Source organism: Mirounga angustirostris, unplaced genomic scaffold (genome assembly GCF_029215605.1).
Source record: "Mirounga angustirostris isolate CCGP_5_RB_7025 unplaced genomic scaffold, mMirAng1.0.hap1 SCAF_5, whole genome shotgun sequence".
Taxonomy (NCBI): domain Eukaryota; kingdom Metazoa; phylum Chordata; class Mammalia; order Carnivora; family Phocidae; genus Mirounga; species Mirounga angustirostris.
Window position 1 is genome coordinate 62,226,476 of NW_026991713.1, and position 143,778 is coordinate 62,370,253.

At 41.0% G+C, this 143,778-nt stretch overlaps 4 protein-coding genes across 6 annotated transcripts; 1 reads left to right on the top strand and 3 right to left on the bottom strand.

The window, feature by feature from the left end:
- The first annotated feature begins 16,535 nt into the window (after positions 1 to 16,535).
- SLC11A2 (solute carrier family 11 member 2) lies at positions 16,536 to 54,516 on the top strand. Of its 2 annotated transcripts, none has more exons than XM_064591244.1 (17): positions 16,536 to 16,609; positions 32,509 to 32,580; positions 34,057 to 34,205; positions 35,182 to 35,307; positions 35,744 to 35,863; positions 37,277 to 37,383; positions 37,916 to 37,986; positions 38,094 to 38,161; positions 39,843 to 39,998; positions 40,660 to 40,818; positions 41,819 to 41,905; positions 42,665 to 42,784; positions 42,943 to 43,092; positions 44,498 to 44,571; positions 45,166 to 45,319; positions 47,289 to 47,342; positions 53,253 to 54,516. In XM_064591244.1, exons 1-17 carry the CDS (start codon positions 16,564 to 16,566, stop codon positions 53,328 to 53,330), a joined length of 1,791 nt encoding a protein of 596 aa, XP_064447314.1. In that variant the 5' UTR covers positions 16,536 to 16,563; the 3' UTR covers positions 53,331 to 54,516. The 2 variants fall into 2 exon arrangements, with proteins under 2 accessions (XP_064447314.1, XP_045729397.2); XM_045873441.3 differs by lacking the exon at positions 16,536 to 16,609 and adding an exon at positions 17,773 to 17,914.
- Positions 54,517 to 57,212: 2,696 nt separating this feature from the next.
- Positions 57,213 to 70,920, bottom strand: HIGD1C (HIG1 hypoxia inducible domain family member 1C). The gene is made up of 3 exons (XM_045873442.3): positions 70,827 to 70,920; positions 66,627 to 66,761; positions 57,213 to 57,277 (listed from the first exon to the last, which is right to left on the bottom strand). The coding sequence occupies exons 1-3, from the start codon at positions 70,918 to 70,920 to the stop codon at positions 57,213 to 57,215; spliced, it is 294 nt and encodes a 97-aa protein (XP_045729398.1).
- A 15,860-nt stretch (positions 70,921 to 86,780) lies between these two features.
- On the bottom strand, positions 86,781 to 95,873 carry TMT1A (thiol methyltransferase 1A). Its single transcript, XM_045873443.3, has 2 exons — positions 94,945 to 95,873; positions 86,781 to 88,574 (listed from the first exon to the last, which is right to left on the bottom strand). The coding sequence occupies exons 1-2, from the start codon at positions 95,443 to 95,445 to the stop codon at positions 88,338 to 88,340; spliced, it is 738 nt and encodes a 245-aa protein (XP_045729399.1). The 5' UTR covers positions 95,446 to 95,873; the 3' UTR covers positions 86,781 to 88,337.
- A 16,699-nt stretch (positions 95,874 to 112,572) lies between these two features.
- TMPRSS12 (transmembrane serine protease 12) lies at positions 112,573 to 136,431 on the bottom strand. Of its 2 annotated transcripts, XM_064591246.1 has the most exons (5): positions 135,699 to 136,431; positions 134,595 to 134,790; positions 127,147 to 127,415; positions 115,261 to 115,403; positions 112,573 to 113,046 (listed from the first exon to the last, which is right to left on the bottom strand). In XM_064591246.1, exons 3-5 carry the CDS (start codon positions 127,403 to 127,405, stop codon positions 112,795 to 112,797), a joined length of 654 nt encoding a protein of 217 aa, XP_064447316.1. In that variant the 5' UTR covers positions 127,406 to 127,415; positions 134,595 to 134,790; positions 135,699 to 136,431; the 3' UTR covers positions 112,573 to 112,794. The 2 variants fall into 2 exon arrangements, with proteins under 2 accessions (XP_064447316.1, XP_064447315.1); XM_064591245.1 differs by lacking the exon at positions 135,699 to 136,431 and having other exon boundaries at positions 134,595 to 135,541.
- Positions 136,432 to 143,778: the final 7,347 nt, after the last annotated feature.

Genomic DNA, 143,778 nt, shown 5'->3' on the forward strand with positions numbered 1-143,778 from the left:
ATTTGTTAAGCAAGTACCATGTGGCGACATTTTTCTTAATGCTTTATGTGTATTAAGTCATTTAATCTTCATGGGGTAGGTATTTTTGTTAGCTCCACTTCATAAATGAGGAAAGTGAGGTTAAGTAACCTTAAGATTTGAGTCAGTATTTGCACCCAGATAGACGGGGTACATGAATTACTGCTGCACTGTATATAAATAGCACTGCTGGAGAAACTATTTTTTAGTCCCACAGACTTAGGTTCCTCTATTACTCCTCTGTCTTGTAGCTAGGTATACTTATCCTTAGAAGTACTTAAAATGATCATAATTAATTAGCTGTGGCATTATACATTTAATGACTGTCTTCCGCATGGGATTCTAAGGTCCCTGTATCTCTAGTCCCTAGCACAGTGCCTGGCACACAAGAAGTGCTCATTAAGTATTTGTGAAATGAACAAATGTCTTATATACCTGAATATAAGGTTTATTTTTCCTCTCCAAATAATTTTTCAGAAAAGAAGTTGCCTTGTAATTTGTGTTCTTACAAAGTCTCTTATTATAGTCCATGATATCTGTTTTGTATATTTTGTTTTTAGTCAAAGGGTTTGGGGAAGATGCATCCTGAAATAACCTAAGCTGATACTAGTTCTTTTTTTTCTTTTAAGATTTTATTTATTTATTTATTTGAGAGAGAGAGAGAGAGAGTGATTGAGAGAATGAGTGGGGGGTGGGCAGAGGGAGAAGCAGGCTCCCTGCTGAGCAGGGACTCAACTTGGAACTCGATCCCAGGACTCTGGGATCATGACCTGAGCCGAAGGCAAATGCCCAACCGACAGAGCCACCCAGGCACCTCAGTTCATGCTAGTTCCACAAGCTTATAGAGCTCACTGGATGGAATCACTTAAAAACAAAAAGGAGGCAAAAAAAAAAAATTTAACATAGATTTAAGGAATTATTCTTGGATTAGGACTTTACAGTTTCAAGTGTTAGATCTTGTTGTGAGTAAGCCTTTCAGAAAGCAACAGGAAGAGGTTATACTGTGGATATCAGGAATATATATGCATAGTATGAATTAAAAAAAACTCAAACAATTTGGATATATGCGCAGATGGTGTGATCTGTAAATTGAGCTAGTTGATGAACGAAGTGGCTTGAAAGATAACGAAGGCACTGATAATTTGAATTGTTAGAAAGTTTGAGTGAAAAAGCATTCTCTCTAAATAAATATTTCACATGTGATTTTGAATATGTGTTGCTGAATAATATTAGACTTACATTTTCACTAAATTGGTAACTACTTAAAGTAGACATTTGGGGGCACCTGGGTGGCTCAGTCGTTAAGCGTCTGCCTTCAGCTCAGGTCATGATCCCAGGGTCCTGGGATTAAGTCCTACATTGGGCTCCCTGCTCGGCGGGAAGCCTGCTTGCTTCTCCCCCTCCCACTCCCCCTGCTTGTGTTCCTGCTCTCGCTCTCTCTCTCTCTGTCAAATAAATAAATAAAATCTTAAAAAAAAAAAAGTAGACATTTGACTATTCATATATATGAAGTCAACCGAAAACCATTTTTTTTAGTTCTCTTTGGGAAAACAAGGCACTGCTTTTTTTTTTTAAGATTTTATTTTTAGGGGCGCCTGGGTGGCTCAGTTGGTTAAGCGACTGCCTTCGGCTCAGGTCATGGTCCTGGAGTCCCGGGATCGAGTCCCGCATCGGGCTCTCTGCTCAGCGGGGAGTCTGCTTCTCCCTCTGACCCTCCTCCCTCTCCTGCTCTCTGTCTCTCATTCTCTCTCTCTCAAATAAATAAATAAAATCTTTAAAAAAAAAAAAAAAAGATTTTATTTTTATTTATTCATGAGAGACCAGAGAGAGAGAGAGGCAGAGGCAGAGGGAGAAGCAGGCTCCCTGCTGAGCAGGGAGCCCAATGCGGGACTCAATCCCAGAACCCCCAGATCATGACCTGAGCCGAAGGCAGACACTTAACCGACTGAGCCACCAGGCGCCCAACAAGGCACTGCCTTGTATTTGGGCACATATATTAAAATTTGCAATACATTCTATTAAGTGTTGTTTATTAGGTATTAGCAGACAAGATGGGCTGATAGGAGCTTGGTGTATATAGAGAACAAGAAGAAAACTAGCTGAAACAAATGATTATATACTAGGAATAGTTCATCTATTCATTAACCTCACAATTACTTAGCATCTCCCCCAGGCCAGCCATTGTTCTTATTTCTCAGAATAAGTCAGAGGTCAGACAGGTAAAGATTCCAGCCCTAGTATAGTTCACGTTATAAAATGATCAAGAGATATGTTCGGAATACTAAAGTGAGGCTGCATTCTGGGGGCCTCCTGTGTGAAGACTAGAGATTTAGATTTGACTGGAAAGGATTAGAGAGTCCTACTATATTTTGCCCAAAGGAATGACAAGATGAAGATGATGTTTTATAAAAATTATTCTGGAGTGGTGTCCAGGATGGATCAGAATAGGAAGAGACTGGAAGTTAAGGGTACCAAAAAGGTTATCATAAGAATCTGGACAAGAGGGGCGCCTGGGTGGCTCAGTTATTGAGCGTCTGCCTTTGGCTCAGGTCATGATTCCAGGGTCCTGGGATCGAGCCCCACATCAGGCTCCCTGCTCTGCGGGAGGCCTGCTTCTCCCTCTCCCACTCCCCCTGCTGTGTTCCCTCTCTCGCTGTCTCTCTCTCTCTGTCAAATAAATAAATAAAATCTTTAAAAAAAAAAAAAGAATCTGGACAAGAGATATGAGGAACCACTAGAATGTCCCAAAATGGTGACCACCTTTACGTACTCCTTTTGAAAATGTGAAAGTGTGAAAATGGGAATCAGATTTGAGCTCCCAAAACCCATGTCATTTAGTTAGTCATCAGAATTTGGTGTTCATTTTACAAACATTTGGGGGTCCACTCTACAGCCATTCTGCTAGATTCTAGGAAAATAAAGGCAAATAAGGGGCAGGTCTTTCCCTCAAAAGGTTCAGAGGTTTAGTAGAGAAGATTCCATTCAAAAATTAGTGTGCTATAACATGATAGGTGCTGTAACAGAGAAAATGTCCAAGGCACAGTGAGAGTTAAAAGGAGTAGTAATTGATAAATTCTGGTGGTAGGGGGGTGGGGCATCCAGATGAAGAGAAATCAGGTTTGAACTAGATCATGGAATATAAATTGGAGATTGCCTGGCAGTCAAGAACTGGAAGTAAGGGCTTTGTAAGAAGGAGCAGCATGTCCAAAGATAGGAAAGACTGAAACTTCAGGGAAACAAATCTTTTTTTTTTTTTTAAGATTTTATTTATTTATTTGACAGAGAGATAAACACAGCGAGAGAGGGAACACAAGCAGGGGGAGCGAGCGGGAGAGGGAGAAGCAGGCTTCCCGCGGGGTTGAGCAGGGAGCCCATTGTGGGGCTCGATCCCTGGACCCTGAGATCAGGACCTGAGCCGAAGGCAGACACTTAATGACTGAGCCACCCAGGGGGCCCAAGAAACCTTTTTTGCTAGGAGAAATACTAACCGCAGTGATCTGCCAACTTTAGATACTAATTCATTGAGTTTGACAGGCTGCCTTTGGCAGGTTATTCTCCCAAGGCACTAAAATAAAAAAAAAAAATCCCAGGATGAAAGAGTTTTAATAACCAGTACTTAATACAATTTTATGATACCCTCTCAGAATTCTGAGTGAGATGAAAACTTAATTGCATTTTTTTTCTTATGTATTAAAAATATTGTTTGGGGGGGTGGGTGGTGGGCCTGGGTGGCTCAGTCGGATCCCAGGGTCCTGGGATCCAGCCCGTGTTGGGCTCCCTGCTCAGCAGGGAGCCTGCTTCTCCCTCTCCCTCTGCTGCTCCCCTTGCTTGTGCTTTCTCACTCTCTCTCTGTCAAATAAATAAATAACAAATCTTAAAAAAAATGTTGTTGGGGGGCCATGTGGCTGGCTCAGTTGGTAGAGCGTGTGACCCTTGATCTCAGGGTCGGGAGTTCCAGCCCCACACTGGGTGTAGAGATTACTTTAAAAAATAAAATCTTGGGGCGCCTGGGTGGCTCAGTCGTTAAGCGTCTGCCTTCGGCTCAGGTCATGATCCCAGGGTCCTGGGGTCGAGCCCGCATCGGGCTCCCTGCTCAGCGGGAAGCCTGCTTCTCCCTCTCCCACTCCCCCTGCTTGTGTTCCCTCTCTCGCTGTGTCTCTCTCTGTCAAATAAATAAATGAAATCTTTAAAAAAAAATAAAATCTTAAAATATATACATATATATATATATTTTTTTTTAAATAGGCTCCACACCCAACACGGGGCTTGAACTCATGATCCTGAGATCAAGAATTGTGCACTCCACTGACTGAACCAGGCAGGCATCCCCCCAAAATAAAAGTAAATAAAATAAAAATGTTGTTGGGGCGCCTAGCCGGCTCAAAGAGCATGAACCGCTTGATTTTGGGGTCATGAGTTCAAGCCCCACATTGGGTGGAAATTACGAAAACAAAATTTTTAAAAATCTTTTAAAAGGAAGAGAACACAGAATACTATAACATTCATTTATGTATCTACCACCTAAAGTCCCATTTCATTCCCTTCCTGAGCATCCTCTTTATATCAGTCCACTTTTAATACTTTGAATATATATATTATAATATATAATTACATATTGAATATAACATATGTATGAACATATTAATATAATATATAATTATATATTGAATATAGTAATGTGTATATATATCTTTGAACATACATATATATCTGCACAAATAGTATATGGACTTAAAAAAATTTTTTTTTAAGATTTTATTTATTTATTTGAGAGAGAGAGTGAGAGAGAGAGCCCAAGAGGGGGTAGGGTCAGAGGGAGAAGCAGACTCCCTGCTGAGCAGGGAGCCCGACGTGGGACTCGATCCCAGGACTCCGGGATCATGACCTGAGCCGAAGGCAGTCGCTTAACCAACTGAGCCACCCAGGCACCCTAAAAAAATTTTTTTAAGATTTTATTTGAGAGAGAGAGAGAGAGAGAACGAGCAGGGGGAGGGGCAGAGGGGGAGAGAGAGAGAAAGAAGCAGACTCCCAGGACCCAGAGATCATGACCCAAGCCGAAGGCAGACGCTCAACCAACTGAGCCACCCAGGCGCCCCTAATGTTTTAAAAATCATGCACAGTTGACCTTGAACAACATGGGTTTGAACTGCACAGGTCCGCCTTATTCAATAAATGCAGTACAGTACTGTAAATGTATTTTCTCTTCTTTATGATTTTCTAAATAACATTTTCTTTTCTCCAGCTTACTTTGTTGTAAGAATACAGGCTATAACACAAAGAACATACAAAATATGTATTCATTGATTATGTTTTTGGTAAGGCTTCTGATCACTAGTAGGCTATTAGTTAAGTTTGGGGGGAGTCAAAAATTATACATGGATTTTTGGGGTTCCTGGGTGGCTCAGTGGGTTAAACATCAGATTCTTGATTTCAGGGTTATGAGTTCAAGTTCCATGTTGGATATGGAGCCTACTTAAAAAATATAGATATATTTTTTTCTATTTTTTTTAAAGATAAAAAATAAAAGTGGGGAATCCGCTTGAGATTTCTCTCCCTGTCCCTCTGCTCCTCCCCTCCTCATGCACGTGCGTGTGCTCTCTCTCTAAAGATAGATAAATCTTTTAAAAAAAGTTATACATGGTTTTTTGTCTGTGTAGGTCTAACCCCTGTGTTATTCAGAGGTTTCATGTGGCATTTTTTTTCATTTTATTTATTTATTTATTTATTTACTTATTTATTTATTTATTTGAGAGAGAGAAACAGAGATAGTGACAGAGACAGCGAGAGAGAGCATGAGAGGGTAGGAGAGGGAGAAGTAGGCTCCCTACTGAGCAGGGAGCCCGACATGGGGCTTGATCCCAGGACCCTGGGGTCATGACCTGAGCCAAAGGCAGACGCTTAACTGACTGAGCCACCTAAGCGCCCCTTCCTGTGGCATTTATTTTTAATTCCGTCAAAATTGTTTTCAAAATTCATCCATGTAGACCAAATTCATTAATTTTAGCTGCTGTGTGTGGTATTCCATCACATGAATACACTCCAATTTGTTATTCTATTTGTGACTAAAAACATTTATGTTGTTTTCAATGTTTCATTATTACAAACACTGTCTTGTAGGGAACATCATTGAACAAATTTCCTTGTTCTTATGTATGAAAGTTTCTCTTAAGCAATGTTTTCAGAGTGTTTTTTTTTAAACCATAACTCATAGTACAAAATACATTTTCTTTCAAGGCTCATTTCATATATGAAATAAAAGTTTAGTGAAGTAATATCTACTTAGGTTATATGAACTCTATTTCCTTTCTATTCCATTTTTGTAAACTGCTGGACATGACTCACTAAATTGATTTCCTGACCCACTCTTGGATTGAAAACACTGCTCTGAGGCAATAGACTTTCTGCATCAAAGGACATACATTTTAGACTTGAGTAAACATTGCCAAGTTGCTCTCCAAAGTGGTTGTGTCAGTTTTATAGAATATGCAAGTCCTAGTTTCTCACCAACACTTAAATGGTCAGACTTTTAAATTATTGCTAATCCAATAGATGTGAAATGAATCTCATTGTCAGTTTACTTTGCATTTTCCTGGGTACTGGAGAGGTGGAATAGATTTTTACGTGGTTATTGGTTATTTGAATGTCTTTTGATAATTATCTATTTATACCTTTTGTCCATTTTTCCACTGGGTTGTTTATCTTTCTTTTGTTATTATTAGTTTATAGGAATCCTTTCCAGATGCTAGATAACCAATCCTTTTCTGATATGCATGTGTGTTGCAGATACTTTTCCCTGTCTCCTCATCTGTCATTTGTATTTTATTTTTTTATTTTATTTTATTTTTTTTAAAGATTTTATTTATTTATCTGACACAGAGAGAGACAGCGAGAGAGGGAACACAAGCAGGGGGAGTGGAAGAGGGAGAAGCAGGCTTCCCGCGGAGCAGGGAGCCAGATGCGGGGCTCGATCCCAGGACCCTGGGATCATGACCTAAGCCAAAGGCAGACGCTTAACGCCTGAGCCACCCAGGCGCCCTGTCATTTGTATTTTAACCTTATGTAAGATACCTTTTGAGGGGCCCCTGGTTGGCTCATTTGGTGGAGCACGTGACTCTTCATCTCAGGGTGGTGAGTTCAAGCCCCACATTGGGTGTGAAGCCTACTTAAAAAAAAAAAAGATGTCTTTTGCGTACGAGTTTTTAATATTTGTTATAGACGGTTTCATCAAAATTGGCTATCATAACTTCTGCTTTTTCATAATTTGATCTTTTATTTTTAATTTTTTTATTTTTGAAAGATTTTTATTTATTTATTTGTCAGAGAGAACAAGCACAAGCAGGGGGAGCGGCAGGCAGAGCAGGCAGAGGGAGAAGCAGGCTCCCCACTGAGCAAGGAGCCCGATGCGGGACTTGATCCCAGGACCCTGGGATCATGACCTGAGCTGAAGACAGACGCTCAACTGACTGAGACACCCAGGCGTCCCCATAATTTGATCTTTTAAAGTCTATCTTAAGATCATAAAAATATTCTATATTTCTTCAGATAATTTTGAAGGTTTTGTTTTACAATTTTAGGTCTTTAATTCACCTGGAGTTCATTTTTGCCTGTTCCTTTTCTGTCTTTGAAACATGTGGGGCTCATCATTTGACTCTATCACATGTCTCATTTCAGTAATTGTCTTTGGCACCCTAGGCATCTTGAACTCCTCCTCCCTCTAAGTCTTTCTCTTAGAAATAACAAAATGGGAACATAAATTATCTCCAGGCTAAGAAAAGTAGCTGTTTGAAGGCCTGTAAAGAAGAAGCAAGTGGCAAAAATGAGGTAAAGGGAGTCATTGAGAGGAATCTCTGCAAAAGATGATACACAAGGATGGTTCATCCTTCACAGCAGGAACCTGAAGATCCTGGAGGAAGAACTGGGTTTGCAGGGAGAAAGAAGTGTGTCTCAGAGAGCTGACTCTGAAGGAGAGAGACTTCTGACAGGATCCTTGTGTCCTACTTTTGAAGCCCTTCCACATCTACCCCATCTACTTTCTTTTTTATTTTATTTGTTTGAGAGAGAGCACAGAAGCAGGGGGAGAGGGATAAGCAGACTCCCCACTGAGCAGGGAGCCCAATGCGGGACTCCATCCCAGGACGCTGGGATCATGACCTGAGCCGAAGGCAGATGCTTAACCGACTGAACCACCCAGGTGTCCCCCCTCTATTTTATTTCTCGTCCCTACCTGCAAGTCCTGTGAGCTTCTTCTGTCTTGCACTAGAAGACTGTGAAACTAAGGCATGTTAAGAGTCACATGGAAGTTGGTGAATCTGAGATTAGAACCTAAGTCTCCTGGCCATCAAACTGAAAGGTTTCAGCTGAGTCCAGTGGAAACTAGTTTGCAAGAAAAGACTTACAAGAGAGGAGGTTAGCATTTCCAGACGAGCAGCAGTTCAAAATTACAACAGGTAGCCTTTGATTTCTAGTGTAATTTACAGTCATAATCATCATCAAAAAGCCTTTATCAGTGCCTGCTTGTAATGGGCAATTAAGGTAGACGCTGAACTAAATTTAGAATATATTTTTCATGAACATGGTCTAAGAATTCATAGTCTATAAAAATTAATATAAACAGATAAGCAAAGGACATATCCATCTGACAAAAAAAAGGTAGACCAGTCTAGCTACTGGGGACAGTAAAGAATTAACATCAAACATGCCAGAACTCAGGTCAATTCAAGGATAAGGACATCGCTAGATGAAGTGCGGTGCCAAGTAGGGATTGGTTATAGGGGTTCCAAGTTCAGGGAAACTGTCACCAATCAATTAGGGAGGGTGGGTCTTTTGCTTTCTGACTTCTCCCACTCCCTTCCACCCTCCACACACACACACCCCACCCCAAGCTTTTCTTCTTCCAGGGGACATAACCATAACCCTTGCTAAAGACTGAGATCAGAGGAATTCTTCCTTTGTGTTAGTCCTTGACTTTGGATAAGGGACCTTTACCCAGCATCAGCAGGAACCACCCTCCGGAGCCACTTGGTGCTGCCTGGCACGTCCACAGCAATTAGAGCAAAAGGACAGAGGTAAGAAAACTAGAGGGAAGTTCTCCCCACCCAGCGTTGGTAGGGTCACCCAGGACCTCTACCACCAGTCTTGGTATTCACTGTGGTACATGGCTCATTAACCCCACTAGCACCATTTACTGACCTTCCCCCGGGTCCAATTTCTGTTGTATTGTGAAGTTAAACAAAAGAAACCATGAAGTCTTTCGAAACTAATTCTATTCAGCTTTAGAAACTTGGTCATTCTGAATCTCTGTCATTCTGAATCTCTGACCCCACCCCTACAGAAGACTCCCCATTAATCTCTTTTTCAGTCTGGGTGACTCAGGTAGGGCTGACCACACCCCCTAGTTCTAAGGGTCAGTTTGTGTCCCAGGCACCTCTGGGCACTGTTTTCAGCTCATGATACCTACCCATGCTAGGTATCAGACAGAGCCCTCCCTGACACTTCTGCTGGAATAGTAGGGAAAGAGATACTCTAACCTGCAAGCTGTGAGGATGACATCAGTCCAGAGCAGATGGTGGCTATTGTTCCACCGTACAAGGAAAACCGGCTTGAGAATGAAATCGTGCTAGGACTGGTTCGGAGCCCAGAGTGGGAGAGAGTTAGAAAGAGACAGGTGGACAGTCGCTTGGCAATATTTGAGTCCTCAGATCTAGCCCTGCTCAAAGCTAGATGTGCCTTTGGATTTCCCACTTATGTGAGTGATTCAGTTCCCTTTGAGCACAACCAGTCTGAATGGGTTTCTAGCTGTCACTCACAATCAAAAAACAAGACAAAAATCATGCCTAGTGCACATTTATTTTTTTCCCTAGTGCACATTTAACTGTATAATTTGTACCACATCAATTTTCACTTGTTTACTGAATAACGCATGCATCAGGTTTTTACCTAAAATTTTTGAACATTTTTATACCTCACAAAATAATCTCGTGTGTGTATATAAAACTTAAGTTTTAAAAAAGACTTTATTTGGGGCACCTGGATGGCTCAGTTGGTTAAGCGACTGCCTTCGGCTCAGGTCATGATCCTGGAGTCCCTGGATTGAGTCCCGCATCGGACTCCAGGGAGTCTGCTTCTCCCTCTGACCCTCCCCCCTCTCATGTGCTCTCTCTCTCTCATTCTGTCTCAAATAAATAAATAAAATCTAAAAAAAAGAAATTCCTGGGCCATCTGCAGTATATGAATTATGTCGTGTCACAACAACCCATAAGGTAGGTACTATTATTATCCTTGATAGTTGGAAAGCTTAGATAATATGCCCAGAATCTCATGGTAAGAGACAGAGTTAGAACTGGGACCCAGGGGCGCCTGGGTGGCTCAGTCAGTTAAGCGTCTGCCTTCAGCTCAGGTCATGATCTCAGGGTCCTGGGATCGAGCCCCGCGTCGGGCTCCCTGCTTGGCAGGGAATCTACTTCTCCCTCTCCCATTGCCTGCTCCCCCTGCTTGTGCTCTCTGTCGGGTAAATAAATAAAATCTTTAAAAAAAAATAAAAATAAAAAAGATTTTATTTATTTATTTGAGAGAGAGAGAGCACGCGTGCCACATGCACGATGTCGGGGAGGAGCAGGGGCAGAGGGAGAGGCAGGCTCCCCGCTGAGCAGGGAGCCTAACGTAGAGCTTGATCCCATGAGCTGGAGAACATGACCAGAGCCAAAGGCAGACACTTAACCGACTGACCACTCAGGTGCCCCTAGAACCTCATTTTAACACAATTATGTGAGGCGGGATATATGTTACTCTTTTAGTTGGTCAAACTGAAGCTCGGAGAAATCAAGCAGTTCATTCAGCATCACACAGCTAATAAACAGCAGAGCAAGAACTCTAATGTAGGTCTTCTGGCTCTAAATCCCAGGCCTATTGTATAGCTCTTCATCTGCTCAAGTATTTGTAGGGTTCTTCATGAATTTATTTTTTTGTCTCTCTTAATACAAGAGAAGCTCACTTAAAGACAGGACCTTGCTGTTTGCCTTGAGTCCCTGTTTTACTTCCTAGGGCAGCTTCCTGGTATGAATGGGACTCAGAGTAGGGGGTTGGCTCTCACTGATTGTAAGATTAGGGTTTGCCAGATCTGCTTCCTCTCATCAAGGTGCTTGTAATCAGCTGACTGAAATAATGCATATGTATTACAGTGGTGTTTTTCCGCCTTTTTTGACTGCTATGGTAAGAAACTACACACACGTTATTGAAGTTTAACGAAGCAATACCTACCTTAGTACTTGTGACAGTCTTTGATGTTTCCTATTTCATTTTTTAAAAATTCTGATTGTGACCCACTAAATGGATTTCATCATTCAATAAGATGGATTGAAACCCAGTTTGAAAAGCACTGTTACAGGTTATATATACGTAAAGTCAAATCCAAGCTAAAGTTCAATATAAGAAATGTTTATTGAGTGCTAAGGATGTGCTAAGTATATTGCTAGGTGCAGTGAATGATATAAAATAAAGTATGTATAGCTATATGACACTCATAATCTAGTGACAGAAATTAGAGAATAAACTCAAATAATTAATAAAAGGAAAAATATGAGCCCAAAAAAACCCCATAAAGGTTCAGGAGCAGTAGAAGTCACATCCTGTGAGAACAAGGAAAGGCTTTAAGGAGCAGGTAGCATTTGAGTTAGGTCTTGAAAAGTGGATGCTATAACTGCGAGTGGAGGTAACAGAAGGAGCCAGAGCGTAGGGTCAGGCAAAATGTTTGGGAAAGAAAGAATATGAAATTCAATTGGAATGAAGGGTTTGCATGGTGAAGAAATAGAAGACGAGGTGGAAAGAAGGCTGAAACCATGGTGTGAGGAACTTGGATTGTCAGATGAAGTCTATTCCATATTTAAATGTGGTATGTGTGTAAAACATCCTCCACATGGCATGAAGTAGCACTCAGTTAATATGACCTCCCCTGTCCTTCTTTACTCTGCAGGCAATAGGAAGTTTCTAAGTGGGGAAGAGAAATGGTCAGGTTGATTGGGGAAATTGAGGCTGTTGAGGTCAGCACTGTGGAGGCCCAAGCAAAAAGGTAGCAGTTGAAATAGAAGGGGACAATTGACCTTGTGCAGGTAGGCAACAGTAACTGGCATTATTATATGTGAGGGAGGATGAGGAATCCATAATGACTTTCAATTTTTAAGTCCCCAATACTGGGAATCTAGGGAAATTGTAAGAAAACCTGGTTTGAATAAAAAGGAGGATAGTTAGGAATGTTGACTTTCTAGCTGGACAACCAGGGAGAAAGTCCAAGAGGCAGTTGTAGCTCGGGAAAAGAGGGTGCAGGGAATAACGGCCTTTGGGAATCACTGTCAAGAAGGTGAAATGGTGCCATGGCTATGAAGCGATGTGACCATAGCCTTGGAGTCCTCCCTGAGGATACACCAGTGAACATGACAAAGTCCTGGCTCTCAAGGAGAAATACAAACCGTGAAAACAATTCAGTGGGGTAGTGCTATGGAAAAGGGAAGAATACAGCATAGTGCATCATAGGACTACATAGAAGACAGGCCTCACTCAGACACTGGGCTCATGGAAGGATTCTGGAGGAAGAAGCATTTGAAGTAAGACCTCAGTGGTGAGTAGGAGTTAGCCAGGTGAAGGATGCATAAACCAAGAATGTTCCAACAGAAGCACAGCATGTGAAAAGATGGGGAGGCAAGAAAGAACATTGGTACATTTGGGGAACAAAAACATAGAGGGAGCATCCTTATGAGGTTGGTATCATACCCAGTTCAGATAAAGAAATGAAACACAAAGATTTAATAACATATCCATGGTTTCCCAGCTGGTGAGACCTGGAACCCAGGTCTACTTTACTCTTAAGAGGTTGTTCTTTCCATTATTCCAACCTGTCCCACAAATGTCTCTAATGTTGGGTGGGTCCTCGTACTATTACATTGAAGTTGCTGAGATTAGGTAGAGTTAGAGGACTAAGGATTGAAACTAAGGAATGCCTACATTTAAGGAGTAGGAGGAAAGAGAAGAAAAACAGCAGTTGAAGAAAGTCGAGCAAGAGCAATCCAAATAGGAGAACTAGGGACGCCTGACTGGCGCAGTCAATCAAGCGTTTGACTCTTGGTTTTGGCTCAGGTTGTGATCTCAGGGTTGTGAGATCCAGCCCTGTGTCAGGCTCTGTGCAGAGTCTGCTTGAGGTTCTCTCTCCCTCTCCCTCTGCTTCTCCTGCTCATGCTCTTTTCTTCTCTCTCTCTCTAAAATAAATCTTTAAACGAAACAAAACAGAACTACCCAGCAAACAGAGCATGATGGATTCCAAAGAAAGAAAGAGCTGGAAGAGGAGTGATACAACATTTCGAATGTGGCAAGAGCTGAAGAGTTTGTGGGTTCTGACCATAGGTGGCCAATGATGATATCACTTAGCTAACAAGAAAGTAATTTCAAGGGTGGATCACAAAGGGTGGAAAAATAAATGAGTGTTCAGGAAGTAGAGTGAGTGCAGATCACTTTTTCAGAAACACTGATTTTGGGTTACAGGAAGAATTAAGAAGAGAAGCCAACTCAGATGGAGGTAGCGGGTTTATTAGGAAGTGATCTTGAGATCACCAGTAAGGGAAGGGAAGGAAGCAAATCTGCACAGAAGGAGAAGCCGGGCTGTGACATAGGACAAAGGCTCAGCCAACCTTCAGAGCTGTCCCTCGTTGGGATGAGAAGGCTGAATCTTTATACTCCCACGTAAATCAGTCATTCATCGTGGTCTGCCTGAGAAAGGCGCATGACAGGACAGCTGAGGGCCATCTGCCAGCAGCATTCCCACTTCAAACAGCTGGAGTCCTAAGTCCTTCATTCTCAAAGGGGGTCCTGCCTGTGCATTCCAGCGTTTATCACAGGAATAGCCTTATAAGGCTAACAGAAGTCAAGGGGGGAATATTTTTAGGATTGGTAAGACTCAACTTTAGAAATAGATACATAAATAGAAACAGATATATCCTAATTATTATTTTGTAATGCCCTGTCAGGCAACATGTCAGCCATAACATATTAAAAAGTGGGCCAATACATTTATGAAACACCTCCCATATATTTGGCCTTTGTTAGCAGCAGATGTACAAAGATAAGATAATCACCCCTATTGAGAAGTTTACAATTTATTATTGTTATTTTTAAAGATTTCATTTATTTGACAGAGAGAGAGACAGCGAGAGAGGGAACACAAATAGGGGGAGAGGGAGAGGGAAAAGCAGGCTTTCCGCCCAGCAGGGAGCCCGATGCAGGGCTTGATCCCAGGACCCTGGGATCATGACCTGAGCCGAAGGCAGATGCTTAACGACTGAGCCACCCAGGCACCCCAAAGCTTACAATTTAGTGGGAGAAGAAGAATGTACAAAAACAATAACCCAGTAAGGGGCTATGCTTATCTTATTTGTGCTTGTATCTGTACCACCCCATGTATGCCTAGCACATAGTAGGCTCTCAAATATACACAGAATGAGCCAGTGGTAGAGTAAAATAAGAGGTCCTTGGGTAGAAGACAAAATGTAGGGCTAATACTGCCTGGAGGAGTCGGGGGGGGTATATTTTAAGGGAAGCTTAAATAATAATAATAATGATGATGATGTTTTCCAGATAAGGAAGGGGAGGGGTGGGAGGAGTTAAATTCCAGGCAGCTGTTTCAGGGAAAACAAAAGCACCAAAAAGAATACTTGGAGAGTGAGTAGAAGGTAAGTATGGAAAGAAAAGTCTTCTATTTCAATAAAGGGCACACATGATGCAAATACATATTGACATCTACACAGAAATGAGTTGGCTAGGGTGGTAATGTGGAATGTTCAGGGAACTTACAATAGGATGTTACGAAAGATCATTTTTGAGCTAGATTTAAATGAAAGGGAATTGTTTTAGATGTACACAATAGAGGCAGTACGGTGTGGTAGTTGAGTGCTGGTTCTTGAAGAACAGATTTGTGTTCAAAGACTGGCTCTACCACTAACTAGGTGTATGTACTTAGGCAAGAAACCTTCCTAAGACTTAGGTTCCTAAACTGCAAAATATAGTTCCTGCCTTACAAATCTCTTGTGAGGAAAATTCATGTTTGTGATGTTAAATATGGTGTTTGATATAGATACATAAGAATTTAATTAATGTTGTCAGTAGGAATTGCAGACCTGGAGTATATATGAGTGGAGTGTGTATGTCGGGAGAAACTGCTGAGAAAGGAAACAGGAGATGTGGTAGAGTCTCATTGTAAAATCCATTCCTATTTTTGGAATTCCTCAAACAGGGCTTTTTCCTTCAACATTTTAGTTCGTGGATGATTTCATATGAACTTCCATTTTCCTGTGAAGCAGACAAATTGGTGGCCAACCCCATCTAAGGCAGCTCTATATTAGAGACATTGTCTGAGGTAGAACAAGGACAGGGAGCAGGTCAAGTTGTAATGATATGACTTTTAGTGCAGAGATCTTCATCTGGGTCCAGGGCAGGAGATCATAGATCCTTCTACTGACCCTATGACTGTTCTGAGTAGGGGCAGAGCCATTTGCTAGAAGCCTACTTTGACTAATATAAATCTATTAGTCTTTTCTTTCTTTTCCATTCAAAGATTATTTCTTTCTATCATACATATTTGCATATGTTTCTTATGGTATTAAGCAGATTTTCTTTAAAACTATAAGGAAACTTTCTGAAGGCAGCCACTTCTTGCTCCCAGTATCCCACCTCATTCTCCTCACCTCCCCCTTCTGTCTCCTTTCCACCTGTGCCTCCAGCTGGCCTACTAAACTATTTGCCAGAGGCATCATTTCCTCATTCTTTCAGTTCCCCTCCTCCCAGATTGAGAAATTCTGGACTTGCTCTGGATTTGTTTTTCTACAGTCTCAGGGTTTTGTTTTTTATCTTTTTCTTTTTTATCAGGCACCCCAGTCCTGGGTGGCTTTGTGGTCGGCCAATGGATCACTGATTAACCAGGCTGATGCCAGCAGGTCCCTCAGATCCCAAGGAATAGACTAGGCGGTATTTTTACCCGCATGCTGAGACTCCTCATAATTGCATCAGTCCTGTACACACCTATGGAAAATACTAGTAGACTGTCGGGCTTGGGGTTAATTGGTTTCAGCTCACACCTTAGGGCAGCAGAGTCCTAGCACACATGCTAGCCTGGTACAAGTGCCCAGACTGGCTTCACACTAAGGGGAGTGGCATCCTGAAGGAACGTAATTCCTTTTCCTCCACCCCTTTCGTCCACTGGCACTCACAGGCCGGCCTCCAGCTCCTGCCAAACGGATCAAAGATGTAATCTTAGAATAAAAGTTTTCTTTCTTTAATATCCAGGAGTGGCCGATATATGATGCTTCCCTTTTCATGGCAGGTCAAAGGTGAAACTTGATCAGGCTTTGAAGGTGTGGCTTGCCTCTTGAAACTCGCCGCGGTTGTCTTTACCAATGTAGTGTTGCTCAGGGCAGCCCAAAGTGCCCTTATCTAACCAAGGGAGGCGCACTTGTCTGCATATATAGAGGCAGGAGCCGACACTGGGAAAAGTCAAATCCAGTCGGCCCAATGAAGAAGCGACCTAAGACGGAGGAAGCTCCACACTGTGAGCTCAGTAAGTAGCCAGCAACTATACAAAAGCCCAAGGAGATTGCTCAGCTGAGCAGACCTGGAAGGGTGACAAGAATGGCTCCAGCCATTTTACTTTCTAGTTGCAGCAGAGGTTCCCAAAGGAAAGGTTCTGGTCTGGAGGGACTTCATCAAGTCTTGCTGAAACTACCCAGGTGTTTTGTTGAGAGATTGTCAGAACTAATTATTGTGTGTGTTTTTTTCCTCTCCAGGAGAAATTCTGTATGGAAACCAGCCTGTATCAGATAACTGACGATGCTCGGCCCACTTTTTTTGTCCCTGAGTTTTTTACTTTGTACTTGATTTGGATTTTTCTCTTTGCAGTTCACTCTCCTATCATCCTCTCTTGGACTCTTTTTACTATCTAATAAAATTTTCTCCTAGCAGTTTTTACATGAAGAAAGAAGTTGGAGGGGTTGATGCTTTTCCTTTCTAGGTCTACAATTTGGTCAAATAAGCTCGGTTATCTTTAATGTAAGCTGTAGGGGGCTGTCTAAGAATGTTTCTGGATGCTCTAAAGGACATTGTAGAAAGTGAGGGTGGCTTGTCAGACCATTTTTCTTCCCTCTAAAGCGCTACTAGTCTGGCCATTATCTTCAGGGAAAGACTGGCGCGTGAGGTTGAGGCTGGGGCTGGAGCGGGTTTGCTTTTAGGTAGATAGAGATAAAGCCTGGGGGAAGAAGCGAGACAGACAGGTAGGATGGGAGTAGGGCACCTGATGCGGTGGAACTGGCCGCACTAGCTGATGATCCGCGGTTCCTCCCAGGTGTGGATCGCTTTTGGTGAGGCTGCAGATACTATGATGTGACTCCAGGGACGAGAGGAGACGGTCCTGCCGGGTTGGCTAAACTTTATATAGTGGAGCCGTACCTCGTAGAGCAATGTTTACAGAAAAAAAGGGGCTCGACTGCCAGTATCTAATGTGAGGCAGCGGCTAACTACGGTAGGAAATTTAAGTGTCCCGGGAGCGCCCGCGCCGTGGGAACTTCCGAATCCGCACTCCGCGAGCAGGACCCACGCAAGCCAAAGGCTCCACTGGAGGCACCTCCCGCCGAGGCCGCTGCGGCCCCGCCTCCAGCCTGACCCGGGGGCGGGCGGAGCCTCGGGGCGCCGTCAGCTGGCCACGCGCGCCCGCAGCTACGGGGAATACGAGGAATCCAGCCAATAGGAATGTGCGACTGCCGTCCTGTTGGCCAATCGCGGGGCGTGTGGGGGTTGGCCCGCTTGGCTCTAGCTCCGGGGATATGGAGCTGCCAGCGCGAGGGGATCTTGTCAGGTGGTTGCGGAGCGGGTAAGGCGGCGGGCAGGCGAGGTCAGGGGTCACGCGAACGCGCCGCTTTCCCTAGGCGGCCCGGGAGGGCGCAGGGCGGCTAGAGGGTGGGCGAGGGAGCAGGCGCCGGGGCCAGTATGGGGTGCGCGGGGCGTCGTGCGGAACAGCGAGGGGCGGTGCGGGCCGGGAGGGCCTAAGGCGCGGGGGGCCAGACGGAGCCGCATTCTTCGAAGGAAGACGGAGAGCGGGGGCGGGGGGGCGGGAAGGGGACGCCTGAGGTTGTGGGGGCCTCGTCCCTTCCCCGCCGAGGCCTAGGAGAAATGGCCGAACGCCCGGCTGGACCTGCCGCCGCGCCGGGACCCGTGACCGAGGGTGCGCTAACCCGCTTCACGCCGCGGAGACCTGCACAGGGCAAGGTCCCGGCACCCTCCTCCTTATCTGCAGAGCTCTGGGCCCGCGCCCGCTCCCTGGGCCTCCCGCCGCACCTCTCCAACAATAAAGTTCACTTTAGTGCAGCCGACATCCGTGGAGCGCTTTCCAGTGCAGGGCCTGGGGAGGCCGCTGAGTACTCGTGTGTAGATTGGTTTTAGGGCTGTTTGTGCGCCTGCCAGGCTCCAGGTACTATTACGGGGGGCACTGTAGCACAGGGTGTGTAAGCGGGGTGGATGCTCTCCGACTGTTGGGTTTCCTGTATCCCTACTTTTAAAGCTGTCGCTTGTATTTTGATGTTCCGTCTTTGGATTCCTTTCCACTTTTGATTCCCCCCAAGACCCCACTTCATGTATCCGAGGATTTCAAAGAGCTTCCTTAAGGGAGAAGTTGAGAAACTTGGGCTCAAGTTTTCCTATGCATAAAATGAACCTACTTTCATATTGTCTATTGCCTTCAGAGGAGTGCTGTGAAGTTAAAGGAACGTGGCATATCTTTAACGTGGAAAACAAAAGGAAAATTCTGTGGAAGGAGAGGCAAGGGCAGATAGGCTTCCAGAAACTTTTGCTGGCCATTAATTTTAGTGAATATTGGTGAAACCGGGGGCAATGTTTACCTTGACTCCTGTGAAATCGAAGGCCTACCAGTTTGCACCACTTCTTGGCTGTGTAACCCTTTGAGCAAGTTGCTTAGCCTCTTGGTTCTTTTGTTTCCAGGGACTTAAAATGGGGATTGATAATATCAGACTTACAGGGTTGTTGGTGAGTATAAAGTAACAATACACATAAGGTGTTTAGAACAGTTATTGGCATGTGGGAGTTTGTATTGCTTATCTGTGCCTTCCTTCCCCTAAAGATTCCAAACTGAAGAATTCTGACATTACTACTTACTTAATTTTTGCTCAGAATCTGGAGCCTATTGTGAAAGAACCCTTAGGGCCTTGTTTTCCATCTACGGCAATAATGTTGACCTGAAGGTATAGTATAATTCCACATGATTAGAGGCTTTCTACTGGGTGTTTATTTTTAGCATTAAGTAAGGTTGGAAACTATCTCTATACTAGGTATGCCTGTGATAGCAGTGTTGGGTAAATGAAACCTCAGAACTTCTTTGTTTAGTTTTTCATCAGAAAATACTTCATTTACAGTCTTAGGCTAGGCACAGTTTGTTTTGGATCCAATACCAAAAAGGCCACGATTGCAGCATACTTGGTTTCTCATGTTTCCGGGATGGCTGTGGGACTCGGGAGGGGAATTTCTGGGCAGCCTGGCAGCACTTCTTGTTAGTGAATGGGGAAGCTTGGTATGAATCTAATCCTTACTGTTAGGATCTCAGCAGTGGTTCCTTGGATTACTCTATAGAGCAACTACTAAGCAGCTTTATTTCAGTTTTGACTCAGGGAAGTGAGGGTTAGAGGTCAGAGAATGGTATCCATAAAGTAGCATCTTTTGAGTGGGTGCTGTGGAGTCAGACATCTTTATTCCTTTTCTTCTCTCCATATACACAAATACAAATGTCTGCTGACAGATATATACCCTTTCTATGAGCTTAAAAGTCTCAAGTTTTCTTGTTATCTGGAAGGCACTACTGGAAGACTTCTGTCTTCTGATTCTTCCCTTCCATGAAAGCTGCTGTTTATACACATAGCATAATCACAAAATGAGAAACTCTGAATTTATGAAAAAGAGCATCGCTTACTGCAGCAGTATGCTGGCCCGATTTGGGTGAAGTATGGATGCTTTAAGTTCACTTATTTAGCTTTGGAATGAGATAGTTTAGTAGTTCCATAGGGTTGAAAGTTGGATGTTGGGTTTGTTGAGAGTACAGTGTCTTCTTGGAATCTCTTTACTTGTGCCTGAATAAAGAGGAAGGGGAGTGACATCTTCAAAGAGTTGAGTGTTTGAGGCAAAAGGGAAGCATTTTGCCCTAGTATTGTTGTCATCTTTGTCATCTGAGTGTCTGATTTGAATAAAATATTTTGGAAAAGGAGGCAGGGAGCATTTGGATGTGCAGAATATAAGAATTTGGAAAACATTGACCCTCGTTGTCTCACTCATCAGATGACATTTATTCTTTTGATAATTTAACAAACATATATGGAACAATTAACACTTATTGGCCCATGGAGACACAAAGAACAGCCCTTCAGCTATCATCAGGAATATCATGGATAAAATGCAACATTGTTTGTATTATAAACTATAATAACATCAGAATGGAATATTAAAACATTTGGCTGGGAATGATAAAAATACATTTATTGTCTAATTCCTCTTCTACTTTTAAGTCTAGAATAACTTACATTTTTTTTAATGTAAGGATCAAAATTTCCAGTAAAAACTTAAATTTGGGAAGTTAGGGTCTTTTCTTTGTGCTTATTGCTAGTAGGTCGTCTTGGATGGGTTATTTTTGTTTGTTTTGGTCCCATTTATCACTAATGATCAAGTGTCTGTTAAAACTCCTAGGTAATGAAAGGAGAAGACTACAAGTTAATTATTAAGATTTTAACAGGCTCCAAAGAGCAAAAGGAGGCATATATGCAGTCAGAGAATCTTGTAGTAAGTGTTGTCTGTCTGTACATATAATTTTTCTTTGCTTTAAGAAAAGACATGTCAAGGAAAACTTGTACTCAAATTGTTAAGGCCAGGCTACATCCGAGAGACCAATATGTGTCATTGGAATAAATGAGTTGAATGTAGTCTAATAATAATCATTCTTCACATTTAATTACTCAAGCAAGTATGAGGGCAAAACATTTTTTCTGAGGCATGAGTGGGTATAAGTTGGTTTAATAGACTGTCTTATTTCAATATAAAGGGTCTCTGAAATTGTTCACAGAGCTTGGAGTTGTGTTCTGGGATTGATGTGTCAGGTCGGGAGGCCAGGTTGGTTCTCCCAAAGGGAAACATGCTGCTATATACCTCTGATCAGGAGGAAATCAGAGGAGGTTCTCTGTATGAGAACTGAGAGGAGCAAAGACCAAGCTATATAGAGGTAAGACTTAGTGCCCCTGACATGTCAGCAGCCAAAGAGGTGTGCTGGTTAAGCCTCAGCAATGGGCAGAGAAAGTGTTCTGTTTAGTAGGTATCAGGCCCTTCTAATTCTGAAGTCTGGTTGATGAGTGATATTTTTGTCTAAGAGATCAGTACTTCTTGACAGCCTGGCCACATTTCTCCCGGCTGTTATCGTCTTTGACACCCAGGCAGCCAGTTTCATTATCAACTGTCCTCTTTCTCCCCATATCTGACTCCCTCCCTCCTTGCTGCTTAACATTTTCTTTTTCTTCTTTTTTATCATTAGATGTTCTCAATGTCAGGTTTTTCTTTCAACTCTAAAACATAGATTCTCAGAAGTCCAGCTCAGGTGAGAAACCACAGGCTTGATGTTGAGTTGAAATTGTGGTCTCTGGTAGATTAAGCAAGATTCTCCCAATTTTGAGATTATTCTATGGTATATAAAGTCAGTAAAATGAAGAACAGCCTAAGTTGGTATCTTAATGGCCATTGTGCTAGAGTGAGAAAGAGAGACACACATACAGAAGCCCTGTTGTGTATTAAGTGCATGATACAATAGGAGTACTGTTTGTACTTTATGAACTGGGCGTGTTTGTGTGGCTTTTGGCTGAAGACATTCTCTACTTAGGTAGTGAAGATTAGAATTTCGAGACTTTTTTCTTTTTCTTTTTTTTTTTTTGAGACTTTTCTTAAACTGACTCCACAGGGACTTTTCACTTTGCTTCTTCGCAGAAGTAGGTGTAATCAGTCCTCAAACCTATCTTTTCTTCATTTTATGTCAAATTCATTTTCATAAGAGAAAAATAGGATACACTTATACCTAAATTTTAAAAATTCTAAACTTCACATCCTCAAGAATAATTTAGAAATTCACATGGCTTTTTTAAAAAACTCATTATTATAGTTGACATACAATGTTACCTTAGTGTCACAACAGTGATTTGACAATTCTATACATTATGGGATGCTTACCACTGGTAAGTGGAGTTACCATGTGTCACCATATAATGTTATTACAGTATTATTGACTATATTCCCTATGCTGTACTTTTCATCTCCATGATCTATTTATTTGATAACTGGAAGTTTGCACCTCTTAATCCCTTTTCACCTATTTTGCCTATCTTCCCTTCCACCTCCACTCTGATAACCATCAGTTTGTTGTCTATATTTAAGAGTCTGTTCATTTGTTTGTTTTGCTTTTTAGATTCCACATATAACTGAAATCATATGGTATTTGTCCTTCTCTGACTTATTTCTCTTGGCATAATATCCTCTAGGTTCATCTGGGTTGTCACAAATGGCAAGATGTCATTCTTTTTTACGACTAAGTAATAGTCTTGTGTGTGTGTGTATTTATCACTTTTTCATTATTCTTTTATCTATCTATACACACTTGGGTTGCTTCCATATCTTGTCTATTATAAATAATTCTGCAGTAAACCTAGGGGTGCATATATCTTTTTGAATTAATGTTTTCATGTTCTTTGGGTAAATGCCCAGTAGTGGAAATACCAGATCATACGATATTTCTATTTTTAGTTTTTTGAGGAATCTCCATACTGTTTTCTACAGTGGTTGCACCACTTCACATTCCCACAAACAGAGCCCAAGGGTTCTCTTTTCTCCACATCGTCATAAACACTTGTTTCTTGTCTTTGATACTTGCCATTCTCACTGATATGAGGTGATAGCTCATTGTGATTTTGATTTGCATTTCACTGATGATTAGTCATGTTGAGCATCTTTTCATGTGTCTGTTGGTCATCTGTACGTATTTGGAAAAATGTCTATTCGCGTTCTCTGTCATTTTTAATCAGAATTTTTTTATTTGTTTTCAGTTTTAGAAGTCCTTTATATATTTTGGATATTAACCCCTTATCAGATATATCATTTGTAAATATCTTATCCCTTTCTGTAGGTTGCCTTTTTGTTTTGTTGATGTTTTCCTTTGCTGTGCAAAAGCTTTTTATTTTGTGTGGGGGCACCTGGGTGGCTCAGTTGGTTAGGCATCTGCCTTCGGCTCAGGTCGTAGTCCCAGGGTCCTGGGATCAAGCCCCACACCTGCTTCCCCTTCTGTCTCTCTCTCTCTCATGAATAAATAAATAAAATCTTAAAAAAAAAAAAAAAAAGAGGGGCGCCTGGGTGGCTCAGTCATTAAGCGTCTGCCTTCAGCTCAGGTCATGATCCCAGGGTCCTGGGATCGAGCCCCACATCGGGCTCCCTGCTCCGCGGGAAGCCTGCTTCTCCCTCTCCCACTCCCCCTGCTTGTGTTCCCTCTCTCGCTGTCAAATAAATAAATAAAATCTTTAAAAAAAAGAAAGAAAAATTTTTTATTTTGGTATAGTCCCAGTAGTTTATTTTGCTTTTGCTTCCCTTGCCTGAGTTATATCCATAACTATGTTGCTAAGGCCAGATGTCCAAGAGATTACTTCCTATATTTTCTTTTAGGAGTTTTATGGTTTCAGATCTCACATTTAGGTCTTTAAATCATTTTGAGTTTATTTTTGTGTATGGTGTAAGAAAGTGGCCCAGTTTCATTCTTTTGCATGTTGGCTATCCAGTTTTCCCAACACCATTTGTTGAAGAGACCGTCTTTTTTCCATTGGATAATCTTTCCTGCTTTGTTGAAGATAAATTGACCATATAGTTGTGGGTTCATTTCTGGGTTTTCTGTTCTGTTCCATTGAACTATGTGTCTCTGTTTGTGCCAATACCATCATCAGGGAAGTACAAATCAAAACTATAAGGAGATATCACCTCACACCAGTCAGAATGGCTAAAATTAACAACACAGGAAATAAGAGGTGTTGGCGAGGATGTGGAGAAAGGGGAACCCTCTTGCACTGTTGGTGGGAATGCAAACTGGTGTAGCCACTCTGGAAAACAGTATGGGGGCTCCTCAAAAAGTTAAAAATAGAACTCCCTTAAGACCCAGCAGTTGCACTACTAGTTACTTACCCAAAGGATACAAAAATACAGATTCAAAGGGTTAGGTTAGGGATTTCATTGAATCTATAGACTGCTTTGGATAGTATGGACATTTTAACAATATTAATTCTTCCAACCCATGAGCGTTGGTGAATCTTTCCATTTGTTTGTGTCATCTTCAATTTGTTTTATCAATGTCTTGTAGTTTTCAGAGTACAGGTCTTTCACCTCATTGCTTAAATTTATTCCTAGATATTTTATTCTTTTTGGTGGAATTTTAAGTGGGATTGTTTTCTTAATTTCCCTTTCTGTTACTTTATTTTAGTGTATAGAAACACAACATATTTCTGTGTATTAATTTTGTATCCTGCGACTTTACTGAATTCATTTCTTAGTTGTAATAGTTTTTTGCTGGGGTCTTTAGGATATTCTGTATATAATATCCTATCATCTGCTAATAGTGCCAGTTTTACTTCTTTTCCAATTTGAATGCCTTTATTTCTCTCTGATTGTTGCAGCTAGGACTTCCAGTACTATGTTGAATAAAAGTGGTGAGAGTGGATGTCCTTGTCTTGTTCCTGATCTTAGAGGAAAGGCTTTCAGCTTTTTACTATTGAGTATGATGTTAGCTGTGGATTTGTCATATATGGCCTTTATTATGTTGAATTATGTTCATTCTATACCCACTTTGTTGAGTTTTTATGATGAACAGATGTCCTATTTTGTCAAATGCTTTTCCTGCATCTATTGGGATGATTGTATGGTTTTATCCTTCCTCTTGTTAATATGGTACAGCACATTGATTCGTAGATATTGAACCACCTTTGCATCCCTGAAATAAATCCCACTTGATCATGATGAATGATCCTATTAATGTATTATTGAATTTGGTTTGCTGATATTTTGTTGAGGGTTTTTGCATCTATATTCATCAGGGATGTTGGTCTGTAGTCTTTCTTTCTTTCTTTCTTTCTTTCTTTCTTTCTTTCTTTCTTTCTTTCTTTCTTTCTTTCTTTCAAGATTTATTTGAGAAAGAGAGAGTGGGTCAGGGTAGGGGCAGAGGGAGAGGGAGATATTGAGAATCTCATGCAGACTCCCCGCTGAGCACAGAGCCCAACATGGGGCTTGATCTCATGACCCTGAGATCTTGACCTGAGCTGAAATCAAGAGCTGGATGCTTAGCTGACTGAGCCCAGGTGCCCCTGAAGTGTTTTGTTTTGTAGTATCTTTGGTTTTGGTATTGTAGGGTTATGCTGACCTTGTAGAATGAAATTAGAAGTTTTCCTTTCTCTTCTATATTTTGGAATAGTTTGAGAGAACTAGGTATTAACTGTTCTTTTTTTTTTAATTCATGAAAGTCAGAGAGAGAGAGAGAGAGACAGAGGCAGAGGGAGAGAAGCAGGCTCCCCGCCTAGCAGGGAGCCCGATGCGGGACTCGATCCCAGGACCCCGGGATCATGACCTGAGCCGAAGGCAGACGCTTAACCATCTGAGCCACCCAGGCGCCCCGGTATTAACTGTTCTTTAAATGTTTGGTAGAATTCACTTGTGAAGCCATCTGGTCCTGGACTTTTGTTTGTTGGGAGTTTTGATTACCATTTCAATTCCATTACTAGTAATTGGTTCACATGGCTTTTCTAAGCTGTTTCTTTCCCCCTCATTCCCAGTGGGGGCAAATTGAGTTTTGGAACTAATGAGATTGACATCCTCAATGGAATGACTCAGAAAATGGTACTTTTTTGTTGACCTGGAATGGAAAACAGAAAGCAATAATCTCTCTCTTTTTTTTTTTTAAGATTTTATTTATTTATTTGACAGAGACAGTGAGAGCAGGAACACAAGCAGGGGGAGTGGGAGAGGGAGAAGCAGGCTTCCTGCTGAGCAGGGAGCCCGATGTGGGACTCGATCCCAGGACTCTGGGATCATGACCTGAGACGCTTAACGACTGAGCCACCCGGGCGCCCAATAATCTCTTATTAAAAAAAAAAAAAAAAAAAAAAAGTGGCTAGTAATTTTCCTTATTAAAATACTTAGGGTTCAGAAAACAATTAGCTCTATTCAAACCACTTGAATAATTTAGAGTTTTGTTGACTCCCGGTCATCCAGGATAGGAGCTTACTTTCATGAAGAACATCATCTTATACGACATAGGTGTTAGATTAATAATAAAGGTTTAATAGAAATATCAAGTACTTTAGCCATAAAGGAGACTTTTAGGGAAAAGGATTTTAGAAGGATCTGGAAATTTTTACATTTTCTTCAGGACAAATGGAATTTTTCTTTTTATCACAGCTCCGTGTTATTCTCAAATAAACAACTCGGATATCACTTTCTAAAGCCTACATCTCTGCATTTGGCAGTTTTGACTGTGTCACAAGCATGTTGCTGGCACTGATGAATTGGCTGAGGGAAGCACCAAGAGGGAGAAGAGGTGGCTTTGCCAGTCAACTTTATTTTATTTAATTTATTATAATCTCTATTTTATTTTTTTCCCAGAGAACAGTTTTTGGTCAGTGTTTAAGGACTTAGCTCCTTACATGGGCTTTGGTGGAGGTTTTGGGGCAGCCGGGTCTAAATCGGGGTGGAGGTGTTTGGTTCTTCCCTGTTTCGCAAGAGAGACCCCTGACTACCTTGCTGTGAATTTTGCCAGTCAACTTAAACATTCCTGTTCACATTTATTTAACCAGTTGTTACCATGCAAACACTTCTGGTTCCCTCTATGAGAGTTCTTTTCCTACTTTAATGCTTCCTTTGATTTTATTTATATAGGGAAGCAGAGGTAAAAAGAGGGGATGAATTAGAGGACTGTTCAAAAACATTCCTCTTTAAACCTTATAATTAATTTTAGGGAGACCTTTGCAATGTTGAACACAGCTCTGAAATCAGTGAAATAATTTTGAGGACCTTTGTTCTCTATAGGGGAATTTTATAAGAAGTATTTCAAATTCAAACTTTTTTTTTAACCGTAGGGGGAAAACAGTTAAGTTATATGTTTTTTAGTATTCGGTATTTCAGACTTTCTTAGGGGCAAATTTTAAAATAGATTTGGGGGACGCCTGGGTGGCTCAGTCGGTTAAGCATCTGCCTTCAGCTCAGGTCATGATCCCAGGGTTCTGGGATTGAGTATCTCATCGGGCTCCTTGCTCTGTGGGGGGGCCTGCTTCTCCTCTGCCTCTGCCTCTCTCTCTTTCTGTCTCTCATGAATAAATAAAAAAATCTTAAAAAAAAAAAATAAGACCAATTTGGGCTATCTAAGTTCTTTCTTTTTTTTTTTTTTTGAGAGAGAGAGAGCAAGAGTGAAAGAGTACAAGCAGGGGGGGGTGGCAGAGGGAGAGGGAGAAACAGGCTCCCCGCTGAGCAGGGAGCCCGACATGGGGCTCCATCCCAGGACTCTGGGATCATGACCTGAGCCTAAGACAGATGCCCAACCGACCGAGTCACCAAGATGCCCCTATCTAAATTGTTCTTAAAAAAATTGTTCTTCTCGAGTTCTTGTGAATGTTAACAGAATACATGAATTCATGTTAATTAGATGTTCAGAATCGATTAAAGCTAGTATGTGTTTGGGGGGATACCCAAATTAAGGAGTCAGGAAACTCTTTCCTGATGACGTGGCCTCTAATTTTTTGCATTCAAGTGAAACTCCTAGTTCATAATTTCAGAGCATGGCTGTTTGGGCACTAAGACAAAGTAGTAGTAAGTTAAGCTTATGACAGTGTGTGCCTGCCAGCTGGATAGGTACAGATCTCTGATTATCCACGACCGAAGTTTTGTCAGACAGAGTTCAACTACACATCCTGAAAGTGTTTGTTCAGAAGCTGAGTGAATCCATATGACCTTTATATTTTTAAAAAATAAATAATACAATACATGACAAAAAAAATTTTTAAGTGCAAAATGGTATACAGTGTATATTCAGTGAGAGGTCTTCCCTTCATCTGACCTCGTTTGTGCTCCCCCACTCCTTCATCTTGGGGACAGCATTAGCAGTTTTTGGCATGTCCCCGGGGGGTAGTCCATACATGTACAAGGATGGATTATCTCTCTTTTTTTCTTGACATAAATGATTGCACACCATTCTATACAGTGGGTTTTTTACTTGAAAACATATCTTGTTGTTTCCTATCAGTACATTTAGATTTGCTTTATTAAAATAGCTGCATGGCATTCCATCCTGTAAATGTACATAGTTTATTTAACCAGTCCTCGACTAATATCTAGGTTGTTTTTAGTCTTTTGATACCACAAACAATGTTACGGGAAACTTCCTTGCACATACTTCCTTGTGTGAGTATTTCTTTAAGATCCATTCTTAGAATTGCTGGGCCAAAGGGTATGTGCACTTCTGGCATTTTAGACAAAAAGTGTAATTTTATTAGTCTTTTTATCTTGTAAAACTTTTTTTTTTTTTTTTTTTTTTTTTAAGTAATCTCTACGCCCAGTGTGGGGCTTGGACTCCTGACCCTGAAATCAAGAGTCACGGGCTCTACTGACTGAGCCAGCCAGGCACTCCACTTGTAAAACATTCTTACAACCTTTTTTGGGTGGGGGGGAAGGAAGAGCAGAGGGAGAGAGAGAATCTTAAGGAGGCTCCACACTGGGCGACGTGGGGCTTGATCTTACGACCCTGAGTTGGACACTTAACCGGCTGAGCCACCCAGGCACCCCCATTCTTAACAACTTTTGGTAAGGAATGGGATAAAATAGTTATATTACATTTAACCAAGAGTGCCATTTTTTCTGTTGTTGACTGCTGTTTGACAGGAGGAAACTTACTGGATTTGGAAGAAGGTGACACTTTATGGTTGAGGGTGAACTAGAATATAAAACCTGTATTACTGATAATTATCAAAGTATTGCTGGATTGATTCTGGTTGCTTGTATTTCAACTTGATCTTTTCATTAATGTAGTTAAATGACTGAAACAACCTGGTGGTATGGTCCTAGAGAGCAAAACTGTTTTAATATTAACTGCTTCTGTATGGGTCTTAAGTTTTCAAGGAGATTAAATACTGTGCAGCTCACCAGGTATAACTGACCCACTCTGTTTCCTGCCCTAATTATGTTCTGTAGGCACTGGAAGCAATAGAGCTTATAGTTTGCTGACTAAAAGTTTTGATGAGAAAGTTGGAATCTAGAATCGTTTTTTCTTTCTTGGAATAATACATTCTTGAGATTTCAGAGAAGACCAGACTTCTTGTATTTATTAGCTCTGTATGTAACTAATATAGAAATAATCCCTTAGGATACTAAAAATAATTGTTTAAAATTTTATCATGAAATATTTCTGCCTAAAATTATTTAACTATAACCTTTTTTTTTATTTTTTATTTTTTATTTTATTTTATTTTTTTTAAAGATTTTATTGATTTATTTGACAGAGAGAGACACAGCGAGAAAGGGAACACAAGCAGGGGGAGTGGGAGAGGGAGAAGGAGAAGCAGGCCTCCCACCAAACAGGGAGCCTGACGCGGGACTCGATTCCAGGACTCCGGGATCACGACCTGAGCCGAAGGCAGACGCCTAACTGACTGAGCCACCCAGGCGCCCTATAACCTTTTTTTTTAAAAAAAGATTTTATTTATTTGAGAGAGAGCGAGAGCATGAACACAAGTGGGGGGAGGCAGAGGGAGAAGCAGATTCCCCACTGAGCAGGGAGTGTGATGCGATGTGGGACTCCATCCCAGGACCTGGAGATCATGACCTGAGCCGAAGGCAGAGCTTAACCGACTGAGCCACCCAGGCACCCCTAACTATCACCTTTATAGACTACAGGCTCAGGGGAAAACACACTACTATCTCAATTGTTAAAAGCTTATTTTGGGTAGGAAATTTCCTCAGATGCATTAAACACTTCTGTGACTTACACAGGATATCAATCATCACTGCAAAAGTAATCTAATTTAGTCAGTTCTTGGTGAGTAGGGCCACATTAGAAGAAACCTGAGTTATTCTTTTTTTTTTTTTTTAATATTTTATTTATTTATTTGACAGAGAGAGACACAGCAGGAGAGGAAACACAAGCAGGGGGAGTGGGAGAGGGAGAAGCAGGCTTCCCGCCGACCAGGGAGCCTGATGTGGGGCTCGATCCCAGGACCCTAGGATCGTGACCTGAGCCAAAGGCAGACGCTTAACGACGGAGCCACCCAGGCGCCCCAACTTGAGTTATTCTTAATAATAATATAATTAATAATAATAAAATATTAATAACATTATTTTTAACAACAACAATAATAATGTTCTCAGAGTTGATTAAAGTATAAAGAAGGGCTCTTTGCCTCATATTAAGTGGTCCAAGACCTTTTCCTGTAAGAGTTAAAGTCCCAGAGCTGATTTGTGGTGTCTAATTTATTATGGGTTAGGATAACCTTATAACCTGGCTTCTTAAAATTATATGTAAAATAAAAGGATAAAAGCTCTGGGTGGGGCCAAGGGGCTGAGCTGTGATTGGAATCCAAGTGTCTAGGGCTAGTCTCAGTGGTCAGATATGTAAATCCCATTCAGATAAGGTGCTAAAGAGGGTTTGAATGTAGTCAGTATTACTGGCATCTACTGGCTGGTGTTAGCCATCTAGTGGCTTAAAACCTGATAGGAGGGACATGGCTAGTTGTCCACTGTAACAAAATACTTGATATTGGTGATTATAGAGGTAAAAGATTATGTTTTCCAAATTAGCAAGTGGTGGTATGTTTTCATCTGGGAAGATGGATGAAACCTAGAACCCTTCAGCTCTGAATTCTTTAAAACAAGTACAGAATATATTGGTAGATCATCTAAGAAAAGAAAGTACAAGAATGTTCAGATAGGAACGAGGGAGAAGAGAGAAAGACTTTTCAGTAAAAGATACCTAAGGAGAGGCTTTATAACCTTTTCAGTAGGATCGTTTTTAGTGGGATTTAAGTAGGGGTTGGGGCTAACAAATAGTACCTCGTCTTTCTCCTTCTAAATTTGAAATCAACTGAGAAAAAGATTCCTTAATCAGTAGATTGAAATGTAAAAAAAGTCAGCTTTATTGGTGGGGTTGACTGGAGAATATTCCATAGATCTGTGGCCAAATGGGCTTACGACCATCCTCCTCCTCCTCCCCAGTTAAACTTAACCTATCAGGGCGCTAGACCTCTGGGACAACCCCTCATCATTAACTCCCTTGTGTGATGGAGAGAAGTGCTGGCATCCTGCAGACTATGCCTAGTCCTCGTGGTGCCTCATCTCTCCCTGAGTGCCCAGGAAGGGAGAGCCATGGCAATGAGTTTCTTTTGGTTGTTGAAGGGTTGGGGAATGAGAAACGTTATAGGGGAAGTCTCTCTATCCTCAGGGAAATAGGAGGCTGGGAAATAATGGCCCTCCACGACTAGTATGGTGGTGAGGTGCTATTCTCCCCCCTTTCCAGAAAATTGAATCGTGAGTTTAAATTGTTTCTTTTTTTTTTTTTTTAAGATTTTATTTATTTATTTGAAAGAGAGAGAATGAGAGAGAGCACATGAGAGGGGGAGGGTCAGAGGGAGAAGCAGACTCCCTGCTGAGCAGGGAGCCCGATGCGGGACTCGATCCAGGGACTCCAGGATCATGACCTGAGCCAAAGGCAGTCGCTTAACCAACTGAGCCACCCAGGCGCCCAGTTTAAATTGTTTCTTAGATCAAAAAGAGTCATAGATCTTTGTCCTTAAAAACTTGTGAAAGTTGGGGGAAATCCATCTAGTTTTGGGGCACCTGGGTGGCTCAGTCGTTAAGCGTCCGCCTTCGGCTCGGGTCATGGTCCCAGGGTCCTGGGATCAAGCCCCGCATTGGGCTCCCTGCTCAGTGGGAAGCCTGCTTCTCCCTCTCCCACTCGCCCTGCTTGTGTTCCCTCTCTCGCTGTGTCTCTCTCTTAAATAAATAAATAAAATCTTAAAAAGAAGACTATTTGAGTTAATCTGGAAGCAAAGGCAGAGACTGGGGGATTGCTTAGCAGCCTCTTTGTGGATGCTTATTAAAAAGTACTTGCCTACTTCCTTGAAATATCTTTTGCTTCAGTTTGGTTTTCAAGTCTTGCTAGCAAAAAGTGATTAAGACTTTTTAATTTTTATTAAATATCTCTTAATCATACTCTGAAAATTGTAATTATTTTCAAGGTTCTTTAATTTAGTAGAAGAATTATTCTTTTCATCTAGTATGGGGTCAGTTGTCTAGAGTAACAAAATGCTGGTTCTGAACTTGTTAGTTTATTCGTGCTGTTTCCTGTCTCCCTTTTCTCCTTTCCAGAATCCTATTCTAAGGACTTGGACACTCAGGCATCCACCATGGTGTTGAGTCCTGAACAGAAGATGCCAGATGGTAATTTACAGCTGTGTTATTGTCTGATTTTTACTAGGAATTAGGTTTAAATCGGTAATAGAAATTGACCATATTTTCCTTCTTGTCATCTATTACAACCAAAATTGTCCATAAATCCTCTTCCCTAGCTAAGAGTGTCATCATAGAGACCTGCTCCAATCAGGTCCAATCCAGTCACCATCTAGTAATTTAGGCTGTAAATGATAATCATAAATATCTGTCTCATATCTTATTTCCAATTCTGAGATGAGCCAAGATGAGCTGCAAGTTTGGTTTCTGTAGCAGTAATGCTTGCAAGGGCAAGTATTCATCACAGGCCTGGCATAAAAACCTTTAGAATGCTTTGGCTTTTCACAGCACTGCAGATACTTACATTAAGGAGCAGTAAAATACCGAGCAAGTGCATTAAACTTTGTATTCCATTAGAGCTTCTGGAGTGTTCTGACTAATTCTTTCTAATTCTAAATTTCCCCTTTAGAATTTTCATTCCTTTTCTTTAAATTTCCTCATCAATTCAGGGCCATTTCACAGTTCCTATAGAAAGAAAGCTTTTGTTTTTCTAGTTGGGTGTTGCAAGGATTTCTTGGAAACCCTGACATTAGAGCTCTGTGTTTTGAAATTGCCGTTTGATGGCTACCAAACTGGGCTTTGTATCCTTCTGGCAGATTAGCCCTTTTCTCTCAGACCCTCCCCTTCCCAGCATTTAAGATTACCTGCAAAATGCAGGACTTGGAAACATTCATAAGCAGTCTAAGATGAGCCCTCCTGTCACAAGGGTGCCCACACCCCGTGACCCGAAGCTCTTCATTGCAGGCCTTAGTCAGGAGGCAAAGGGTTCCTGTTTGGTGGTTTCCCTGCAGCTTCAGATTTTAGCCGAACCATGGCAGGATTTGTCAACTTCCACATTTTTTGAGAAGCCTGACAGAGATATAATGTCCAAGGACGATTCTTTGGCTAAGTCCTACCAAATAATGGATGGGGGTGGGGGCGGAGGAGGGTAGTAACCCCCTAGACGGACTTAGTTCTGTTCTTCGAAAAGTTAGGATTTTAGGTTACCAGCGTGGCTAGTCGGGGAATGTTATATTTTGAGCCCTAGGCATCAGTGTTTTTAGAAGAAAATGAAATGGTTCTAAAAATTGCCAACTGGGTATATAGAAGTGTGAAAGTAGGAAAACCATTGTGAGATGAGCGTTAAAACTGATCTAGAGCAAAGTGGCTGGGGAGGAGGGGTGAGAGGGAGCTTTTTTACCATAAGCTTTTTTTATTTCCTGAATTTCCATCCATGTGAATATATTGCCTAGGTAAGAATTAATTTATTAAAAATATAGATGAAAATAAAATATTAGAAATAAATCGAGTAGAGCCAGGTTGGTCTTGTGCATTTAGGTATTAAAAAGATTTAATTTAAACGTTACTAAGGACAAGTTGTTGGTATATTTTATTTTTTTTAATTTCTTCTCAAACCTGTTAATTTAGATGATGTTTCTGGAGACCATGGGGACTCTCCCAGTTTTGGTACCCTCAACCCTGCCTATAGTACCTCATCTCTGCCCCAGTCCACTGAGCATTCACAGGAGCCCTTTACCACCTACTTTGATGAGAAGATCACCATTCCTGAGGAGGAGGTTAGTGACAAATCCTTGGAAGAAAACATTATTTAGGGAAGACTTAGGAGTGAAAAGTCTGCTGGACAACTTAAGATCAGCAGCCTCAGATCTAATTTGGGCAAGCAGTCTCTGAAGACTTTTGTAATCAGAGTAACTTTACAGTAGCTGTTCAGGAAAATGAGGGTCTTGAAAACAGTTGCCACATTGTACTAGTGATTATTTTTTGATCTAGTAAGTATGAATTTCATGTTCTTTTTTTACCATGGCTTTTGACCCTTTTGGGTAGTGATTGGGCACAAGGGTACTCATACTGTTACTTAGGTTTTAGAATGAGAGGCTGATTGATGGAAAGAGCAGGTAAGGGAATGGTTCCTATTTGGACAGAGAAGTGGCCAGTTTATTGATAAGAAGTGGGTAAGATGGGAGTGCCTGGGTGGCTCATTCAGTTAGGCGTCTGCCTTTGGCTCAGGTCATGATCCCAAGGTCCTGGGATCAAGCCCCGAGTAGGGCTCCCTGCTCAGCGAGCCTGCTTCTCCCTCTCACTCTGCCTGCTGTCCCCCTGCTATGCTTTCTCTCTGACAAATAAATAACTAAAATCTTAAAAAAAAAAAAAAAAAAAGTGCGTAAGATGGACATTGAACTTGGACACACCCAATATTCAACATCCTAAATCCTTTGTTCTTGTGAAGCTGATATTGTTGCTTTATATGTGATAAAATAACAGATAGGAGGCACCTGGGTGGCTCAGTCAGTTAAGCGGCTGCCTTCAGCTCAGGTCATGATCCCAGAGTCCTGGGATCCAGCCCCGCATCGGGCTCCTTGCTCGGCGGAAGCCTGCTTCTCCCTCTGCCTGCCACTCTCCCTGCTTGTGCTTGCTCTCTCCCCTTCCTCTCTCTGTGTCAAATAAATAAATAAAATCTTAAAAAAAAATAACATAAATTAGATCAGTAGTTTGGAGGTGATAATTAGTTTGATCTCTTCCTCTCTTGTATAGTATTCTTGTTTTAGCTTTCGTAAACTCTGGGCTTTCACGGGACCCGGTTTTCTTATGAGCATTGCCTACTTGGATCCAGGAAACATCGAATCTGATTTGCAGTCTGGAGCAGTGGCTGGATTTAAGGTGAACATCTAGTCCTACCCCTGTCCCTTTTAAAAACACACAGTACACCCTCACATCCTTTCCCCCTGCTCTGTCTGTTGGATATCATCAGCCTTGGTGGTTATATGCAGACACTTCATTGGCAGTGACACTTAGGTGAAAAGTACTTTGCCATCTGGTTTTTAAAATTTATTTTATACACGTAGTTAGCTTTAATATTTATTTTATTTTATCCACTCCACACAGTTTTCCTTGAACAAGGGAGAAACTAAGGCTCAGAAAGGTCTGAGGTGACCTCACAGGTTATGTATAGAACCTGAAACAGAACTCAGGTTATTTGATTCCTGACCTGAGCTCGTTCCTGAATGTAGTATTTCTCATTCACATTACCGAACAACCAAACGAAAACACTCCAGTTGTGTAGTAAGTGTTATGATGGGATTTTGTTCTTCTCTAGTTGCTCTGGGTTCTTCTGTTGGCCACCGTCGTGGGGCTTCTGCTCCAGCGCCTTGCAGCCAGACTGGGAGTGGTCACGGGGTTGCATCTTGCTGAAGTGTGTCACCGTCAATATCCCAAGGTGAGCCTGTTTGTCACTCATCTCAGAGGAACCTGTGTGTTTGGTGGAACGTGCTGGCCTCGTGGTATACTGAAATAGTGGAGGACTTGGTGGTCAGTGCCCTGTGGATGAGTTCTAGGGGAAACTCCATAGCCCTTCTTGCTGCCAACCCATATTTCTGTACTACTTCAGAATTTAACTTGAGATTCACTTTTTGCCAGAAAGCTTCCTTAGAAAAATTCAGTTTGATTGAGTAAATATTTACCATTCATTCTGCCTTCTGACATCTAGCAAGTGCCCAGCCCATGGAGGGGTGGGAGTGCTCTTTCATTCATACATCCATATTCCTATTATACATACTTTTTTTGTTTGACTTTGTCATCAATTTGAAAAATAAGGTTTTCTCTTTTACTGCAAACTCTCTGTGGCAGGATCTTTGGATTTGTTAATAATTATTTTTCAATTTGCCCTCACCCTGGAGGTTACATTGTCTTCCACAGCTTTTTTCTGGACATTTTGGGCCTTTCCTGGTATCTAAGGCAGGAATGGACTGGAAGATAGTTTTAACCTAGCTTCACCTTTAGATAAGATAATGATTTGCCTCGGTTTGACCTAAATGTTTAATCTCCTTTCCTGGCTGTGAAAAACTGTGCTTATCTGCTTTTTTCCCCCTTATATGCTTCTTAAAAAAACCTTAGTAATTTATAATTTCTTGTAGTTTCTCTTCATGTATCTTAACAGTTTTTTTTTGTAACAATTTTTTTGTGTAGTAGATACCTGGAAGGTTTTTTTTTTTTTTTCCCTTGGCCTCTGTGAGCCAGTATTAACTAAATTTGTCTTTCAGCTGGATTCTTTGACCAGATTAGGTTTCTATTTTGTTATATGCAACTCAATTTCAACCAGTTTGCCCTGAGTCCCTTTACATATTTGTCCTTTTTCACTTGCTTATATATTGTCATTACATTAAAGTTGACTCCAGCCTCTTCATTTTTGTTTTGTCTCTTTGGCCACGGTCAGGATATTTTCTTCTATGGTCATTTTCTGTTCTCTCCTGAACAATACTTTGACCATATTAGCATCCTCATTTTCCCCTAAAACTTTTGGATTGTTTTTAGGCAGGAAATTAAGTGGAAATTAATGATTGGAAATTCCCATTCCTCTATTGAGTGGAAGGTAAGAGAAAAAAATTAGGATTAGCTGTTGTCCTGACCTTGGCCCATAGGCACCACCACACAGAAGCACCCTTGCTTTCTCCAGGTGGGGGCCACAGTGCAATGATGGGCTAGGTGGAGCTCAGTTCTGGTTCTTCATCTCTAGACCGAAGCCTTATGGAGGACTGTTGATGGGTCAATGCCAAATGTGAATTCCAAACTATAGGGAAAGTTCTTAGAAATGATTAATTAGAACCATGTCTTTCTGCTGTTTGGTATTTAGGTCCCACGAATTATCCTATGGCTGATGGTGGAGTTGGCTATCATTGGCTCAGATATGCAAGAAGTTATTGGCTCAGCCATTGCCATCAATCTCCTGTCTGTAGGAAGGTGAGGGGGTTTTCCTCCAGAAAGTAATATTTTGCTAGATTTCAAAGCAAATGTAAAAACAAAAATCAAACTAATTTTCAGTTTTCAAGATTCAATCTAAGTATTATTTTTTCTGTGGAACCTTTCTGGAGCCACCTTCTCTCCTAGCAGCTGTAGGCTCTATATGTTCTGTGTTCTCATGTTGGGTTATGCATCCCTCTGTTATACAGTGTGTGGCCTTGTGTGTTACAATTATTTATTTGTATATCAGTTTGTCCCACTAGAGAGTGAGCTCCTTGAGGGGTAAGACCCATACTTTTCAGCTTTGTATCCTAAATGTCTGACTTAGTAGACAGTCAATGTTTGAATGAATGTAGTTAATTCAGTTGGTGCTGTGATCCTAAACTACCCAAGGCCTGACTTCCTGCCACTGTCCCCTCTCCCGCGAGTCCTTGCTTTTCCAAGTGTTGTGTATCCGGAAAGCTGTTGGAAAGAAAGTGTTTTGAACATTTCCTTTCTTCCTGTTAATCTCCATTTCTTATCTCTGACCTAGGGTTCCTCTCTGGGGTGGAGTTCTCATCACCATTGCAGATACCTTCGTATTTCTCTTTTTGGACAAATATGGTAAGGAGAGTGGGAATGGAGGGGTCAGTCAAACGAGCTACTTTCCATCATGAGGCTGATGGAGAAGTCTGCCTTCTGTGAGCTCACTGTTGCATTTTCCCCTGTAGGCTTACGGAAGCTAGAAGCATTTTTTGGCTTTCTCATCACCATTATGGCCCTCACATTTGGATATGAGGCAAGTGTTGCAGGTTATTTACATTACTTTTTATAACCAAAAAAGATTTTTTTGGCCTTTTCTTTCAAAACTGTATAATGCTAAGATGGTTTAATTGTATCACATGTGTTAACAAAAAGTCAAGTCAGCCTAGGCCAGTTTTGAAGAAATATGATCTATAGAGACTAGTCTCTGGGAAAGCCTGCTGGGTCTCCTAGGTCAAAAATAACAGATTTTTTAGGACTTTGTAGACTAGCCTCCTTGGTTCCAAGTTGGTTAGCCCCACAACGAGCAGCCTTGGAGAGGGTTCGGGAGGGAGCTGCAGGGTTATTCCTGGCTGTTAACTTGGGGAGGAGTTCTGGTTTTGCTTATCCTGGCTTATACCAACAGCTTGAATTTTCTCTGTATTGCGACAGTTAATGAACTATAAAGGATATAGTGGATGTTTCCTGGTTTGTGCCCCAACCCAGATACTCCTAGGAATCAGTACCATTATATGCAGTAATAGTAGCTTTCTATGTCCAGTTGTTATAAACTCATTTTTGCTCACTGGCCTGGCTAAACTTTTTTTTTTTTTTTAAGATTTTATTTATTTATTTGACAGAGAGATAGCTAGAGCAGAAACACAAGCAGGGGGAGTGGGAGAGGGAGAAGCAGGCTTCCCGCTGAGCAGGGAGCCTGATGTGGGGCTCGATCCCAGGACCCTGGGATCATGACCTGAGCTGAAGGCAGACTCTTAACAACTGAGCCACCCAGGCGCCCTGGCCTGCTAAACTTTTAAAAGTACATGTAATCTGGGGCGCCTGGGTGGCTCAGTTGGTTAAGCGTCTGACTCTTGATTTTGGCTCAGGTCATGATCTCAGGGATCTGATTCTCTCTCTTCCTCTGCCCCTCCCCCTGCTCACGCTCTCTGTCTCTCCATTTCCAAAAGAAATAAAATCTTAAAAAAAAAAAAAGCGCATCTAATCTGTCAGTAGATTATGCAATAGATTAGTCTAAGGCTTCCAAGAGAAATGCTGAACCAGGAAAAAGTATGTATGAGAAGTATTTATGAATGAGTCTCAGCATACATTAGTGGCAAACATAAGTGATTTTTAGATAAACATAGGTGAATAGAGGCGTAAGTATGGATAATCAAGAATTGACTATATTCTTTTTTTTTTTTTTTAAGATTTTATTTATTTATTTGACAGAGAGAGACACAGCGAGAGAGGGAACACAAGCAGGGGGAGTGGGAGAGGGAGAAGCAGGCTTCCCGCGGAGCAGGGAACCTGATACGGGGCTCGATCCCAGGACCGTGGGATCATGACCTGAGCCAAAGGCAGACGCATAACGACTGAGCCACCCAGGCGCCCCAAGAATTGACTATATTCTTGGGTCTGTCTCATAGGAGTTGTTGTGAAGCTAATATCAATGAGGCCCTTAGCAGCCATCTAATTCTTTAGAATATAAATGACATTCTCCACACATCTACTTTGTATATCTAAAATATGATGTAAAATATTTGGATATCCCAGTCCTGAATTCTCAGACCTGGAAGCAAGTCCCTCGTACTGCTTGGTTTTCTGATGGTTCTATATTCCTCATTATTCTAGGTGGTTGTTGAAGAGAGTGTTGTAAGGAGCAATGGATGCTGAGTGTTTCCTAGTACTATGTTACACCCCTGGTCTCACATTCTAATAGTTGTTATGTTGGTGTGTAGTATGTTACAGTGAAACCCAGCCAGAGCCAGGTACTCAAGGGCATGTTCCTGCCATCCTGTTCAGGCTGTCACACCCCACAGGTTGAGCAGGCTGTGGGCATCGTGGGAGCGGTCATCATGCCACACAATATGTACTTGCATTCCGCCTTAGTCAAGGTGAGCATGGCCCTTATATCCGTGTCATCCAGATAGTTCATGTTTCCTTTAGTTGCAGGGGACACTAGTTTAAAAGCATTAGAGCCCTAAAAGAGTGAAAGGTTTTTCCACGGTTGGATGTTTATAAATTTTACACACTCAGACTCTGTTTTTGTCACAAAGGTGGCCAGAAATAAGTGACCCCACAGAGAAACTGGGACTAAAATTCTTCATAGAAGGTCCAAAAGTACACCAGATCTCTTGTGTTTAAATCCCAAAAGACTGAGTGACCTTGAGGAGATGAGGAGTAAAGAGCCCAACCAAGGTTTTATCAGTCAGTCTTATATAGTAGTTTCCTGGAAGATTTCAGAGACCTTTATAATTAAGGTTGTTAGGACTGAAAATCAGGTTGTTTTTGTATGTCAGTGGTTCTTCTAGCCACAATAACTGAGAGCTCAGTAGTACCTAGTCATCATTTCCTGTTTGGGGAACGTGCAGTGTTGTCAGAGGGTCATGAAGTCCTTACTCACTTAATGAACTGGGATGTAAGTCAGTTTTCTCACATTTCTTATGGTCAGTTGTTTGCCCTCTAAATCTTTCAGCTAACTCCAAACTCATGAAATGTTACTAGGAATCTTGTTCTAACTAATCAAAAAATGACTACTGGTGTTTATCTCTCTAGTCCAGACAGGTAAACCGAGCCAATAATCAGGAAGTTCGAGAAGCTAATAAGTATTTTTTCATTGAATCCTGCATTGCACTCTTTGTTTCCTTCATCATCAACGTCTTTGTCGTCTCAGTCTTTGCCGAAGCATTTTTTGAAAAAACCAACGACCAGGTGGTGAGTAAGCCAGGGTCATGAATGGTAGTGAATGTGAGGGTAGTGAAGGCCGGAATGGGGTAGGCAAAATAACAGTGACTTGGAGCTCAGGGAAAACAGATCTCCAGCCTCAGGGCTGCCCCCTCATCACTGCACTAGTCAGGGTCTAGGGTCTGGGGGCAAACCAAGCCTGGACCCATGTTTCCCAGCTATTGGCTCAGAAGGGAGTTTGCCTCAGAATAAAGGTTGCCTTACGCTGTTGTGTTTGTGGCTTCATGTCTCTTTGGCTCTTTGTCATCCCTCTTTGTTTCCTGTTTATCAACTGCCAGCCTGCTTGCCAGTCCTGCCATTTGGAGGTGAGGACAGGTAGGGAGGAGTCAACAAACAGAAAGCAGAAACTGGCTAAGATATACTCTTTTGCATTTTGAATTCTCTATCATCTTGATTCCTGATTGCCTATCTATAGGACCTCTGACTCCTGGCTCTGCTTTGACTAAGGAGTCCTCTCATATTTCTTAAGGGCCCTTTCTTCCTGCCATTACTTAAAGCCAGCCAGCAATCACATATTACCATGTACACTCTTAACTCAGTAAATTTTTTTTTTTTAAAGATTTTATTTATTTATTAGAGAGAGAATGAGAGACAGAGAGCACGAGAGGGAAGAGGGCAGAGGGGGAAGCAGACCCCCAGCTGAGCAGGGAGCCCGATGTGGGACTCGATCCCGGGACTCCAGGATCATGACCTGAGCCGAAGGCAGTCGCTTAACCAACTGAGCCACCCAGGCGCCCCTCAGTAAATGTTTTTGATGGCATGAGGGTATAGAAGGATTATGGAAGAAGACCACAGTGCTTTTGCCGCCAGTCCCTGCTCCCGTTACAACCTGTATCCAGTGTCTTACCTCCAGCCTGTGTCTCCTAGATAACTTGAATGTAACCTGTAGTTTGTGATCTGCAGGAGAACTCTTCTGGTCTGGTCCTTGCCTCAAAAATAAAAGTTGCCCCTAAACTGCTTTGCGTTCCAGATTGCAGTCTGTAGAAATAACAGTAGTCCCCACACTCACCTTTTTCCTGACGATAACTCGACACTGACTGTGGACATCTACAAAGGGGTAAGCCTTTTCAGATTTGTGATCACTACTCCTGAATCAGTATTCTTGGCATAGTGTCTGATCTTTCCTGTGGGTTCACTTCGGAGCTGAACCTATCTTCTCTGGAGTGTCATTTATTTCAGAGGTCTAGATGCCAGACAAGCATTTCTGGATTACATGGGAGGGAATAGAGGATCAGCTGAAAGAAGAACTGTATCAGCAATTCCCAGAGTTATGTTGATATTATATTGTTTTATAGGATGTTAATTGGGGGAGACTAAAGAAAGTACTCCTAGTAAAGTATTCTTCATTGGGATCTCTCAGTCCTTTTTATGCTGGTTATGTTATGAACCTCCCAAGAGTAGAATACCTAATTTATGTAGTATTTCCCGAATGTGTTTGCCCTTTCTCTCCATTCCTGTTACTACCTTCCAGAATAGTGTGTTAAGTAATATAATTTGGGAAATGTTGTGTAGACTTACTTTCTTTTTTTTTTTTTTTTTAACATATTTAAGATATAAGTTGAGGATGAAGGCTTTAGGAACTTGGAGAAAAGACTAAGCAGAGGAATGAAGGAATATCCAGCAAAGTTTAGGTTGAAGGCCTCTAAAATGAGGTCAGGTCCTGAGTCTAGCTTCTGGGGAGTAGCGCCCAGCACAGTACTTGGTGTAGGTTGGTACATAGTAAAAGAAGAGGAAGAAATGCTGCAGAGAAATTCTGTTTTGGTCATTGTCTAAGCAGATCATTGACACAAACATCTTTCTCTCTTGCTTCTCCCAGGGTGTGGTACTGGGATGTTACTTTGGGCCGGCTGCACTCTACATCTGGGCAGTGGGGATCCTGGCTGCAGGACAGAGCTCCACCATGACAGGAACTTATTCTGGCCAGTTTGTCATGGAGGTATGTGCTGTTTTGACTGGTATAGATTAGAGGAAGAAAACATTGATTGCCCTTTTGTTACTTCTTAATCCCATGCTTCTAGGGTCTTCCTGAACCTCCCCAAACCTTTCTTTGTTTCCTGTTCTAGGCATTCATCCTGCTTCTGTGTTTTCTTCCAGGGATTCCTGAACCTAAAATGGTCACGCTTTGCCCGAGTGATTTTCACCCGCTCTATTGCCATCATCCCTACTCTGCTTGTTGCTATCTTCCAGGATGTAGAGCATCTAACAGGGATGAATGACTTCCTGAATGTTCTGCAGAGCTTACAGGTGAGGAGGGAGCTGGGGAAACTCCCATCCCGTTTATTTTTTATTTTATTTTATTTTATTTTTAAAGATTTTATTTATTTTTCAACAGAGAGAGAGACAGCGAGAGAGGGAACACAAGCAGGGGGAGTCGGAGAGGGAGAAGCAGGCTTCCTGCCGAGCAGGGAGTCCGATGTGGGACTCGATCCCAGGACCCTGGGATCATGACCTGAGCTGAAGGCAGACGCTTAATGACTGAGCCAACCAGGCACCCACTCCCATCCCTTTTAATCAGGCAGCATTATGTATTGCCTGTAGGTACCAAGCCTGTAGTGCTGGGTGCTGGGGAAAATTCAGAGGAAGAAAGAGGCACAGTCTCAGTCTGCAGTAAATGTATGGAATCCCTGGTATCTAAAAAGCTTTTAGAAATGGTTTGGTTTATAAAAGCGTGTTGAGGGGCGCCTGGGTGGCTCAGTCGGTTAAGCATCTGCCTTCAGCTCAGGTCATGATCCCAGGGTCCTGGGATGGAGCCCTGTGTTGAGCCCCGCATCGGGCTTCCTGCTTAGTGGGGAGCCTGCTTCTCCCTCTGCCTCTGCCTGCAGCTCCCCTGCTTGTGCTCTCTATCTCTCTGTCCAATAAATAAATGACATCTTTTAAAAAAGGGGCGCTTGGGTGGCTCAGTTGGTTAAGCATCTGGCTCGGCTCGGTTTGTGATCCCAGGGTCCTGGTATCGAGCCCTGCGTCAGGCTTCTTGCTCAGTGGGGAGCCTCCTCCCTCTGCCTGCTGCTCCCCCTGCTTGTGTTCTTTCTCTCTCTCTCTAGTGGTCTCTCTCTCAAATAAATAATATCTTAAAAGAAAAAAAAAATCTTAAAAAAAAAAAGCCTGGGGCACCTGTGTGGCTCAGTCGTTAAGCGTCTGCCTTCGGCTCAGGTCATGATCCCAGGGTCCTGGGATCGAGTCCCACATCGGACTCCCTGCTCGGCAGGAAGCCTGCTTCTCCCTCTCCGACTCCCCCTGCTTGTGTTCCCTCTCTCACTGTCTATCAAATAAATAAATAAAATCTTTAAATAAAATAAAATAAAAGCCTGTTGAATGGGAATTATCTGCTATAATTACATATAGAGTATAAAATTACTGTTTTTAATCCAAGCAAACATTAAATAACGTAGGACACTGCTAGGTCCTATTGAGGTTAAAAAGGCAAGGCAGATATGAATGTTTATAAAGACACAGGATCAGAATCAGTGCTAAGTTAATGACGGCTCTACAGGTTTCAGCATAAGGCGTGAGCATCTTGGGATGATAGGAATAATTTCTCATGGGGTGGATGAGGCAGGATGTGTGTTTCCCTTGTGCTAACAGTGCTGCTCTTGGGGATAATACAAGGATTTCCAGGAGCCCCATCTGATCCTCATTCTTTCTTTTCCAGCTTCCCTTTGCTCTGATACCCATCCTCACGTTTACGAGCTTGCGGCCAGTTATGAATGACTTTGCCAATGGAATGTGAGTGTACTTTTCTCAGCTCCCCAAAAATATGTGGGGGAAGCATGTCTTCATTGAATAGGCCAGTCAGAAAATGAGTCATATAGGGGAACCACATGTTTTGAGAGGTGAATGCTGGAGCTGCCCCTCAGTCTTTGGCTCAGAGAGCAAAGACTGTGAATGTGGTAAAGAAGGCACACACGTTTTTCATTTCTAGCAGGAGAAAGTTCCGCTCTTAGGGCTTTAATTCTTCAGCTTCAGTCACTGAAGTGTAAAGCACCTTAATTCCATGTTAAATGATGTTAATGAGAAAACCATAAACAAATACCTTTTATATACATTTTGAAAGGGTATGGGGTTTTTGAAATTGTTTGTTGCATCTCTAGGTACTCAGGACTTGTTGAATTTCTAGGGAGTTAAATATTAAGGATTATCTGAGCGTATTTTCCCCCCTCTTTCTCCCTATTGGTGTCTTACTTGGGACATAGTAAGAACAATTTTCAGTTCATTTTGAGATGCCTCTTACTCCTGTCCTGTCTACCCCACCGGACAGTGTCCTTTTCTGCTTGTGAATGGGTTGGATTGTTCCACCAGTGACTGATGATTCTTTTACAGAGGCTGGAGGATTGCAGGCGGGATATTGGTCCTTATCGTCTGTTCCATCAACATGTACTTTGTCCTGGTTTATGTCCAGGAACTCGGGCATGTGGCATTGTATGTGGTAGCTGCTGTGGTCAGTGTGGCTTATCTGAGCTTTGTGTTTTACCTGGTAAGTCAATTCAGGAGGGGCAGAGGTGTAGGTATCAGAGATGGTAGAGATAGGGCTTATTAACACCAAAATGAAAGGACCCAAAAGAGCACATAGCAATCTTTTCTTTTTAAAGCACATAGCAATCCTATCTCCAGGTTAATGAGACAGTTTACATGAAATTAAGTCACCTGTGGTTAAACGGTATTTTTAACCCATAAGATTTATTTTGATTCTTAAGAGCTGTCATGTCACTTCTGTCTGGTTTCCATTCTTAATAATTCCTGATAAGAGGAGCACCTGGGTGGCTCAGTCAGTTAGGCATCTGCCTTTGGCTCAGGTCATGATCTCAGGGTTCTGGGATTAAGCCTCATTTCGGGCTCCCTGCTCAGTGGGGAGTCTGCTTCTCCCTCTCCCTCTGCCCGCTCATGCTTGTGCTTGCTCCCTCTCAAATAAATAAATAAATAACTTAAAAAAAATTCCTGTTAAGAGAGTGTAGTGTGTTTGAGGAATTAAAAGAACAGTATAGAAAGTAGGGAGTGGCACAAGATTTGAATAGCTGTCTACTGAAGAAAGAATAGTGATATTCTCTCATTGAATTACTCTAGAGTTATTTAAAAATGATGGTTATAAAATCATAGCTACACAGAAAATGAATGCAGAATAATGTATTCCAAGATAATAAATTTTTTTTTTAAAGATCGGGTAAATTATGTAAAAAATGGTGATAGTAGTTGTGTTAGGATGTTTCCTTGATGGATATATTCTTTTGTTTATTTTCCAAATCTTCTGTAACATTACTTATAGTAATGGAAGATAGTTCTAGCAACAAAAACAACAAATGCTCCCTCCCTGTTCTGTACAGATTTCTCTGAAAAAATGCATGTGTGCAGGGTTAGGGACAGCAGAATTTATACCATACATGCTGCAGAGAATGGTTAAGGATGGAGGCTGGAGACCTGCTGATCTTTTTAGCTCTTACCTAGTCCCCATGCCAGTAGATTGAGAAAATCACTTTAGTGACTATTGAAAAATTATGTCCTGGATTTATTTATTTTTTTCTTCTTTCTTCCCCAGTAAACCTTGAGCACTCTAGGGTTATGCTGAACCTATATTCTAGGGATTTACTCCAAGGAAACCCAAGTAACTGAACATGTCCTTGACAGGAATTATTTTAAAAATTCACTATAGAAGTTAAGGGAATCCTTCCTTCCTACAAATTAGCTATGAAGAGACTGAGTTGTCCTCAGTCACCCTGAGACTGTCAAGGTTGTTGAAGGCCCATTTTTAGGCTGAGGACTGATCCAGGGTCGGTTACTGCTGTTAAGTCCCAAAACACGTATTTCATAGAGCAGTTTGGGATACTATCCCAGTTGTATTGGTCTGTCGGTCATTACCTCCACCTCTGCCTGCATCATGAGAGGAATGGGGTAGGACTGAAGAAAAATGGTCTTCAGGGAACTCCCAGTTGGCAAAAGAAACGAATGACAAACACAAAGCAGCAGGAACTGGCAACTCGATACTGAAAATAGTATGAAGAAACTTTGTTGAGGAAGGCAGATTCCAGGATGTCTTGAAGGGGGTATGGGGTTGGGAGAATGACTTGTGCACCTGGGTGGTAGGAGATGAGCAGAGCTAGATAGATGTTCAAGGAAGAGAGCAGGGGGGCACCTGGGTGGCTCAGTCAGTTGAGTGTCTGCCTTTGGCTCAGGTCATGATCCCAGGGTCCTGGGATTGAGTCCCGCATCAGGCTACTTGCTCAGTAGGGAGCCTGCTTCTCCCTCTGCCTGCCTGTCGCCCTGTTCGTGCTCTCTCGCTCTCTCTCTCCCCCCCCCTTCCTCTCTCTCTCTCTTTGACAAAGAAAGAAATAAATCTTAAAAAAAAAAGGGAAGAGAGCAGTTTGCATCTGAGCAGTGCAGTTTGAGCCATCATGATGGGAAGAGGGATCTGCAGAGAGGTTGGTGAATGATGACCATACTTTATCTTTCAGGGCTGGCAATGTTTGATTGCATTGGGCATGTCCTTCCTGGACTGTGGGCACACGGTAAGCATCTCTAAAGTCCTGCTGACCGGAGAAGTCACTGGTGGCTATACTAAGTAAATACTGGATCGGTCTGGCTGTCTTCCACATGTATAGCCATCAGAGCCAGTGTGTTTCTGTGGTTTACTGTGTGAACATAGCCAAAAGTATGTGCTGTTGCACAGACTGCATTTAAGACTCAACTCTTTGTTGGGAAAGACTTTGTTTCAATACATGTTTGAAAGATGGAATTTTTTTTTTCTTCCTGACCTTCTAACCTGGGAACTAGATTAGATAGGATCTTTGAAAAGCTGACATCTGCTGCTATCATTCCAACACAAACTCTTTAAGTAGCTGCCCAAGGGCCAGCTTGTTTTATCCTTTTGAGAGATAATCCTATATGCATGCTTCTTAACCAGGCCATGTGTTAAAAAAAAAAAAAAACATATTTGAGAAATATAATGAAGTTCTCATAAGATAAATTACAGGATGGGTATGCAGGTTTTGTTTATAAAAAGATAAAAGGCTGAGAAAAACTTTTCTTCTTACGCATACCCTGTTAGTTATTTTGATTATAAAAAAAAAAAACTCAACGAAACTGGTTTCATCCATCCATATTAAATATAAAATTATGAAACATCTCCCTCTTTCAGGTTCAGGATTCTTTTAACTTATTTCCACTTTAAATTTCTTGGTGAAAGTTAAAAGGGATGAGAAAGGATAAAGCCGGTGCTAAACAAATAGCAAAGCTGACATGTAGGTGGTGGTTATTAATCACCTTGGAAAATCACTGAGCAGATTTTCCTCAGAGATCGAAAGCTTATCAGGATTTTCTTTTGAGTCCTGATTTTCTTAACTTTCATGTTAGTACAGAGCTTTCCTGATGATATTTACTCTTGAGCACATAGAGTTGTAAAACCTTCACCTTCCTCATTCAGGAGGTTGGTTATAGAAAAAGATGGTAGCATTTATGAACTGACATGAGATTTTGGAATGAGAAGAGACTTTAAAGGAAAGAAGAGCCATCTGTTTTATTCCTAAAAGACACCTCCTACCAGAATTGTCATGGTTTTCCGAAGCATGCCCAAGACAACTTGCAAGGCAATCTCAGGAGCTGTGGACCTAACCGTTGCAAAGCTCTTTCTCGCTCTCAGCAAGTCAGTAGGAACCACTGTGATTGAAAAGTTCTCTCAGCAAGGTTGCACTGGGCTACCTCTCTTCAGCCATTCCCTCAGAGGGAAAAACTTTGAGACCAGATGGTGGAGCTCTGGAGTCAGAGGACATGGGTCCCTTCAGCATGAAGCTGCTGCTCTTCAGCCACTGCTGACATTTTTACATGTGGAGCCTGAGATTATGTGATTATATCCAGTCAAATCACATTTGTCTGGTGGAGATAAATAATCAAGTCTGTTATAGCCATTGACTTGATGAGAACAGTAATGGGAATGGCATTGAAGGACTTCTCATTTTGGGGGCTTTCCTTCTAGAGTCCCAGTTGATTGACATTCTCTATTCATCTGAGCCCCTAAATGCATTATTGCTGATATTTTGCACACAGTCAAGAGTACAGATTGGATGGATTGTCTTTCAAAAGGCATTAAGGATAAACTGCTGTGTATCACTGACCATACCTTATCTTAGCCCCTCAAGTAATATAGCACAGGATCATGAAAGATAAATTTCCCTCACTGTTTGTCCTCACATCTGCCCCTCTCCATGTCATTATTCCCCAAACTGGTCATAAGGGCACTCTGTGAAGATACTAGGGACTGACATCTTCATCTCTCATCTGGCTGGACTAGGTGAAGGCAAAACTGACAAGAAAAATTTTTTGTAAACACAGTACTATAACACTTACAACCTTTGCCCTGAGTGGGTAGGTCCAGTCAGTCTCAGATTCACAATATTTAGAAGTTCAGGTAAAGCTGCTTATTTTCTTTTAAAAGTTTTGCTTATGACTTAAGATGATGGAAAATTTCTTCCCAGTTAAATGGCGCTTTATATGTGTGGTGTTTGACAGTGTTAAAAATACTCCTATACTGTATTCCATTTGATCCTGTCAGAGCGAAAGTATACTTCAACCAGTACTCTGGGTGCAATAAACAATGCTGTGAAGTCTCCCAGTGCCAGCATGTGGTGTTTGTGCCGAATGTTAAGGGTATACAGTTGTACTTTTATGTAGAGTGGTCCTTGTTCTCCATAAATGTGACATGAAGTAATTGTGCTGTTACAGCACACTGGGAGTTAATGGATGGGGAAGAGCTGTAGTTTGGCTCCTGTGAGGTCCTACTGGTGGTATTACAAGTGGTTACAACTGAGCTGTTTGTGCCCATTTAACAGTATGTAAACTTGGTTTGTAATTAAAAATGTTTCCTTTTCCTGTTTGGTTTCCTGGGTATTTTTTTAACCTTGAAAATACTTCCGGGGATGCCTGGGTGGCTCAGTCGGTTAAGTGTCTGCCTTCGGCTCAGGTCATGATCCAAAGGTCCTGGGATTGAGCCCAGCATCGGGCTCCTTGCTCAGCAGGGAGCCTGCCGCTCCTCATACTTGCACTTGCGCGCTCTCTCTGACAAATAAATAATAAAAATAAAATCTTAAAAAGAAAAGAAAATATTTCCAAAATACTGCAGCATCAGCCACCACCTAGATGACGTTTTAAGCCCACATTGTTAGTGATTCTTTTAAAAGGATGGAGGTGTAAATAGGTTTAGTCCCGAGAAGACTTGATGAACTGCAGACCCCAAACACTAATACCAGTTTACCCACTTAGTCAAATAGTTTTCTGTTGCTAAAGGTCACATCATTGCCATATTTAAACTCGAAAAAAATTGTTATTCTGCCTTTCTTTGCTCTAAGCTGAACATTTTTCTATCTGTAGTCTTGTTTCACCATTGAAGTATGCTTTTATATTCCGTATGTGCTGCCAATAAAAAGTATGAGTATTTGAAAAGAAAAACCAAAATTGCTTAGCTTAAAAATTGAAAGCATTTTGGCAGAACTGATATAAATGGAAATATTGTCACCATGTAATAAAACAAAGCTCAGGCATAGTAAACTACAGGCCCAGTCACCATACAAATGACAGGAAAGTCAGCACTTCATTTATCCCAAGGTTGTTACTAGAACTTCATTTTCCCTTTCTCTGTTGTAAGCTTTTCCTGTGTGTCTTACAGGAGCCAAATACTGTAACAGGACAGAAGTAATCTGGGAATTGCGTTCTCGGTGTTGTCCTCCCTCATTTAGCTCTCCCTTCTTAATCTGGGTTTAATTTCAGAACTAAAATAAGATGTAACAATTTGAAGATCCTGATTTGAGACATTTCTTTTAGCTCCGCCCTCTGGAATGCTTCTTTATTGGATAGGACCAATGAATCTAAATGTATCAGCTTCTCTTGGCACCTTAGTTTATGAGTGTTAAAAACGGCTAACACTGACTACTATGTGCTAGTCCTGGTCTGAGCACTCCTATGACCTCATTTAATTGTTATAACAAGGGCATCAGCCTCTTTATAGATGAGGCGATTGAAAGGCCAAAAAGTAACTTTCCCACATCACATTGCTGGTAAATAGGCAATTGGCATTTCAACTTGAATAGCTTAACTCCAGGGCCCACATTGTCATTACCAAACCATCCTATATAATACATAGTACACGTTTCAAGCAAGGTTAAGACACCAACCTGGGTTTTTGGCAGGACCAGGAACACATCAAAGCATTTGCGTGATGCTCTGATTATAGAGTATGTTTTAGCTCACAAGTTGCCAACTGGTAAACTAATTTTGTTTGGCCTGTGCTAAATTTGAAACAACTTTGAATGCTTTTGGGTAAGCGTTTGTCTGCCAGATGAACAGGGCAGGTCCCTCTGTGATCCTACCCCAGTGGTAGCTAAGAAATATTAAGCTTACTCATTTGCACTACCTCCCTGCCCCTGACAGTATTTAGCCTATTCCTGTGTCATTTTTCAGTGTCTCAGACAAACTTCAACAAGGAGGTTCTGTCTAGTAAGTCATCTATGAGTGACTGGGGATCACAGGACTAATAATGCATCCCTTGCCTACTACATAATGAGGAAGCCCACCACCTCAGCTCTTGTGAAAAGGCTGCAGTGAATTTATAGTGTATCTGACAATCGCTCTTGGTTACTAAAACCTGAGACGTAAGACCTGAAGTGAATAAGGAGGCTTGTCTGAAGAGTTGTCTTTGCCCCAAAGCTAGTGTTAGTCACTGTTCTTAGAATAGTTTGATCTTGGGCTTCTTCTGGGGTCATCTTCACATAGCCACACAAGCCTGTGAGGTATATGGGGCAATTTGTAATATGTTAAAAAGTTACATTTGTTGAAGACTAATAGCACATTAATGTACTCAGCATTTTCAAATGTAGCATTTATTCCATTTTACAAATAAGTAGGATAAGGCTCCAAAAGGGTACATGAGCTTGCTCAAGGTCACAGGAAGTGGCAGAGTTAGAGCTTGAAACCAACTCTGGTGCCTTTTCTACTATACTATAATAGGGATATTCTCCTTCTATGGATTTATAGTCTACATTCTACATTAACGCATAGGCTATTGATGCCAAGGGGTGATGACATTCCTAAAGCCCTAAGTAATAACAGTAGGGCTAAAATGAGATTCAGTGATTGTCTCACGGTGTATGCAGAGGAGAGAAAAGGAGTAAACTACAACTTCACAGATCCCAACACAAACCATACGGATTCAGAAAAAAAAAAAAAGGTGGGGCACCTGGCTGACTCAGTCAGTTAAGCAATCAACTCTTGATCTCATCTCAGATCTCGATCTCAGTCATGAGTGCAAGCCTGGTGCTGGACTCTGTTCTGGGTTGTGGAGCCTACTTCAAAACAATAAACCATAGGGATTCAGGTTTCCAGGAAGGCAGTCTGGCACTGTTTTAAAAGCAGTCCAAGCGATTCCAATTCAGCCTGACAAACATTTGAGACCCATAGGTCATTTCCCTCCCTCGGCGCTTTTTTTTTTTTTTTTAATGAAAGGCTTTTCTCTGCTCAGGTGCCAAAAGATCATGAGACCTGGATAATACAGCTCAGGATTTAGACTGAGCTCAGGATTTAGAATTACTATTTAATTCTAATAATTTAGAATTAGTATTCTAATATTTATTTTAATTATTTAGAATTTATTTGATTTCTAAAACAGTACTAGAATACAAAAGCACTCAGTGTGTTGGCTCTCAATGTCCTTATCAGAAGTAGCCATCCTGGGGTGTCTGGTTGCCTCAGTCAGTTAAGCGGCTCAGGTCATGATCCTGGGGTCCTGGGATCCAGCCCCAGAGTCGGAGTTGGAGTCCTGGCTTCCTGCTCAGCGGGGAGCCTGCTTCTCCCTCATCCTCTGCCCCTCCCCCTGCTTGTGTTCTCTCTTTCTGTCAAATAAATAAAATCTTAAAAAAAAAAAAAATGCAGCCAAGTGTATTACAAGAATAGTCAAAGTGCAAGTTTTGCTGAGGGCATTTGGCACAATCGCAGCTCCCAGTTATTAACTCATAGGCTATTTCAGCTCCCAGTTATTATTTTATGTGCCATAAACCATTCATGTATCTGTAAGCTATTTCTTTTCTGAAATAAAAGTCAGTATAGCTGTACTGAATAAAGGCCTCTATTGATGTGCTGATTATAGGTCCTACATGCCAGTTACAATATTTAAATACTTGCAAATCAGGGGGTGCCTGGGTGGCTCAGTCGGTTGAGTGTCTGCCTTCTGCTAGGTTTGTGGTCCCAGGGTCCTGGGATCGAGTCCCACGTCGGGCTCCCTGCTCAGCAGGAAGCCTGCTTCTCACTCTGCCTGCCACTTCCCCTGCTTGTGCTCTTTCTCTCTGTCAAATAAATAAAATCTTTTAACAATAAATACATAAATAAATAAATACTTGGAAATCAGTCTAACCCTTTTCCATTTTTTTTGTCCTTAGTACCGTCTGGGATTGACAGCTCAGCCTGAACTCTACCTTCTGAACACTGTGGATACTGACTCACTTGTGTCTAGATGACTGACAGCCTGAGAGACTGTATAAGAACCACTTTGTCTTAATCCTTTTGTGCCAGGTGTCCTGTTAACATATCTCTGTTAGTTCAGAGGTGAGTTTTGTTCAGATTTTGAACAAAAGGCAAAGATTTCCTCGTGGGAAGGGTGTTAAAAGCTGACAACTGTAATTGTAGGACAGAGACCCACCCACAGTCCTACAATAGCCAGAGTTAAATGATTGGCCTATCATGGCTACACACCCCTATGGGCTTGTGTCTTGACTTCTGGCATTTATAAAATATATATGTGTATATATTTATGTAAACCTGAACATATCCATTTGGGTAGAGTTTTAAGGTTATATAAAATTGATAGGTCTTATTTTTTTTTAAGATAGTATTCAGATAAATCAGATATTTGTTTTATCTGGGTCACAAGTGAGAAAGGAGAGGGAGTAATGCTCTTTTTCAGAATGATCTGGTCAAATTAACTTACCTTTTTTAAAGTGATACTTGACTATGGCCAGTTAAATTCCATCGGTCGGTTTTAATTGACCAGACCTTTATCAACTACTTCATATCAGCACATCATTTCTAAGGAAAACATTTCTTCTTTTCAAGCAGTCATATTTGGTCCCGGCCATTGGTGTGCTTTGTAATTATAATTCTCTCTATTGCTTTTCTTGAAATCTTGTCAGAGGTATGATGGTATTTTCCAAAGAGCCTAATATCTTGTAATAAGTTCAGAAACAATGCTCTAACCAATGATTAGTCTTCCATGTGACATTGTAACTCAGCCCATTCTAGCATTCAGGTTTTAGGTATAAAAAGAAGAAACTTCTAACACTTAATTTTGTAAAGACCTAATAGAAGATGATGGAGGTATTTGTTTTCTTTCTAATGTTTGTAGAGTTCTACCAAGTCTTTTCTTCCCATTTTTCCCATTAAAACTCCAAACACTATTTCTAGGTCCAAAATCTATTTCCAGGAATAGCTAATATTTCTAATGTTGAATTTCCCTGAATGCTAAGCATTTTACTTTAAGGTATTTATACCAAGTAATATGAGATTAGAACTAGACTAGGACTTAGACGACTAGTTCTCATGTCATAAACTGCCTGCATGTGGATTATAGACGCTTTTTGACCCCTTTTCCTAACTGGGACTTTTTTCTGTAAGATTTTTATAATAAAAATGTTAATACTTAAAAATGGAAAGACTTTGCATAATTATTTGATGGAAAAGGAGATTTTCAACACGGGGCTCACATTCCTGCATGGAGTTACAGTTGGCTGGAGTGAGTGGTAGCTGTCCATCTTCATGGACTATACTGCAGGGCGGCACACACTCCCATTTCCTTCTAGCCGCAGAGGCATGCGTTTGCAAACACTGAAGCTTTCATATGACTTTGAGCATCATTTTTCTCTTTCAGCTTAAAAGGTAAATATCTGTCTTATTTTAAAATTTAGTGCTTTTCAGTAAGACGTTTGTAGTTGTTAAATCCAGACATTTTCATTTATAAAGACTTGGCCCTCTAAGTGGCAAGTTTTCTAAGATGATACTTTAAAATTTTCTCATTTCTACGTCGGGGGCCCTTGAAACTTCTGGTAAGAGTAGCATCCTTCTGATCTTAAAAATGAAACTGAATTAGCATCAGTTAACAGCTTTCACTTGAAAAAGAGATTTTTAAAATGAGTTTCAGTATTGTAGATTCTTTATACACAGATAGCAACTCTAGATGGACCAATTTGGATTTTCCTCCCTTCTTGGGCAATTAAGTTTCTCAGTTTCATTACTAGAGAGTGTTAGGAGAAAGAAAAAAAAAAAAGGTTAAAAAATCCTGTTTTGCCACTCCTAAAAAGTTGAGGTGCTTGGTTAAACAGAGACTAAATACTTGGGGGATTCTTTAACTCATCTCCCTCCTTTAGCTATATGTTACTAGGAAGAGACTGGAGTTTACAAAAGTTTATAAGTATATCCGTCAGGTCATATAATTCCTGTAATCAAGAAATTTGATCACCTGAGTCATGCTAAAACCAGGAGAAGAGAGTGATTTCTAAAGAGTGAGTCTTGGGTACACTTCTTTTCTAAGTTAAGAACATTTAATCATTCTCTAATTTATGTACAAATCTAGATTTCTTTTCTTTTCCTTTTTTTTTTTTTTAGTTTTATTTATTTATTTGACAGAGAGAGAGCACAAGCAGGGGGAGTGGGAGAGGGAGAAGCAGACCCCCCTCTGAGCAGGGAGCCTGATGCAGGACTTGATCCCAGGACCCTGGGATCATGAGCTGAAGGCAGACACTTAACCGACTGAGCCACCCAGGCGCCCCCTTAAGTCTGTTTTTAGTGCACAGTATATATTGAGAGAGTAGAATCTTCCCAGTAGCCTGATGAGAAATACCTTTTCATTGTGTAATCAACTTGAAGGGTGACATTTCTATGCCAGCTGTTCTTAGTTTCGCTGACCTCCGTGGAGCATATTTGATCCAGCTGCTGGACTATGTAGTGGAATAAAGCAGTTGGATTCTTTCCTTGCCTATTTTCCAAAGAGGACAGTGTTGACCAAAATAGGTATACTTGTTGGTGGCACTAGAAGAGCCTCCTGATAGGTAAATGACAATTTCAAAAATTATTACCGGTGCCAATGGAGAGAAGTGTATATAATACACAGAATAGTGGGCTAATATCTGGAATGCAGACATATTTTCAGATATTCTTACATCTTTTCCTTTCCCAAATACTAGACTTTACCTTCCTGTCAGATTAACCCACCACTAAAGGAGACCTCAAGGAAAAGGAAATAACCACCACAGATCATTTTATAGTACATTCTTGATTTTATTTCAGTGAATATTTTTTCATTTGTTTTTTTCCCAGGCTTGGAGTCTTAGGGGAGTAAATTGGAGTCACAGCAGTTAGGACTTCAACAAAGTCTAGTTAATTTTTTAGAACCTTAGGGCAGTTATAGAGGAGTTTGAGGTCACAGGTATAGTTAACATTTAACGTCTACTTTGGTTTCTAGTGTCATACCAGACTAACTCCTTTCACCCCCACAATTGCCATCTGGGGGAAAGGGAATTTTTTTTTAGCAATTTACCTTTGTGATCCTAGAAATACTGTCAAGAAGTATAAAAATACACAGATATATTAAAATGTTAAACATTGATGTTTGTGGCAAAATAGTCAAGTTTTTAGATTAGAGTGAGGTGCACAGTGGTAAACCAAATTTTATTTTATTTTTTATTATTTTTTAAAGATTTTATTTATTTATTTGACAGAGAGAGACACAGCGAGAGAGAGAGCACAAGCAGGGGGAGTGGGAGAGGGAGAAGCAGGCTTCCCGCCGAGCAGGGAGCCCGATGCGGGGCTCGATCCCAGGACCCTGGGATCATGACCTGAGCTGAAGGCAGACGCTTAACGACTGAGCCACCCAGGCACCCCGGTAAACCAAATTTTAATAACAACATGACCATTCTCCTCTGATACAATTGTTTCCCATTCTCAAAAGGAATTTATGAAAGCTCTAATTACCTTGCCCTATATGGAGAGAATTAAGTGATGAATAGAGTATCACATTTAATATGGATATAGATAATTTTTCTGTAGCCACTATTATAACTCCTAATTTTCAGATTGGTTTGGCATAATATAGATTATTTTCTGCCACTAACTAGAAAGTAAAAATTCTAAAAGTCAGAAAATCATATCCTAGGTTCTGAAAGACAATAAGGATATTTTTGAGTTGACTGTGATTGCTGATTTGGAAATCAACTTTGTAAACAATTGAGACTTACTATACAAGGCTATGAGAATCCTGTCTCATTCTTCTGCAGTATAATTTGCTACATATTGAGAATTTATTCTTCATAATAAATAGTTTTCAGAAGCCTCTTGTCTTAGATGCAGCTTCATTTTTTGGACACATTGAAGAATCGAGGTCTGATGTAATCCTTATACATAGAATAGAGAACACCTAGAAACAAAAAGATGTATATAAATATGGTATCTGTGGAAAAGAAACGCTGAATTTCTTCCACTTGTATTTTCCCAAAACTATCCCTCAACTTAAAAAACAAACAGATGCCTTCCATCTTCTTAACTTTTGGCTTGGATCATATAAGCGGCTCCAGACACACAAACAAACCCAAAAAAGTTAGAGCCCTTTAAGATCAATATAAATCAAAACCCAAATTTATAATGTTACTATGCCACCCTAGAATTTGAATTTTAAAATATGGGTGAAAAAGGAGAGTCGGGAGATTTGGCTAGATACGAAGATAAAAACAATAGACATCTCAACCTAGCACACCTCTCTTCAGCGCCTACTTGTGTTCAGTGTCTCGTGGGAAACGAAGGTGAAAGGGATAGAATCCTCGCTTCTAGAGGTTTACAGTCTAGTGGGTGAATTAGCTAGTAGTCAAGGGGAATAGCCTGAGGGATAGAGTTGTTTCATTGCCGTGCAGGAATGTCACCAAATGTGTCACCAAATGTTCGTACCCAAAGGAAGTTAAGGAGTCCACTCACCTCCCACCCCCAAACATATCAGTTATCAAGACGCCAGCTATCTAGTAGATTGTCTAAACTAAATCCTTTACTTCCTTTCCTTCTGCTTTTTTTTCTGACACTGCTTGTTGGTATCTTCAAAGAGTGCACAGAGAATAAAGGGTGGGTAAAGTTGTTCTCATCTACACACTGTAGCCAAGCGAGGCAGCTGTTGGCACAATTTTCTAACACAATAGTAGTATAACTGTCACAGATGTATAAAATCCAAGGCAAAAACATGGTTACTTGATGCATTGTGGTACCAATGGAAACATTCTCAGATGCAGAGAGAATTGTAGAACTCATTTCCCTGTGCTTATTAGACACAGGTAATTCTTACCTCTTGCCTATCTCTTAAATGTTGGTGTTCCCTGGAGCTCTGATCTCAGCTCTTTTCTCACCTCATTCATACCTGTTGCTTCACTGGTAAGCAAGTTAGACCTCTCTTCTGAATGTGAGACCCATATACTCATTATACCATATGTGAAATTTCCACATACATAGGGGGCTGCCAAACTTTTAAATTGTGCATAAATAAATAAGTTGAGAATGCCCCTCGAAGTTTTCGTTTATTTGTAAACAATATAAATGTACTCTGGCCAATCTATATATGAGTAAAGCTTTTTTGTTTTCAAGATAAAAATATTTTCAGGCAGCCCTCTCGGATCTGCCCCCTCTTCAGAAGCTTTTGTACTCTCACTCAATAAACTTTACTATCGCTCAATAAACTTTGCATTGCTGCCCACAAAAAAAGAAAAAAAAGATAAAAAGATTTTCTTCCCGCATACCCATGGATCTCCTTATACATCTTCTAGGGTATGAGTACTCTAATTTGGAGACATCTGCCATAGACATCTCAGTCAGTATAATATAAAATTAAGAGTTCAGGCTCTGGAGTAGATAGCCCATGCAATTGTGAGCAAGAAGTTGTTTTCCTCTCTAAGCCTTGGTTTCCTTATCTGGAAATGGGATTATAACAGCATCTACCTCTTAGGGTATTGTTAATAAAGACTTTGGACTTTGTCCGGAGTTCTTGGCATAGAGTTTTTAAAATGCTTGGAATTTCCCAGATAGAGAGGGGCACCTGGGTGGCTCAGTTGTTGAACATCTGCCTTCGGCTCAGGTCATGATCCCAGGGTCCTGGGATCGAGCCCTGCATCGGGCTCTCTGCTCAATGCGGAGCCTACTTCTCCCTCTGCCTGCCACTCCCCCTGCTTATGCATGCTCTCTTTCTCTCAGTTGAATAAATAAATAAAATCTTGGGGCGCCTGGGTGGCTCAGTTGGTTAAGCGACTGCCTTCAGCTCAGGTCATGATCCCGGAGTCCCGGGATCGAGTCCCGCATCGGGCTCCCTGCTCGGCAGGGAGTCTGCTTCTCCCTCTGACCCTCCTCCCTCTCATGCTCTCTGTCTCTCATTCTCTCTGTCTCAAATAAATAAATAAAATCTTTAAAAAAAAAAAAGTAATAAATAAATAAATAAATAAATAAAATCTTAAAAAAAACTTCCCAGATAGAGGAGTATCTTTGTTACTCATGAGCCCCTTGGATTATACCTGAATTTATGTTAATGGGGTGACCCATGGTGGGCTCCTAGATAACTTCAGGATGTGGCTAGTCATGCCAGAAAGACCAACCATATGATTAGAGGGTTCTTAGACCTCCAGGGAGCGGAGTAGGACTGGAGATTAAGTTCTGTCATGAGGCCAGTGATTCAGTCAATCATGCCTACATAATGAAGCCACAATAAAAACTCTGGATGCTGAAGCTCAGTAGAGTTTCTTGGTTGGTAGACACATTGATGTGCTGGAAGGGTGGCATGCCCTGATTCCATAGGGAAAGGATATAAAGCTTTGAGTTTGGGACCCTCCCATACCTCCCTACATGTCTCAATTTGCCTGGTCTTGATTTATATACTTCTTAACAAAACTGTAGTAAGTATAGAGCCTTCCTGAGTTCGTAAGTTGTTCTAGTGAAATACCAAACCTGAGGGAGTCTTGGGAACCTCTGAATTTGCAGCCAGTTGGTCAGAAGTGCAGGTGGCCTGGGCACCTCCCCGGTGGCTGGTGCCTGCAGTAACAGCAGTCTCTGGGAACCATGTCTGTAAACCTGTGGCATCTAAGGTGAGCTGCAGGTGGTTGGCATTGGTACTGAAGTGTATTGCGGTACACCAGGTGGTGTGAAGGAGGTTATTAAGATTAAATCACTGGGGTGTACACCTAACCTAACACTATATGTTAACTCTACTGGAATGAAAAGAAAAACTTAATAAGAAAGTTTACCTACAAAAAAAGATTAAATGAGATAGTAATATATAAGTTGCACATCATAAACACTCATTACTATTAGCTATTACTGTTTTGTCCAACATGCACTTATCCTCCCACCAAACCTGTTCTTCGTTCTTGATAGTAGTGAAAGCATACCTTTTATCTGGTTGCCCAAACCAGAAACCTAGGAATCATCCTTGACTCCTCCTTCCTTCCTTCTTTTTCCCAATCACTTAGTTGGTGAGTCCTGAATGTTTCTAGAATCCATCTCCTCCCCATTTTCACTATTCGTGCTTTAATTCAGACCTAGTTCATCGTCTAAGTGACTTCTCTGCCTTTGTTCTCACCCCTACTTTACAAATCCTCTCTAATCATTTTCCTTTTCCTCATAGTGAAATATAATATGCATGGAAAATGGTAGACACAATCTAAACAACCAGATTAACAGATAGTTGTAGAGTGAATTACCTGGAATTGCGGGTCAAGAAATAGAATATAGGAAGCATCCTGGAAGCCCCCCAGCTTTCCCTCTCTGACCATATCTCCCCTCCTTTCCACAGATAACCACTGTTCTGTCTTTTGTTAGTGTGACCCTCTGTTTAAACAGTTTCATATTGCCTGTGTTTGAGCAGGCATCTTTCTCAGCTGCCATCGTGACTACCTTACTCCCCTGTTTAAATCTTCCACTGACTCATGTCATCTTGTTAATGCCTCAGCTTGCAACCATATACATCTATCGGGGATTTGTTTTCTATCAGCTTAGCTATGCTGTAACTGTTTTTTGCAGAATTCCCGTCCCTGCATATTTCTGGGTTAGCTTGGCTCACAAGAGACATTTTGCTTGAGATTTGAAGGTGAAAGTTGAAGCAGCAGCTGCTATTTGCTTTTACCCTTGGAGGGCTTGGTGCAGGGTGCCAGGCGCTGTTACAGCTTGTGCATGTTGTTGTTCACCTGCTGGCTCACCTTGCCATTGTTGGGCAGCAGTCAGACCCCCAGATCTTTCAGCTCCTTCTGGATCTCCTCCTTTAGCTTCTTCAGCTCCTAGGCCAGGGGATGAGCGCCATGATAGGGGGTCCAGCTTCTCCTACAGGTCACACCATGATCAAAGTTGGAGTCAGTAAAAGACTGACCCAAGTTTTTCTTTGTGAGTTCCAGCTCTTCCTTGAAGATCCCAGTTTATTTTTCCTTCCAACTGCTGCCTTGCTAACTTTAGGCCCCCGCCTTAGAAACGTAAGCAACAGTCTAACATGGACTGTTTAACCAGCTCTCAAAATTGGTTAGGGTCATATTTCTATAATAAATCCCTTTTTGTATATCACTACTGGTAGTTTTGCTTCTCTGACTGAACCCTGACTGATACAGATTTTGGTATCAGAAGCTTCCAGAGGAACATAACCATGAGGATAGGTTCTGGGTCATCTGGAATTGGTTCTCTGATCTGATTAGATTTAAAGATATTAATAGCCTTTTTTTTTTTCAGTAGTAAAGAGGATGCTAGCAGTCCATGGCATGCAGTAGTAAAATATTTTTTTAGATTGTCACTATAAATAACCTTAATCAGATGCCTATAGAAACCAGGCTTTGGGTGATCAGATATTTACTGTCATAGGACATTTAGTGGAGATAAGGGGTATAATTAGGCTGGTTTCTTCTAAGTGTGCTGGAGAACTTGGGAACACAAAATGATAGACTCAGGGCTTTTAATTCCTTAATCCAGGTTCTGTGAGGGACCTGAAAGCTGTATGACTTTCCAGAAAAAAACTCAGCTCCCATAGTTATGAGGCTGATATTTTTTTTAAAGATTTTTATTTATTTATCTGAGAGAGAGAATGAGAGAGAGCATGAGAGGGAGGAGGGTCAGAGGGAGAAGCAGACTCCCCGCTGAGCAGGGAGCCTGACGTGGGACTCGATCCCGGGACTCCAGGATCATGACCTGAGCTGAAGGCAGTTGCTTAACCAACTGAGCTACCCAGGCGCCCAAGGCTGATATTTTTGAAAACATACACAGGAACTAATCCTGTTGGTGACTAATTACAACAGTAATAAAACTCCCAACCTCACAGAGTCTCCTATGTCCAACTTAGGGCATTTCTTTGGAAAGAGTGGGATCCTGAAAATCAGGAAGGGGACCTATGGGCAGGTTTCCGTGTCCTTGGACCCCTGTATCTGAGACTCCTTTGCACTCCTTCCTGCGAATGACTAAACCTTGGCCTGAAAGGTAATTTCCACTAAATGAAGTTGAAATGCCAGAGTTTTCTTGGTTTACGTCCAGGGTACAGCAGTATGGCAGTCATTCTTCTTTACGGGGGCAATTTCATTCCCCAGGGAAATCTGGCAATGTCTGGAGGCATTTTTGGTTGTCACATTGGAGGTGGATGGGGGCTATTTGCATGGTAGATGCTGGGGATGCTGCTGAACATCCTGTAAAGCACATGACAGCCCTCCACAACAAAGAATATTCAGTCCAAAATGTCAGTAGTGCTGAGATTGAGAAACCCTGCTGTTAAGGAGGGTACCCAAGGGCTTAGGGAGATTGGAATGTTCCAGTGGATTTATCCTGCTCCCTCACCCCCTAAATAGATCTATTTCCTTCACCAAGGCTGTGCGAATTATCCTTATATTTGTGACGGGAGTCCCTGGCATCCTTAGGGAGTTCTGTGCGCCTGTCTTCTGTAAGCCAGAAATGACAGTGGGAATTGCTAGGCTTTCTGAAGTCAGTGGAGATGATGGGATTCTGAGTGGCAGGGGTCAAGTGGCATCATTTAATTGACTAAGACAGGAAAAGCATGATTACTCTAATGCGCAGCAAAGACTAAACAGTAATCCGCATAGTCTAAGCCACAAAGATCTTTGGCATTGGCTGATTGATTAAGGTGTCCCTAGAGTTGAAAGTGGTGGGCAGCATATAAGCAGAAAAGCTCTAGGTTTGGTGAGTAGAAGTTTCACTTGAATCATCACAGTAGACAGCCATGGCCCCCTGACCAAGTCCCAGATTTGAGTCACTTTACAGACCTAGAGTCCCTTGAATAAAGGAGAGGTCAGACCTCCTTAAGAAAAGACCCTGTTACACAGCCAAAAATATAAATACTGTAAATGCTCCGTCTATCCTTTCCTAAAGGGATCTGTGACCGTTCAGCAAGGTGCCTGTGCACGAGGAAGGGCAAATAATCACATTTGTGAGAGATTATTAAATATTGGTTCTGAATTGATACTGATGCCTTGAGAATTAGGGTGGTCTACCAGTCAAGCTAGGAGTTTATGGAGGTCAGGTTGGGCTTGTGGGTCCCTGAATTATTTCGCCAGTTCTGGAATGTGTAATTGGAATGGACAAACCCAGCAACTGTCAGAATCCTCACGTTGGTTCCCTGTGGTGTAAGGGCTATTATGGTTAGGAAAGCCCACTGTAAGCCATTCTACTTGCCATAATCTAGACTGCAAGGACTTTGATCATCTCTCCATTCCACAGGACATTGCGTTAGTCCATTGAATCGATCTGATCTATCAAGGGGAAATTAGGTTACTACTATACGGTACAAAGGTAGGGTAAGGAGGTGTCTGTCTGGAATACATATCTTCTGGGGCATTTTTTAGTACTCCCATATCCTGTGATTAAAGACAATGGAAAACTATACCCAATACAAGCAGGATGGCTAATGACCCAGACAATTTAGGAATAAGGTATGGGTCACCATTCCAGTCAAATAACCTTGAATAGCCAAGGTGCTTACTGAAGGCAAAGGGAGTATGAAATGGCTAGAACATGGTTAGAACACCAGCCATGGTGTTCTACTACCAGTTGTAGAAACAACGTCTGATAGCTATGAAAATTTCTTCCTTATTTTGATTTGAATACATTTGTGTATACATTAACCATTTTTTTTCCTATTTGCTACTTCCCTTTATCTGCCATCGAATGTAAGAAGTGTTAATAATAATTATCCTTATATTTCAGAATTTAGCTTACAGGATATCAAAGGGGAATGTGACTCTGCTCAAAGACAAATCAACACCACTCAAAGATGGATAAAGGGATTTTGTATCACCTTTTGGGAGAGAATTAGCATGTTTTTGGTTATACATTGGATGGTTGATTTTGCCATTGTTTTAATTTCAAAGTTAGGTGTAATAAAAGAGGTGTTATAAGGATGCCAGGTTGACAAGGGGTAGACAATGGTGAATTTGTATTGTGTCAACTTAGCTAAACTGTAACTACATTTTCCGGAATTCCTTTCCTTTTGTTCCCTGAGTTCTTGCAGAAGGGAAATTTGCATAAGATTTAGAAGGCAGAAGTGAAGCAGCAGCCAAGTTCATTTTATGCTCGGAAGGCCCTGTTGCAGCATATTTTTGCTTATCTGCTGGTCCCCTTTGTTGGTATGGGGCAGCAGCTAGGATTACAGCTACTGTGGCTTCTGCTGAATTTCCTCCTTCACCTTTTCTGACTCCTTGGCCAGGTCCATGTTTGGCTCCAAGATGAAGGGCATCATTTTTTCCCCTGTCACTCCCATCATCGAATTTAGAGGCTTAGAGATGGTGAGAAATCCACAAGGGTTCCAAACAGTTCATCCTGTGTGTTCCCAGCTCATCCTTGCAGGTTCCAGATTTTTCTTGCATCTCTCACTTTATATCTCCTTTTGCATTCTAAGTGCTTGCCCTGCCCACTTCGGGCCCCAGCTGCTGATACATTCACAAGAGCCTCACAATTACGTAATTCCAAATGCCTATAATAAATCTCTTATTATAGATTACTACTAGTAGCTTTGCTTCTCTCATCAAACACCGATTGATTCACTTACCACACCAAGCTACGTTGAGTTCCACTAATGTGCCATGCTTCTGTGCCTTTGTTTTTTCCTCTGTCTAGAATCCTGATCTCCTTCTCTGACCAGCTAATTCTTCCACATGCTTGGCTCGTATAATTTACATCCTGAGGAAAGCCTCCCCTGGACTCTCAGCCCTAGTTAAAGGCCCCTCCTTTGTGTTTGTGCTTCCAGAGCAAACTGTGCTATCTCTGTCATAGTATCTGTGATTTATACTGGCTTCTTCTGTTCTTGGTCGTTCTCCCTGAGGAGACCAGCCTCTTTGAGGGAAGGGACTGAGTCTTATCTTTGTGTCTCTAGACTGGCACAGGGCCTTGCACATAGCAAGTGCACAGCAGATGTTTGCTACATGATGAAAATGGCACTCTAATTCTGTGGTGAAGTTTCTCGTATTTTGTTCAACAGCTGCATATCACAGGTCATGGTAATAAGATAATTACCATATAACTCCCTATACGCAAGCCCCACACCCATCATTCCATAATCCTAGACCTCCTCTTAGGCTGACTCTACCCTGCACAGCATGAAGGAGAACCAAGAACATTGTAACTTGTTCTCATTAATGTAGACAAAAAGAAAATTAGATAATTAAGGTCCTAAAGTGGACTTCTTGTTAGAACTATCTGGTTTAGCTGTTGATATAACTGAAATTAACCAGATAATTTTACAGCTGTTCTTTGGATTTGACTGTATTAAGTATTACTTAATTTACAGACTAATTAGAAAAGGTTTGCCTATTGCTCAGACTGGGAATAAAAGGAGAACAGATACTGAGACTTGTGGGCTCTAAAAATGTATTCTTCCCAGTTAAACTACATTAATAATTATATCTGCTATTCACGTAGGCTGGGAACTTGACTTAGAGAGCGTTAAAGGCTGAAATCTAGAACCACTGCTTTAGTTGGGTTACAGAGGGTACGAACTATTCACTGCTCCTTTCATTATACAAGATAACAGAACCCATAACCTAGTTCTCTACCTTTTTAAAAATTTTTTAGGTATAATTGACCTACAACATTATATTAGTTTCAGGTGTACAACAAGGATTCATTACTTGCATGTACTGTAGTGATCCCCACAGTAAGTCCATTAACATTTGTAACCTGCATAGTTAAAGGATTTTTTTCCTTGTGATGAGAACTTTTAAGATCTACTCTCTTAGCAACTTTCAGATATACCAAACAGTATCATTAACTACAGTCAGAATGCTGTACATTACATCCCCAGGACTTACTTATTTTATTTTATTATTTTTATTATTTAAGATTTTATTTATTTGAGAGACAGAGCGTGTGCGAGAGCGGGGGGGGGGGGGAGGGGGAAGGGTGAGGGACAGGCAGACTCCCCACTGAGTGCAGAGCCCAATGTGGGGCTTGATCCCATGACCCTGAGATCATGACCTGAGCCGAAATCAAGAGTTGGACGCTCAACGGATTAAACCCCCAGATTCCCCAGGACTTACTTATTTTATAACTGGAAGTTTGTACCTTTTGTCGACTGTTTTTTTTTCTTTCAGTGCTTAAAATACCAAGAAATTAAAGCCCCTTATGGGGAAGCAACTTCAGCCAAGTGAAGTTCGCTGTCTTTCTTACCATTCCGCCTCTGTTATATCATCTTGACCCAATATTCATTTTCTAAAATAAGTTAAAATATACTCAAAGATAGCTGAACACAAGACAGAAATTAAGCAGGTTACCTAGAGTCACAGCTCCTACAACAAATCCTTGGGCAGCAACTCTCATGTGAATAAGATGAATGGACATTTTCTGATCTTTTCTGTACTTTAACTTGTAAAGACCATAGGATGCCACAGTCATAAAACCTGCTATTCCTGTGAATTAAAAAAGTAGAGGTTATGTAAATAGTAGGCTAGAATCCCCAAGATTTAGAGGGCTGAATAGAAGACTGTCCAAAGGATCAGTACTTGGAAGAGAAGCAGACCAGATACCAAAGAATACTTTAAGAAGAACTATGCTGGATTTGATCCACCAGATTTAAAAATAGACTCATGGATTCAATATTTGCAGTTTTGACTCTTCCCAAAAAAACCTGAATCATGTAGTGTAGTAATTTCTAATATTCCTGAGGCATGATTTCATATTGTGCATGGTGAAAGGCTTTTATTTAGGGGCAAGTCACTAAGCTGGCGAGCAAACCAACCAAACATTCCAGCATCCATAGCTTTTAAATGTTTGGCTTTACTCCTCTCTACTTGCTATCAAATAAGGAGTAAATATTTTGATCTTCTATAAAAATGAGATATTTAAATTTTAATGAGATGAAAAGGTATGAATATTTGCCTAAGAAGTATGTGACTCCAGAAAGATCTGTGACTCTTCTAAACTCCAGAGGTACACACAAATATTTCTGTATTCCCTACAAATTTCAAGGGGTGAATATACTGCTGTGACAACCAAGATCCTATGTAATTGGCTCTAAGACAGAAAACTGATCAACTGAATAGGAAAGATTCTAGAAAGAGATTTAAAACACCGTGAGAACATAATTCATGACAAATCAAAATAACCAAATAACAGATCAAGGAATAGTTACTTAATAAATACCATCAGTACAATCTTTTGGTAGGGTGAACTAATTTGGATTTGTATCTCACAGCAGACCTACAAAAAAAATTCTGCATGGGTTAGAATTAAATGTAAAAACAAAAAAAAAATCAATAAAAACTAGAAGAAAACAGAATAGCATATTTATAACATCTAAAAGAAGGTAAAGTAGACTTTAGAGAAAATGAGGACAAAATGCCATATTTTTGACATGAGAATAGAGAAAACTTTGCATAATAAAAGCATGGGTCTATATTTTGGCTTCTCTCATATCTTTTTTTTTTTTTTTTTAAGATTTTATTTATTTATTTGATAGAGAGAGACACAGCAAGAGAGGGAACACCAGCAGGGGGAGTGGGAGAGGGAGAAGCAGGCTTCCCACTGAGCAGGGAGCCCGATGCAGGGCTTGATCCCAGGACCCTGGGATCATGACCCGAGCCAAAGGCAGATGCTTAACGACTGAGCCACCCAGGCGCCCCTTCTCTCTTGTATCTTGTTGATGTATGTATCTATCCCTCTAGCAACACCACACGGTCTTGATTACTGTAGCCATATAGTACGCCTCTATCAGGTACAGTGATTTCTCCCACTTTATCCTTTTTTTTTTCCAAAGATCATTTTAGGCATTCTAGGACTTCTGCCTTCACATGTAAATTTTAGAATAAGCATGTCTTATCTACAAGAAACCTTGCTGGGATTTTGATAGGAATTAACGAAACCTATAGATCAATTTGGAGAGAACTGACATATATTCTTTATATTTATATTCTTCTTTACTATACATATTTAGTCTTGCAATCCATAGACACGATACTACATGTAATCTTTACATTATTTAGGTCCTTTCTGATTTCTTTCATTAACATTTTGTAATTTTCAGCATACAGATTGTACACATGTTTTGTTAAGCATATATCTATGCATTTCATTTTCTTTGGAGTGATTGTGAATGGTGTTATGTTTTTAATTTCAGTTTCCGTATGTTGTTAATATATAGACATGCAATTGATATTTATGTAGGATAGCAAGTTTTGATTAGTTGGCACATGTGTGTCTCTATGGGGGTGGGTGAGGATATATATTCTTTCAGAATCCATTTAATAGATGGAAGTAAGAGAGTAATTGCATTTACATGTATATTTTATAGGCCAACTAGCAAATGAAATAAAAATTAAAATGACAAACAAAACCAGCAAAAAACAAATACTAATAAAACAGTGGTAGGCACGTTGACAAACAGGTACAATGCTGAAAGCTCTGTAAGTTTAGCCAAATCTTAAGAACTCTGGAAATATATAAGTGGTATTAAACTGAACATGCTTCCTGCCCTGGAAATTCATATTCCAAGGAAATAAGCAAAAGAAACATCAGGAAGTTGACACAAAGATGTTTATGGCTACACTACATATGAGGAAAAACTAAACAACAACAAAAACTGAACAACAACAAACAGAAATGGCCCAGAGGAAAGACTACCATAGCTATGAAAAAAATGGCAAGTATAGGAAATACTAACACACAGAAATGTACATATGAAAATGTTAAGTGAAAGGAGCAAAAACAAATTATCAACAGAGTTTCAATATATGTATATAATGTATGCACAGGCCTTGACAGTGATCATAAGACAAATTTAAACAATATAAATAGATTATAATGATGGAAGTTGCTTAATAAATAAGAATGTTTTGTAAATTTTCTGCATAGGACACTCTATCCTGCAGTAGGAAATACATAGTAGATATTATTAAAATAACAATAGCTAAACTATTCAACAGTATATATTCAAATTTTATCATTTATTTTTCTAGCAAAATCTTGATTCTCTTCCCTTATCAAATCAAGGCTCTGTTCTTAGTCAAATTGGTTTTGTTTCCTTTGGAGATTAAAGTCAGAACCTTTACTGTTTTCCATATAGTGTCTCTGCAGTTTGTATATAATTGAATTTAGCTGGAAACACTTTTATCTTTCTACTTTAATCACCCTAAATGTCTCTGGAAAAATAATTCAATTTATGATAGGTACAGTGATTAATCTCTGTTCACGAAAGTGACCTGTTCAAGTGGCATCAAGTTCTTGAATTGTTTTTCTAGTTAAAAATGCTAAGGAGGATGAATTAATCACTATAACATTATTTGCTTCCATTTTTTATGGATGCTATTATCAAGTTTTAATCAAATTAAATTAAACTTCTAAACAGCATATTACTATAAAGTAAAATTTTTATTCTTTCTGATATGGGAATCATGACACAAAGTTGCTAGATTTGCAGTGACAATGAAAACCTAACGACATACCTATTCGGAAGGTTTTAAGGAATTAATCACTTATGTAAGTGTAACTTACATAATGTCTCATTTAAATAAGTTATTTTAATAGTTTCCAGGCCAAACGAATACCAGGGAAGACTCAATCAAGGCTGCAGTATATAATAATGCTTAGATTAGTTTAAGCATCCAAAAGAAGAAAGAGAAAGCTTAGGTTTTTAAAACATAATATTGGTGCTTAGATTTTGTGGGGTTTTTTTAAAGTCCAGATACATATAGTATTTGTTCTAAATGTAAACATATTAAATCTGTGTTGGGAAAGGAAAAAGAGGCTAAGACTCCAGGTCTAATTATAATAACACTTCTTTAATCTAGAGTTTACTTAACCATCAACCTCAACATCTGGAACACATCAGGAAACCAGCAAAAAGGGCCACTGAACATGCACATCACAAAGTTCATGCCCTCAAGTGTCCAGACAGGTAGGTAGCCTAGGCTTTCACTCAGAGCTTCTTGACTCTGAATTGACTCACAATTCCTTTAAACTTATGTATCTAGCTTCTGGTGCCACAGAATACTGGAGGCAGAAATTTTTGATTGTACTCAACATTAATTGGAAGAGACAGAAAAATCTGTAAACATCAGACACAAGACCTTAAAGGTTGGAGTTAGGGGACAAAGAGACACCGACATCTCAGTCACTAACAGACTTTCAGTATAATAAGCTGATGCTGCTGATGATCTTGCATCATCACAGAAATGTTAAAGTGCATTCAATCTAGTCCAGTTAGAGTGGGTAGGAATTAGTAATTTGAGACAGACCTCTAATGAAGGGCAGTTAAATAAATAAGATTTGAAGCTTCCTAATAAGAATAATAGCTAACATTTATTGGGGATTTGCCATATACTGGAAACTGTTCTGAAAGTTTAACTCACCTTAGAGGGGGTTAGCTTCAATTACCTGAAAAAATTCAATGATATAAAACATTTCATTCCTCAAAGATACTGGATAAAGCATTGTGATTGCAGACAGTTCTCCAGTGTCCAGTCAAGGCTCATACTTACCTACGGGGACAAATGGGGAGTCCCTAGATTTCCTGATCAGCCGGGAGAGTTGGCCTTCTTCCTCATCTGCTGACCACTGGTTATCTGAAGACATTTTTCTCTGTGGTTGCTGCAAATCATTAAAAATCCATTTATCCTCTCCCAATATATTGTTGATCATGTGTTCATCTGTCTTCAATTTGCTTGATCTGCCTGTCTGCCCAACTGAAATAAAGTCATGTTGCCTTCACCCTTTTCATTATGGAATCCTTTCGTTTTGTTTGGGGTAAAGGGTAAAAGTAAAGAGAGGTGATGATAATCAGATTCCATGAATACCGAGTAAAGACATCATAATTGGGTTTTTCAGTCTCCTTTCACTGCTAAGCATTTGAGGTCATTGGGAACCTCAGAACTTCTTCCACAAACAGTAAGAGAATACTTTTACAAAATACCATTTTATTTATTTATTTTTAAGCATTTTTTAAAAATTTTTATTTATTTATTCATGAGAGACAGAGAGAGAGAGGCAGAGGGAGAAGCAGGCTCCCAAGGAGCAGGGAGCCCGATGTGGGACTCGATCCCAGGACCCTGAGATCATGACCTGAGCCGAAGGCAGACGCTTAACCATCTGAGCCACCCAGGCGCCCCTACAAAATACCATTTTAAAGAATGATGGCAGTGCCAACATAGGCAAAATTACCTCCAAATTTGCAGGGATGGGAGAGTGATCACTGCAATTCTTCAGAATGTGCAGGGCGTTATAGAGTCATTGAGATATTTACCGAGCACCCACCACGTGACAGGTGCTATGCTAGACAATGGAAATAATCTTCCTTGTCTACACAGGAATGAGGAAACTCGCAAGAGCAACTATAATCACAGTCACCACAGTTTAGCAAGCACCTCAGTCCGTGATCCATGCAACCCACCATTTTCACCTAATACGGTGGCTTCATCCTATGAATCAGCTTTCATCAGAAAATGTAACCTGGTAAGTGGCAGAAGCACCATACCTGTGGCGTACCCCACCACCTGCTGTCTGTCTCCTGGTGTTCCTTCAGCAGGAAGCTGTAGATCAGAAGAGGGTTTGTAAGGCCGGGACACATTTATGTGCAATTTCCTACTAATTGACAACGGGAAAGCCCAGAAACAACCCTCCCCAAACGCCCGGGGGGGCGTGGCCATCTGCTATTGGCCAAGGTTTCCACATCCCCTGCTTGGAAACTCACAAGTAACAGCACCTGGACCACAAACACTAGGTTTTCAAAGACATTAAGGCTACATTAAGGCTTTGAAGAAGATGCTCTTACTTTTACTCTGCCTTCACAGGGAGCTCCCAACTTCCCTCTATGGCTGTGAGTCCCACTACCTGATTCCAGGACCCCAAATCAAGAGGAAAGTGGGCCCACTGTACAACACTGGGCTTGGGTGGCAGCAGGCATTTTTAGCTGTCTGAGGCCAAGATTCTTGTCTTTAAAGAATAGGCACTTGGGCGCCTGGGTGGCTCAGATGGTTAAGCGTCTGCCTTCGGCTCAGGTCATGATCTCAGGGTCCTGGGATCGAGTCCCGCATCGGGCTCCCTGCTCCTTGGGAGCCTGCTTCTCCCTCTGCCTCTCTCTCTCTGTCTCTCATGAATAAATAAATAAAATCTTAAAAAAAAAAAAAAAAAAAAGAATATGCGCTTGCTAGAGGGGCACCCAGTGCGGCCCGGATCCTGGGTCCAGGTGCCACGGGCCTGTCCGGGGTCACCTGGAGGCGAGGCCCTCACACCTGCAACCATTGCAGAGCCTCGAGCTGCACGAGCGCCCAGCTGCGAAGGACGTGATGTCACTAGGCCCGCGGCCAATCGGAGGGCCGGGCAGGTGGGCGGGCGCAGGAAGGTGCTGAGTGAGCCGCTGCCCTGCGCCTGTGCGGGGAGCACGTGGGGAGTCACGTGGCTCCCGGGGCGGGTTGGTGGTGGGCGCTGCTTTCGCTTCTGTTGTACCCCGCAGCCTTCCGGCGCTTGAGGCCTCGGGGACGTCCTGGCTCACCGCCTCTTTCTGACCGCAGCCGCAAAGATGAGCGCAGAAGACCAGGTAGCGTTCACGGTTTTTTCCTTATAACGCTAATATTTTAAATAATTTCAAATTTGCAGAGAAATTCCCAGAATACTGCACAGAATTGCATGTCCGGCACCCAGATTCCCTTTTGCTAACATTTAGCCACATTTGCTTTACCATTTTTTCTCAAGAAAAATTTCTCTTTCTTCCTGAGAACCATCTGAGAGCAAGTTGCATACTGAGGCGCCCTAACCCCTAAAACTTCTGTAGGCATAGTACCATGGTCAAAATCGGAATATTAGTATGCTGTAATAGTATAATCGAAAGGTTTTATTCGTATTTCACCAGATTAGTTCCCAATGATGACCTTAATGACAATTTTTTTCCTAGTCTAAGATTCGATCAGGAATGCGTACTGCGTTTGGTTGTCAAGTCTCTCTCTTCTCCTCTAACTTGGAACATTTCCTTAGTCGTTGTATTAGTCAAGATTCTCTAGACAGGGCGCCTGGGTGGCTCAGTTGGTTAAGCGACTGCCTTTGGCTCAGGTCATGATCCTGGAGTCCCCGGATCGAGTCCCGCATCGGGCTCCCTGCTCGGCAGGGAGTCTGCTTCTCCCTCTGACCCTCCTCCCTCCCATGCTCTCTGTCTCTCATTCTCTCTCTCAAATAAATAAATAAAATCTTAGAAAAAAAAAAAAAGATTCTCTAGACAAACAGAACCAATAGGAGATATATATGCATACATATAAACACACATACATATATACACACGTATATATGTAGGAGCTTGCATATCTCCATATGCGTATATTCATGTATATATACATATAGATGAGGAGATTTATTGTAGGAATTGGCTCATGATTGTGGGGCCTGAGAAGTCTCATGATCTGCCATCTGCAAGTTGGCAATGGTGTAAGTCCCTGTCCAAGTCTGAAGGCCTGAGAACCAGGAGCATTGACGTCTGAGGTCAGAAGATGGATGTCTCAGCTTAGGCAGGGAGCAAATTCACCCTTCCTCTGCCTTTTTGTTCTGTTCAGGCCCTCAGTTGATTTGATGATGCTCAGCTGCATTGGTGAGGGTGATCTTTATTCAGTCTACCAATTCAAGTGCTAATCTCTGCTGGAAACACCCCACAGACACACCCAGAAATAACGTTTTACCAGGCATCCCTTAGCCCAGTCAAGTTGACATATAAAGCTCAACCTCACAATCTTCTTTTGTCTCATGACCCTGATATTTTGCTAATGCAGGCCAGTTATTTTGTAGGATGTTTCTCAATTTAGTTTTTTCTGATACTTTCTCATCGTTAGGTTGAAGTTATAGATTTTGGGCAGAATGCCACAAAAATGATCCCGTGTCCTTGGTGTGCGATATCAGAGGCACATAAGTTAGTCTGTCTGGTGGGAGTAATTTTGATCCCCTATTATTCCGCTAAGTGTCGAACAACTGGTTACCCAGAGGGAAAAAAAGCCCTGATTTGTAATATTTGCCAATTTACATGGTGTAAATACTCCCACAGTGGCCAATTTCAGGCTACTGTTATGTCATCACTAAACACAAAATTGGGAAGAGATGTGCCACTTCCTGAGTTGGTGTGAGTTGACTCTGGCACACCACAATTTTATCACTTGGATTAAGGTGGTGTCTGCCAATTTCTCTGCTGTAAAGTTACCATTTTTTCCCTTTGTACTAAATAAGTATTTTGTGAGGAGATACTTTAGTATTATATAAATATACTGTTATTTATCAGACTTTTACCCATTAATTTCAGCATCCATTGATGATCCTTGCCTGAATCAATTAATATTATGTTTGCCAGATGGTCATTTTCTAAATCTATCATTCTTTTTATAGTTTATAGTTTTCAGTTGGCATTCTAATATAAAGAATTGCTTCCCCTTCTTTCCTATTTTGTTTTTTTTAATTTTTAAAAAAGATTTATTTATTAGAGAGAGCACATGCATGTGTGCACATGCTGAGGGGGTGGGGAGCAGAGGGGGAGAGAGAATCCCAAGCAGACTCCCCACTGAGCTCAATCCCACAACCCTGAAATCATGATCTGAGCTGAAATCAAGAGTCGGATGCTGGGGCGCCTGGGTGACTCAGTCGTTAAGCATCTGCCTTTGGCTTAGGTCATGATCCCAGGGTTCTGGGATCGAACCCCGCATCGAGCTCCCTGCTCAGTGGGGAGCCTGCTTCTCCCTCTCCTGCTCCCCCTGCTTGTGTTCCCTCTCTCGCTGTGTCTCTCTCTGTCAAATAAATAAATAAAATCTTAAAAAAAAAAGAGTCAGATGCTTAACTGATCGAGCACCCAGGGGCTCCTCCCTCCCCCACATTTATTTTTTTTCTTCTTTCCTATATAATTATTCATTTATATCATTTTGGACTCATGAATTTCTGTTTCATTCAGTGGCTTATAATCCATTGCTATCATTATTTATTTTGATAGTCAAATTGTCCCAGATTTGGCTAGTGGTAGCCCCTTTAAGCTGGCTTCTATGTCCTATTGACATGACCCCATCTTTCTTCAAACATTCTTCTTTATATTCTGGCATAACAAGATGTTCCAGGCTAAACGTGTACTTTTTCTGCCCCAGCCCTGAAATCAGCCATTTTTTTATGGAGCCCTGATTCATTTTAGTGGAGAATGGTATTTAGAAACCAAGTTCTGGGCATTAGAGGTGTTCATTGTTACTGGAGTGTCATTATTTCTAGGCCCTCTCAGCAGACAGAATTAGGATTTATATCTATGTCTATTTCTATTCCTATGTATCTATCTATATTAAAATCATGAATGGGTAGTAACATCTCCAAGTTCAACCCAATTCCACAAGGTTCATACTAGTCTTCCCCTTTTCATATTTGTGATTCCTTTCTCTCTGAGAGACCTGGCTCCCACTATCTTCAGGATATTTACTTATTTGCTTAATTCTAGAGTACACAAAAGTTCATTTCAGAATTTCTGACCCATACTTCTGTGAAAAACAAGCCCATTAAATATTTTTTATAGTTCTTTTTTGTCAGAGGGAAAATAGTCAAAATACTATCTTCAAAAATCACTTGGAATGAAAACATATTTCTCTACAAAAACTGTGTGCAGATATCCATAGCATCATTATTCTCAATAGCCAATAAATGGAAACAACCCAAATATCCACCATTTGATGGAGAAATAAAATGTAATATAGCCATACAATGGAATATTATTTGGGCATAAAAAGAAATGAAGTACTGATATGTGCTAAATGATAGATGAATCTTGAAAACATGCTAAGTGAAAGAAGACTGTCACAGAAGACCATATAATGTGTGAATCCATTTATATGAAATGTCCAGAATAGGCAAATCTATAGAGAAAGAAAATAGATTAGTGGTTGCCTACAGCTCTGAGACAGTGGGGGGGGGGGGGATAGGGAGTGTCAGCTCATGATCACAGAGTCTTTGCAGGGGTTAATGAAAATAATTTTAAATAGATTGTAATGGGGGCACCTGGGTGGCTCAGTCAGCTAAGTGTCTGCCTCTGGCTCAGGTCATGATCCTGGGGTCCTGGGATCGAGTCCTACGTTGGGCTCCCTGCTCGGCAGGGAGCCTGCTTCTCCCTCTCCCTCTGCCTGCCGCTCCCCCTGCTTGTGCTCTCTTTCTCTCTCTCTCTCTGTCAAATAAATAAAAGCTTTAAAAATAAAATAAATAGATTGTGATGATGGTTGCACAACTCTGAATATAATAAAAACCACTAGGGGTGCCTGAGTGGCTCAGTTGGTTAAGCGTCTGCCTTCAGCTCAGGTCATGATCTCAGAGTCCTGCGATTGAGCCCTGCTTGGGTTCTGCACTCAGCAGGGGGTCTGCTTGAGGATTCTCTCTCTCTGCCCTCCCACTGCTCATGCTCTCTCTCTCTCAAATAAATTTAAAAATCTTTTAAAACCCCACTTAATTGTATACTTTAAATTTTATGATATGTGAATTATATGTTAATAAAGTTGTTATTTTTTTAAAAAGTTACTTGGAAAAAAGTCTATTTGGGTTGATTTTTTTTTTTTTCTCCTGCATCAATGTGGTTAGTCTTCATTTGGAATACAATTAGATGTTTTTTATTTTTCCATCTTAGGGTTCCCCTCATTTTTCATTTTATTTTACATAAGACATTCTTTTGTGTATTTTATGTAAGACATTAACATGGTTCCAAAAATCAAAACTAAAAGGATACATTAAAAAATGTATCACTTCTCTCTCCCCTTTATTTCTACTCTCTTCCCACCCACCCACTATATATAGTAACCAATCTCCCTAGTGTCTGGTTTATTCTTCTGAAGTTTCTTTTTGCAAAAATAAATACGTACATATGTATTTTCTTACTTACCTTTCTTTTTTAATGGAGAAGGTACCACACTATAGATAGTTTTACCTAACATAGCTCTTGTTTACTTGACAATATCTCCTTGAAATCACACCTTATCACTTCATAGAGCTCTGTGTCATCCTGCTTTGCAGGTATGTAGTACTCCTCTGTGCAGAAGCCATAGTTTATTCAAGCACTCATATGTATAGGCAATGCTATAATGAATTATCTTGTGCATCTATATTTTCGTGTTGTTGGACATGTATCTTCAGGATGAATTTCTAGAGTTAGGATTGCTGAGCCAAAAGGTAAATGCAGGTATACTTTTGTTAGATATTGCCAAATCCCACAAGAGTTGTACAAGTTTGCCTTCCCATCAGCAATATATGGAAATGTCTGTCTCTCCATGGCCTGCTCACCTGAATGTGTTGTCAGACTTTTTGAAGTCTTTGCAGATCCGATTATATGAGAAATGGTATCTAACAGTAGTTTTAATTAGCATTTCATGTATTGTAAGTGAGCTCAAACATATTTTCAAATGTTTAAGGCCATTTTTGCATATTAAAAATTATTTGTTAGGTTTCATAATTTTAAGATTCCTGAAGAATTTTGGGGACGGTTGGAAGATATCCTCAGACTCATCAAAGGATTCCAAGTTAAGGGATTAATATGGGAAGGCTCCAGAAATAGAAATGATCATTTTAGCATGGGGAGATTTGTCAGGGACAAACATGAATTGTCCTATAAAATGCAGCCTAATTTTCTTCTTGAAACCTAGAGTGTACAGCAGTTTGTCCCTTTGTATCCCTCATTCAATTCTTCCCACAACTATTTTGCCATCCCATACTGTTCTCACCTTGGCTCTATGTTAGTCCAATCTGGCACCTCATTCAAGTTCCTGCTATCATTTACATACTTTTCTTTCTTGTCCAGTCTAGCTGAGATGGTAGACAGAATAATGCTTCCTCTTCCCCACTCCCAGATATGTCCACATCCTAATCCCTACAACCTGTTGGATGTGTTATGTTACATGGCAAAGGGAAATTAAGGTTGCAGATGGAATGAAGGTTGCTATCCAGCTGACTTGGGGATGGGAGGTTATTCTGGATTATCTGGGTGGAGCCAGTGTAATCACAAGGGCCCTTATAAGTGAAACTGGGAAGTCAGTTTCAGAGAGAGATTTGAAGATGGAGGAAGGGACCATGTGCCAAGGAACCAGTGTGGCCTCTAGAAGCTAGAGAAGGCAAGAGAACAGATTCTCCCTAGGATCTCCAGAAAAAGCAACCCGGCCAACACCTTGATTTTAGCCCAGTGAGACCCATTTTGGACTTTTGTCCTCCAGAACTGTAAGATAATAATACATTTGTATTGTTTTAAACCACTAAGTTTGTGGTAATTCGTTATGGCAGCAATAGAAAACTATTATGGCTGACATGTACCTGGCATTCTATTCAGCCAGTCTGCCCCAAAGGCCAGGAGAGGGTGGTGATGGGGAATTGGACATGACAGCTCTGTTGAACTCCACAAAGGGAAATCTGTAGGAATGGAGAGGACTAAAGCTGGAATCCTGGGGAAGTAGAGGGTAGCAAAGGAGCTTGAGATGGAGGAGCCAGAGAGTCAAGAAGACTCACAAGAGAAAGGAGGAAGATCTCAAGAAGGGAAGCCAGAATTGGATATTACAGAGCTCATCCAGAGGACGAAGCCTTTATATTTGGAAAGCAGTAATGACTTTGTGGAGAACAGTTTCAGATAGGGCTGGAAACCCAATGATAATGGATTGAGGAGTGAGTGGAAAGTAGGGAAAAAACAAAACAAAACTGGATTTGATATTTTTAAGATTTGACAGTGAAGGGAGGAAAAGAGCATAGTAATTTCAGGGGAAAGCAAAGCTAAGTTTTTTGTTTTGGGTTTTGTTGTTTTTGTTTTTGCTTTTTGGTGTTTTGTTTTTACTGGAGGAAGGTGTGTGGATTTTAGGATATTTGAACACAAGGGAAGAGTGAAGATGCAAAAGGAGTATGACTTGTTAGAAAAAAGACCTGAAAGAGATGAATCAAAAGGCTAGGGCTGGCCTTGCAGGTCTGGTCAGGAGAGGGCATCTGCGAGGTTCTTAAATTTCCAGACCCACTCAATGGCTCTCTTTTTGTTTTTCCTCTGTGAAGTGAGTAGTGAAGTCATCTGCTGAGAGAAGTGTGGAAATGAGGGTAGCTGAGGTTTGACCTCTGTGGCAGCTGAGGGTAAATGACGAGATTTCTGAGCAGCCCTAAAAAGTCTAACTCAGGCTTCATACTGTCTCCTGACAACAGCCAAAGAGGCGGCAAATGGCTGGGATCGTTGGTGCGTTTCCCAGACAGTGAGTGCTGCGGATACAAAGCTGAGTTAAGACCAGTGCCCTGTCCCCAGGAAGCTTCGAGTCAGGCTGGGGAGACAGATGAGTAGCACCACATGGCAGCACATCATGGAGGTTTGAGGAGGAGGCCTGGGCTTGGCTGAAGGGCCTGAAAATCAAACTGGAGAGAAAAGGAAGTTCTTTTTGGAGAAAGTGACCCACGAGATGTTATAGAGAACTAGTACATTTGAGATGAAGAGAGGAGACGGTAGGGGTATTCAAGGCAGCGGGCAGACAGCCCAGACAGCGCGGTGTGTAGAGCCGGGGATGGGAGTGCCTTGAGGAGGTGAGCTACACGGCCAGTGCGGCCAGATCACAAGAGCCTTGCATTTTAGGCTAAGGATTTTGAGGTTTCATCTGAAAACCGTGAGAAGCCACCAAAGGATTTGAGGCAGGAAGTGATTTTTAAATTTCGGTTCCGGGGCGCAGCCCAGAGGACGGATCGGAGGGGTCAGGCTGAGGCCAGTTAATCCAAGTAAGGAGGGATGTGAGCAGCCGTGTTGGGGGAAGAAAGGAAGGGACAGTGTCTGACTGGCTGTGGGAGGCGAGGAAGAGAGAAAGCCAGGATGATGTCCTGGTTTCCAGCTTGAGTGAGAGGGACAAAAATAGTTTTGCCATTTACTAAGATAAAAAAAAAAAAAAAGCAGCAGCAGCAGATTAGGGGTAAAGGAGACCCTGCAGTCAGAAATTGGCAGGTTTGTATGGCAATAGGAAAAGGAGGCGTGAGTAGGAGCGTGAGGATGGACTGATTTTTGCCTGCTGGCTTTTGTCCAGCCTGGTTAGAAAAGGGATGCCATGCTGGCTGGCAGCCAGAGACAGCCCAGGGCAGGGTGGCAGCATTATAGGTCTCTAAGCTGAAGAATAGATTTAATGGGGGAGATAAAAAGCTAAAAGCTATTTCAAGAATAGGATTTCAGAGTTTTAATTTTCATATGTGGCAATTTGGAAATGATGACCGTATACTCAGGCACTTGGCATGTCTGTTTTCCTCTAGAAATGGTAGGTTTATTTGTAGGAGCATTTTTCCAGGGAGAGGATGTAGACCTTTCATCAGATTCTCAAGAGGTTTCCTAGGCCCCTATAAAAATTAAGAATTGATACCAGGTGGCACCATTTTTCCCTAATCCTCACACTTTCAGACATATCTGTCATCCAGGTATGGATGTGCCCTGGCTGTGTGAGCAAAAGGCAAATGTTTCTTCATAAAATTTTACTCGGGGTCCCAGAAGGCCTCCTTCCCAGAATATGAAGGGAAGAAAATAAAAGCACAAGAGCAAAAATGCGGGCTGACAGGTTAATGATTTATTAGTTGTGTCCACTTTTTCCAGTGTTTTCTCCCATTTTCAACATTTGGGCAGATGAGGTTGCATGGATTGGTAAGCAATTTGATATATGGCAACATTTATATTTATAAATAAATATTACATATTTTAATACTGCAGCTTTTGCCTTAAAAAAAAAGTTTTTAGATTTCTTTGTTCCTAAGCTTTGGTGGACAATAAAATTGAAAAGAAACTCTTCCTCTGGGATCAGAGTAAATGATCTGTTCCCATAACCTGAGAGGTGAGATAGAACTTGAACTGAGCGCTGCCGCTTTCATGGTCCTAATACTGCCTGCTTAGCCTGACGGATAAAGTGTGAGCCAAGATTAAAGAGATTTGGGGAATGATGTCTGTATCTTTAGCACTCTGTATAGAAGTTCTTTGCAGCATCTCATGTAGGTGCCAAACTTTTTATTGTCAGATGCAGAAATTAGAGCTTTGCCAAATTATTTTTTGAAAAAATTTTTAAAGATTTTATTTATTTGACAGACGCACGTGCGCAAGCAGGCAGAGGGAGAGGGAGAGGGAGAAGCAGGTTGCAGAGAGCCCGATGTGGGGCTCAATCCCAGGACCCTGAGATCATGACCTGAGCCGAAGGCAGACGCCCAACCGACTGAGCCACCCAGGAGCCCCCAATGCCAAGTTTTTTTTAATGGGAGATTTCTTTAAAAGTGTACCAAGTCGGGCGCCTGGGTGGCTCAGATGGTAAGCGTCTGCCTTCGGCTTAGGTCATGATCCCAGGGTCCTGGGATCGAGTCCCGCGTCGGGCTCTCTGCTCCTTGGGAGCCTGCTTCTCCCTCTGCCTCTCTCTCTCTCTGTCTCTCATAAATAAATAAATAAAATCTTTAAAAAAAAAAAAGTGTACCAAGTCTCCAGAGGGGCTTCTGGGTGGCACAGTGGTTAGGTGTCCAACTCTTGGTTTTGGCTCAGGGCATGACCTCAGGGTCATGGGATCAAGCCCTGAGTGAGCCCTGAGTCAGGCCCTGCACTCAGCAGGAAGTTTGCTTAAGATTTTCTCTCTGCCTCTGCCCACTCCCCCCCACCCCCCGCTTGTACTCACAAATGTGCTCTCTCTCTCTCTCTCTCAAATAAATAAATAAGGGCATCTCTTTATCTGGTCCTTGGGAAATAATTATAGGTGTTGAAGAAATTGGAAAGTGTTGCTTATTTAGGGAAGGACCCAGTGAATTTTGTTTTTGACATGTTCAATTCTCAATATCAGAGGAATGGCAAAAGTGTGAGGTTTAAGAATCTTTTTCAAATAGGTGATGGCTCACAACCTAGGAGTATAAGCAAGGCTCAAGGGATTGAACACAGACTGAATGAGTCTTGGGGGACCATTCACCACAGGCTCTTGGGTTCGAGAAGACCTCAAGAAGCACTGTAACATTGTGGGGAGGCCTGGGCTTTGGAATCATGTAAGCTATGTAGGCATACTGGTGTGACCACTCACCATGCGGCTTTGGGCAAGTGATAGAACATCACTGGTCTGCTTTCTCCTTTGTCAGTTGTAGGTAATTTACCTGCCTTGTAGAGTTATGAGTACTATATGAAATAATTGTTTAGGGGAGCTGGGTGGCTCAGTAGGTTAAGTGTCTGCCTTCCGCTCGGGTCATGATCTCAGGGTCCTGGAATTGAGCCCCACATCAGGTTCCCTGCTCAGCAGGGAGTCTGCTTCTCCCTCTCCCTCTGCCTCCTCCCCCCTGCTCGTGCTCTTTCACTTACTCATGCTCTCTCTCGCTCTGCTCTCCCTCAAAAAAATAAAATCTTTAAAAAATAGTAATTGTGTAAAAAGTTGGTGCCCGGCATAAAGAAGGCACGTAATAAATAGACATTTCTATTGTTAGCTATTAGAGTCATGGAATAGAAGGGTCATTCCAAGGAAGAGGTTGACATCAGTGTCGGACACATTTTAAAGATTGAGAAGGAGGGGCGCTTGGGTCGCTCAGTTGTTAAGCGTCTGCCTTCGGCTCAGGTCATGATCCCAGGGTCCTGGGATCGAGCCCCACATCGGGCTTCCTGCTCAGCGAGCCTGCTTCTCCCTCTCACTCTGCCTGCTGCTCCCCCTGCTGTGCTTTCTCTCTGACAAATAAATAAAATCTTAAAAAAAGTGGGTAAGATGGACATTGAACTTGGACACACCCAATATTCAACATCCTAAATCCTTTGTTCTTGTGAAGCTGATATTGTTGCTTTATATGTGATAAAATAACAGATAGGAGGCACCTGGGTGGCTCAGTCAGTTAAGCGTCTGCCTTCAGCTCAGGTCATGATCCCAGGGTCCTGGGATCCAGTCCCGCATCGGGCTCCCTGCTCCGCGGGAAGCCTGCTTCTCCCTCTCCCACTCCCCCTGCTGTGTTCCCTCTCTCGCTGTCTCTCTCTCTGTCAAATAAATAAATAAAATCTTAAAAAAAAAAAAAAAAGATTGAGAAGGACACAGCCTGAATTAAAGCTGTTGGACATGAGAGATTTTTACTTTTAGAGTGGTAAATTCTGAATGACAATTTTCCTTGTTTCTATGTAATTCTTTACAGGTTCCCAAATACTTTCCTTTAGGAATAAAATAATACCTTTCTTGGTCGGCAAATTACTATGTTCTTTTTGTTTTATGTTTGTTAACTGGAAATTGGGAACATTGGCCACTCTATGTTCATTTCCTGTGCCCTCAATTAACATGACCTCTGTTCTTGAATCTGGTGGTTCCATGGGTCAGGGAATTCTGATTATTCTTTAATGTAGCCTGAATGCTTTTGGTTTTAGGTATTAAAATCATTAAAGTGATGCTTACTGAACAGGTTTCTTTTTTGCTTTTGTTGACATTAGGCGACTGCGATTCATGCCACTCTCAATTGCCTTAATAGATTAACAAAATTGAATTTCAGTTGTGTTAAGTTCTGGGTTTTCTAAAGCAATACCAAAGGGAAAGTCTTCTGTTAAGGGTCAAGAGTAAAAAAGAACTATTACACAATGTTTGCTTCACTTGCTATTCAAGTCTGAAGTCTGTAGGAATTCAGAAGAAACAATTACAATATTAGAAAACTTAGGAACAGAATGTTTTATAATAGAAACATAAGCAATGTCAATGGTGTTTTGTTTTGTTAGCCATTAAAATTAAGAACCTCGCTCATGGATCCAGGGGCTTAACAAGATAAGGAAGAAGCTGATGTAAATAGTAGTCGTTCCCAATCCTCCCCTCGGGCTCTGGGGCCTGGCCCTACCTGCCTTCAGTTCCTGGAACAGATTGTTTTTCCTCCTTTTTTTTTTTTTTTAAAGATTTTATTTATTTATTTGACAGAGAGCGAGAGCGAGAGCAGGAACACAAGCAGGGGGAGTGGGAGAGGGAGAAGCAGGCTTCCCGCCGAGCAGGGAGCCCGATGTGGGACTCGATCCCAGGACCCTGGGATCATGACCTGAGCCGAAGGCAGATGCTTAACGACTGAGCCACCCAGGCGCCCTGTTTTTCCTCCTTTTATTTGTCTATGGTACAAGCTGTTCTCCTATGCCCCAATACTAATATCCTCTGGAATTCAGGTTGGATGTTTGGATGTCACTTCCTCAAGGAAGCCTGTGATCCTCCTCCCCGACTGGGTCAGATCCCAGCTGTGGGCTCCATGATAGCAAGGAACAAGTCTAACTGATTCAGGGCTCTAAGCTGAGCACCGCACAGAGTACTCAGTAACTATTTCTTGAATGAAGTTCAACTTTTATTAAGTACCAAGCACTTCACTTCATTAATTCCTCACAATAACCCTTTAGGTGGATATTCTCCTCATTGACAGATGAGGAAGGTGACACTAGAGAAATAACTTGCCCAAGGTCACATAGTACACAAATGACACAGCCGGGACTTGACTTAGGTCACTTTGATGCCAAAGCCAGTGTCATTTTTTCTTTTATTATACAACTATCCTACTGAGAAGCCTGCGTGGTACTATGTGATCTACCACAGGAAAGCAAGCTGATCAAAATGCAGCGATGTGCTTCTAAGGAGCATTTGTGGTATGCCTTCTCAGCATCCATTCCTGCTTTCCCCGGTCACAGGCCCCATTTTCTTTTCTTTAAAGGTTTTATTTATGGGGCGCCTGGGTGGCTCAGTTGGTTTGGTGACTGCCTTCGGCTCAGGTCATGATCCTGGAGTCCCGGGATCGAGTCCCGCGTCGGGCTCCCTGCTCGGCGGGGGGTCTGCTTCTCTTTCTGACCCTCTTCCCTCTCGTGCTCTCTGTCTCTCATTCTCTCTCTCAAATAAATAAAATCTTTAAAAAAAAAAAGATTTTATTTATTTATTTGAGAGAGAGAGAATGAGAGAGAGAGAGCACAAGAGGGGGGAGCAGGAGAGGGAGAAGCAGACTGGAGGGGGACTCGATCCCCAGAAGCCAGGATCATGACCAGAGCCGAAGGCAGTCACCAAACCAACTGAGCCACCCAGGCGTCCACAGGCCCCATTTTCATTTGGAGGATATACAACCCTCCTTGGCTCAGTGCATGTGGTCTGGGTGTGCTCAGCCCCAGGAATAAGGCACTGTGACCTGTACTTGAGCCAGGCAGCATAATTCATCTGATCTAAACATGGTAATTGGTTCGGGCATGGGCTTGTGACTTAGTACTGCCAGTATGAGCCAACTGAGACTCAATCCAGAACTTTGGTTGGAGTTTTTGCAAAAATAGACTTGATCTCTTCAACTGGTCTTGACCTCTGAAAGCATGAAGATTGGCCCTACTTCCACAGACTTCCTACCTGCTAGGGCGGACAGAGGGCAGATGTGACATCTGAGAATATCAGCTGAGCCCTGCTCACGCTGTGCCTGAGGCCTTCTCTTGAGTCATTAAAGTCCTTTTTCTACTGAAGCCTTTTTTTTGGTTGAGAGTTGTGCCACTTGGAATCAAAGAAATCCTAACCAGCACGCTGGACATGTTTTGCCTGTTTCTGTTTCCACTTTGCATGGGCTTAGGTCACTTCCACAGGCTGTTGGCTCACGTAACTGTGTGTCTTCTGGCCTGTGGAGGAAAGCGGTGAGGAGGTAACACGGCAGCGATGCTGTCAAAAAAGGGTTTGTAGTTTTGGGAATTGGGGCTTCTAAGACCTGCTCAGTAACTTGTGGAGTGTAAGAAACTCCATTTATTTATTTCTCCGTGTCTTAGTTTTGTGCAGAATGTGAGGATAAATTTGCCACGCCACTTAGACAAGAAGGAATTGATAAGAATGTGTCTAGTACTTTGTACTTTGGCATTATTTATCTTCCGGCGTGCTGGTAACATTTCAGCATGTCAACCCGTGTTTTTTCGTATTTCTCAGTCACTAGACTAACCTAACCAATAGTGAGGTGGGTGGTGAAGGAGGGTCCTACTTTGGGGAGACTGTAGAGAGAGGAGATTCCTGTTGTAGAGCTCAGGAGGCCTTAGCTGAGCATTCCAACCTCACCATAACAATAACTATCTTCATGTTCAAGAGAGTTAGAATAGTAAGCGTCCTTTCTTTCTACTCTGTGGATTTTACAAAGTGGGTGTCTTTGGACTTGAACTTTTCTTTTTTTTTTTATTTGTCAGAGAGAGAGAGGGAGAGAGTGTGTGCATGAGAGAGAGCAAGCACAAGCAGAGGGTGTGGCAGGCAGGGGGAGAAGCAGGCTCCCACTGAGCAAGAAGCCCAATGCGGGACTCAAGCCCAGGACCCTGGGATCATGACCTGAGCCAAAGGCAGACGCTTAACTGACTGAGCCACCCAGGCATCCCTGGACTTGAACTTTTCAAGGCTCACTGTGATCCTTCCAAAATTGCTTTCTCTAAAATCCATTAGCTGTGTTTATAGTTACCTGGAAGTAGAAGGAAAAATCTGTATATTCAAATAGCTTAATTTTCCCTTCCCAGAGACATTAAAAAAATGAAGCCAAGCCAGCAAAGATATAAACCCTTTATTTCCATTCCTAAAATCTATGTGAATTTGATTGATTTCATATTTAAAATAGTCCCTTTGTAAAGTCATTATACTTTACAGAGAATATACTAAATTTATTAACATACACACAAACTATTGCCAAAAATGCTATTTTTTTTTTAAGATTTTATTTATTTATTTGAGAGAGAGAGAGAGAGAATGAGCAGGGTGGAAGGACAGAGGGAGATGGAGAAGCAGATTCCCCACTGAGCAGGGAACCCAACGTGGGGCTTGATCCCAGGACCCAGAGATCACCACCTGAGCTGAAGGCAGACGCTTAACCAACTGAGCCACCCAGGCGCCCCTGAAAATGCTATTCTTAATCCCTCTGACTGACCAACCTAACACTTGTTTTCAAAGCACTTATGATTTTCAGAGGTTTCCATGGTGGCAAGGAACAAAGAAATCATCCTGGGACAGGAGTGGAAATTTGGTCAGAATAATCACCCAAATACGTGTCTACTTCTTTACAGACTCCCAGAATGCCTAGGTTTTAGGGGCTCTTAGAAAGCGTACCTAATTTTATCCAAGGTTTTCCTAATTACAGTGGGCCTTTTCCTTACCTACAGTTTAAGACATGCAGCAAAGTATCTGCTATGTAATAAGGAAAATGTATTCAAGAAACTTAAGTGCCTCAGCTATTTTTCTGGTTATACTAAGGTGTCAAGTACACTCTTCATCTTAAGAATTGAAGACTGGAATGCAGGAACGCAAACGTCAGTGGAGTAAAAACAACAACGCTGGGCAGAGCTAGCTGTGGCTTCCTAGTCCATTAATTTTGAAAACCAGCCCCGTTACTAGGAACAACAGATAGATTCAGATTTCTCTTTCAAAAAGAGCTGGGCTACTTAGATTTGGGTTTTCAACTAGTTGGTATTTCTTGGCTCAGTTTGTGAAGTATTAAGATCTTGTCACTTTCCCTTTTCAAGTCCTCTTTTGAGTGATTTCACTGCCTCTTAGCACCAAGCTCTCAAAGAGGGGGTGAAAGGAAAATCTGCCAGGTAACAATATAAATTGGAAGGATTTTGAAGTTATCGCATAAACTGAAGTTTGGGGATAACGGTAAACTTCAATTATGAAAGCCCAGCATTTCCTTTTTTTTTTTTTTTTTTAGAGAATTTTTATTTATTTATTTGACAGAGTATAAGCAGGTGGAGTAGCAGATAGAGGGAGAGGGAGAAGCAGGCTCCCTGCTGAGCAAGGAGCCCGATGCGGGGCTTGATCCCAGGACCCTGGAATCATGACCTGAGCTGAAGGCAGTCGCTTAACCAACTGAGTCCCCCAGGTGCCCCCCAGCATTTCCTTTTAAGGGAGAACCCTGTTTTGCTTTGGTTTGGTTTTGATCCTCTGGGAGACAACAGAAAATAGCTAAAGAAGTTGTAACATAAATTCTTAGGGATGAAATGCAACTTTACTTTAAAAAAAAAACAAAACGTTTCCTTTCTTCCAATTAGTATTTTAAGTGTAAAAGTGTAGCCTGAAGCCATGAGCCATTCAGCTCTCTGCTCCCCACTGGGGCTACTTCACAGCGTAGCCACAGATGTGGGGGCGAATCAGCTTCCAGGACAGCGGCGCCTGGAAGTGCTGCAGCTTGAGCTCCGAGAAGGCTGCCTGCTCCAGCGCCTTCCAGCTCTCTCTGGTCAGGTGGCATCTGTCAAACAGCAGGTACCAGGAAGGATGCAGGATTTGTTGCCAGAAGTGATTCCAAGTTGAGCTCTCTGCTGCTACATGCTCCAGGAAGTAGAAAGCCCCTCCCTGAGAAAGAAAAAAAAGAAAAAAACAAAAACAAAAACCAGGATTTTAGTTTTGGAAGAACAGGTTTAGAAGATGATTGAAGCTTCAATTTCAGTGGCCCTAAAGGCTAACTTCATGAGAAGGCCTGGATAAATCAGCACTTACTAATATGTCGTTTTGGCCAATAGTCTCACCTTCTGTCAAATTTTATCCACAGCTGCCAATCTAATGCACGTAGCACTATTTTCTGATCATAAAAGTAGTATGTCATGATAGTTAAAACTTGCAGCAGTTCCTGAATGCAAGGTACTATCCTTAATGCCTATTAACTTGCTTAATCCTTATGATAAACTTATTTGGTAAGTATTATTCCTATTTTTACAGATGAGGAGAATGAGTCACACAGAAAATGAGCAACTTGCCCAAGGTCACACAGCCTATTAAATGTCAGATCAGGTTTGGTTTGACCCTGGACGGTCTAGCTCCAGAGGCTGGTAATACTGCCTCGCCCATATGTTGACCTTAGGAAATGTAGAAAAGTTTAAACAGAAAAACAAGCACTATTCTATCATCTCAAGATAACTACTGTTAAGATTTTGTGTGTACATCATAGGAATATGTATCTTTTCCCTAAAACTAGGACTAGAATCTACCTTCTGTTATATAATCTGCTTTATTTTATTTATGTATTCGAATATTATTCTAAAACGTTTAAAAGCTCTTTACATAATATTTCACACCACTGAAGGTGTCATCTCTTATTCATTCTCATTGAAGTTATTTCCAATTTTTCATTATTATAAATACTATTACAGTGAATATCCTTATTCATACATCTTTGTGCCCATCTCTAATTATTTCCAAATAAATAACTTGCTAAAAAGTGGAACTGCTGAGGGGCACCTGGGTGGCTCAGTTGTTAAGTGTCTGCCTTCGGCTCAGGTCATGATCCCAGGGTCCTGGGAACGAGCCCCGCGTCAGGCTCCCTGCTTGGCGGGAAGCCTGCTTCTCCCTCTCCCACTCCCCTGCTTGTGTTCCCTCTCTCGCTGTGTCTCTCTCTGTCAAATAAATAAATAAAATCTAAAAAAAAAAAAAAAAAAAAGTGGAACTACTGAGTCAAAAGTCTGTGCCTTCTTAAAGATTTTATTTATTTCTTATTTTTTTAAAGATTTTTATTTGAGAGAGAGCACGAGACGGGGGAGGGTCAGAGGGAGAAGCAGACTCCCCACTGAGCAGGGAGCCCAACAAGACGGGCAGGGCTGGATCCCAGGACCCTGGGATCATGACCTGAGCCAAAGGCAGATGCTTAACCGACTGAGCACCCAGGCACCAAGTCTGTGCCTTCTTAAAGCTGTTGGTACAGGTTGTCCAATTGCCATTTGGAAGAGTCACTGCAAGTTTACATTCATACCAGCAATGGTGTGAGTGCCCATTTCCAAAAGACTCTCATCAATCCTTTTTCCTCTGTATCCTGCCAATTTGATGGGTGAAATGGTATTTCATTTTCAATAATATGCATATCTTTAATTTCTTAATATATATAACATTTTTTGCTAAGCCTTATTAGTGATTTGGACTTCTCTTCTGCTTTGTTGATGTCCTTTATCAGTTTTCTAATTGGGTGTTGGGTTTTTCTTACTGCTTAGTGAGAGCATTTAGTATACTACAAATGTTTCCCCCTAGTTTGTTGTTTACCTTTTTTTTTTTTTTTAAGATTTTATTTTTAAGGAATCTCTACATCCAACATGGGGCTTGAACTCACAACCTTGAGATCAAAGGTCACATGCTCAGGATGCCTGGGTGGCTCAGTCTGTTAAATGTCTGCCTTCGGCTCAGGTCATGATCCCGGGGTTCTGGGATCGAGCCCCATGTTGGGCTCCCTGCTCAGCAGGGAGTCTGCTTCTCCCTTGCCCCTCCTCTGCTAGTGCTTGCTCTCTCTCTCTCTCTCAAAGAAGTAAATAAACTCTTAAAAAAAAGAAAAAAAGTCACATGCTCTACTGACTGAGCCAGGCAGGCACCCAAGTTGTTTGCCTTTTTTTTTTTTTAAAGATTTTATTTACTTATTTGACAGAGACACACAGCGAGAGAGGGAACACAAGCAGGGGGAGTGGGAGAGGGAGAAGCAGGCTTCCCGCGGAGCAGGGAGCCCGATGCGGGGCTCAATCCCAGGACCCTGGGATCATGATCTGAACCGAAGGCAGATGCTTAATGACTGAGCCACCCAGGTGCCCCGTTGTTTGCCTTTTAATTACAATTTTTTTTAACTTCTTCTTTTTAAAAACTTTTTTTTTTTTTTTTTTTTTTTTTACCTCATCTGAACATTGTTCTTGGGCTCTGCTTTGCAAACCTGTGGGAGAGTCTGAATCCACACCCAGCACTGCCTGAGACTAAACAATCATGTCTTACACTTTTGTACCATTGTCACAAGGATGTAAATGCTATGATGAATTAAAATACTGAAGCATCTAAAAGCATTACTGAAGTCATGGTACCACTGTGTCATTAGGGATTTTATTCAGTGGATGTGATGTGTTAATCACTGTCCTGTAGGAATTAGCAACCGCTGCTTTCATCTAGGGCAGTCCTATAAATGTGGGTGAAGTGTAGACACAGTAGAGGTTATACATTATCAGAAGGACTTTGGAAGTCTTCTCCCCTTCTACCTCTGTGGGGAGTAGAGGAAAGGGACCTCCAAATCCCCTCCAAAGCCCATGGTGATGGTCACACTCTTCTTAGCCTCTCCGGCTACTCTAGTCTTGCCTATCCCAGCCAGAGAGCTGAGAGGTGGCAGTTTCCCCAGTTCTATGGTTAGGTATAAGACCTGTGTTTGGGAATGGAAAACCTGGAATTTCCTGAGTGGGTTAAAAAAAAAAAATTTCCAACGGGCGCCTGGGTGGCTCAGTTGGTTAAGCGACTGCCTTCGGCTCAGGTCATGATCCTGGAATCCCGGGATCGAGTCCTGCATCGGGCTCCCTGCTTGACGGGGAGTCTGCTTCTCCCTCTGACCTTCCCCCCTCTCATGTGCTCTCTCTCTCTCTCACTCTCTCAAATAAATGAATAAATAAAATCTTCAAAAAAAAATTTCCATAGATGAGAACAGGAGGAGGCCCAGGCCTGGGGAGGCCGATGTTGCCCTTGGGGTAACACAGGTTAAGCTAGAGAAGCCTGTCACCTGTTTAGGTGACTGTTGAATACAGAGATGGAGATGTAGGTTTAGGGTTAGAGAAAGATCTGGGCCAGATATTTAGATTTGGAAAATATCCATTTATGCATGGTAGTTGAAAACTTTGGTGGGGGTGGGGGGGTCCATGAGATTGTCTTGGGACTGTATTTAAGTGAAATGAGAGCCAAAAAAGAAACTCCAGTATTTAGAGATGGGCAGAGGAAGAACAGCCAGCAAAAGTGGTAGAAATGTTGTAGTCAGAGAGATAAAAAGGCCCTAATGACAAGCTCTGTGATGCAGCAGTAAGAATATTTGCATTAGGGATGCCTGGGTGGCTCAGAAGGTTAAGCGTCTGCCTTCAGCTCAGGTCATGATCCCAAGGTTCTGGGACGAGTCCCCACTGAGCAGGGAGCCTGCTTTTCCTTCTGCCTCTGCCTCTCTCTCTCCCTCTGTCTCTAATGAATAAATAAATAAAATCTTTTTTATAAAGATTTTATTTATTTATTTGACACACAGAGAGACACAGCGAGAGAGGGAACACAAGCAGGGGGAGTGGGAGAGGGAGAAGCAGGCTTCCCGCGGAGCAGGGAGCCCGATGTGGGGCTCGATCCCAGGACCCTGGGATCACGACCTGAGCTGAAGGCAGATGTTTAACGAATGAGCCACCCAGGCACCCCTAAATAAATAAAATCTTAAAAAAAAAAAAAAAGAATATTTGCATTAAAGTCAGACCTACTATCTATGTAACTTTGGGTAAGTTTCTTAACCTCTGTTTCCTTAACACACCATGAAGACAGTATCTGCTATAAAGGACTATTGTGAGAGTTAAATGACACTGTAATAAAGCTCCTGGTTATATTTAGCAGAGAGTGGGTGCTTCACGGGAGCTAAGGAAGACTACCAAGAATGCGATCTCATTAAGAGTGCTAGAAAATGCAGGTAATCATTACTTGCTTTGTAGGGGTAATGCTGTAAGCAAAACACTTATTAGCCTTGCCCATTTACTGCCCAGTCTTAGCACACAAGAACCCAGCATTTGGATATAAGAATCAGAACATTTCAGGACACCTGGGTGGCTCAGTTGGTTAAGCATCTGACTCTTGATTTCATCTCAGGTCATGATCTCAAGTTCGTGGGATCCAGCCCCATGTCCAGCTCCATGCTCAGCATGGAGTCCGCTTGAGATTCTCTCTCTCCCTCTGCCCCTCCCCTGTGTGCTCGCTCCCAAAAATAGGTGGATAAATCTTTAAAAAAAAAAAAAAAGTTTCTTTGGATGCCTAGGTGGCTCAGTCATTGAGCGTCTGCCTTCAGCTCAGGTCATGATCCCAGGGTCCTAGGATTGAGCCCCAAATCAGGCTCCTTGCTGGGTGAGGAGCCTGCTTCTCCCTCTCCCTCTGCTGTTCCCTCTGCTTGTGCTGTCTCTCTGACAAATAAATAAAAATGTTTTAAAAAGTTTCTTGTCTATCATTCCCATTAACATATACACATATGTATATGTACATATGTGTGTGTGTAAGCCCTTGCACAGTGGGCTTATACTCTACATAATAGTCTATGCTTTGATTGCTTTTTTTCATTTAACATTATCTCTTGGGGACTTTTTCATATTAACATAGATAACTCTTCCTTGTTCTTTTTTTTTTAAAGATTTTTTTTATTTGACAGAGACACAGCGAACGAGGGAACACAAGCAGAGGGAGTGGGAGAGAGAAGCAGGCTTCCCGCCGAGCAGGGAGCCCGATGGCAGGGCTCGATCCCAGGACCCTGGGATCATGACCTGAGCCGAAGGCAGACGCTTAACGACTGAGCCACCCAGGCACCCCTCTTCCTTGTTCTTTTTCACAGATGCACAGAATTCTTTTATACTATGTGACAGACAATTTACTTGAACAGCCTTTTTTTTTTTTTAAGATTTTATTTGTCAGAGAGAGAGAGCGCGCAAGCACAAGCAGGGGGAGCTGCAGGCAGAGGGAGAAGCAGGCTCCTTGCTGAGCAGGGAGCTCGATGTAGGACTCGATCCCAGGACCCTGGGATCATGACCTGAGCCGAAGGCAGAGGCTTAACCGACTGAGCCACCCAGGCATCCTGAACAGCCTCCTATTGATGGACATTTAGGATAATTCCCATTTATGCTATTACAAATACTCCAATGAAAATCTTTGCATATAGACAAGTTTTTGCATATTTGTGCAGTATAGCTAAAGGATAAATTACTACTGGATAAAAGACTATGTGCACTTTAAGTTTTGAATATTATCAAATTACCCTCCAAAGAGGGCACTTCCTCCAATGTTAATGGGGGTATCCTGCCTCCCAAACAAATCCCAATACCATACTGACCTTAAAAGCCTCTGACAGTATAATAGGTAAAAATGGTATCTTGCTTTAGTTTCTTTGTGTGTAAGGTTGAGTATTTTCATCATATAATTGCCTTTTTTTTTAAGAGGGGGGAGGGAGGAAGTGGGGGAGGGGCAGAGAGAGAGGGAGGGAGAGAATCCCAAGCAGGCTCCATACCCAGCTCCAGCCCGAGGCAGGGCTTGATCCCACTACCCTGAGATTAGGACCCCAACAGAAATCAAGAGTCCCACCCTTAACCCACTGAGCCACCCAGGTGCCCCCGTAATTGGTTATCTTTATTTATATTTCTGTTCTTGCTCTTTGCCTGTTTTTCTCTTGTGTTTTTCTTATTTTTAAAAAATCCTATTGATCTCTTTTGATTTGTAATGTCTTTTAAAATGAAAGAAATTAATCTTTTTGTCTATCATCCCTGGCAAATACTACTATGTTTTGGTACTTTGTTTATAGTACTTTTTTTATTCTCTGTGGAAGTTTTTAAATTTTATGTATTCAGAATCAGTCTTTCCCTTTATAGCTTTTTTTTTTTTAAGATTTTATTTATTTGACAGAGACCCAGCGAGAGAGGGAACACAAGCAGGGGGAGTGGGAGAGGGAGAAGCAGGCTTCCCACAGAACAGGGAGCCTGATGTGGGGCTCGATCCCAGGACCCTAGGATCGTGACCTGAGCCAAAGGCAGACGCTTAACGACTGAGCCACCCAGGCGCCCCATTATAGCTTCTTTCTGACTCTGAGATTTTTAAAAATTCAACAGTGCCTTCTCTAGTAGTTTTACTTTTTATGTTTGAATGTTTGAGACACCTGAAATTGACAGAACTGCCCTTGGTGACAGTGGTTACCACTAACTCGCCCTCCTCACAACCCCTCACTCACCGGCCTCAGCACTCTGCGCACCTCCTGGAGGATGCGCTCCTGGCTCTCCACGGAGCACAGCACCAGGGTGCAGACCACCACGTCCATGGAGCCATCGGCCACCTGAGGCATGTTCTCCCCGGCAGCCACCACGAAGCGCTCGAACTGCAGGTGTCGGTTTTCCGCCACGCTCTTGATCAAGAACTTCTCAAAGTTGGGGTTGGGGTCACTACAGGTCACGCTGCATCCGGGTGGGTAGAACTTGAAGTTGGCCCCGGTGCCGCAGCCTATCTCCAGCAGGGAGAGTTTCCCGGAGGGGCCCACGAAGTCCTGCAGGTTGCTGAAGAGCTCCCGCTTCTTGCTGGCCATCTGCTGGTTGTACATCACGGAGCACCTCAGCATGAAGTAGGGGAACCATTTTTTGCATATCTGGTTCCACAAGCCTAGAAAGTTCAGCAGGAACATGGGAAATGCCAGGATGCCGACGAGCAGCCTGAGGATAGAGACGGTAAGCGCCATCATTCAGAAGAGAAAGACCAGTTAGCCCTGGACTCCTTTATTGCAGGAGGTGGAGTTCTGGCCACACTCCAGAGCCAATCAGCTGCAGAGGAGAGAACTGGCTGGGAGAGAAATGCAGCTGAAGTCAAATCACGGGCCATTTTGCCTCATTTATAGGCGTTTGGCAAAAGATTCAGCTTAGTTTTCACGAAGCAAAGGGAGAAGGTTCCCGACTTCCCTTAGAAGGAGAGTTGATTACAGTCCCTTATTCCACAGCAGTTCCAGCCTCTCCTTCTCTGGGTTTGTTTGGGAACTACTGTGAGTTTCCAGCTGGAGTTTCATATGCATGGCGCACTTCCACCCTCTCCAGATCCTCCATAGATTTCTGCAAAGAAAACAGTCTGTGGTCGGAGCCTGCTGAAACCGTACCACAAGCCTGCTGCCAAGTGTCCCCTTCCTGCTTACCCTTTGGTCCCTCTCCTTCCCCGACGCCGTTTTTTAAAAGAGGACGTGAATAGACACGGTTGCCTGGCCACAGTCAGTAAGAATTTAACCCTTTCACTTTCTGGGCTGAGGCTGTCGGACTTCCCTAACTCAACCGGGTTATTTTTGAGTCACCGTTTTGGCCCGCCTGTTTTTTAAAGGGCAAGTTTCAACTTCAAATTGTGCGGGACTGCTACATTACTCAGCTAATTCAGATAAAAATTGTCCCCAGAATATTCATCTTTGGGAACATAAAAACCTAAACTACACAAAAAATAGTTTCAAGCATTCATCTGTTTTTAACAAAAAAGCCTTGGCTTTAGGGTGAGTCAGGGAACACAGAAATTTTTAAAATTAATAGTAACGTTCGCTTTTTTCTTTTTCTTTTTAAGGGATTTTATTTATTTATTTAGAGAGCATGAGCAGGGGGAGGGGCAGAGGGAGAGAAAAATCTCAAGCAGACTCCCTGGAGTGGGGAGCCCTGGGCTGGGCTGGATCCCACAACCCTGAGATCATGACCTGAGCTGAAATCGAGTCAGACCCTTAGCCACTAAGCCCCCCAGGTGGCCCTGGTAACATTTACTTTTTTAAACTGGGTCATGGATATGGGAGTGTTCTGTTGTTTCATTATTGTTATATCCTATACATATGTTATAAATATTATATCTCTTCCATTTTTAACAGCTTTTTTGAGGGGGAATTGACCTACAATAAACTGCATATTTAAAGTGTACAATCTGGGGGTGCCTGGGTGGCTCAGATGGTTGGGCGTCTGTCTTCGGCTGGGGTCACAATCCCAGGGTCTGGGGATCGAGCCCCACTTCGGGGTCCCTGCTTCGCGGGGAGCCTGCTTCTCTCTCTCCCTCTATTGTTTCCCCTGCTTGTGCTCTCTCACTCTTTCTGTCAAATAAATAAATAAATTCTTAAAAAAAAATAAAGTGTACAGTCTGATAAATTTTGACATATGTACGTACCTGTGATGCCATCATTTCAGTCAAGGTAATGAACATATCCATCACTCCCAAAAGTTTCCCCTTGCCACTTTGTAATCCTTTCCTCCTGCCCTCCCCAACCCAAGGCAAGTACTGATCTGTTTTCTGTCACTAGAGATTGATACGCATTTCCTAGAATTTTAAGTAAATGGAATCGCATTATGTGCTATTTTTGTCTGACTTCTTTCACTCAGCATAATTATTTTGAAGGTCAGCAACATTGTTGCATGAATCCATTGATTTTATTGTTAAGTAGCATTCCATTGTATGGATGGATAACAGTTTATCCATTCACCTGTTGTTGGACATTTGGGTGGTTTCTTTGTTTTGGGCTGTTACAGATTGAGCTAATGTGAACATCAGTGTACAGGTCTTTGTGTGGACATGGGCTTTCATTTCTCTTGGATAAATTCTTATGAATAGAATGTATGGGTTACATGGTAGGCAAATATTTTAACTTTTTAAGAAACTGCCAAACTGTTTTCTAAAGCAGGTATACCATTTTATATTCCCACTGTTAAGTGTAGGAGAGATTTAGCTGCTTCACATCCTCACCAATACTTGGTATGGTTGTCTTTGTAAATTTTAGCCATTTTAAAAGGTATGTAGTGGTCTCTCATTGTACTTTTAATTTGCATTTCCCTGATGATTAATGATGTTGAGCATCTTTTAATGGGCTTATTTGCCATTTGTGTGTATTATTTGGTTCAAATATTTTGACCATTTTTAAATTAGGTGGTTTTCTTATTGATTCTTTGTATATTCTCAGTATAAGTCATTTATCAAATGTTTGGTTTTTTTCCTAGTCTGTGGCTTGTCTTTTTATTCTCTTAGCAGTGTCCCCATCTTGTCCCCTCTCCTCTGCTCTCCTTGCCTCTGGCAACCACCAATCTATTCATCTGTGAATTTGTTGTTTTTTTCTTTTTTGTGGGTTTTTTTTTTTTTTTTCTTTCTCTCTCTCTTTTTTTTTTTTTTTGGTTACACATGTAAGTGAAAACATACGGTATTTGTCTTTCTCTGACTTATTTCACCTAGAATAATGCCACTAAGAGGTGCCTGGGTGGCTCGGTTAGTTGAGCATCCGTCTGACTCTTGGTTTCAGCTCAGGTCATGATGTTGGGGTCATGGGATCAAACCACCCTAGTCGGGCTCTGCTCTCAGCGGGGCGTCTGCTGGGATTCTCTCTCTCATCTCCATCTGCCTCTCTCCCACTCTCTCTCTCTTTCTCTGTAAAATAAATAAGTCTTTAAAAATCAACCAATCAATCTAAGAAAAAAAAAGAATAATGCCATCAAGGTCCATCCATGTTGTCATTTTCTTAGCTGTGTCTTTTATTTTGATAAAGTCCAATTTGTACATTTTCTTCTTATGGCCCATGATTTTTTTCCCCTAAAAACCCTTGCCTATTCTATGGTTGTAAAGAATTTCTCTTATATTTTCTCTCTACATGTTTTATAGTTTTAGATTTTATATTTAGGTTAGGTCTATGATTCAATTAAAGATTTTTTTTTCTTTTTTAAATATGGTATATGAGGTAAAGGACAAAGTTAATTCTTCTAGTTTTATTGAGATTGACAGAAAGCACTTTATAAGGGTAGGGTATATAACATAAATGTTAATATTTTTTCCATATGAATATGTAGTTACTACAGCATAATTTGTCAAAAGAACTATTCTTTCCTCAATTAAATTATCTTGGCAACTTTGTTGAAAATCAATTGCTCATATACGTATGGGTCTATTTCTGGAAATTCTATTCTGCTTTATTTTCTGTATATCCATCCATATGCCAGGACCATACTGTTTTGATTACTGTGGCTTTATAGAAAATCTTGAAATCAGGTAGTTTAAGTTCTCTTATTTTGTTCTTCTTTCTCAAAATTGTTTTGCCTATTCTAGGTAGTTTGCATTTTAAAATAAAATTTAGAAATTTTAAAATTATATAAATATATATATTGTATATTTTTAACTGCAAATTTAATTTTTTTAGTAAATATAGGAATATTAAGATTTTCTAGGTCTTCTCGTGTCTATTTTGGTAATCTGTCTTTCAGAAGTTTGCCACCTAACAAGTCTAAGTTGTTGAATATATTGGTATAGAGTTGTTCACAATATTCTCTTCTAATCCTTTTAATATCTGTAGGATCTATAGAAATGCTTTCTTTTCCATACTGATACTGATATTTTGTGTCTTTTTTTGTCAATTTAGCTAGAGGTTTTTGTTTTTTCAAATTTTTATTTAAATTCTAGTTAGTTAACATACAGTGTAATATTGGTTTCAGGAGTAGAATTTAGTGATTCATCACTTACATATGACACCTGGTCCTCATCATAACAAGTGCCCTCCTTAATCCCCATCACCCATTTAGCACATCCCCTGCACACCTCCCTTCCAGTAACCCTTGGTTTGTTCCCTATAGTTAAGAGTCTTTTATGGTTTGCCTCCGTCTTTTTTTTCCTTCCCCTATATTCATCTGTTTTGTTTCCTAAATTCCACATATGAGTGAAATCATATGGTATTTGTCTTTCTCTGACTGACTTATTTTGTTTAGTATAATACACCCTAGCTCCATCCAAGTTGTAGCAAATGGAAAGATTTCATTCTTTTTGACTGCTGAATATTCCATTGTATATATAGACCCATCTTCTTTAACCATTCATCAGTCGGTGGACATTTGGGCTCTTTCTATAATTTGGCTATTATTGATGGGGCTTCTATAAACATAATGGTTCATGTGCCCCTTCAAATCACTATGTTTGTATCCTTTGGGTAAATACTTAGTAGTGTAATTGCTGGGTTGTAGGGTAGTTCTATTTTTAACTTTTTGAGGAACCTCCATACGATTTTCCAGAGTGGCTGCACCAGTTTGCATTCCCACCAACATTGGAGAGGGTTCCCCTTTCTCCACATCCTCACCAACACCTCTTATTTCCTGTGTTGTTAATTTGAGTCATTCTGGCAGGTGTGAGGTGGTATCTCATTGTGGTTTTGATTTGTATTTCCCTGATGATGAGTAATGTTGAGATCTTTTCGTGTGTCTGTTGGCCATCTGGATGTCTTCTTTGGAAACATGTCTATTCATATCTTCTGTTTCTCAAATGGATTAATTGTGTTTTTTGGGGTGTTGAGTATGATGAGTTCTTTATAGATTTTGAATACTAGCCCTTTATCAGATATGTCATTTGCAAATATCTTCTCCCATTCCATAGGATGCCTTTTAGTTTTGTTGATTGTTTTCTTTGCTGTGCAGAAGCTTTTTTTCTTTCTTTCTTTTTTTTTTTTTTTAGATTTTTATTTATTTATTTGACAGAGAGAGACACAGCGAGAGAGGGAACACAAGCAGGGGGAGTGGGAGAGGGAGAAGCAGGCTTCCCACTGAGCAGGGAGCCCGATGCAGGACTCGATCCCAGGACCCTGGGATCATGACCTGAGCCGAAGGCAGACACTTAACGACTGAGCCACCCAGGCGCCCCTGTGCAGAAGCTTTTTATCTTGATGAAGTCCCAGTAGTTCGTTTTTGCTTTAGTTTCCCTTGCCTCTGGAGACTTACCTAGTAAGAAGTTGTTATAGCCGAGGTCAAAGAGGTTGCTGCCTGCATTCTCCTCTAGGATATTGATGGTTTCCAGTCTCACATTGAGGTCTTTCATCCATTTTGAATTTATTTTTGTGTATGGTGTAAGAAAGTGGTCCAGTTTCATTCTTCCCCATATTGCTGTCCAATTTTCCCAACACTATTTGTTGAAGAGACTGTCTTATTTACATTGGATATTCTTTCCTGCTTTGTAGAAGAGCTTTTTGCTTTGTTTTGTTTTGTTTTTTGAACGGGAAGGAGAGAGTGGGGGGGGGTGGAGAGAGGCAGAGGGAGAGGGAGAGCGAGTCTTAAGCAGGTTCCAAGCCTGGTGTGGGGCTCAGTCTCATGACCCTGAGATCATGACCTGAACCAAAATCCAGAGTCAGACACTTAACCCAGTGAGCCACCCAGGTGCCCTGGTTTGTTTGTTCGTTTGTTTGTTTTTAATTGAAGGACAGTTGACAGACATAATACAATATTATATTACTTTCAGGTGTACCAGTGTAGTCATTCAATATTTATATGCATTACAAAATGCTCACCACTGTAAAAGTTGTTACCTTCTGTCACCATTCAAAGTTATTACAATAATGGAGATGGCTGGCTGGCTCAGTTGGTAGAGCATGTGACTCTTGATCTCAGAGTCATGAGTTCAAGCCCCACGTTGAGTGTAGAGATTACTTTAAAGAAAAAGTAATGTAAAACTTGGACTAACTTGAGGGTCGGGGAAAGATGGCGGAGGAGTAGGGGACCCTATTTCAACTGGTCCCCGGAATTGAGCTGGATATCTACCAGACCACTCTGAGCACCCATGAAACCAGCCTGAGATATAAGAAGATCTGGATCTCTACAAACAATATCGCAGGCGGTTGGTTTTGAGGTACGAACTGGAGAGCTGTGATTCTGCAGGCAGATATCGCAGGATAAACGGCGGTGGGAGGGAGCCTGGCCGTGGGGATCCTACACCGCCGGTGAGTGACAGCCTCGAGCGCTGCCCAAGGGGCGCAGACTCGCAGACCGGTAGCGTCCTCGGGGAAAGGACTTTAGGGCAGCCCCCGGGGTGGAAACCCGGAGCGTGGGGTCGCGTCTGGGAACTGCAGCCCCCAGGATGGAAACCCCAAGCGACAGTCCCGCGCAGGCGAACTGGGAGCAGCTGGCGGTTTTAGAAGCACAAAGGGCAGAGACATGCCCTGACCTGGAGGCAGGACTGGGGGCACTGTGGAGGGGCGCACAACCCAGGACGCTGCAGTTTATAGCAGCACGGACAGAAATGGAGATGGTGTGGCCTGGAGAGCTCACTGAAGAACAGACTGTGGTCTCTCTGCTCTGAGGCAGAGGGTTGGAAACAGTCTCTTCTGCTCTGACTCGTGGAAGAGACGCGGAAAGCCGCCAGGGAAAGCTGCCAGAGAACAAAAGCCCCAAAGACTGATTCCCACTGTGCCCATACCCCGCCACAGGGGGGCAAGGCAACTCCCCCTCTTCCCCCCCCCAACATCAGGGTTGCCTGAGTAACAGCACGGCAGGCCCCTCCCGCAGAATACAGGCTGGGAAAACAAGAGGCCAGCAACCCTAAGGTCCCAAGAAAACAGGTGCATCTTGCTTGGGTTCTGGTCAATAATTTGGACTCTCTACATTCCCTCAAACACCCATCGACAGAATGACTAGGAGGAGGAGCCTCCAAAACAGAAAAGACTCAGAGATTATGACTTATGCTGCAGATTTACAAATGGGTGCAGATATAACCAAGATGTCAGAGATGGAATTCAGGCTAGCAATTGTGAAGACAATGGCTAGAATGGAGAAATCAATTAATGGCAACATAGAGTCTCTAAGGGCAGAAATAAAAGGTGAATTGGCAGAACTTAAAAATGCTATCAATGAGATCCAATCCAATCTAGATAATCTAACAGCTAGGATAACTGAGACAGAGGAGAGAATAAGTGATCTGGAAGACAGTATAATAGATAAAAAGGGAAAAGAGGAGGCCAGGGAAAAACAACTCAGAATCCATGAAAATAGAAGCAGAGAAATAGGTGACACCATGAAGCGTTCCAATGTCAGAATAATTGGAATCCCGGAGGGAGTTAAGAGAGAGAGAGGACTAGAAGATGTATTTGAGCAAATCATAGCTGAGAACTTCCCTAATCTAGGGAATGAAACAAACATTCGAGTCCTAGAGGCAGAGAGGACCCCTCCTAAGATCAAGGAAAACAGGCCAACACCCCGGCATGTAATAGTAAAACTTGCAAATCTTAGCACCAAGGAAACCATCTTAAGGGCAGTTAGGGGAAGAGATTCCTTACATACAGAGGGAGGAACATCAGAATAATGTCAGACCTATCCACAGAGACCTGGCAAGCCAGAAAGGCCTGGCAAGACATATTCAGGGTACTAAATGAGAAGAACATTCAGCCAAGAATACTTTCTCCAGCAAGGCTTTCATTTAGAATGGATGGAGAGATGCAGAGCTTCCAGAACTGGCAGAAACTGAAAGAATATGTGACCACTAAGCCGGCCCTGCAAGAAATATTAAGGGGGGTTCTATAAAAGCAGAAAGACCCCAAGAGTGATCTACAACAGAAATTCACAGGGACAATCTATAAAAACAACATCTTCACAGGCAACATGATGACAATTAATTCATATCTTTCAATAATCACTCTCAACGTGAATGGCCTAAACGCTCCCATAAAACGGCACAGGGTTGCAGATTGGATAAAAAGACAGGACCCATCCATATGCTGTCTACAAGAGACTCATTTTGAACCTAAAGATACATCCAGACTGAAAGTGAAGGGATGGAGATCCATCTTCCATGCCAGTGGACCTCAAAAGAAAGCTGGGATAGCAATTCTTATATCAGACAAATTAGATTTTAAACTAAAGTCTGTAATAAGAGACACAGAAGGACACTATATCATTCTTAAAGGGTCTATGCAACAAGAAGATCTAACAATTGTAAATATCTATGCCCCCAACATGGGAGCAGCCATCTACATAAGCCAACTGTTAACCAAAATAAAGAGTCATATTGATAATATGTTAATTGTAGGAGACCTCAATACTCCACTCTCAGCAATGGACAGATCATCTAAGCAGAAAATCAACAAGGAAACAAGAGCTTTGAATGATACATTGGACCAGATGGACCTCATAGATATTTACAGAACATTCCACCCTAAAACAACAGAATACTCATTCTTCTCGAGCGCACATGGAACTTTCTCCAGAATAGACCATATACTGGGTCACAAATCAGGTCTCAACCAATACCAAAAGATTGAGATTATTCCCTGCATATTCTCAGACCACAATGCTCTAAAACTGGAACTCAATCACAAGAAAAAATTTGGCAGAAATTCAAACACTTGGAAGCTAAAGACCACTCTGCTCAAGAATGTTTGGGTCAACCAAGAAATCAAAGAACTTAAACAATTCATGGAAATCAATGAGAACGAAAACACATCGGTCCAAAACCTATGGGATACTGCAAAGGCGGTCCTAAGGGGGAAATACATAGCCATCCAAGCCTCACTCAAAAAAATAGAAAAATCCCGAATTCACCAATTAACTCTACACCTTAAAGAACTAGAGAAAAAGCAACAAATGACGCCTAAGCCACGCATTAGAAGAGAAATAATTAAAATTAGAGCATAAATCAGTGAATTAGAAACCAGAAACACAGTAGATCAGATCAACGAAACTAGAAGTTGGTTCTTTGAAAGAATGAATAAGATCGATAAACCACTGGCCAGACTTATCCAAAAGAAAAGAGAAAGGACCCAATTTAATAAAACTATGAATGAAAGGGGAGAGATCACGACTAACACCAAGGAAATAGAAACAATTATTAGAAATTATTATCAACAACTATATGCCAATAAACTGAGCAATCTGGATGAAATGGAGGCCTTCCTGGAAACCTGTAAGCTGCCAAGACTGAAACAGGAAGAAATTGACAACCTGAATAGGCCAATAACCAGTAACGAGATTGAAGCAGTGATCAAAAACCTCCCAAAAAACAAGAGTCCAGGGCCTGATGGATTCCCTGGGGAATTCTACCAAACATTCAAAGAAGAAATAATACCTATTCTGAAGCTGTTTCAAAAAATAGAAACAGAAGGAAAACTTCGAAACTCATTCTATGAGGCCAGCATTACCTTAATCCCCAAACCTGGCAAAGACCCCATCAAAAAGGAGAATTTTAGACCGGTATCCCTGATGAATATGGATTCCAAAATCCTCAACAAAATCCTAGCTAATAGGATCCAACAATACATTAAAAGGATCATCCACCACGACCAAGTGGGATTTATCCCCGGGATGCAAGAGTGGTTCAACATTCGCAAATCAATCAATGTGATAGAACACATTAATAAGAGGAGGGAGAAGAACAATATGGTCCTCTCAATTGATGCAGAAAAAGCATTTGACAAAATACAACATCCTTTCCTGATTAAAACTCTCCAGAGTATAGGGATAGAGGGAACATTCCTCAAGTTCATAAAATCCATCTATGAAAAACCCACGGCGAATATCATCCTCAATGGGGAAAAGCTGAGAGCCTTTCCCTTAAGATCGGGAACACGTCAAGGATGCCCACTCTCGCCACTGTTGTTCAACATAGTACTAGAAGTCCTAGCAACAGCAATCAGACAACAAAAAGGAATAAAAGGTATTCAAATTGGCAAAGAAGAAGTCAAACTCTCTCTTTTCGCAGATGACATGATACTCTATGTGAAAAACCCAAAAGACTGCACCCCCAAATTACTAGAACTCATCCAGCAATTCAGTAATGTGGCAGGATACAAAATCAATGCACAGAAATCAGTTGCTTTCTTATACACTAACAACGCAACTGTAGAAAGAGAAGTTAGAGAAACGATTCCATTTACAATAGCACCAAAAACCATAAGATACCTCGGAATAAACCTAACCAAAGAGGTAAAGGATCTATACTCTAGGAACTACAAACACTCATGAAAGAAATTGAAGAAGACACAAAAAGATGGAAAAATATTCCATGCTCATGGATTGGAAGAATAAATATTGTTAAAATGTCTATGCTACCCAGAGCAATCTATACCTTCAATGCCATCCCGATCAAAATTCCAATGATATTTTTCAAAGTGCTGGAACAAACAATCCTAAAATTTGTATGGAATCAGAAAAGACCCTGAATCGCCAAGGAAATGTTGAAAAAGAAAAACAAAGCTGGAGGCATCACGTTGCCCGATTTCAAGCTATATTACAAAGCTGTGATCACCAAGACAGCATGGTACTGGCACAAAAACAGACATATAGACCAATGGAACAGAATAGAGAACCCAGATATGGACTCTCAACTCTATGGTCAAATAATCTTTGACAAAGCAGGGAAAAACATGCAATGGAAAAAAGACAGTCTCTTCAGTAAATGGTGCTGGGAAAATTGGACAGCCACATGCAGAAGAATGAAACTCGACCATTCTCTAACACCATTCACAAAGATAAACTCAAAGTGGATGAAAGACCTCAATGTGAGACAGGAATCCATCAAAATCCTAGAAGAGAACATAGGCAGTAACCTCTTTGACATTGCCCACAGCAACTTCTTTCAAGATACATCTCCAAAAGCTAGTGAAACAAAAGCAAAAATGAACTTTTGGGACTTCGTCAAGATAAAAAGCTTCTGCACAGCAAAGGAAACAGTCAACAAAACAAAGAGGCAGCCCACAGAATGGGAGAAGATATTTGCAAATGACACTACAGATAAATGGCTGGTATCCAAGATCTATAAAGAACTTCTCAAACTCAGCACCCAAAAAACAAAGAATCAACTCAAAAAGTGGGCAGAAGATATGAAAAGACAGACACTTCTCTGAAGAAGACATACAAATGGCTAACAGACACATGAAAAAATGTTCATCATCATTAGCCATCAGGGAAATCCAAATCAAAACCACACTGAGATACCACCTTACACCAGTTAGAATGGCAAAAATGGACAGGGAAAGAAACAACAAATGTTGGAGAGGTTGTGGAGAAAGGGGAACCCTCTTAACACTGTTGGTGGGAATGCAAGTTGGTACAGCCACTTTGGAAAACAGTGTGGAGGTTCCTCAAAAATTTAAAAATAGAGCTACCCTATGACCCAGCCATTGCACTCCTGGGTATTTACCCCAAAGACACAGATGTAGTGAAAAGAAGGGCCATATGCACCCCAATGTTCATAGCAGCAATGTCCACAATAGCCAAACTGTGGAAAGAGCCGAGATGCCCTTCAACAGATGAATGGATAAAGAAGATGTGGTCCATATATACAATGGAATATTACTCAGCCATCAGAAAGGATGAATACCCAACTTTTACATCAATATGGATGGGACTGGAGGAGATTATGCTAAGTGAAATAAGTCAAGCAGAGAAAGTCAATTATCATATGTTTTCACTTATTTGTGGAACATAAGGAATAACATGGAGGACATTAGGAGAAGGAAGGGAAAATTGGGGGAGGGGTAATTGGAGGGAGAGATGAACCATGAGAGACTATGGACTCTGAGAAACAAACAGGGTTTTAGAGGGGAGGGGGGTTGGTTAGCCCGGTGATGGGTATTAAGGAGGGCACGTACTACATGGAGCACTGGGTGTTATACAAAAACAATGGATCATGGATCACCACTCAAAAACCAATGATGTATTGTATGGTGACTAACATAACATAATAAAATTAAAAAAAAAAAAGAATTAAAAAAAAAAACTTGGACTAACAAGAATTTTTCTTTGTACTGCTTAATTCATTTATAAATATTTCACATATGACTAGCTTTCCTTTATGTTTGTAGATGATGGCCTAAATTCTGAATAATAAATAAAAGAGGGGATACAAATGTTACTAGGAAAAAAAAAAAGAAAAAAATGAAAGAAAACCAAGTCCCCTGCCCTCTCAGAGCCCAGCAGTTCAGACTGGTTCCTCATTAAGTAATGAGCAAAAGAAGTAAGGTACAAGCTTGGTGAACGGAGAAGTGGAAAGGTCTTTGCTGTTATAAAAGTGCTGATATTTGCTATTTGACTTTCTGTGAAAATGAGAAATGTCACATCAAAGGAACAAAGTTATTACAGTATTATTTACTATATTCCCTGTGCTATACTTTGTATCACTGTATATATCCTTATTTATTTTGTTGCAGTTAAATTTGTACCTCTTAATCGCCTTCACATATTTTGCCCATTCCCTCACGCCCTCCCCTCTGGCAACCACCAGTTTGTTCTCTGTATTTATGAGTCTCTGTTTTGTTTGTTCATTTGTTTTGTTTTTAAGATTCCACATATAAGTGAAATCATACAGTATTTGTCTTTTTCTGTCTGACTTATTTCAATTAGCATAATACCCTCTAGGTCCATCCATGTTGTTGCAGATGGCAAGATTTCACACTTTTTATGGCTGAGTAATATTCCATACTACAACTTCATTATCCATTCATCTGTCGATGGATACGTAAGTTGATTCCATATCTTGGCTATTGCATATAGTGCTGCAAGGAACATAGGGGTGTAGGTATCTTTTCAAATTAGTGTTTTCATTTTCTTTGGGTAAATACCCAGTAGTGGAATTGCTGGATTGTATGGTGTTTCTTTTTTTAATTTTTTGAGGAATCTCCAATGTTTTCCATAGTGATTACACCAATTTACATTCCCACCGTTAGTGCATGAGGGTTTGATACTAGCCATTCTGACAGGTGTGAGGTGATATCTCATTGTGGTTTTGATTTGCATTTCCCTGATGACTAGTGATATTGAGCATCTTTCCATGTTGGCCATCTGTATGTCTTCCTTGGGAAAATGTCTATTCAGGTCCTCTGTCATTTTTTAAAAAAGATTTTATTTGGGATGTCTGGGTGGTTCAGTTGGTTAAGCATCTGCCTTCTGCTCAGGTCATGATCTCAGGATCCTGGGATCGAGTCCTGCATCAGGCTCCTTGCTCAGCAGGGAGCCTGCTTCTCTCTCTGCCTGCCACTTCCCCCCCTTGTGTTCTCTCTCTCTCTGACAAATAAATAAAATCTTAAAAAAAAAAATCTTTTAAAAGATTTTCTTTATTTGAGAGAGAGTGAGTGGGGGGGAGGGGCAGAGAGAGGGAGATAATCTGAAGCAGATTCTGCGCTGGGCCTGACGTGGGGCTTGATCCCACAACCGTGAGACCATGAGGTCATGACTTGAGCCAAAACCAAGAGTTGGATGCTTAACCAACTGAGCCACCCAGGCACCCCTGTCTTCTGCCCATTTTCTAATCACATTGTGGTTTTTTGGTGTTGCCTTACATGAGTTCTTTATATATTTTGGATATTTACCCCTTATTTAAAATATACTTTACAAATATCTTCTCCCATTCAGTAGGTTGCTTTTTCATTTTGTTGAAGGTTTCCTTTACTTTGCAAAATCTTTTTAATTTGGTGTAGTCCCAATTGTTTATTTTTGGTTTTCTTATGCTAGCCTGAGGAGGCAGATCCAAAAAAATATTGCTAAAACCAATGTCCAGGGATGCCTGGGTGGCTCAGTTGGTTAAGCATCTGCCTTTGGCTCAGGTCATGATCCCAGGGCCCTGGGATCGGAGTCTTGCATCGGGTTCCTTGCTTAGCGGGGAGCCTCCTTTTCCCTTTGCCTGCCACTCCCCCTGCTTGTGCTCTCTCTTTCTCTCTCTCTGACAAATAAAATCTTAAAAAATAATAATAATAAAACCAATGTCCAGGAAATAACTGCCTATGTTTTCTTTTAGGATTGTTATGGTTTCAGGTCTTGTATTTAGGTCTTTAATTGACTTTTGAGTTTGTTTTTCTATATGGTGTAAGAAAGTGGTCCAGTATCATTCTTTTGCATTTTTTTTTTGCATATATACTTTCTTTTGCATATGTTTTCCTAACACCATTTACTGAGGAGACTGTCTTTTCCCCCATATTATGTTCTTGCCTCTTTTTAAGTGACTATATAAACATGGGTTTATTTCTGGGCTTTCTATTCTGTTCTATTGATTTATGTGTCTGTTTTTGTTCCATTACCATACTATTTTGACTACTATAGCCTTGTAGTACAGTTTGAAGTCTGGGAGTGTGATACCTTCATCTTTGTTCTTCTTTCTCAAGATTGATTTGGCTATTCAGGGTGTTTTTTGGTTCCATACAAATTTTAGGACTATTTGTTTTAGTTCTGTGAAAAATACTATTGGTATTTTGACAGGGATTACATTGGATCTAATTGCTTTGGGTACTAAGGGCATTTTAACAAAATTAATTAGTGCATGCTAATCCATAGCATGGTATATCTTTCCATTTATTTGTATTGTCTTCAATTTCTTTCATCAGTGTTTTATAATTTTCAGAGCACAGGTCTTTCACCTCCTTGGTGAAATTTATTCCCAGGTATTTTATTGTTTTTGGTACAGTTGTAAGTGTGATGGTTTTCTTACTTTCCCTTTCCACTACTTCATTCTAAGTATATAGCAATGCAACAAATTTCTATATATTAATTTTATATTTTGCAGCTTTATTGAGTTCAGTTATTAGTCCTAGTAGTTTTTTTGGTGGAGACTTTAGGTTTTTCTTTATATGATGTCATGTCATCTGCAAATAGTGACAGTTTTACTTCCTCCTTACCAATTTGAATGCCTTTTATTTCTTTTTCTTGTCTGAGACAAGCATCCAACTTGTGGCTGGGACTTCCAGTACTATATTGAATAAAAGTGGCAAGAGTAGGCATCTTTGTCTTGTTCCCAATCTAAGAGAAAAAGCTCAATTTTTCAGTATTGAGTATGATGTTAGTTCTAGGTTTGTCATATATGGCTTTTATTATCTCCACTTTGTTGAGAGTTTTTTAGCATGAATGGATATTGTATTTTGTCAAATACTCTGGCATTTGTTGAGATGATAATATGGTTCTTATCCTTTCTCTTGTTAATGTGATGTATCATGCTGATTGATTTGCAAACATTGAACATCCTTGCATCCCTGGAATAAATCCTACTTGATTGTGGTAAATGATTCTGTTTAATGTGTTGTTGAATTCAGTTTGCTGATATTTTGTTGAGGGTTTTTGCATCCACAGTCTTTGTTTTAAAGTCTATTTTGTCTGTTATAAGTATTGCTACCCTGGCGGTTTTTTTTTTTCTTCCATTTGCATGGTATACGTTTTTCCAGCCTTTCACTTTCAGTCTGTATGTGTCTTTTGTGGGTCTGAAATGAGTCTCTTGTGGGTACTATAGAGGTGGGTCTTTTCTTTTTTTAATCCAGTCACCCTATGTCTTTTTATTGGAGAATTAAGTCCATTTACATTTAAAGTAATTATTGATAGGTATGTATTTATTGGCATTTTGTTACTGTGTATCAACTATACTCAAATAAAAAAATTAAAAATAAAGTGCAGTCTGTATTCTAATAGTCTGTTTTGGTGGAAGGAAGTGTTACATAACTGAATTCCAGTTGCCTGAAGTAAGTGATCTAAGCTGGGCAAAAGATAAGTTGCTGGTAGTAGCTCCTGCCTGATTACAAATACACACCTAAAGAGTAATTAAGACTCTTTTAGTCATTTCTTTTGAAGTGAAAAGCAAGAGCATGCTGTCAATATATTTTAGAAGAGTTCCTTAATGTTAACATTCAAGGCTATCAAGTGAATCTGAATGGTACTCAAGTAGTATAAATAGGAAAAGACTAATACATTATGCTGATTGCTTTGCAAGCATTACCAACTAATTCCTTTTAAGACCTTGTTAATGGATAACCTAGGGTCTCTTTTAAGAAAGAACAGTCAATATCCCAGCAGTGTTGCTTATAAGACTATAAAAATCACAGTCTTGTACCTCTTGAGCATTAAACCAGTAATGATCCCTAAGAGAATTTTTTTTTTTTTTTGAGAAAGAGAGAGGAAGAGAGAATGCACGAACATATTTTTGTGTGTGTGCAGGCATGTCCGAGAGCACGAATAGAGAGGGGAGGGGCAGAGGGAGAGAGAGACTCTCAAGCAAGCTCCACATTCAGCAAGGAGCCCAATGTGGGGCTCAATCTCATCACCCTGAGATTATGACCTGAGCCAAAATCAAGAGTTGGATGCTTAACCGACTGAACGACCCAGGCATCCCCCTCACCAAGAGAATTAATAGATGGAAAACTAATGTTTACTTTCAGTTAAACCCTGAAATTAGGTTAAAGCAAAACAAAATAACAACAAAAACAAAATGCTTGGTTTTAGCTAGTTGAATATAAAAACAAGGATGAGAAAATTATTTCTCCTTTACTACATGGGTTCCCAAAGTTCAAAGGAGATGTGAATTTATTAATAGTAGATACTAATTCAATCAACTTGTTCTTTTGTTTTAATAATTTAATTTATAGATTAGTCATCATAAAGTTTATCCCAGGTTGGATTCCCTCTTTTACCTAGCGAGCATTTTAGCCACCTCTCCTCACAGTTAGTTCAGAAAGCCCAAGGAATACAAAATTCGAGCATGAGCTTCAAGAAAATAGGCTTAGAAAGTAGGTAAAAGCTGTAAGAAAGTCACATTATAAATTTTTTTTTTAAGAATTCTTTTTTTTTTTAAGATTTTATTTATTTGAGAGAGAGAGAATGAGAGAGAGAGAACACATGAGAGGGGATAGGGTCAGAGGACGAAGCAGAGTCCCTGCCGAGCAGGGAGCCTGATGCGGGACTCGATCCCGGGACTCCAGGATCATGACCTGAGCCGAAGGCAGTCGCTTAACCAACTGAGCCACCCAGGCGCCCCCACATTATAAATTTTTAAGAAGTAAATTATTTGGTGGTGTCTGAACCATCATTCTTTTTTGGCCTAAGGAAGGAAGTATTAATATTTTAAAAATTATTTCAATTAGAATTTTAAAAAGAGGCAAATACTCTTTATCCGAGTATACTTTGGAACCAGAAACAAGATGATAATTAAAAAATCAAATAAATGGCTTTAAATAAAATCTAAATTAAAAGGAAATTGTTTTGATTAATTTAACAAAAGAACCGCTTTCATTTTAATTATAAACTCTTTATTATTTGGCATTTATATACATAAGGTATATATTTAATAACTAAAAATTCTATACAAACTATAGGAAAGTATTCCAAAGGTGAAATTATGATTATAACATAAAAAATAATCAAAATACATTAAAGAAGCATGTGATTCAATGCCAAATTTATAATCACATATTTAATATGTCACAATCCTTTTGTTCCAAAAAATATTCACATGAGAACTGTAAAGTGGGCAATTATTTACCAAAAGAATAAATGATACTCATTATGTAGAACATGGAGAGGGACACAACGCAAAATAAAGATTCTTCAGAATTTCATTATGGAATTGCTAGTAAGACAACAGAACCTGAGGCTACAAGGACCTGTCCAAGTAGAATATTTATGTTAAATATGCCTTTATTGCTTGCCTGGTAGAGGTGATCTGTCAGCCACTTTTGGTAGAAGGATGGCCCACAATAGACACCAGGAAAATTTTTTCGACCACAGCCATATCCGTAACTGGTAATTCCCATTACAAAAAATCGTTTATGTTCTGGTAAGTAGCACATTAATGGTCCACCACTATCACCCTATTAAAAAAGTCCCAAAATACTGTTAGTTGCTTCTGGTAGTCTTTAAACAACAGTAAAGCTGGAATAAATTAATCACATTAATCATACATTTATATAAATACACATTTTTAATATACCTTCAAGTTCTAAAGATCCATAGATTTTCATTTTTATATTCCAACTCAGACAGAAGGCATTCCATCTGGCCCGATATTTAGAGGAAGCCATAAAGCTGGTGAATAAACTTCCTATCTGCATTGTTTTGAACCAGAATTGTATAAATCATATTGTTTGGATTTTTTAGTACAATTATTCAGGAGACATGTAATTTAGGAAATAGTGTGCAAAATACTATAAATACCAATAGAATACTTCTGTCGCTTAATGCTGTATGTGAAAAGTGTAACTTTAAGATGGATAAAGGATTCTTTAAGGTGTGTGTGCATGGTTTGCTAACTAGAGGAGAGGAGTAAACTGGCATCCCGAAAGAGGTGGCATCTAAGTGTTAATGTTGGCTGGTGCAGGGTAACAGGAATAAATAGCTAAGGCTCTCAGTTCTATTACAAATCACAGATGTCTGTCCTGGTTTCTGCAAGACTGTCAATGCACCAAAGCACTATTACTAAAGAAATCACTGAAAACAACAAGGACATTGAGATAATGCTTTCAGAACCTAAAGACTAAGGACTGTATTTCCAAGGTGTTTTCAGTTTCTCTATGTAAGGTTGGCACTGAATAGTTATTTTTTGATAATGAGGATGTTTTGCTTATGAATGCAATTCAATTAGATTAGATTCTCTACTGTTTTACTCAGCAAAATTTTTAAGGAAAAGGACACTGGAAAGATAAACCCTGGATTACAGAAACCAGAATGAGTAGAACAACGTTAGAGTATGGGGTACTGCTCGGGAGTGAAGTGCTGATATATTTAGAAGTAGTGAAGAAAAGAGAAAAAAGATTCAAACAGCACAAGAGATGAAACCAAAAAAAAAAAAAAAAAAGATAAATTGACTTCATAAAAATTAAGAAAAAACAAACTTCTATGCTACAAATGGTAACATTAGGGAAATGAAGAGAGAGACCACAGAAGGGAGAGAATATTTGCTAACCATATATCTGGTAAGGGACTGGTATCTAGAATATATAAAAAAGGCTTATGGCTCAATAATAAAAAGATAAATAACTCAATTTAAAAATGGGCAAAGGATCTGAATAGACATTTATCCAAAGAAGATCTACAAATGGCTGGCCAATAATTACATGAAAAAATGCTCCACATCATTAGTCACCAGACACAAATTAAAACCACAATGAAATACCACTTCATACACACAAGGATGGCTGTGATCAAAAAGACAACAAGTGCAGGCAAGGATGTGGAGAAATTGGAGCCTTCATATTGCTGGTGGGAATGTAAAATAGTGCAGCCACTCTGGAATAGAGTTTGGCAGTTCTTCAAAATGTTAAACATTGACCTAGCAATTCCAGTCCTAGGTGGAATTTCTAAGAGAAAGAAAAACCTACCTACACATAAAAAATGTATACTCAAATGTGTATAGCAACATTATTCATAATAGTCAAAAAGCGGAAATAGCTCAAATATCCATCAACTAATGAATGGATAAAATGAGGCACATCCATACAATGGAATATTATTCCGCGATAAAATGAATAAAGTATTAATACATGCTACAATATGGATGAACCTTGGAAACATTATATTAAGTGAAAGGAGCCAGTCACAAAAGATTACATACTGAATGATTCTATTCATATGAAATTTCCAGAATAGTCAAATATATAGGGTTTAGTGTTTGCTTAGGTCTAGGGGCAGGTGGGAGGAGAATGAGGAGTGATTTGTAATGGGTCGAGGCTTCTTTTTGGGTTGACAGAAGTATTCCAAAATTAGATTACGATAATGGTTGCACTGCTCTGTAAATATACTAAAAACGCATTGAGTTGTATACCCTAAATAAGGGTGAATTGCTTATATGTAAATTATACCTCAATAGAGGTAGTAATAAAAAAAGAAAAATCCAAGGCAAATTTTGTCTAAATTTGACCAGGAAAGCAAGAGGATTTGGATTGTCGGACTGTAGTTAAAAAGGAGAAAAAAGAGTGCAATACTTATAAACTTAATAATTAAGACTTCACCAGAAAGTGATCAAAGACCTTGTTGAAGTTTCCTTCTAGCTTTAGAAAATATTTCAAAAGAAAATTATTTGGTCTTACCCTGCAAGTATCAAAAATCCCATCTTCATCACCTGCACAAAATGAAGTGTTAGGAATAATTTTCCCATAACTCTGCTCAGAATCGCAAATCTTTCGAGAGATATAATGCACTTCTGCTTCCTGTAACATATCTGTAACATTACCTGTTAACAACAACAACAACAAAAATACCAGTAAATGATTTCGAAGAGCAGGCATTTTGACAGTAATATAAAATGTTCGTGTTAAAAGGTTTTCTTTCCCAAGTGGCTCAACAGTTACGTAAAACTGTATCCATATACACATGTATATGCCTAGGAAGACTGTGGAAGAATGGTCGCCAAATGTTAATGACCACTATCTCTAGATAGTTGGAATTTCAGGTTATTTTTGTTATCTTTCTTTCCTCTGTTTCTTGAAGTTCTCTCAAAAGATCTATACTTCTTTTTTTAAGGTTTATTTATTTACTTGGAGGAGGGGAGGGGCAGAGGGAGAGGGAGAGAGAGTCTCAAGCACACGCTCTGCTGAGTGCAGAGCCCCTGTGGGGCTCATTCTCACAGCCCTGTGATCACAACCCCAGTGGAAACCAAGAGTAGGACGCCCAACCAACTGTACCACCCAGGCGCCCCAAGCATCTACACTTTTTACAAAATAAAGCTAAATAAAAATTGTCAAGGGCCAAGGAGGTAAATGCTGAGATCAATCTTAGGTTCTAAGTTGTGAATAATTTTTTATTAAATTTTCTAAGAACGCTAAGTTTTGAAGGATGGTCTACATGAAAATAAAACAGATTTTTAATTCATATACTCCCTTCACTTCTCTGCTAATTCCTGAACATAAGTGGTTCTTTGCTACTGAAGAGAGAGGAAAATACAGGGCAACACTTCAGGAACTATTGGACAAATTGTAAGATTTATCCATAGAAAAGCTTCTGTAATAGCAGCATCTGATCTTATCAGCCTCAGAGTTGCAGTCGCCACATGTGGTAGCTGAGAATTTTGTGTGCCCTGCATCCTTCCCCATTGTCCCCTTGGCTGTAGGTGGGCGGATGACCTAACTGTTCCATTCCTAGAATTCCATTCTCCTAGAATACTGATTGGTCTGGGAGTATGTATTGTATTGTATTGTATGAAGTGTAAGTCTAGCCAATTGGAATACTTCTGTAGCACCATTTTCACTGGAACTGCCAGAGGAAAACCTTGTTCACTGTAGTCACATGACTGCTTAGTTTTAAGTTCAAAGCAGCTGCAGCCAAATTTGAACTTTATGATGACAGGCAGCCTGAGAAAATAGTCCAAATGCAGAAAGAATAGGCACAGGAAATAGAAATGAAGTATGTCCTAATGACGTTCAGATACCTAGATAGAGGCTTCTTAGAGGCCAGCCACATTTCTGTGCTTTATTTAAAAATAATTAAAGTAATACTGGCAGCATATAAAAGAATATTTGTAACATATAAGTTATAGAATATAATAATGAAATGAACACCTGTGAACCTACCACCCAATTTATGAGTCTAAACAATAGTAATACCAGTATGGTATTGGTGCAAGACTATTAAAAATAACTAGAGATTTTCAAAGTGAGTAAGACAGAGAGCTGAGAAATAGATGTCTGGTTTTCTATTCTGTTCGCCTGGTCACTTAGATTATCCTTGCACAAATAGACTAATTACTATAGCTTTAAAATAATGATTTCTGGATGGCAACTCCTCTAACATTTTTCTTCTGGAGGAGTCTTGGCTATTCTTGGGTCTTTTAGAATGAGCTTTTTAACTATCTCAAAACTCATGTTAGGGCTTAGCATTCCCTATTTTTGTTTTTGTTCTGTTTTGTTTTCAGTTTTTTCAGATAGAATTGACATCTTTATGACACTGAGTTGTCCTATTCAAGCATAAAGTATACCATTCCATTTACTTAGGTATTCTTTAATGTCTTAAAAATGTTTTAGGATCTCTTCCGTAAAAGCCCTGCAATCTTTTGTTAGATGTGTGTTTTTTTTTTAAATATTTTATTTATTCAGTTGACACCACAAGCAGGGGGAGCAGCAGGCAGAGAGAGAGGAAGAAGCAGGCTCCCCACTGAGCAAGGAGCCTGATGTGGGGCTCGATCCCAGGATCCTGGGATCATGACCTGAGCTGAAGGCAGATGCTTAACTGACTGAGCCACCCAGGTGCCCCTGTTAGATGTGTTTTTTGCTACCTAATCAGTTTGGTATTATTGTAAATGTTAACTTCTGTTAACTTTCTTCTCCAGCATTTTGTTATGAAAAATTTCAAACATAAGGCAAAGATGAAAGAATTTCTCAGTAAACAACCATGTGCCCACCTCCTATAGATTCTTTAGTATTTTTGTTTCATCTGTTTACTGTTTTTTAAAAAGATTTATTTATTCATTCATTCATTCATTCATTCATTCATTCATTTTAGAGGGGGCAGGGGGAGAGACAGAGGGAGAGGGAGAGAGAGAACCTCAAGCAGATTCCCTGCTGAGCATGGAGCCTGATCTGGGGCTCAGTCTCATGACTGTGAGATCATAACCTGAGCCAAAATCAAGAGTCGGACGCTTAACTGACTGAGCCATCCAGGTGCCCCTGTTAACTTTTTTTTAAATTTTATAATTATTTTGGCAACTTTTTATTTAGATAAAATTTCAAAATTATAGAGAAGTAGCAGGAATAGTACAAGGAACTGTAATATACCTCTTACTCAGATTCAACAGTTGTTGACTTTTTGTCACATTTGCATTATCATTTGTACTCTGTGTGTGTGTATATAAATTTTTCTGAATCATTTGAGAGTGAATGGCAGACACTGTATTCCTATATAAATACTTTAGTGTATATTTCTTTTTTTTTTAAGATTTTATTTATATATTGACAGAGAGAGAGACAGTGAGAGAGGGAACACAAGCAGGGGGAGTGGGAGAGGGAGAAGCAGGCTTCCCGCTGAGCAGGGAGCCCGATGCGGGGCTCCATCCCAGGACTCCGGGACCACGACCTGAGCTGAAGGCAGACACTTAACGACTGAGCCATCCAGGCACCCCATAGTGTATATTTCTTAAGAACAGGGACATTTTCTTACATAACCACAGTACATTTATCAAGATCAGAAAATTTAACACTGGTACAATACTATTAACCAATTCATGTTTAATCTCCAAGTATTATTGGATTTTCCAGTTATTGGTTATTAGTTTATAGTTTATTGGTTTCTGTTATTGGCTTATAGTTTAATTTCATTGTTTATAGTTTAAGTCCTTTAAATTACTTTCTGTCTCTATGATTTGCCCATTCTGGACATTTCATCATATAAATGGGATCATGCAATAATGTGGGCTGTTAGGTAGAGCTTATTTCCCTTAGCATAATGTTGTAGCATGTATTAGTGCTTCATTCCTTTTAATGGCTAGATAAAATTCCATTGTATGAATATACCACGTTTTGTTTATCCATTTATCAGTTGATGGATCTTTAGTTTTTTGTTTTTGCTATTTTGAATAACACCGCTATGAGCATTTGAGTACAGGTTTTTGTGTGGACGTGTGTTTTCATTTCTCTTGGGTATATACCTAGGAGTGGAATTTCTGAGTCATATGGTAACTATAGATTTAATTTTTGAGGAACTAACAAACTGTATTCCAAAACACCCATGCCATTTTATATTCCCACCAGCAATGCATAAGGGTTCCAGTTTCTCCACATCCTTGTCAACACTTGTTCCTAACTTTTGATTATAGACATCCTTGTGGGTGTGACATCTGTTAACTTGGAAAGTTACATTTCCTAACCATTGATAGTGTATAAAAATGAAATAGATTTTGGTATTTTGGTTTTATATCTGGACATTTTACTAGACTCTCTTAATTCCAATGTATTATAGATTCTTTTTTTTTTTTATAGATTCTTTATTGTAAATAGTCACATCACCTGTGAATAATGACTGTTTTGTTATTACCTAAGTCATATGTGTTTTTGCATCTTTTTCTAGTGTTACTGCACTAGAATTTAGTGCCAAGAATGTTTGGAGAGCGTATTGAGGCATTCTATAGCACTCTCATTTTGGGGATTTTTCTGTCAAGTTTCTGACTGTCTTATCTAGGACTATAATCCCAGGCCAGTAGAGCTGTGGATTTTCCCCATTTGTCTCTTGCTGCTGAGTCCAATACTTTTACTGACAACTGCTAGCCTGGATTTTCAGCTGCTTTTCCAAATAGAGTTCACCTCCTCTGGCAACAAGGTTCTGTTCTTCACGGCCTTGCTAAAAGTACTGTACTGACTGATCTGAGAGAGGAGTTGGGAGCCCCTACAAGCAAGGAAGCTGCAGATTCTTCATTTTACCCAAATTTCTAGCTTTTTATGATAAATATTCCTCAATTTGTTGTGTACTTTGGCTGATTCCAGGGACCCTAAAATGATCGTTTTTGACAACTTTGTCAGTTTATATTTACTGGGGGAGAGGATTTGCCAGCCTCCCCATGGGCCGTCACAGCCAAAATGCCCATCCCTTTTGTAAATCAAGCATAATCAGGGGCACCTGGGTGGCTCAGTTGGTTAAGCGACTGCCTTCGGCTCAGGTCAGGATCCTGGAGTCCTGGGATCGAGTCCCGCATCGGGCTCCCTGCTCAGCGGGGAGTCTGCTTCTCCCTCTGACCCTCCTCCCTCTCGTGCTCTCTGTCTTTCATTCTCTCTCTCTCAAATAAATAAAATAAAATCTTAAAAAAAAAAAAGAAATCAAGCATAATCAGAGTTCACAGTTTGTACATTACCTATCTTTGAATTTGGAGTTTTGCTTTATGGCCTCTAATAAGTGGTCAGTTTTTTTTTTTTTAAGATTTATTTATTTGAGAGAGAGCGTGTGCTGTGCAAGTGGGGGGAGGAGCAGAGGGAGAGAGTCTCCAGCAGACTCTCCGCTGAGTGCGGAGGTTAACGCCTTGATCTCATAACCCATGGGATTATGACCTGAGCCGAAAACCAGGAGTTGGACGCTTAACCAACTGAGCCACCCAGGTGCCCCAAGTGGTCAATTTTTATAAAGATTCCACCTGCACTTGAAAAGATAAAAGCCTCTAAATTTTTGAGTGTACTGATTTGGCTATTAAATCGAGCTGGCTAATTACATTGTTCAAATATTCCAAATCTTTACTAAGTTTTTATCCATTTGATATGCTAACAATAAAAAGAGAATTGTATTAAATTCTCTATTATCATAGAGGAGTTATTACATTTGCTGTACAATTCTATTTTTCCTTAATATTATCTGGGTCCTTTTTATCAGGCTCAGAAGTCTAGAACTGTTCTATCTTCTTGGTGAGTTGAACCTTTTCTAAATCAAAATGATCTTTTGCCTTAAAGTCTATTTTGTTTGCAATTTGCATAGTGATACTAGCTTTCTTTTAATTTTAATTTACTTGATATATTTCTTTACTATTGTTTTACTTCAGTCCTTCCATATCCTTACATTTTAGGTATCCCTCTAGGTAAGCTGGATTTCCTACTCCCTAATGTGATTTTCTGTCTGTTAATTAGTGGTTTGGTTCATTAACCTTTATTGTGATTATGGATATATTTGGGCTTGTTTCTATGGTCTTATTTTATACTTTCTATTTTTCTCACTTTTCCTAAGCTTATTTCTCCTTTCTTGATTTTTTATTAAGATTTTGTCTTTATTTTCTTATTCCATATGTTTCTTATTCCAAGTTATATCCCCTATTTCTATTAATTTCTATTCAAATTTGACTATTCATGCTTAAATCTAATGTTAATCAGTATCTTAACACTTCTGAATAATACACAGACCTGAGATCACTTTAACTCTGATCACCGCTTTTCCCCCAATATTTAAGTATCTTTATTTTAATTCCATGAATTATACACTATTTTATTGTATTCCAAGGTTTCCCAATCTCAGAACTATTGACATTGTAGGCCAGATAGTTCTTTGTTGCGGAGGGTGAGAGCACTACCCTGTGCATTGAAGGAAGATGAGCAGTATTCCTGGCTTCTGCCCATGCTGACATAAGGCTTGATCTCAGGGTTGTGAGCTGAAATCAAGAGTCAGACACTTATCCACTGAGCCACCCAGGCACCCCTGGTTCTCTTTTAAATCTGCCTGGTCATTCTAGATAGTCTTTTGCTTATTTCTAATTCTATTTTTTAATTTCTTCAAACAATTTATATATACTTATTTTGTATTCTATACCTAAAATATTACTATCTGAGATCCTTGGGGGATCTGTTGTTTTATTTCTGTTGATTTTCATTATTATGGTTTTTCTCCTAATGTGTTTGGTGATTTTTTTTTTTTTTACAATTTTATTTATTTATTTGACAGAGAGAAACACAGCGAGAGAGGGAACACAAGCAGGGGGAGTGGGAGAGGGAGAAGCAGGTTTCCTGTGGAGCAGGGAGCCCGATGCGGGGCTGGAGCCCGATGCGGGGCTTGATCCCGGAACGCTGGGATCATGACCTGAGCCAAAGGCAGGCGCTTAATGACTGAGCCACCAAGATGCCCCTGTTTGGTGATCTTTGATTGTGCGCTGATATTTGGTTGATTTTAATCTGTGGGAATCCTAAGTATTTTCTGACTTGGTACTAATTTAGTCCATTGAGTTTATTTCAATTGTTATATTTTTTATTAAATTTTTTTTAGAGAGAACACACACACCAGCTGAGAGGAAGGGGCAGAGGGAGAGACAGAATCTTAAGGAGGCTCCACACCTAGTGTGGACCCTGACACGGGGCTTGATCTCACAATCCTGAGATCATGACCTGAGCTGAAATCAAGAGTCAGACACTAAACTGACTGAGCCACCCAGATGTCCCTCAATTATTATATTTTTAAATTATTATCATTGGTTCTTTTTCATAGCTCCTTTTTATTCATATTTTTAAGCACATCTTTTATTTCCTTTTTTTTTAAAGAATTTATTTATTTGAGAGAATGAGCCACCCAGGCGCCCTTATTTCTTGTAATATATTAAACACCTTTTTATTTTTGATCCCAATATCTGAAATTTTTGCAGGTCTTATTTTGATGTCTATTGTTTCCGCTGACTCTTACTCATAATGCCTTATTTGCTTTGGTGGTTATTGATTTTTAAAATTATAATCCAGGGCACCTGGGTGGCTCAGTTGGTTAAGCAACTGCCTTCGGCTCAGGTCATGATCCCACAGTCCCAGGATCAATCCTGCATCGGGCTCCCTGCTCAGCGGGGAGTCTGCCTCTCCCTCTGACCCTACCCCCTCTCTTGTGCTCTCTCTCACTCTCTCAAATAAATAAAATAAAATCTTTTAAAAAAATTATAATCCATTTTCATTGAAACTTTATCAGGTGAAATTCTTTTGAGGTCTTAGATGAAATTCAGTTTCTATACAAATGATGTGCATTTGATTCTCTCAGCCACCTAGAGACCTTAACAGTCTATGACCTATTTAAACTAAATTCTAAGTTTGAGTCTTTCTATTCAGAGCAATTTGGGGCAGCAAGTCCATATGAGTGGTATTTGTAATTATATGTTTTCTGGGAAAATTTCTACCTTTTCCCCCTTCAATTCAGTAGTTTTCCTAGAAATCCTGGGGGTGGGGGGTGGGGGTTGAGGATGCTTTAGTTATATCTTGTTCTTTTTAAAAAAATAAACTTTATTTCAAAATAATTATAGTCACAGGAAGTTGCAAAGGTAGTACAGTGAGGTCCAGTGTACTCTTTATCCTGTTTCCTGCAATGGTAACATCTGTGTAATTGAAGTACAATATCAAAATCAAGAAACTGACACTGGTACAATGTGTGTTTGTGTAGTTCTGTGCCACTTTATTGTATGTGTACATTCTTATAATTACCTCCACAGTTAAGATATGGAACTATTTCACCATGACAAAGATCTCCCTCAGGCTACCTAGCTTTTTTACACCTAGCAACCAGTAATTAGTTCTCCATCTCTATAATTTTGATTTTGTCATTTTGAGAATGGTATATAAATGGAATCATACAGTATGTGTCTTTTGAAAATGGCTTTTTTTTTCCACCCAGCATAATGCCATCTAAATTGATACATGAATCAATAGCTAATTCCTGTTAACTGTTTAGTATCATTCCAGGTTAAGGATATACTACAGTTTGTTTAATCATTCACCTAATTAAGGACATTTAGTTTTTCCCAGTTTTTGGATACTATAAATAAAGCTTTTATGAATATTCGTGAACAGGTTTTTGTGTGGAAATATGTTTTCATTTCTCTAGGATAAATGCCCAGGAGTGCGATTGCTGGGTAATATTATAAATGTATGTACACGTGTGTGTTTTTAAGAAACTATATCTCTGGGGGCGCCTGGGTGGCACAGTTGGTTAAGCGTCCAACTTTTGGTTTCAGCTCAGGTCATAATCTCAGGGTCCTGGGACTGAGCCCTGTGTCAGGCTCAGAGCTCAGCGCAAAGTCTGCTTGGGATTCTCTCTCTCGCCCCCTCTGCCCCACCCCCACTCACGTGTGCGCAATCTTTCTCTAAAATAAATCGAAAGAGAGAGAAAGAAAGAAAAGGAAAGAGAAAGAAGGAAGGAAGGAAAGAAAGAAAAGAAAGAAAGAAAAAGAAACTCTCTCTGGTGTTTGGTACATACACATTTAGGATTGCTATGTCTCCTGTTGATTTACCTTTTTTTTTAAGATTTTATTTATTAGGGGCGCCTGGGTGGCTCAGTTGGTTAAGCGACTGCCTTCGGCTCAGGTCATGATCCTGGAGTCCCGGGATGGAGTCCCACGTCGGGCTCCCTGCTCAGCAGGGAGTCTGCTTCTCTCTCTGACCCTTCCCCCTCTCATGCTCTCTATCTCATTCTCTCTCTCAAATAAATAAATAAAATCTTTAAAAAAATTTTTTTAAAAAAAGATTTTATTTATTAATTTGAGAGAGAGAACACAAGAGAGGGGAGGGTCAGAGGGAGAAGCAGACTTCCTGCTCAGCAGGGAGCCCGACGCGGGATTCAATCCCGGGACTCCAGGATCATGACCTGAGCCGAAGGCAGTCGCTTAACCAACTGAGCCACCCAGGCGCCCTGGATTTACCTTTATATCATTGTTATGTTCCTCACTGTCCCTAATAGTTTTATTTGCTCTTAAATCTACCTTATCTGATATTAATGTAGCCATTCCTGCTTTCTTTTCTTTTTTTCTATTCCAGTTGTCTTTTGATGAATGTTGCCATGATATATTTTTCCCATCCTTTTATTTTCAACCTGCCTATATCATAGTTAAAGTGAACTATGTATAGATGAACTATATGGTGGGAGTATAGCTCTCTGGCTCTAGCTTTATGAGAATCTCCACCCACACACTTTAGCAGGCTTTGTTCTTCAACCCTCTCAAGGCCCATGAGACCACAGAAATTCATATGCAATGTTACCACTGGCAAATACCCTCAAGATAGAAGCCAACTTCAGTGCTTCAGTTACCTAAGTTCCCATCTTCACACTCAGTCCTTGACCTGTGTATTTTCTCTCTTAATAGTTTTCACTGGGGGGCGCCTGGGTGGCTCAGTCAGTTAAGCGTCTGCCTTCGGCTCAGGTCATGATCCCAGGGTCTTGGGATTGAGTCCTGCGTTGGGCTCCCTGCTCAGCGGGGAGCCTGCTTCTCCCTCTGCCTGCTGCTCCCCCTGCTTGTGCTCTCTCTGCCAAATAAAAAAAAATCTTTAAAACATTAAAAAAAAAAATAGTATTCACTGGGAAGGTTGGTGTGTGCATTTAATCTACCATGTTGCTGGAGAGCCAACTTAATCCTTAAAACAGCTCTCTGACAGGGGCACCTGGGTGGTTCACCCGGTAAGCGTCTGCCTTTGGCTCAGGTCATGATCCCAGGGTCCTGGGATCGAGCCCCGCATCGGGCTCCCTGCTCAGCGGGGAGCCTGCTTCTCCCTCTCCCACTCCCCCTACTTGTGTTCCCTCTCTCGCTGTGTCTCTCTCTGTCAAATAAATAAATAAAATCTTTAAAAAAAAAATAAACAGCTCTCTGACAGGTATTACTGCTCTCATCTTACAGATCATGAAAATGTATGACAGGGTGAAAGATGATATGATATCGTGGAAACATGAGTTTGAGGCAGGCCAACCTGGGATTGAATTTTTACCCCTCACTTAGCTGTGTAATTTAGGGCAGCTTACTTAACCTCTTTATTTTATTTATTTATTTATTTTTAAAGATTTTATTTACTTGTCAGAGCAAGGAGATTTTATTTACTTGCTGAGCAAAGAGCCTGATGCGGGACTTAATTCCAGGACCCTGCGATCATGACCTGAGCTGAAGGCAGATGCTTAACCAACTGAGCCACCTAGGCGTCCCTCACTTAACCTCTTTAAATCTGTTTGTTTATCCATGTTATAGTACTTCTCATAGTGTTACTGGGAGCATTAAATGAGAAATTCATTAAGGTGCTTAGTATTTTATTAAGTACTTAGCCCTGAATAAATGGAAGCTACTCTGATCATTGTTGTCCTAATTGTTGTTAAAGAGTCAATAACTTGGGGCGCCTGGGTGGCTCAGTTGTTAAGTGCAGTTAAGTACGTTGCAGGGCTGAGATTCAGACTTAGGTCTGTGATTCTAAAGCCCATACTCTTTTCCCTACACATGTTGCTTTCTTAACTTGTTTAAATGGTATTCACAGAGGAAAAAAAGAAAAGTAATAATTCACAGATCTTTCATACATTTATCTGTATCATATCTAAATAATCTACACTTATTTATTTTAAAAGTTGGTTTTTAAAAGTGTATGTATGTATGTGTGTATGTATGTAATCTCTACACCCAACGTGGGTCTCGAATTTCACAACTCCACGATCAAGAGTTGCATGCTCTTCGGACTGAGCCAGCCAGGTGCCCCTAATCTAAACATTTTTTTTTCCAAAGATTTGTTCATCCATCCTAGAGAGAGGAGGGGGAGAGTCGGGGGGGGGGGGGGGAGAGAATCCCAGTGGGGAGACTGATGCGGGGCTCCATCCCAGGACCCTGAGATCATGACCTGACCCAAAATCAAGAGTTGGATGCCCAATCAACTGAGTCACCCAGGCACCCCTCTACACATATTTAAATGGCTAATTTCTGTAAGGAATAGAAAAAAGAGTCTCAGCACTTGATCTCACTAGACTTTGATTCCATCAAGAACAGTTTGTAGTTAATGCAGTACTTAGACATTCAGGCTGTAGAAATAAAGAAGACCTAGATTTGTGTTCTAGCTTCTCAACTTCTAAGATCCACAATTCTGGTGTGTTAAATAGGAATAATGACATAAACTTCCTAGTAGGAATATTCTGAAGATAAGATAAAATAGTATATTTAGAAAAGGACCTAAAACATGGTAAATGCTTCCAAATGGTAACTATTTTTAGAACCAAAGGCAGAGACTATTTTCTACATTTATTTGTTGATAGTTCATAATAGTTCAACCAATCAATAATTAGTGCTCATTAGTACAACTAAAGAAAATATATGGCACTCAACCTGTTTGATATTAAACAGGGTATTAAATTAAAAAGACACTAAATTTGATTCCTTACAGCTAGAAGCTTATTGTTTATGATAAGCAATCCTCTTACAGAGCTGGCTCTATCACCTATGAATCTCAGAAACTACAAAAACACTTAGAATCATCATTCTCTCTGAGAATGTTTAGAGGTTCAAGTCTCTTAGCATGCATAACCAGAGAAAGTCTCTATTTCTGCTTTGGAAGATAATTTTTTCTTTCTTTCTTTCTTTTTTTGATAATTTTCTCTTTCCTACAAGGAAGAAAAAATACAAGAAAAAACATTTCTTTTTCAATGGTTTGTAAAGACCTATTGCTCAAATTCATGATATAAAGAGATGAATATATAAAAGGGTTCACCCTCTCCAATAATCAGGAAAAATGTATAAATAAAATTCAGACTATAATTACCTCCTTCTTCTGTTCTTCCCCAGCCGCTTATAAAACACTTTGTGTTTTGGTCCAGTTTTTGGAAAACATCAAAAGGCAGACAAATAGGCTGAATATAGTCAGTATACCTCACTGCTTTTTTTAAATGAAATAGTGCAATATCATTTACATAAGTTTCCAAATTGAAGTCTGGATGGATAATGATTGCTTTAACTTTCATCTTCTTGGAGTGTGGATGATGCCCTTTTATACTATTAGTTCCAATCACAACTCTCCACATTAAAGGATCTCTGAAAGAGAATAAATGTTATTATAAACATGTTATTTAACTAAGTAAATATTCTTAATCTCCTAGTTTTTGTTTTTCTGTTAGATTAATAACAAAAATTTAATCCTACGTTCATGTACATGAAGTCACATCAAATAAAAACCAAAATATCATGATGAAGGAGAAAAAGATCAGTGGGACAGAGGGTCCAAAACCAGATTCGAGTACATGAGATTTTAATATATGATTAAGGTAGCACTTCTTACCAGTGGACAAAAGAATGAATGATTTGATAAATGGTATTGGGACACCTAGCTAACTAGTTTGAAAAGTGAAATAAGATTAAATCTCTGAAAAGCACTAAACAGTAAAATAAACTTGAAATTGATTAAATGTTAAATGTAAAAAAATTTTTATTATAAAATCTTTAAAGTCTACTTTTAAAGATACATAAAGTGGTATGTCTGAGATTTGCTTCAAAATAATTGAAGGAAGGAGTTGGTCAGGATAAAGATGAAATAAGATCAGGCATGGGTTGATAATTTGAAGCTGGGTGATAGGCATATGGGAGTTCACTAAACTATTCCCTTTACTTTTGTAAATTTTGAGGTTTTAGAATGAAGCATTTGGATATTAAATTAGCATGAGAATTATAAAAATTAAACCAGAAAGAAAATGTAGATGAATACATAGCAATGATAGCATTGATATAAAACAGGAAGCAACTAATGGGTCTTGACAATCTTAAAAAAAATAATAAAGAACAAGTAAAAAACCAAACTAAAAAATCCTTTGTGGGTCAAAATCAACAATTAAAACCTTAAGCATTTAGGGATGCCTGGGTGGCTCAGTTGGGTAAGCGACTGCCTTCGGCTCAGGTCATGATCCTGGAGTCCTGGGATCGAGTCCCGCATCGGGCTCCCTGCTCAGCGGGGAGTCTGCTTCTCCCTCTGACCCTCCCCTCTCTCATGTGTGTGCTCTCTCTCACTCATTCTCTCTCTCTCAAATAAATAAAATCTTAAAAAAAAAAACAAAAAAACCTTAAGCATTTAATAGTTGTTACATTTGGAATTGGATTGGGAAGGAGGACCTTTTATACATTGTTTACAAATGCTGAAATTCCTTTTCATTATTCAAATTGGCAAAGTTTATGAGTGTGTGTGTATGTGTTTGATGATAATGCTCAGGACAAACAACAGTCACAAAAACAAAGGAACTCTTATTCATATGGAAAGTATAAACAGATAGGTACCTTGGCAGCGTGTATCAATAGTCTATAAAAGTTGCCTTGTATTTTTCTTAAAGATTTATTTATCTGAGAGAGAGTGAGCACGGGGGGAGGTGCAGAGGGTGAGGGAGAGAGAGAATCGCTAGCAAACTCCCTGCTGAGCACAGAGCCCAACTCGGGGCTCAATCCCAGGACCCTGAGATCATGACCCAAGCCAAAACCAAGAGTTGGACACTCAACCGACTGAGCCACCGAGGCACTCCAAGTTGCACTGTATTTTACTTTGCAATTCTACTTCCTAGAATTTCTCCTAAGGAAATACAAAACATTTAGCTATCTTAAAAGTGGATTAGGTGACCTCTAGAAAGTTTACCAAAAAATTTTAAAGCCCTAGTTCTATTTTTTATACAAAGAAATCACTGCTTTAAGCTACTTTGAAATAATGATCTTTTTTTTCTTTTCCAAACTTATTCAACTTATATTCCTTATTTACTTCAATTTATATCAGACCATAAGATTAAAAAACAGGCTATATACACTGAACACTGCAAAACATTGCTGAAATTAAAGAGGACATGAATAAATGGAAAGACATCCCATGTTCATGGATTGGAAGGCTTAATATTGTTAAGATGACAATACTACCCAAGGCGATCTACAGATTCAATGCAATCCCTATAAAAATCTCAATGATATTTTCTGAAGAAATAGAAAAACCCATCCTAAATTCATACAGAATGCCAAGGGACTCCAAATAGCCAAAATAATCTTGAAAAAGAAGAATGTAGTTGGGGGACTCACATTTCCAGACTTCAAAACTACAGCAAAGTTACAGTAATCAAAATAGTGTAGTACTGGCAGATACACCCCCCCCCCAATGGAACAGGATAGAGAGCCCAGAAATACAACCTTACATATGGGCTCAAGTGATTTTCAACAAAAGTGTCAAGACAGGGGCGCCTGGGTGGCTCAGTTGGTTAAGCGACTGCCTTTGGCTCAGGTCATGATCCTGGAGTCCCAGGATCGAGTCCCGCATCGGGCTCCCTGCTCTGCAGGGAGTCTGCTTCTCCCTCTGACCCTCCCCCCTCTCATGCTTTCTCTCTCTCATTCTCTCTCTCAAATAAATAAATAAAATCTTTAAAAAAAAAAGTGTCAAGACAATTCAGTGGGGAAAGGACAGGCTTTTTCAACAAATTGTGCTGGCAAAATTGTATATGTACATGCAAAAGAATGAAGTTGAACATTTACTTTACACCATATGCAAAAATCAACTCAAAATAGGTAAAGGCCTAAATATAAAAATAAAACAAGGGAAGCTGGGTGGCTCAGTAAGTTAAACATCTGCCGTTGGCTCAGGTCATGATCCCAGGGTCCTGGGATCAATTCCCGCATCAGGCTTCTTGCTAGGCAGGGAGTCTGCTTCTCCCTCTACCTGCCACTCCCCCTGCTTGAGTTCTCTCTCTCTCTCTCTCTGACAAATAAATAAATAAAATCTTTTTTTAAAAAAGTAAAAAACTCTTAGAGGAAAATACAGGAGAAAACCTTCATGATACTGGATTTGGCAATGATTTCTTGGATATGACACCAAAAACATAGGTAACCAAAAATTAAATAAATAAATAAATAAATAAATAAATAAATAAATAAATAAATTGGACTTCTTCAAAATTAAAAACTTTTGTGCATCAAATGACATTATCAAAGAGAGTGAAAAGACAACCCACAGAATGAGAGAAAATATTTTCAGATTACATATTTGATAAGGGATTGATATCAAGAATATTAAAAGCATTCCTATATCTCAACAAAAATCCCAATTAAAAATGGGCAAAGGATTTGAATAGATATTTCTTCAGAGAAGATATGCAGATGGCCAATAAGCCATGGAAAGATGCTTAACATCACTAGTCATTAGAGAATTGCAAATCAAAACCACAGTGAGATACCACTTCACTTATTAGAATAGTTATGATAGTATAAGTGTAAGTAGTTTAAGTGTAAGTGTAATAGTGTAAGTTTTCTAATCAGTGTGGAGCACTGGGAGAAGAAACAAATTTAAGAGATACTGCGCAGAGAGAGCTAATACCCTGGGTAATGGAGCTGTTGGTGATGCCGTTATCTGAAAGAATAGAAAATGAACAGGATTAGAGGAAAGATTTTTGAATACGTTTTCCAACTTGTTGAGACTGTGACTCTAGTATAAATGTATAGTAGGGAGCCAGAAATATGACTCAGCTGGAGAGACTTGGGAGTTTCCAGCACATGGTGATTACTGAAACAGAAGTAGATGAGACATCTCTAGGAGAGAGCACAGATGATAAGGCAAGAGGATGGGAATGGAAAATGTTGCCATTAGATGATGACAAAGACTCATCAAGGAAAAGGGGAAAATTAGAGGTGACTTAGAAATCAAGAAAAGAGATAGCTTCAAGGAGAACAGTGGTCAACTTTGTCACATGTTATAAAGCTCAAATAGGATGGGGACTGAGAAGAGGTCATTGGATTTGGCATGGAGGTGGATTTTTAATAGTGTGTTCTGAGCACTGAAATCAGACTGCAATTGGCTTTTTTTTTTTTTTAAGATTTTTATTTATTTATATGAGAGAGAGAGAATGAGAGACAGAGAGCATGAGAGGGAGGAGGGTCAGAGGGAGAAGCAGACTCCCTGCCGAGCAGGGAGCCCGATGCAGGACTCGATCCAGGGACTCCAGGATCATGACCTGAGCCGAAGGCAGTTGCTTAACCAAGGCTGAGCCACCCAGGCGCCCCTGCAATTGACATTTTATAAGTCAATGCAGATGAAGCAAAAGGGAGTTTCCCAAAAGGAAGGGAAGAAAGGAAACAGTAGGGTTCGTTGATAGGTTGTAGGGAAGAAACCAGAGAGAAGATTGAAAAATACTAGAGACAATGAGGTACAATACAACAGCATATGTTGAAGAACCAGGTTTAGATCAGGGGGCTGCTATTTAACAGCAGTGTGATCTTGGGCAAGTTATCAAATCTCCCTCATCTTTGGATTCCTCAAGTATAAAACAGAGATAATAATAGCTATCTCAGAGAGTTACTGGGAGGGTTTTTGTTTTGTTTTTTAGGGATTTTATTTATTTGAGAGAGAGTGGAGGTGGAGGGGCGGAAGGAGAAGGAGAAATAGATTCACTGCTGAGCAGTGAGCCCGAAGTGGGGCTTGATCCCAGGACCCTGGGAATCATGACCAGAGCTGAAGGCAGATGCTTAACCGACTGAGCCACCCAGGCACCACAGGGCTTTTTTTTTTTTTTTTTTTAACACAGAATTATATGTAATGTCCTTAGTACCTAATCTCAGAGCAAGTCTTTGATAAATGGTTGTTCTAAGAAGGAAAAAGGGATAGTTGATGGTGCAAGGTTTAAGAAATGAGGGGGACTGGAACAGAATATGGCAAAGTTAGTCCTCTGACAGGATGCTCCTGAAAAGTAGAGAATATGCCTCAGTACTGTCTACTGCTTCAGCACCTAGACCAGTCCCTAGCATATAACATACATTCAGTAAATGTTGAGTAAAGGAGTAAAACATTAATAAGATTTAGTCTTGAGAAATGTTAAGTGGAATATGACATTATCTTCAAATGCTTGGAAGAGGAATTGGGTTACATATAAATATGGCTTGAGAGCAGATAAAAAAAAAACCAAGACACTTATTTCAACGTAAGAAAAGCTTCCTAAGCATTAAAGCTGTCTGAAAATGAACTGATATTCTTCCCAAGGTAGCAGTCCATCATCACAAGAGATGTTTCAAGTAGAGAGCCATATGGTATAGTTGTAGTTGTATGTGTGGGTTTTCATTCTGGCCAACCTAGACTTGATCCCTGATTTTGTTGCTCTCCAGCCATGAGCAAGGTACGTAAGAATGCTTAAGTCTGGGACACCTGGGTGGCTCAGTTGGTTAAGCGTCCGCCTTTGGCTCAGGTCATGATCCCAGGGTCCTGGGATTGAGTCCCACACCAGGCTCCTTGCTCAGTGGGCAATCTATTTATACCTCTGTGCTCTCTTTCTCAAATAAATAAATAAAATCTTAAAGATAGCATGTTAAGGGTGCCTGGCTGGCTCAGTCAGTGGAGTGTGGGACTCTTGATCCTGAGGTCATGAGTTCAAGTCTCATGTTGGTATGGATTCTACCTAAAAAAATAAAATAATAAAATAAAAAGTAGCATGCTATACAAGCGTTGTAAAACACCCCTGAAAGAACAGAATTGATTCCTAAATCTGAAACTTTTCTTCTAGATCTCTTTCTATACCCTTGGTTTATACCTTAGTATCTTATTATTTTTCTACCTCTATTCCTCAGGTCAGTTTATGGTTGAAAAATGTATACAGGGGTGCTTGGCTTGCACAGTTGGTAGAGCATGAGGCTCTTGGTCTCAGGGTCATGAGTTCAAGCCCCATGTTGGGCGAAGAGCTTACTTTAAAAAATGTAGTATACAGGGCGCCTGGGTGGCTCAGTTGGTTAAGCGACTGCCTTCAGCTCAGGTCATGATCCCGGAGTCCCGGGATCGAGTCCCGCATCGGGCTCCTGGCTCAGCAGGGAGCCTGCTTCTCCCTCTGACCCTATCCCCTCTCATGCTGTTTCTCTCTCTCTCTCTCTCTCTCTCTCTCTCTCAAATAAATAAATAAATAAAATCTTTAAAAAAAATCATTAAAAAAAATGTAGTATACAGACTAAAACCTTATGTACTCCATCAGGTCAGTTGCCCTCAATTGAATTTTTTTTAAAAGATTTTATTTATTTATTTGACAGACAGCGAGAGAGGGAACAGAAGCAGGGGGAGTGGGAGAGGGAGAAGCAGGCTCTCCGCTGAGCAGGGAGCCCGATGCGGGGCTCGATCCCAGGACCCTGGGATCATGACCTGAGCCGAAGGCAGACACTTAACAACTGAGCCACCCAGGCACCCACCCTCAATTGAATATTTAAGTTGTTAGTTCCTCTTAAAGACTTTTCATTCTTCTCTAAGAGAGCCGTTCTCTTAAATATTAAAGACAGGTACCATGGTTTCCCAAAGGATTTTTCTTAGAGCTTCATATTAAATGGTTAGGAGAGTCATAGTTCTATTCTAACTGTGGTAGATCCTATTTCTCTAAGACTGACATCATCCACAGAATCAGTAAACATTTATTATGTCTTTTATTAAGTAGGCTAAGTCTTCTATTAGTCCAAGGAATACAAAATAAAACGTGTAGCCCTTGTTTTTCAAAACTAATGATCCAGGGGTGCCTGGGTGGCTCAGTGAGTTAAACGTCTGCCTTTAGCTCAGGTCATGATCTTGGGATCTTGGGGTCCTGGGATCAAGCCCTGCATCCAACTCTCTGCTCAGCAGGGAGTCTGCCTGCCTCTCCCTCTGCCCCTCCCCCCACTCATGCTCTCTCTCTCTCTCTCAAATAAATAAATAAATTCTTTAAAAAAAAACACTCATGATCCAATGGTGAGAAAGAAAAACACATGGTTACAATATAATAATTTTAAAAGCTAAAGAAATCGTCATTATTTAAAACAGTCTGACAAATTCCAACCCAAAGGCCAAATCTGACCTGTCTTCTATTTTTGTATAGCCCATGAGCAAAAAAAAAAAAAAAGTTTTTTATACTCTTAGATGGCTGGAAAAAAAAAAAAAACCCAAAAATATTTTGTTCAAATTTCTGTGTTCATAAAGTTTTATTGGATCACACCACACTTATTCAATTGTATTGTCTATGGCCACTTTGGTTCTATAGTGGCAGGGTTGAGTTGTGACAGAGTCCTTAACATTTGTACTGTCTTTACAGAAAGTATGTTGACCTCTGATTCACAGGATTCATTTCAACAAACAGTGTGCTAGTGTAAAGCATTATGGCTTCTTGTAAACACACAGCTTAACTGAACATGGGTGAAATCAAATGGTCCTCTACTACTTCAAAACATCCCCCAAGAGAATAAAATAGGAGTTGTGTTCTGAATACATACCTAATGTCCTTAGTGCAGTGGGCAGCTGTGAGGACCCACTTATTTTTCACTAAGCTTCCCCCACATATATGAGCCAGAATTTTGCCTGATTGAATCTGCAGGCTAACTACCCATGGCCATGCGCCAGTTTGAGCTGTTGTGCCGCCTATTATCCGAGACCCTTCCAATGCATCTGCAAGTGGTGCTGTCCCACAATCTAAAAATAAAAATCATATATTATTTGTACTGAACATCTAATATGTATTCCTAATCTTAACATACTAATATAATCTTTTAGATTCCTATTTAAAAAACAGATAAAGTAATCTGTATACCTAAGGCATGCCCATATTTTGAAAAAAAAAATCTTAAAGGAGAGTTAAGACAAACATGCCTTAAATGATCACTACAAATAGAAAGGCATTAAATCAACACAGTTTGTTAATTTTAAAACTCTATTCCCCCAAAATATAAAAATGAGGTAAGTTTCTCTGACCAGGTATCACGTTGTTGCCTGTGCAAAATGGCAATTAAAAAGCCTGGGACTGGCGAATCAAAAGCTACAAGTTCTAATAGTCGCCATTTGACTTGCTGGGTGAATTTTTCTCGAGTGTAGTAGGACAAGGTCACCTACGAGCCTTTTCAACTCTGAATTCCACTGAATTATTAATCTTTAAAATGGGAATGACAGGGCGCCTGGGTGGCTCAGTTGGTTGAGCGACTGCCTTCGGCTCGGGTCATGATCCTGGAGTCCCGGGATCGAGTCCCGCATCAGGCTCCCTGCTCGGCGGGAGGCCTGCTTCTCCCTCTGACCCTCCCCCCTCTCATGTGCTCTCTCTCATTCTCTCTCAAATAAATAAAATCTTTAAAAAAATAAAAATAAAATAAAAATAATAAATTAAAAAAAAAAGAATATATAGGGGCGCCTGGGTGGCTCAGTCGGTTAAGCGACTGCCTTCGGCTCAGGTCATGATCCTGGAGTCCCGGGATCGAGTCCCGCATCGGGCTCCCTGCTCGGCAGGGAACCTGCTTCTCCCTCTGACCCTCCCCCATCCCATGCTCTCTCTCTCAAATAAATAAATAAAATCTTTAAAAAATAAAAAAAATAAAATGGGAATGACAAACCTCAATGTTTTGAGCACACAGAGCTGCGCTCCACAAGCGTATGGCATTTTTGCTACAGTGACTACCACACCGTCATAATTAATCGGACTGCGTAGGTCTGTACATTTTAAAGGCAGCTGGGGCAGCAGAAAAGGAGGGACCCAAATTCAAACACTACAGAAGTGGGGAGCACGCCCGGGAGGCTGCCGAAAGAGAGGAATGAATGGATACTGCCCTCTGCGGCCTCCGCTCCCTCCTCCAGGGCCTGGAGCGCCTTCCGCCTCGCTGGCCCAGCCTCCCGCCACCCCGCTGCACCGGGCTGCTCCCGCCAGGAGCTGCGCCCGGTCCTTCCGGAAAGTGAGCCGAGTCCGGCGTCCGGGAGAGCGCTCCCCACGAACAGCAGCGCGGCGCTCAGGAGCCGCAGCCCCATTTGGGAACTCCCGCTGGGCAAGATGGCCGCGGGGCGCCGCCCAGGAGACGCGGTGTGCGGGCGGGGCGCGTGCGCCGCCGAGGGCCAAGCTCGCGGAGGAAGCCGGGGGCGTGGGGGCGTGGGGGCGGGAGGCCCGGGGGGCTGGCCCCGTTGCCCGGATGCGTGCGCCCTGGGGGCGGTATCCTCGTTGGCGGGTGCGCGCGGGGAGTCCTGCGCCCGGCCGGCGTCGGAGCGCTCGTGCCTGCGCCCGCGCCGCAGGCCCGTGCAGTGCAGTTGGGCTTCTGTGCGGGGAGGGGATGCGGAGCCCCTGGGCCCTGCGAGCTCAGACTTGCAGGGCCTGGAAGGCTTCCGGAAGTAAGGGCATCTAAACCGAGGCACCTAAGCTGGGGAGGGGAGACAGAAAGCAGAAGACAAAGCAAGTGCAGAGGTTGGGATCTGAGATGAGATAGGCGCCCGGGAACCCAGATTCTGTGATAGAGATCCATCTCGTTATTGTTTTGCAGTAGTTTGTCTTCAGCCCGTCGCCTCAGGGTGAGCTGGTAGAATCAAATTGAAGGACCTGCAAAGTTAAGGACAAAAGCTGACTGATGGTAACTGCATGCGCTCTAGCTCTTTTGCTCTCTCTTTTTCTCCCCCTTCAGTCCCTAGCCTGAGAGATGAATTATTCCTGGCCCCTCTCAGAACCCCTGAGATGCCTTTTGACATTCCAAACACTGTGGGGAGAGGACAAGGATAAGTGGCTCCAGTTAATTGATCTATTGAACAAGTAGGTATTAACCTCACACTATGCACCCATGCTGAAATAAATATCACATCACAGGAGGGGTGTTAAGACCTGGCCCTCTTGAGGCACCTGGGTGGTTCAATGGGTTAAGCATCCAGCTCATTTTCTGCCCAGGTCATGACCTCAGGGTTGTGAGATGGAGCCCCGCTTTAGGCTCTGGGCAGGGAGTAGAGCCTGCTTAAGATTCTCTCCCTCAGGGGCGCCTGGGTGGCTCAGTCGTTGAGCGTCTGCCTTGGGCTCAGGTATGATCCCAGGGTCCTGGGATGGAGTCTTGCATCCGGCTCCCTGCTTGGCAGGAAGCCTGCTTCTCCCTCTCCCACTCTCCCTGCTTGTGTTCCCTCTCTCGCCGTGTCTTTCTCTGTCAAATAAATAAATAAAATATTCAAAAAAAAAAAAAAAAGGATTCTCTCCCTCATCCTCTGCCCCAACCCCTCCTCTTAAAAAAAAAAAAAAAAAAGAGAGAGAGAGACCTGGCCCTCTAACCCAGGGAACATTATAACTTGGCTAGCAGAGAAAATTACTTGGGGAACAAAGAAATAAACCATGACACCTAAACCTAATACAAATTCAGACACAAGGGATTGGTGTGGGCTGTGGCAGTCTGGGAAGTTTCCCCCAAGGAGGGGGTTGTGAGCTGGGCCTAGACTAAGGGGGAAGATCAAGAAGAGGAAGGAGATGTAGTGAAGACCAGCCAGGCTAAAGGTGCAGCATAAACAAAGGCATGGATATGTATCCGTTTCTCCAGAGAAACAGAACCAATAGGCTACGTAGAGATATATAAGATACTTATTATGGAAACTGGCTCATGCAATTAAGGAGGCTGAGAAGTCCCATGATATGCCATCTGCAACCCGAAGAACTAGGAAAACCAGTAGTTTCAGTCAGTCCCAATCGGAAGTGCTGAGAACCAGGAGCTCTGATGTGGGAAGACAGGAGAGATGGACATTCCACGTCAAGGTGAAAGGGAGAATTTACCCATCCTCTGTCTTATTGTTCGATCTGGGCCTTCAGTGGACTGTATTGAATAACATGTATATACACTGGTGAGGGCAGATCTTCTTTCCCTCCGTCTTTGGATTTAATGCTAATCTCGGAACAGAAACACTCTTACAGACACACCCAGAAATAAAATTTTACCAGCTATCTGGGCATACTTTAGTCAAGCTGATACATAAAATTAACCCTCACAGTAATAGTAATGTAGTGTGTGTGTATAATCTTACTATTGCTTTTACTGTTTTCTACTATAGAGACAAAAGAGAGAAGCCATGCCTTAAAATTTTCCATCAGGATATGTAAGAGAAAAAATTAAGTTAAAGGCGTCTTCCTGGTTTTGTATTTGATTTGATTCTGTTTTGAGTCCAGAATCAACTATGTGTGCCCTTCTTCCCTTTAGCAGAGTCATTTAATACGGTTTTTAGATATGCAGGAGTAAGCTTTGAACCTGCTTCCTACTTAGGGGTAAGGGCATTTATTGCTCAGCGTAACTGAAGAGAAATTTTTCAGTGTGCAAAGGAAGCTGGGGAAGAGGGAGGAGAGAAGCAGGCAGCCCAACAACATGGCAGAAGGCCAGGCCTGAGCCAGAAAGAGATCTATGAGAGTTTCACAGGGTTAGATTGACCCAGGCTTTTTAAGAACAGTGATGTCTAATGTTTGGTTTTAAACTGCTTTATCGTTGCTATCCTGAGCTGTGAAGGTTGCTTCTGTTAATCCCACATCCTCGGGGACAAGGGAACAGTGTGGGCTGTGGTAGTCTCGGCGGTTGGTCACATGATGGGGAATTAAAGCAGGGGTCGGCAACAGGACAGCTGCCGTGCTCATATCATCTCTCAGAGGTCATCATGGTTGACAGCATTAAATCAAAGGAGGCTATTAATTGGGGCTTACAGGTGGTAACACGTGGTAAAGGGAGCAGATCAGGGCAGGGCTGTGCAGAATCAGTGGGTGAGAGGTAGGCGGTAGTGGAGGGAACAAGTTGCAGCTTGGACTGACCCATGGGCAGACAACAAACAGATTTCTGTTCCCCAGATACTTTAGTGGAAGGTGATACTTGAAAGGGGAGAAATAGGGCGCCTGGGTGGCTCAGTCGGTTAAGCGACTGCCTTCGGCTCAGGTCATGATCCTGGAGTCCCGGGATCGAGTCCCGCATCGGGCTCCCTGCTCAGCAGGGAGTCTGCTTCTCCCTCTCCCGCTCCCCCCTCTTGTGCTCTCTCTCTCTCTCAAATAAATAAATAAAATCTTAAAAAAAAAAAAAGGGGGAGAAATACAGTTGGGGTGTGGTTCTCTGCGGGGGCGATGATCACATGATCAGATCGGGAATGGATGTGAAAGCAGGTCAAATGACAGGTCTTACTGGGACAGATAACAGAGATTTAACAAATTTCTTTGACATATTCTGATCAAAGACAGGTGCATGTAGCCAAGTCATGAAAGGGCATTGAAAAATGCAGTGGACCAGTAACTGCAGAGGTCCTGTGCCTGGATTTCCTCTGCATTTTCTAGATCTTCACTCTTCTCTCCTGTATTGTCACTTCCTTTCTTTGTGGGATGGCTCCCATCAGTGGACAAATATCCTCGGGGGTTGGGGGGGAGTAGGCAGCCTCCCAAATTACCTCCAATTAGCCCTCTCCTGGTATTCACACCCTCATTACACCCCCACTCCCCACTGCCATTAATGTTAGCTGGATTTAGTGACCTGTTTCTAGCAAATAGAAAGTTGCAGAGGTGATGGGCTATCCCTTCCAAGATTAGGTTATAAAAAGACTGTGACTTGTTTTGTTTTTTTTGTTTTTTTGTTTTTTAAAGATTTTATTTATTTATTTGAGAGAGAGAATGAGAGACAGCACAAGAGGGAAGAGGGTCAGAGGGAGAAGCAGACCCCCGCTGAGCAGGGAGCCCGATGCGGGACTCGATCCAGGGACTCCAGGATCATGACCTGAGCCGAAGGCAGTTGCTTAACCAACTGAGCCACCCAGGCGCCCCTGTGACTTGTTTTTGATGTTCTCTCTACCTCTCTTGCTCAGAAGGAAGCTGGCTGCCTTGTTGTGAGTTGCTCTATGGAGTGGCCTCCAGCAGTAACCAGTGAGGGACTGAGTCCTCTATCTTACTGCCCAAGAAGAACCCAATCATAGCACACCACATGAGTGGGATGGAAAGTAGAAATCCCCCTTGTCAGACCTTCAGATGAGACCACAGTTCTGGCTAACACCATATTTCAACCTCATGAGAGACTATAAGCCAGAGGTACCCCACTAAGCCACACTCAAGTTTCTCACTCCCACAGAAACTGTGAGCTAATTTCCTAACTCATTTTATGAGGCTAGCATTACCCTAAAACCAAAACCATACAAAGATATCAGAAGAAAACTACAGACCAATGTTTCTCATGAACAAATGCAAAGATTCTCAATATATTAGCAAATCAAATCCAACAGTGTATAAAAAGAATTGTACACCATGACCAAGTGGCATTTATCCCAAGTATGTAAGACTGGTTCAATATATTTTTTTATTTTATTTTATTTTATTTTACTTTATTTTTGAGAGAGAGAGGGAGGGGCAGAGGGAGAAGGAGAGAGAATCTTAAGCAGACTCCATGCTGGGGTCTGGGGCCTGGGGTTGGCTCTGTGTGTGTGTGTGGGGGGGGTGACAGCGTTGACTAGGTCTGGAGTTGTGCTCCACTTGGGGCACACCTGAGGTAGTCCTAGAAATCTTTTTTCAAGTAAATAAATAAAGATTATTTATTTATTTATTTGAAAGAGAATGAGAGAGAGAGAGAGCACATGGTGGGGGGAAGGGTCGGAGGGAGAAGCAGACTCCCCGCCGAGCAGGGAACCCGATGCGGGACTCGATCCTGGGACTCCAGGATCATGACCTGAGCCGAAGGCAGTCGCCCAACCAACTGAGCCACCCAGGCGCCCCTAGTCCTAGAAATCTTTTTAATAAAAATATTTTATTATGAATAATTTAATAACAACAATGTAAATATCCACATATCCACCACCTCATTCACTATTTTTGTTTTATTGAATATTTAACCCATATAAAAGAATATAGTACAGTTTATTTATTTTTGGTGGGCAGCAAAGCAAGGTTTATTGAGTGATAGCACAAAGCTCCCAAGGAGGGAGGGGGCCCGAGGGGGTTGCCCCAGTGTATGTACAGTTTAAAGAATAACAATACAAGGATACCCACTTAAGAAAAAGAACATTATTGTTACTTTTGAAATCTCCTGTGTACCCCTCCCTGATTCTCTCCCTTTCTCTTTCCTTTAGAAGTAACCGATATTCTAAATTTTGTATTTATTATTCCATTGATTTTCTCTATAAACCTGGGTGTACAGTATGGTGGCCATTAGCCACAGGTGACAATTTTTTTTTTTAAGATTTTATTTATTTGACAGAGAGACAGCGAGAGAGGGAACACAAGCAGGGGGAGTGGGAGAGGGAGAAGCAGGCTTCCCGCTGAGCAGGGAGCCTGACGCGGGGCTCGATCGCAGGACCCTGGGATCACGACCTGAGCCGAAGGCAGACGCTTACCGACCGAGCCCCCCAGGCCCATGTCAGCCATATCTTAAGTGCTTCATAGCCATATATGGCTAGTGGTTACCATACTGGACAGCACAGTTATAGAATATTTGCATCACTGCAGAGAGTTCCGTTGGATAGCTCTGCTCTATACAATATATTGTTTAATTTTGCATGTTTTTTTTTACTTAAGTTGAATCATACAGTGAGTTTTCTTTTGTAGCTAGCTTTGTTTCTCAGTATTAGGTTCTTGACTTTCATTCATGTGGTTATCTATGGCTGTAATTCATTTATTTTACCATATACATACTGTGAATATGACACAATGTATTTATCTCCTTTGGAATCTATTATTGATGGACATTTGAATTGTTTCCAGATTTTTGCTATTACAGCTAATACTGTTGTGCATATGAGCATGAGTTTCTCTGGAAGGTATACTAGGTTGAGATAGCTGAGTCATAGAGAATACACACCATCACCTTCTCTAAATAACATCAAACTGTTTTCCAAAATGTTGTAACAATATACTCTCCAACTAGTAACCTATAAATGTTCCCATTGTTCAGATTATCATCAACTCTAATTTTTTACAAATCTTGTGGATATGAACTAGGAACTCATGGCTTCAATCTGCATTTTTCCTGATTTTGAATGAGTTTGAGTATTGGAATATTTTTTCAGATACTTAGGGGCCATTCATTGATTATTGCACATTAAGTGCCTATTTAGGTCTTTTATTTCTTTATCTTTGTCTTACTGAGTTCATTAACCTGCAGCCTCTGATCTTTTTACCATCTCCATCGTTTGCCTTTTCCAGAATGTGATATGATTGGACTCATACAGTAGGTAGCCTTTTCAGATGGGCTTCTCTCACTTAGAAATATGCATTTAACATTCCTTCATGTCTTTTCATGGCTTGATAGCTCTTTTTTTTTCAGTGCTGAATAATATTCCATTGTCTGGATGCACCACGGTTTATCCATTCACCTACTAAAGGACATCTTGGTTGCTTCCATGCAATTTAGCAATTCATGATTTGGCAATTATGCACTCTTTTTTTTTTTTTTAAGAGGTTCCACACCCAGCACGGAGCCCAATGCAGGGCTCAATCACACAACCCTGAAATCGTGACCTGAGCTGAGATCATGACCTGAGCTGAGCTAAGAGTCAGATGCTTAACCCACTGAGCCATCCAGGCACGCACATAATTTGGCAATTATGAATAAAGCTGCTCTAAACATCCATATGCAGGTTTTTGTGTGAACATAAGTTTTCAACTCCTTTATGTAAATACTAAGGAGTGCAATTGCTTGATCATATGATAAGAGTTTGGTTAATTTTGTAAGAAGCTGCCAAACTGTCTTGCAAAGTGGCTGTCCTGATTTGTATTCCCACCCACAATGAATGGAGTTGCTCCCCATCCCTGTTAGCATTTGGTGTTATCAGTGTTCTGGATTTGGACCGTTCTTTTCTTTTCTTTTCTTTTTAAAGATTTTATTTATTTATTTGAGAGAGAGAATGAGATAGAGCACATGAGAGGGGGGAGGGTCAGAGGGAGAAGCAGACTCCCCGCCGAGCAGGGAGCCCGATGCGGGACTCGATCCCAGGACTCCAGGATCATGACCTGAGCCGAAGGCAGTCGCTTAACCAACTGAGCCACCCAGGCGCCCACCTTTTTTTTTTTTTTTTTTTTCTTTTTTCAGAGACGGAATGGGGGCAGGGGAAGGAGGGGGAGAGGGAGAGAGAGAATCTTAAGCAGGCTCCATGCTGCGCACAGAGCCCAATGTGGGGCTTGATCTCATGACCCTGAGGTCATGACCCAAGCTGAAATCAAGAGTCAGACGCTTAACCAACTGAGCCACCCAGGCACCCCTGGATTTGGGCCATTCTTTTTTTTTTTTTTTTGAAGATTTTATTTATTTATTTGACAGAGAGAGAGACAGCAAGAGAGGGAACACAAGCAGGGGGAGTGGGAGAGGGAGAACCAGCTTTCCGCTGAGCAAGGACCCCGATGCGGGACTCGATCCCAGGACCCTGGGATCATGACCTGAGCCGAAGGCAGACGCTTAACCAACTGAGCCACCCAGGCGCCCCAATTTAGGCCATTCTAATAGGTGTCTAATGGTATCTTGTTTTAATTTGCATTTCCCTGATGACATAGTATGTGAAACATCTTTTCGTATGTTTATCTGCCATCTATATATCTGCTTTGATCACATTAAGGTCCATTAAGGTCTTCAACCTATTTATTTATTTATTTATTTATTTATTTATTTATTTATTTCGATCGAGTTTTAAGATTTCTTGTATTTGGATAACAGTCCTTTCTCAGATATGACTCTTGCAAATACAGCAAAC

Bases quoted from the DNA above. Each gene is read 5' to 3' on its own strand.
- SLC11A2 (XM_045873441.3), top strand. From the start codon at position 17,794: ATGTGCGACTGCCGTCCTGTTGGCCAATCGCGGGGCGTGTGGGGGTTG. The intron at 37,384-37,915 runs GTGAGGGGGTTT...TCTCTGACCTAG, and splicing joins AATCTCCTGTCTGTAGGAAG to GGTTCCTCTCTGGGGTGGAG. The intron at 37,987-38,093 runs GTAAGGAGAGTG...TTTCCCCTGTAG, and splicing joins TCTCTTTTTGGACAAATATG to GCTTACGGAAGCTAGAAGCA.
- TMPRSS12 (XM_064591246.1), bottom strand. From the start codon at position 127,405: ATGTGGAGAGTTGTGATTGGAACTAATAGTATAAAAGGGCATCATCCA. The intron at 115,404-127,146 runs GTAATTATAGTC...TGTTGTTAACAG, and splicing joins GGGAAGAACAGAAGAAGGAG to GTAATGTTACAGATATGTTA. The intron at 113,047-115,260 runs GTAAGACCAAAT...CTTTTTTAATAG, and splicing joins GGATTTTTGATACTTGCAGG to GGTGATAGTGGTGGACCATT.
- TMT1A (XM_045873443.3), bottom strand. From the start codon at position 95,445: ATGATGGCGCTTACCGTCTCTATCCTCAGGCTGCTCGTCGGCATCCTG. The intron at 88,575-94,944 runs GTGAGTGAGGGG...TTTCTTTCTCAG, and splicing joins TGCGCAGAGTGCTGAGGCCG to GGAGGGGCTTTCTACTTCCT.
- HIGD1C (XM_045873442.3), bottom strand. From the start codon at position 70,920: ATGTCTTCAGATAACCAGTGGTCAGCAGATGAGGAAGAAGGCCAACTC. The intron at 66,762-70,826 runs GTAAGTATGAGC...TTTAATTCACAG, and splicing joins CTCCCCATTTGTCCCCGTAG to GAATAGCAGGTTTTATGACT. The intron at 57,278-66,626 runs GTAACCTGCTTA...TTTTGTTTCTAG, and splicing joins TGTAGGAGCTGTGACTCTAG to GTGTTCTCTATTCTATGTAT.